Source organism: Cibotium barometz, chromosome 34 (genome assembly GCF_041138505.1).
Source record: "Cibotium barometz isolate CiBa-2024 chromosome 34, ASM4113850v1, whole genome shotgun sequence".
Taxonomy (NCBI): domain Eukaryota; kingdom Viridiplantae; phylum Streptophyta; class Polypodiopsida; order Cyatheales; family Cibotiaceae; genus Cibotium; species Cibotium barometz.
The window spans coordinates 2899930-3044108 of NC_141079.1; the positions used below are offsets into that span (position 1 = coordinate 2899930).

Below are 144179 nucleotides of genomic sequence, written 5' to 3' on the forward strand. Positions count from 1 at the left end.
AAAACAAAGCATGCAAACATGCATGCACGCACGCATGCGTGCATGTGCGTGTGTGTAGAGAGAGAGAGAGAGAGAGAGAGAGAGAGAGAGAGAGAGAGAGAGAGAGAGAGAGAGAGAGAGAGAGAGAGAGATTTTCTCAACAATGCCAAATTTGGGTATAGAGACCATGCAACCATAACTTCTTGCTGGTTTACTGAGGTCAACATCAACCGTCTTTACTAATGCTCGAAGAAAACATATTTTTCAACCAATCAAAATAAGGCCAACCCTTAAATCTATCCGGTTTTTGTTTTCAAAATCTCTACAATATGCCAGTTTTATAATTAAACTATGTAAAAAATTATTCCTTAAAATAAGGGCTACTTAAAACCTAGTTGATTTTTCTTAATGTTGGCCGATACAGATACACTAGAATGTCATTTTTTTCAAGCACTAGGACTCTTTACCCATTGCAATTGGGGGTTCTCCTCGATGCAACCATTGACCTCCGTGCGTTTCACTCAATTTGGTGAAATGGAGAGATGATCGACTAGATAGGTTAAACTGGGCTACTATAGAGAGTGTGTGATCTTCTCTCAACAATGCCAAGTGTCCAACGGAATTTGAGTACAGAAATTGCATAGCCACATCAATCCTAGCTGCTTATGATCAATGCAGGCAACTTTACCCACTCTAACGGTCTCCTCTGTGCAACTACTAACCTATATGTGATTCACTCTATTTGGTGGAATTGTTCGATAGGTCAAACTGGGTCACTACATTTCCCCAAGTGTGCCATTTTTAGCCCAATTGAGAAATGTGAGAAAATTTATCAGTGCAAAGCAGTGGCACACAAATAGAATGGATAGTGGCACACAGATAGAAAGGCCGGTGAAATGGGGAAGCTAACTAGGCCATTGGCTAGAGCCTGGGCCTTTGGCAAAGTAGGCTAGTTGAATGAGTTCTCATGGAAACCATTGGAATGGACAATGGAGAGCTCAATGAATTGTGGACAATGGAGAGCTCATGAATTTAAGGACCCCTTTTGTTTATTTTTGGCTAGTGGCCGTTACCCAAGTGCTTGTGGCCGTCAGATCAAATAATCGACGGCTGAAGTTCATCTTCGTAGAGAAGTCTTGCGTCTGGACGCACGCTTTTATACGGCGTGCGGTACGTTGCCAGACGAATGACCGACTTGACCGGTAACGCGTGATCGGCAAAAAAGGCTTTTGGGAGTTTCACACTTCCAGGAAATCAAAGAAAGGAGGCGAGGGAGACTGGCTTTTGCCGGTTGCAGTCCTCTAGTGAGAGAAACCGAAGCAAGTGTCAGAGATCGAGAGCTCTTCTTTCAAAGCTTTTGCTTCCGCCATAGCCAGCTTTCAAGCCTCGAGGGTATTTCTTTCTCATTTCACGCACTGTTCTTTCTTCTGCCGCCAACCTTTCCCTTGTACTGCATTTCTCTTTCCTCGACCGACCTTCCGCCATCGCCAGGGCCTTTTCGTTCTCCCCGTCAACCAGCTTCATCACCATTCATCGTCTTCTTCTTCTCCTGCTGCTTGCTGAGTCCTGTACTGCAGAGCAGCTTCTGCAACAAGCTTCTTTATCGCTCCATTTCTTGCCAGGTTGAGCAAGAAAGAACTTCTTTTCCCTGTGATTTCTACCGATCAGTGAAACGCTTTAAAATCCGACCTGCTCTTCTTGCTCACTGAGAAAGTTTTCACCACCGAACAGGGGAACAAAAAATGCAGGTATTGTGAGCAGTTCGCAGCAAGACGGCCTGGTTTTTTTAGCGACGTGGAATGATCACAAGCGCTTACTGAAGACATGTTTACGGACGGGCTCGACCCCTCTGCTCTACAATGGGTGCGAGAGGTCGGTTTTTTTCCTTCAAATTTGAGCGAAATTCTGTCAAGCAAACGGCTAATTTTTAAAATATCTTTGAATTTCTCAGTTTTTCCCCTCAATTTTCCCTCTTATTAAAATCCGCGCGCGCGTGTGGGGTGCTTTCTCAAAATCTTTGCAGTTTTCTTCTGTTCTAGAAAATCTTTCCCCATCTCGCATGCTGCTGGAAGCGATTTGCAGTTTGTACGGCAAATCTTGTTTTTGTTGTCTCTCTAACCCTTTACAGGAAATTATGTCAATGCACATTTCTGCTTTCACTGTGGCCTGTCAAATGTGTAGGGTTTGGAGCAGAAAAGGGCGGCTTCTTCGGTTTTTGCAGAAACTCAAAGTGCAAGGCTTGTGACGGAGGATGGCAGAAAAAAAGGCAAGAATGGCTGGCGGGGTCTACCCCCTACACAGCTTCAAAATGCACATTTCCACTCAGGCCTGATTCGGCCACCACAGTTCTCTGCTGCTGCTGTAGATGACTTGAGTGAGAGCACCGGCTCTGTTTCTGCTGCAGAAAACAACGACTATGAGGATACCACAGACTCAGAAGACCATGAGTCAGGCCGCTATTCTTTGGACTCGTCCCCTCAAAACACTTTCCTTAAAGAAGGTCACGGCATTAGCACTAACAAGAACATTAACAATAGTAATGCAACAGCAGCAGCTCGTGGCATGGCTGATGACTACTACTATGAGTACGATAGGCGGCTTCTCAGTTCCAGGTCAAACTCCAAGTCTAACTCGAGATGCAACTCGACGAGGGAGAGCTCTGGGCGCTTGGAAGGCCGTCAGGCTCAGGCATTTCAGAAGAAGAAAGAATCTGCTTACTATGAATGTGGTGATGATCAGGATGACGATGAAGGGGCAAGTGGTGAACCGAAGTTCTCTTCATATGACAGGGGGCATTACTCAGATGGAGAAGAAGAATCATGGGGTGATGTTCGCAGATATGATGGCAAGTCTGGCAAGTTTGCCAGCAATGCCTTCTCGACTGTGCCTGCCCGTGCTTCAACAGCAGCTTACTCAGGATATAGCTTCGGGACTCATTCCCAACACATTGATCAGGTTTACAATCATGACCTTTCCAGATTCTAGAGCTTGTGCATGCCTCTTATTTTAGCCTGTAAGATGGTAAAATGAGCTAGTATTAACGAACATCCTTGAACCTTTTAACCCCTTCGTTTTTCAATATATGTATATACGTGTGAGGAGATCTTCAATCATAAATTAATTGGTAAATGATAATGAGGTTGAATAAACTAGTAGTAATGAAGAAAAGCAATTCTTTGGTTAGTAATTTTGAAAAGTAATAGCTTAGGCCTTAGTCCCATAAGCTATACTAATAGTACTTCAGACGAGTAATAGTATTGCATTCCAATGGCTGTGCTTTTCCTGTCGCTATGTATATTCATAGCTTGGAGCTTTGATTTAAGACCGCCTATGTAAAACTAAGAGGTAAACGATAATTAGAATCGAGATTGACCAAACTAGTAGTAATGAAGAAAAGTAAACACATGTAAAATTAATTGGTAAATGATAATGGATTGACCAAATTAGTAGTAATGTAAATGATAATGATAATGGATTGACCAAATTAGTAGTAATGAAGAAAAGTAATAGTTACGTTAGTGATTTCGAAAAGTTCCCATAAGCTATGGCAAATTAATAGTACTTCAGACAAGTAATAGAATGCATGCTTTTCGTGGTACTATGTATTTACGTAGCTTGGAGCTTATTTCAGAGCTGTATTGATTTCTTCTACAAGCTCTCCAAATTTCTTTGAAACCATTAGCATTTTGTGTCAACCCATTCTAGTCTCAATTAAACTCCTAGTCTCCTGGCAAACAAGATCACTGCTCTGCATGTCAACCCCAGCAGTCGTGTATGTGGCAAGGGTTCGGTGTATTTTGGCATTTGAGGGGAGGCGTGTGTGTCTCCTCCACATTTATATGTGTAAGGATTATTTCTCAATGGTTATTTAAGAGTGGTGAATGTAAAAGGAGATGGGTAGATTCCAGGTGATCCAAGCAACGATGCAAGGTTAGATGGGTAGCACATGGGCTAATTGAGAGAATCAAGGATGTGTTGAGATACTCATGGAGATAATTTAGGGATGTATCTTGCACATTTTGATGTCGCTGGACTGTGTAACTCAACTCAAAGAAGGGGATGTCAAGGGCATCCTGGGGGCGAAGGGATCGTGCCACTGCCACTCACAAGGATCCCACAGTAGACGCATCAGTGGCCGACCCTCCCATAACCATAATCTCCAAGAGCTCTCTCAGGTCACTTCAGCCGGAGGTGGGTCGAAGTGCCATGTGTGGTCATGAAACCCAATCACTCTCATCCTCTGTAAAGTGTAGTTGTTGAGGTCCTTTGTTGAGAGAGAGGGGGGGGGGGGGGGGGCAGCTCAATTTGCCCTGTGGCCTTATAGAGAAAGTCATGAGGGTGTGTCACATGCACAGTAGTGGACATGGCTGACCTTAGCATCTACTCGCTGAATTAGGGAGCATTTAATGCTTATTTAGCTTGTCCTCTATTGGCCGACAACAATCCGCCAGTTTATAGGGATTTTTGGAGATCATCCAACTCTGAATCAAGGAGCACCTCTTGAGATCTATTAAGCCTTGCAGTTCGATCTCTTAGGAAGCTAAAAAAGTGCTCATCATCTCCACCACAAAGAGAAAGAGGAAGGGCGCAAGGGGACATCCTTGGCGTACTGAACAAGAAAGTGCAAACTTGTCACCCTGAGCACCTTGGATAAGGACCTGACTATGAGAGGTTGAGTAGAGGGCGGATACACCTCAGACCCATGTGGCAGGAAACCCATCTTGCACATAGTCCCCTCGAGAAAGCCCCATAGGCTTTCTCGAAATCCAGAAGGAGAACCAGTAAGTCCTGCTGACATGAACGGGACGTGGCAAAGGATGGCCAGTAAAGCCTTTGCATACGTGAGAGCGTGATCTAGGGCCCAGAGATCTGCAGGAGGATTGAGGAGTTATAGGAGAGCTTGGTGTTTCAGGAGTGCACAGCGGACGGTGACTCTGGATTCTTCAAAAGGCAGGTCAGACCAGACTAGCATAGTTTAGAGAGCAAGAGGGCAGTCTCCGCTGGAGCCTAGGCTCCCTTTTCATGTAGCATACGCCGAGCTAGGACCATGTGAAACAACGGGGCCTTCTTTATTCGTGAGTTTAGTGAGTCTTTAGCAATCCTTTAAACAACATACATGAATTGAAAGAGTAGTCGATACGACACCAAATTGGGTCCTAATTACCCATTGAAGCGCCCCCCCCCCCTCCCCTCTCCCTTGGCGCGCAAGCAAGAGTATTTACTTTATTCCTTCTGGAGAACTGAATACAAGCTGAACTACGTCCACAAGATTGAGTGGACAAACTGACTGACTGACTGACTGACTGCCAAACGCAAGGACAAAGTGACCAAACATTGGGTAGAACTGTGCATAAGCTGTAGAGCTGACTGTGAAGCTATCTTCGAAGAGAACACATAACACACCAGCCCGAGACTGAGGGATGGTGCTTTGAGAACTTTGGGAAGAGCCTGAGCTTCGGATGCCTTGGGCTGGAGAGCACAAAGGATGCTGAAGTATGCAAAGGCAGGCTGCCTAAGCACACATGCTTGACTGAAGGTCGAAGACTTGAACTTTTGTTTTATGATTTTAGACCATGGTAGAATCCATCGTTTTATATGTCCAAGGAAGGCTGGTCAGCTTAGATTAATGCTGTTGGCCTATTTTGTCTGTTACGACTGAGATCAAATAAGCATTAAATACAAGATGAACTACGTCCACAAGATTGAGTGGACAAACTGACTGACTGACTGCCAAACACAAGGACAAAGTGACCAAATGGTGGGTAGAACTGTGCATAAGCTGTAGGTGACTGTGAAGCTATCTTCGAAGAGAACACATAACATACCAGCCCGAGACTGAGGGATGGTGCTCTGAGAACTTTGGGAAGAGCCTAAGCTTCGGATGCCTTGGGCTTGAGAGCACAAAGGATGCTGAAGTATGCAAAGGCAGGCTGCCTAAGCACACATGCTTGACTGAAGGTCGAAGACTTGAACTTTTGTTTTATGATTTTAGACCATGGCAAAACCCATCGTTTTATATGTCCAAGGTAGGCTGGTCAGCTGAGATTAATGCTGTTGGCCTATTTTGTCTGCCACCACGATTGAGATCAAATAAGCATTAAATATTTAATGCTGTCTTATGAGTATGCGTGGGGTGTCTAGTTGTTGGCTGACTATCATATGACTTTGTCGACTCCTATAAAGGCTGCTGACTAGGTCTTATGGGTGGTGATGGTGAGATTCACACCATAGCAAGGCTTTCCCACAATGGGTTGCCTTAGGGTTGGCCCCTACTATATGGATGCAAAATAACATGCTTCTAATGCATTCTACACCTAAGGTTGACATCTACATGTACCTACATGAGCACTACTTGCTAAGAGGATTGACCTAACATTGACTTGACAAACCTCTATGGCTGGAAGACTAACCTACGTAGCTTGTGCCTGACATGTCCCGGACTGGGGCTGACAATGGGGTCACAGCATACGATAAAATCTCCTATCAAGGTACTACTTTTGTACATGTTTCTTGCACTGTTGATGAGCCAGTGTCACTGTGTATCACAGTGCATGGGTGCACGTGACATTCCCTCCTGCTTAGCTTGGCCGTAGGTTCATGGCTTTGAGGTAGTCCACCAATAACTGTGGATACTCGAGGAAGAATTCTTCATCTAGCCAAACAGCTTCATGGGTTTCTCAATCTTTGAACTTGGTATAAAATTGGTAGAGTTATTGTTCGGAACCGTGCTTCCAACGATGTGGAAGGATCTACTCGGGCTCTATCACTTTTGCTTCATTAACCATTTCTGGTTGCTGCTCTTTTGGAACATTCTGCAATGAAGATCCAATATAAGGCTTTAACCAAGAGACGTGGAAGATGTTGTGCATCTTCCAAGTGTCTGGCAATCTGAGTTGCATGGAGACATCACGTAACTTCTTGGTGATGGGAAAAGGACCAAAACTTTTGATTGATAACTTTGGACAAGGCTTGCCCACTCGCTTGAGTCTTTGCTTCGTGATTTGAGCTTAAGTATACCCGATCTCCTTTCTTGAAGTGGACATCTCTCCTTGACTTATTTGCCTGCCCACTCGCTTGAGTCTTTGCTTCGTGATTTAAGCTTAAGTATACCCGATCTCCTTTCTTGAAGTGGACATCTCTCCTTGACTTATTTGCCTGTCTGGTATAAGTCTCGTGAGCGTTGCTAAGGTGCTCTTTGACTGACTCAATGATGGTTGAAAATGTTTCTAATGTCTTGTTGGCTTCAAAAGAAGGAGATATCATCCGAGTGAGAAGGAATGAAAATCTTCGACCAAAGGTTGCCTCATAAGGAGTTTTGCCAATACTTGATGAGTGTGTCATTGAGAATTGCCTACACCAACAGGAGATGAAGCTCCCACTTCGACTGTTGATCATGGCAGTATGCTTTAAGCACATTGAAAGCCAATTGGTTGTAAATCTTTGTTTGGCCATCGGTCTGAGGATGGCATGCACTGGAAAATTGCAATTTGGTACCAAAGTTGTCGAACAAAGCTCGCCAAAAGTGAGAGGTAAACTTCGGATCTCGATTTGAAGTAATGGTCCGTGGTAAACCACATACTGGATACCAATGTCAGACAGAGAGCCGGGCTATATCTTCTACTATGGCCGTCTGTTTGCATGGTGTAAGCATACGAAACTTACTAAATCTGTCAACTATCGTCATACATTGAGTATTTCGAGATCCAGTAGATGCGAGGAGTGGTCCAACGAAATTCATCAAAATGTCATGGAAAGGACCCTTAGGAACGGGCAACGGGTGCAGCAACCCTGCTTGTTTGGTGCGAGGTACTTTCACTTTCTGGACATGCGAAAACATAGTTGTATAAATCCCTGCATCTTTGGCTAGTAAAATGATCTTTCTAACTTCTCCAAAGTATTGTTGATCTCGTGATGACTGCCAACGAGTGAATCATGTGCATCATGGAGGAGTGCCGGTCTCTTCTCCCTGAATGGTATAATGACCCAGTTTTGAATAAAGGGCCATACTATAAGGAGTTCCGAATTTTGGGCAATCTGCATACTATGTCTTCATACTATTGAAGTCCTTTCCTTGTATCTCCAACAGAGTGGACTCGTGTGGTGTCTGAATGCTACTCTTCCGACTAAGCATTTTCTACGGGGTGGTTCTTGTTAGCAGTCATTTCCTATCTGTACCGTATTACACGGAAGGGAGTGAGGACGAGTGGTGTGGGTGTGCCCGCCCGTGTGAGGTTTCTCCATTTTTCTCCATTGTCCATTCTCATTTTTTTCCAGTTATGGGGGTGTTGTCTTTCCCTGGTTGACTTGTATGCCAGGAGGGGCCACATTTATTGTTGGCCAACTTGCCATTTGTTGGTTGACTTGTCATTTGCTGGCCGATTGGACTTTTTCCTAGTCGTGGGCCATTTTGGGGCTGTCGGCGTGTTTTGCACCAGCCGAATGGCAACCCTTGGCTATATATGTACCAACTCTTGCTCCCTCCCCACAGTTTTGTACTAGATATACTTGTGTATATAGTAGAGTTCGACATCGTCTCTCCTCTCTTGCTCTGTTGCAGTTTTCCGCTCTTTGATTTCTGTCTCTTTTCCACTGCACATTCCAACATGGTATTAGAGTCCCAGCTGGCTTGAATCTTTGGAGACAGTGAGAGGGCTGTATGGGACGTGGGATAGAAGGTGGGTGTCATTGTTGGACAGCCACCTTGCAAGCAAGTGCAGCTTCTTCAAAATTTTTTCCCACCCACCCTCTCCTCACAAGACCACGTGAACCCCCGAAATGGTAGATTTGCTCGAGATGGCGGAGAAACATGTGAAGATCCCCACCCTCCTGATGTTCTCGGTGGACCGACAATTGGACGGGAACAACTATGGCATCTGGAAGGTAATGATGGAGTGTGTCTTGGAGTCTTATGATTTGGCTGATTTGATCGTGGTTGGAGTTTCAAGGCCAGATTTGGAGGAGGAGGAACTTTCATTGTCAGCTAAGAAAGAGCGGGAGGCCCAGGCACAGTTGTGGGATCGTGTCAATGCCCGCGTGCGTTCTTTCATCTTCCTTAATTGCACACCCCAAGTGATCAATCATATCAAACCCATGATACTGGCTCGAGGGATTTGGTAGCACTTGGCCTCTTTGTACAATCAGGTAACGCCCATGAAGAGAATTTCCTTGGAAGTGCAGATGTGAATGATGAATCTTGCAATCTCTTCAATGATGCGAGAGCACATTAACAAACTCCAGGCTCTTTAGTAGGAGGTTTTCTAGGCTGGGAAGGAGATATCATCGGAGGACATGGCCATCACCTTGCTGTCTCATCTATCCCCTTAGTACTCTGCTTTCTATTCTTCTTTGATCACCAGTGGGAGGCTCAACACCATTACTTGGGAGGAGCTTGTGCCGATGGTTTTTGAACCCTCCACAAGGCGGAGGTTTTGAGGCTTTGACTGGCCAGCGATTGAAAGGCCGCAACAACAACAACAACAACAACAATGGCAAAGGGAAGTTTTCTTAGAAGAAGCCCGACTCAGATCGTGATGCTTTGAAGGCCAAGTGGACGTGTAACCATTGTGGCTAGAAGGGTCATTATTGGAGGAAATGTCCTCAGTGGAGCATTGATAAAGGTATAGATTCCTTAGCTGCTGCAGCCTTGAAGACTCCAACTTTTGTGCACTTGGAGATTATGGACACCGGAGCTTCATCTTCTTCAAGCAGGGAGGCGGTTGGTCTCACCGTTGGGGATACTTGGGAGTGGTGCTTCTAGGCACACGTGTTTCATGCACTGAGCTTGACCGTGATAACACACAACATGGCCTTCTTTATATCTTTATGTGGTGAGAATCTTTAGCATCAAATTTAGAGAGTAGAGAGAGAGAAGAGAATGAGAATGTAGAAGACGACATAGTATTGGGTCCGAATACCCACTGAAGGGCCCCCTCCCCTTGCAAGTAGGAGTATTTACTTATGTTTTTCTTTGGAGAATGCTGTACAATGCTTGAGAAACAAGTGATGTGAATGCCCAATGCAAGGACGAGGAAGACCGTACGTCAGCTGAGTATCCACCTAATCCTGGGCTCTACTGAAGAGTCTTTTGGCCAGTGATGCAAGTCCAGATAGCTATAGGACTGCACATATGCTGGCTGAATGTGAAGGGGAGCTTCCTTGAATAGCATGGAGTCGACCGGATGTTGTAAGCTTCTGCACTTTGCTGAATTACCTAAATGATTGAAGTGGGACTGAGGCCCAAGCATTTATATGGCCTCATGGCTACAATCGGTTGCCTGTAAGAGCTGTCGGCCTGCATAATAATTCCCACGATTGCATTTAATGCCAGTTGGATTTAATTACCCTGTCAGTTGCTGTATTATTCCCATGACTGGTATAATGCCCAGTCGGCTGCTTGTAGGGTTGGTCGGGTGCTGGCCGACTGGTCCCCTAAGCCATAAGGGTTGGCCGACTACATGGCAAGAGCTTGGATGCCCTTTGCAAGGCTAGCCCATGTTGGACTGCCTTGGGGCTGGCCTTAGGGCTGGTCCCTTCTGTGTAATGGTCCTAAACATGCCTACACATGCATCTATGGCTATGGTGGACACCTATATGCTCATGTACGATGATTTCTCCAAGTGCGTTAAGAGGACTGTCAATTGACTAACCTCTAAGGCTCAGAGACTGACCTACGTAGCTCGTGCCTGACTGTCCCTAGACTGAGGGCTCACAATGGGGTCATGGCATATGATATCACGGCATACGACAAATATTCCTAAAAAAGGTGCTACTTCTGTACAAATGCTACAGTGATGATCATGCCAATGTGTACCCCAGTGCAGGGTGCACGTGACAACATGACTCCTTCCCGAGAGTTGTTATATGAATTTCGGAGGCAAACGTGTCACATCTTTATTGGTGACAAGTCCACTCTCCCGATTCACAGTGAAGGCAGGTTAGAGATTGTCCTTGATGGTAGAGAGGAGAAGCATTCCTCCCTAGTTCTTTACGTTCCATCTCTTGGTTTTCATCTTTTGTCAGTGCATGAGGTTTGCAAGACTGACATGTGGGTGGAGTTTGATGAGCATTCCGTTGCTATCCGGGACAAAGTAACAGGCTAGGTTGTTTGGGAAGGCGGAGTGGAGAATGGGATTTACAAACTCTTAGTACTGTCTTCTCTTACATGTACTCAGCTCGGTGATTTGTGGCATTTTTGTTTTGGCCGTTTGAATGTGGATGCATTGTGGCAGGCTTTCCGGGACCAGATAGTGGGTGGCTTGCCAGATGTTGGTAGCAGGCAAGGACATTGTAGTTCTTGCATTCGTGGGAAGTAGCATAGGGAGACTTTTCCGAAGCAGGCTACCAGGCGGGCTTTGAAACCACGAGGGTTGGTTCACACTGACTTGTGTGGCACCATGCAAACCCCATCTTTGGGAGGAGCCTTGTATTTCATGCTGATTGTGGATGATTGTAGCAGGTTCACATGGGTGTATTTTTTGTCACATAAGGACCAAGCCTTTGCTCGGTTCAAGGACTGGTATGCTCTGGTGGAAAAGGAGTTTGGATTGCAAGTGAAGACTGTTCGGGCTGACAAAGGAGGGGAGTTCTCTTCTAATGCTTTTGTGCGGAGCATGGCATCAAGCAGGAGCTGGCCAATACAGGGTCGCCTTTAGAGGATGGAGTGGTTGAGCGAAAGAACCGGATTGTGGTGGAGATGGCGAGCACAATGTTGGAGCATCGAGACCTTCCTCGTCCGCTTTGGGGGGGGGGGACTGTGGCTACGGCTGTCCATATCCTCAACCAATCTCTGACGACTGCAGTGCCTAAGATGACTACGTTTGAGGCTTATTTTGGCAAGAAACCAGATGTCTCCCATTTCCATGTTTTGGGGAGTGATGCCTATGTTCACATTCCAAAGAAGCAGAGGGGGAAGCTTGACACCAAGTCCTAGAAGCTTGTTTTTGTGGGATATAACTCTGTTTCCAAATGCTACAGGTTATATGACTCGAAGTGGAATGAGGTTGTTGTTAGCAGAGATGTTGTCTTTGATGAGCATGTTCCCACTTCCACTGCTGAGGATGAGGATGAGTCCCGGGCTATTGTTCCAGCTAGCCAGCTTGAGTCAGTTGGAGAGGTTGAGCCCGAGGTTGGAGATTTGCCTCAGTAGCAGTAGGAGGCTTTGCGTTCTGTTCGGATACCGAAGTGGTTGTTGGACACCATTTGAGAGTCTGGTATGACAGAGTATCCCTTCGAGTGGACCACGGAGGATGTACCTCGAAGATCGCATAGGGTTCGTGACAAAATGTTAGTCAGAGGAGCATTTATAGGTAAATTATGCCTTGATGTCTCATATCATTGGGGAGTCGGGACAAGGAGCCTACTTCAGGAAAAGAAGCTCTTTTCCAAGAGACTTGGAGGAAAGCCATGCAAGTGGAATTGGAGACCATAGAGAAGAATGGGACTTGGGAGTTGGTTCCGAGGCCGTCGAAACGGTCAGTCATTGGTGTCAAGTGGGTTTACAAAACCAAGTATAAGTCCGATGGGTCTGTGGACAAGTACAAAGCTAGACTTGTGGCTAAGGGCTATGCTCAGCGGCCAGGCATCGACTATAAGGACACTTTTGCACCGACAGCTAGGATGGCCACGATTCGGACAGTTCTTGCCCTTGCCTCTCATCAGCAGTGGCTGGTGTATTAGATGGATGTTAAATCTGCGTTCCTGAATGGTGACTTGCAGGAGGAGGTTTATGTTGAGCAACCTCTTGGGAGTGAGTTTCGGGATCCAAAGGTATGGTTTACAGGTTGCAGAAAGCCTTGTATGGTCTGAAACAAGCTCCTAGGACTTTGAACCAGAAGAATGATACTTTCTTTTAGAAACAGGTTTCCAGAGATCAGTTGCAGATCCAAACTTGTATCGCTTTTGGCAACGTGGTATGGTTACTTTGATTATCCTCTATGTGGATGATCTTGTCCTCATTGGTAGTCATGTGGAGCACATAGGAGTGAGGAAGGCTGCCCTGTCAGAGGAGTTTGAGATGACGGATTTAGGCTTACTCCATTTATTTTTGGGATTGGAGATTTGGCAGACCCATAGAGGGTTCTTTGTTTCTCAGTAGCGGTATGTTCATGAGTTGTTGGAGGCCTTTGGGATGGAGAATTGCAAGCCTATTTCACCTCCAATGGATCCGAATACCAAACGTACTGAACATGATCCTTGTGAGCATGTTGATGCCTCTTTGTATCGGAAACTTGTCGGTTCATTGATTTGGTTGCTGAACACCAGATTGGACTTGAGTTTTCGAGTGGGGTTGTTGAACTCATTTATGTAGACACCTTTGAAGACTCATTGGGACGCAGGTTTGCGGATCTTGCGGTATCTGCAAGGTACTAAGGATCTTGGACTCCTTTATGACACTGGAGGGGGATCAAAGGACCGAGTCAGACTTTAGGGTTGGAGTGACTCTGATTGGGGAGGAGATCCAAACACGAGGATATCTGCTTCAAGATATGGCATTACCCTTGGCTCAGGAGCGATTTCTTGGAGTAGCAAGAAGCAACCAACTGTTGGCTTGTCTTCCACTAAGGCAGAGTATCAGACTACTCGTGTTCTAACAGAGTTGCTATTCCCAGAGATCCTAGGGAACCACAATCTTCTACAAGATCCTCTTTCACCTTTGCACACTTTGCTCTGGACAGACCTAAACCTCCTCAATCGAATCCTATTTTCTCCAACAAAACATAGTACTCACAACAAGCTACCACATATCAGCTACTTCATAAACAAGACCCCTTGGCTCTCTCATATAACTCCTCCACAATGCTCTTCCCCACATTATGCATGCAACTATTGCGCCCCACAACTATTGCACTTCTCTTCTCCTTTTTCCGCCTAGCTCTCATGTATATATTTGCTTGTTCTTGTCAACTACCCCCAACTCCTCTACACATGCAGTAGTTCTCGCTTCACCTAACAGAAGCAGCAAGTGATAACTACAAACTCACTGGTAGCATGTAAGATTCCTCCCCATCCGGTGGTGTGGCTGCGGAGGTTACTTGGCGAGATTGGGTTTCAGCAGAAGGAATCCATGGTCATCCAGTGCGACAACCAGAGCTGTATAGCTATTGCTTGAAACCCGGTCTTCCATATCCGAACCAAGCACATAGAGATACAATATCACTTTTTTCTAGAGAAGATTTTTGATGTTGACATCTTGCTAGTTTTTTGTTCGATGGAGGACAATGTGGCGGATCTCTTCACAAAGCCTCTACCTCAGATGCTCCATCCGCACTCCAGCTCATTGGGGTTGGTTTCACATCCAGGAGTTGAGAGGGGGTGTTAGCAGTCATCTCCTGTCTGTACCATATTACATTGTAGGGAGTGAGGTCCAGTGATGTGGGTGTACCCGCACGTGTGAGGTTTCTCCATTTTTTCTCCATTGTCCATTCTCATTTTTTTCCAGTCATGGGGGTGCTATCTTTTTTCTTGGCCGACTTGTATGCCAGGAGGGGCCACATTTATTGCTGGCCGACTTGTCATCTGCTGGCCGATTGGACTTTTTCCTAGTCGTGGGTCATTTTGGGGCTGTCGGCCTGTTTTGCACTGGCCAACTGGCAGCCCCAAGCCATATATATACCAGCTCTCGTCCCTCCCACAATTTTGTGCTGGATATACTTGTGTATATAGTAGAGTTCGACACCATCTCTCCTCTCTCGCTCTTTTGCAGTTTTTTGCTCTTTGATTTCTGTCTCTTTTTTGCTGCACATTCCAATAGTTCTTACCTGGTACATACTCAATCATTTCGCCAAGCTGTTGGAACAATTGACTCCACCGAGCCTGTCTATTGCTCCACTGGGCACTTGACATAGTTTTTGTAACCACTTGAAGCTTTGCTATCCACTTGAAGGCTTGGTTATCTATCTTCATAGTAAATTCCCTTCCATAAAGAAAAGGCTTCCATTGCTTCAAGGCTATAATAACTCCTAGCAACTCTTTGTCATAGACAAAGTACTTCTTTTCTGTAGCATTCAACTTCCTGCTATAATATGCCATGGGTCTTCCTTCTTGTTGTAATAATGCTCCAATGGCAAGATTACTTGCATTGGTGATCACCTCGAAGGGATCATCCCATGATGTGAGTTTGAGGATTGGTGCTTTGGAAGCTGCCTTTTGCAAAGCAAAGAACACCTCTAAAGCCTTACCTGTGTGACTGAAATCTTCTATCTTCTAGTCGTCACTCCCTTGAGCAAATTTATCAATGGTACTGGCAGGTTAGAAAAGTGATCCATATGCAAGCTATATGCTTGGCAAAGACTCACGAAGTATCGTATCTCTTGGGCGGTCTTCGGAACGTCCCAATCGAGGATTGTCTAAATCTTCTCAGGGTCTAGGTGAATTCCGTCCGGAACCAATCATGTAGGCTAGGTATTGGATTGAACTCCAAATATGCTCTTCTTCACATTGATGCATCTCACAAAATCTGCAAGGCCTTCACACACGTCCTTATTAAGAGACTAAGGTTATGTAAAAGGGGAGGAGAAGGGTGTGTGTGTGAATGGACTTATGGTCCACTAGCTCACCTATTTAAAGGTGGAGCTAGAAGGCATTTCATAGAGCATGAAGCTTAGTTGTATTTTGAGCAACTTAATAAGCAAGATCTTTTCTTGTATTTTGTGAGTCTCCCTCCTCCACATATTTGATCTATTTCATGAGCACCACGAAATTTTAACATGGTATCTAGAGCTTGGCAAGATTAGGTCATTTTTGTGGTGTAGAATAGGTCAATTTTATTCCCTCTTTTTTGTGGAGCTGAACCTCCTGCCAGTGGAGGAGCTCTAGCATCTTGTGGAGGCAAGAACTCGTCGAGTTTCCATCTGGGAAAGTGTAGAGGAGGTCTGGGCGCTCAGGAACGTACAGCAAATTTTTGGGTTTCTCTTCTCCTGGCCGCGGCATTGCATCTGGTTCAAATCGACGCCCGTTTTCTGTAGCGCTGATGTCGTACAGCCCATTCGCCATTTGCAGGCGATTCGGGGCTATTTGGGCTTAGGGCTTTTGAAGCCCATAGTCTCAAGTATCTACAGCTCAGAGATCAGCCCCAATGGCTGCTCCACGCGTGCGCTAGAGTCAAAAAACCAGGCTGCTCACTTGGTAGTCATTGAAGCTTCCATTAAAGCTTCAAAATCAAGTGTCTTTTTTGCACTAATCCTCTCCTCTTAGCTTCAAATCTCTTAAGTGCTTCTTGAAGTGTTTTGTTCCAGATTCTCTGATGTTGTGGGCATACACCATGAGGTGTTCATAAGCCTCATTGTCATCAAGCTTCATCAACATCTTCAAGTGCACAAAGCTTCTCAAAGTGTGCTTATAAGCACTAATAGTATTGATTAACACTAATGAGGCTACTAATCCAGCAAAGGGGAGCCATTCCAAAGTGTTTCTAAACACTAAGAGTGTTCTTAAACACTAATGGTGAATCTAATCACCAATGCAAGTGTCATTAGACGCTAGAAATGTGCTCTTAAGCACTAATAGTGTTGCTAAACACTAATGGTGATCTTAATCACCAAACAAAGTGTTCTTTGATGCTAATGAAGCTAATCTCCATCAGAATTAGTGGTTGGGTACAAATCCTAAGTGCTAAACCATATAAACTTTACTATCTTAATCTCCTTTTTTATGCAACATCCTTAACTTGATTAAGGGTTGTTGCACTCTCATAAGCCTTTCTCTTTCTACTTAAGCCAAAACATCACAAATTTTTGGTTTTTTCTTCTTCATAAATCAGCCCATTACTCTCTAGTAATCTCCTTCAATACCCAATGTCAAAGGACAACACCCAAATTAAGAAGTTCTCAGGAGAGGGCTTCCACACTTGGCAAGTCCTTGTCAAGTACAAGATGATGTCCAAAGGTTTTTGGCCATTCATCTCTGGCACGAAGGTTATTGATCGAACTAAGGCTGAAGATATTGAAGATGATGAGAGGGCACAAGCCATCATCATGCTTCATCTTGATGAGGCTCTCATTCACCATGTGGACCAGCTTTCGACTGCAAAGGAGAAACGGGATGAGCTTGACAAGCTCTATGGAGCTCGTGGTAAGAATTCCAAGATCTCACTTAAAATTGAATTTTTCAGCTTGGAACTCAAAGAGGGAGACGGCATTGGAGCCTTCATCTCTCACTTGAAGGGCCTTATGGCTCAACTTGCATCAATGAATGCGAGAATGGATGAAGATGATGCAGTGGTGGCTGTTTTGCTAAAAGCAGTCAAGAAGGTGTACCCCACCTTAGTCACCACCCTGAAGAACATACCTAATCCCACCCTTGAAGGAGTCATTCAATCTTGTCTTGATGAAGAAACGAGGCCAAAGGGAGGAGCTGAATCTTCAAATGCAACAACTTCATCAAATATCGAACAAGCTTTGTCACATCAAGTGATCAAAGTAAGATGTGTCCATTGCAAAAAGGTGGGTCATTTGGCAAATAATTGTTGGATCAAATATCCCAACAAAATGAAATGTAACAAGTGTAAACAAACGGGACATATCACTTCCAAATGTCCTAACAAAGAGTCAGAAGCTAACTTTGTATCAGCCTCTAACTCCACTGAGAAATTGTTTTAAATCTCAATGTAACCACACCTATATTCCTAACCCTTGTACGCCTAATGTTATAAAGGCATCCTATGTCCAATACCACCTATTCCAATTTTTTCATAGTTGGTATTGAGGGGGGGTATTAAGAGACTAAGGTTATGTAAAAGGGGAGGAGAAGGGTGTGTGTGTGAATGGACTGCAATGTCTCTCCATGAGACAACTCAGTAGGCAAGGCTTTTCGAGTGGCAGACCTGTCACCCCTTCCATGGGATACATGTCTTGAATGCATGTGACTATCATGCCCTCCATGAGCACCAGCATACATATACCTGTTAGCCTTTGTGCCTTGTGGAGAAGATGCATGACGAGAGGTGACTGTCACCTCTTCCCTTTGCATAAATGACCTCAACCTTTGAGATGCGGGATCTCCATGCTTCAAGCGAGGTGGATTTTTGAATTTCAGGTCTCCATCTTCCCCCTCTTTGATGTCACCTTTGCGGAGGAGGTAGGAAAGTGCCAACTCCCTTGGCTTCTTGCCCACTTCCCGTGCCATGGACTCAAAAGTCACGTCTACCATTGCATCGGCTTTCCTTGCTTCAATGGCACTTTGCACATGGGGATCTTCATGCAAAAATTTCAGCTCTTGCTCTTGTGCATGCAAAAGCTTTCTCATATGCTCCAATTCAGCCCTCATTGCATCAGGCTCTTCTTCTTGCATGACTGTCTTTCCTCGAGACAGTTGTCCCCTTGAATCACTATCATTTACCCTCTCAAGGGGTTTGTGCCTTCCCTGTAAAGCATCAGAACCACGCGAGGCACTTGATGGGCCCCTCGAATTAGGCACTTCCAAAGGGTTGCCTTGGCTGTCCATTGTGTTAAGTGTGCTAGAAGCGGGGTGTCCAATACACAGGTTCGTTTCCCCACTAAGAAGAGGGAAATAACCGTGCTCTGATACCAATGAAACCGATCCCGTCAAGTGGGAATAGACTCCGTTGGACACCCACACGCGTAATAGCACAACTTAAATATCACAATTTGAATGGACAACTTAACAACTGAAAATTGAAATGAAATGAAATGTTGATCAATGGACACCAGCACTGGGGCCGGAACGGGCCGACCCCCCCCTCAATATATGATATATTATTGGGAGTATTTAAAAGATACAATGCTCCATGGGTTCAATGAACTAGATGATGTCCATGTACAACTGAGATGAATACAGTTACCAAACAAGAGACTCGAAGTAGACGTTCGAAGGAGAGCAACCCACTTGAGTAGTCTAGTCTCTACGGTCCTGTGCCTTCACTGGAATCCGTGGAGAGCGCCCCACTGGTGTTCCAGGACCACGCACAAACAGGCGCTCTCGTACTAACGCGTGGCTCTCCCGATCTCGGCACCCATGGACTGTGGCTCTCCAGAAGCTTGGACTACCCGGCACCAAACGGGTGTTAGCGGTAGAGAGTATCCCTTATCAGATTTACATCAAAGTCCTTTACTTAAATCTCAATCCACTTACTTGTAGCTCGCTAGTGGAAGACAAATACCCAAGGCATCTAAGTGCAGCCGCTTGGAGATCTGAGTGCAGCCGCCTGCTGAATGGAGAGGAGGCCTGGGCACAGCCACCTGTGGAGGTTTGGGGGCGCAGCCGCTTGTGGAGGAGGGCGCAGCCGCCTGTAGAGGGAAACGTAGCCGTCTGAGGAGGAGGGCGCAGCCGCCTGCAAGGGGAGGAGCGCAGCCACCAGTGGCCGCCTGTGGAAGGGAAACGTAGCCCCACGCAGCCGCCTGTGGAGGGCAGCACAGCCTCCTATGGAGGCGAGGAGCCTGCTGTGGAGAGCACAGCCGCCTATGGAGGGGAGGAGCGCAGCCGCCTGCTGTGGAGAGCACAGCCGCCTATGGAGGGGAGGAGCGCAGCCGCCTGCTGTGGAGAGCACAGCCGCCTATGGAGAGCGCAGCCGCCTGCAGAGTGGAGGGAAGTGCAGCAACCTGAGGGCAAGCGGAGAAGAGATGATCGCCTGCCAGTCCTCCCCAAGCTGGTGAGATGGTCGCTCCTTTGTAGGTGTTGGAGAGAGAGCACACGTCCAACAGCTGGCCGGCCCCCCTAGCTTGCAAAAATGTTCGTCGTGTGACTTAATGTTATAAAAGGCCTAGGTTAACCTTGTTTAAAGCAAGAGGGGATTACTATGTATAAAACTAATATAGGTCATGGACACCTAACTCCCAATGTAGCCTTGGCCTTTGAGTCTTTGTGTTGGGAACAAGCTACATGAACCTCTGAGCCATGCTAGGATAAGCCTTTGAGCCATGCTTCTGTGCGTGTTGAGCCGAGCTCACCGGCCTCTGAGCAGCCACGTTACTTGAACCCTTGAGTCTGCAGCCAGGAACATGCCAAGTTCTTACCAAAGTTGGAGCAATTGTATTCGTGACTATCCTTGTCACACTCCCACCTTCGCTCTGAAGGGGGGTTTGTTGGGTATTTTAGATCTCATGTCTGTGTGTCAATCATGTGTCCCGTCATGTGTGTGTAACCACGGTGATTTGGGATGGAATCTATGGTTTGGTTGTTTGTGTTTAGGGAGATCTTGGTGGATCTCACACTGCTTGACATCATTGCTTATGTCATGCAGAGCCTCTAGTATGCCCTTTTGAGAATGCAACTCCTAGGGTTGCTTTCTTGTGGTTTTGCCCACTGCCGACCAGCCCGAGAGACTTATGCTTAGCTTGGCTGAGCCTGATGTTCTGATACCAATTTGACATGCGGAAGCTTGGAAGCATTGACTGACTTGATCCGCCCCTAAGCTTACTGATTAGGAACACTAATGCACACAATGATTATACGGCAGAGAGATGAACCTTGGTCTGTGGCCTTGGGCCTTCTAAATGGACTGACTTTTCAGTATATTGATATTGTACAAAAAGATGTCTTTTGACTCTGGTCTTGGGCCTTCCAAAATGGACTGTCTTCTGACTAGAAGACTGCCTATTGACCTGCCCCCATCTGGGGATCAGATCATCTACTGACTGACTAGCCTTGCTATTTATAGGCTCATGGGAATATCCCTACAGCAGCCCGTCTGCTGTTGGCCAGCAGAGGACAAGCCATATATTCATTAAATGATGCCGACTTTCCCTTGTATGGTGCTTATGACCTTGCCGACTGGTCCTTTGACCGTGTGGGTTTCTTCTTTGCATTCCAAGCTTGTTAGTCACGCTAAACACTGCCTTTACACTGGCTGCCAAATCAAGGATTAGCCATGAGATTAACCATGTCCACGTGACAGGGAGATCTGAGAGGGAGGTTACGTGGGAATTTGTGAGGAATTGCAAAGCTTAATTCCCTGGTTTCATTGCTGAGGACATCAATGGTCCTTAAGGGGGGAAGTATGTTGCGTCCAGGACAAGTGGAGCTACGTGGTTCCATGTCGGATAGTTCCAAGGCTTGGTCATGGAGGACCTTACCACGGACCCCTCTTATCCTAAATGCCCAGCTCCATTCAAGACAGTGTATCATTGCTTATAGGAGTGCAGAGGAGCACGTAGGATTCTTGGTATCTATAGCCCAGCTCTTGGGCAGATCGAGGAGTGATCCTATCTACATTACTTGGGGTGCTATTGCAAGGTTGACTCAGTCTAGCTCACAACTTCTTTTTGAGGGCAAGGGTGTAGATCCTGTTATACTTGTCTATAGGGGTATAGCTCAGATATGTTTCCTTTAGGATATACCCCAGGTAAGATACACACCACCTTCGTTGAGAATATGAATCCACGTGGGAGATTATTGCTAGTTATCACAGTGTGGCATATCTAGAAGACCAGATGAGGCCTTTGAAGGTATTCAGGTTTATGTTACATGGTGTATTTTTTTCCCGAAGAGACCATCCGTCAGCCGAGAGGCTGCTGCTGAAAACCTGCCAAAAGTACCAAATGAATGGTGGGGGTGCTCCCTGCATGGCGAGACCCAATGTATTTGCAGTATATGGAGTGACATCGTTCACACTCTTTTGGCCACCTGGGCCCACATACAGGGACCTATGAGAGAGTGGAACCATGGTATTTTCTTCTCCTCCACACCTTTGGGGCTTTTATGGCAACATAATGCCCCAGATTTGTTGCGATCTCCCTGTGTATAATTTTATTTTACTTAATAGAAGTCTCTTTTCTGAAAAAAAAGCGACGTAGCTTTGCGAGGAAAGAAAGTTCCATCGTTGTGAAACCTTCTAATTTGGATAGGGGAAAAGTGATGTGTTGTTATGTCTTATTCGACACCCCCCATTTTGAAAACAGTGCCCTCCCTTTTTTAAAGACAACAAAAGCTTTAACTATTTAGATCTCCATCATGGAAAATTGAGCTTTTTATCTGTCAAGTAAGAAGATAAAAGAAGACACAAAAAATATGGGGAAATTAAGCTCTTTAATCTTCATTAAGTTTTGAGCTTTCAATTTAGAAGTAAGTTGGTGTGAGCTTCTTAACAAGCAAAGTAAATTCGTGCTGAAGTTGATTGAAATTATTCAGAATCTAATTTTCTATGTATAACTTGTAGGGTGCTCATGTAGATGGAACCTGTCACTCAGAGAAACTGGCTGCTCCACCAAGTGCACCACCCATGACGCGTCCACCCATGACACGTCCTTCTGTGATCAATGCAGGAAATGTTAAAAATAACCTCTCAGCTTCAGTAGGCTCAGCAAACATATCATTTAGTCACGATTCTGAAGAGAAGAATAATGACCATTTTGAGGCAACAAAACCAAGCACATCTTTCATGCCTGAAAATAAGCAATTGCCACATCTACAAGATCAGCATTTAGAGACACGTCCAAGGTATTTGATCTTTGCCTCTGATTAGTTCTTTCACGTGCTTTTTATTTCCCCATGGAATTGTAAGATTGTGGGTCTATTTGGTGCTTAGAATCCCTCTTTTGTTAATGTCTACTATTGCATGGATGGGCTTGAACAGCTTAGATGTCATGGGGTACAGTGTACTCATGCTATGGATGACCTTCTCTTTCCCCTTCAAAACGTAGATGGTGGGGTCCTATCTTATGGACGCCTTCTTTTTTCGAAGCCGTGCAGTATGATCACTATATGCCGCCTAGTACAGCCTCAACATTTATGAAATAGCTGTACATTTAGCTCAGCTCCCAGAATAGTCTATTCAGCTGCTTTCGAGTTTTATCGCACTTGCTACAGGCTTTTAATGTTTCTTAAGAGAGAACATGTTATATTGTATCTTCTAACATAGTTTCGCTTTAAGAGGGCAAGATGTTGGGTCCTCAGACAAACACACATCGACTTCAGCAGCCCAACAACAGTCTTCTTATTCCAGGTTATTTATTTTTCTCATGCTTTGTGGAAACAAAAGTTTTCGATCCTTCGTGATAATTTAGTCTCATTGTTTGTTTTGTTTGGTTATGAGATAGTTGATTCAAGACAAGAGGGGGGATTTTGTTTCGTATCTATGCAGCTCCCATACATTCTAGACATAACTGAGAGCCGAATGTTTTCTCCCTAATGCAGCTACCATACGTTCTAGTGCTAGTTTGTAACATGTTTGAGAGCCTAATGTATTGTTTGTGTGTGTGTGAGAGAGAGAGAGAGAGAGAGAAAGAAAGATTTTATTAACGTCTTCCAAAAGACCGAACTCGGCCTATGAGACAAATCAGTGTACCTGTGTGGGGTATCCTCTGTCATCCCAACAAAATGAAAAAGTACTGAACTAAAAAGGTGAATCTGGGTGTGCAATAAGTACAATGAGTGGGGGGGAGGAGATGGAGCTCTACTACTAGGAGAATGCAAAGCTATATGCATGGAGTATACAATCATGATATGCAACCTAGCTAGCTCCATCCTGTACCATACTGGGGGTATAAAATGGTATACATCAATGAAGGGGGTGTCCACAGCTCCTTGAAGAACATGCCTGGGTCTGCTCTGAAGCGAGCCAGTCGCTCCGCACCCTCTCTGTGAAACTGAGCTCTGATCTCTGTTATCTCTCTCTGGTATAGGCGTGGTGTCCGAAAGCCAAGTGTCCTCTGTCTCCTGTGGGCTCTGAGTGTCTCTGCTCTCTGGAGAGTAATTCCTTGCTGTGTAGGGGCTGGGAGTGGGATGGATCTCTGAAAAAATGTAGTAATCTGTGTCTGTCGTCCCCTCTCTGGAGCTGTCTGAGCCTGTAATGATGTCTCTCTGTGACGCTGTATGTTTAGAATGAATCTCCCCAGTATGCATTGGTCTACTGCCTCAAAGATCTGGCGTAGGGAATGTGGCTCTTTGAATAAAATGGGATATCTCTCTCTGATGGCTGTATATGCTCTGCATCTGCATACATAATGCTCCTCACTCTCCACCTCCTCTCTGCACAATCTGCATACCCTCTCCTCTCGGGGGATCCGTGCTGCTCTGCCAGTCTCGATCTCCAATCGATGTGATGAAACTCTAAGCTGACCAATAGCCACTCGGGAGCCGTGTGGTAAAAAGCCCTCCATGTATCTAGACCTCTCTGTAAATCCATCATCAGTGATACTCATGAAGTGATCTCTGTGGTATAGCATCTTTGGTGGAAGAGGCTGTGTAGGCGATATCCATGTCTCTCGTGTATAGAGCTGCCATAGGTCCTGTCTCAATACTCTGTTCCTCTCACTATGAGAGAGACGGATATGTGGTGCATCCCTGTCATATTGGAATGGTGGTAGATGATCCATGTCTAGGCCATGCTGTGAGAACCAATGTGTGACCTGTGCATACCATGATCCTCTGTCTCCTGCCTCAGCCAGCTGTCTAGATGCCTCAAAAGCTGTGTATGACAATCTGTCCTGTGGCATCTCTCTGAATCTGTCTAGCAGGCATATAGTCTGGAATATGGCCTCTACCATCATAGGAGGCGCAGCAAACTCTGCTCGGATAATGTCATGAGGTATTGACGGTTTGTTGCGTATCATGCGTGCCATCATGAGGGCATGTGGTCTCTCTATCTGTGTCCACCAATGGGTAGCAAGGTCTAGCGCCCGTACCGCTGCTCCATACATTAGTGCCGGTGTGACTAATGTGTCAAATAGCCACCCCTTTGTCCGGGGCTCCTGAAAATGCACCTAGTGGCATTGTCTCTCTAGCATAGCCAATGCTGCATATCCCCGTGTCAATCTAGCTCTGGCTGCCTGCAGAGAAGGTAACCCCTAGGTACACGTATGATGTCACCACCTCCACCTGGCATCCTGCGAGAGTGAATGTCAGCTGACTCCTGCCTTGTCTTGATGTATGAAAGACCATAACCTTGGTTTTCCCAAGGTTCACAGTAAGACCCCTCTGTGTGCAGAAATCATCGAGTGCATGTAGATGCTGCTGTAGACCTCCTGGAGACTCAGACACTAATACAATATCATGAGAATAAAGCGTAATATGTACTGAGGTACCTGCTAGATCGACTCCATCTCCGCCTCCGCGTGTAATGAAGTCAGCCACCTCATCGATGTATAACCCAAATAGCGTGGGGGAAAGTGGGCATCCTTGCTTCACACCAATGGTGCTAGTAATAGTCTCGGACATGCCTCTTGGGCATCTGACTCGCCCAAAAACCTCTCATATAATGCATAGGTGTCCCATGTCATATCTGCTGGTATGCCAAGAGACTGCAGGCGCTGAAAGAGCCTCTCTCGTGGTACTGTGTCAAATGCCTTGCGGAAATCCACAAAGTAGCAATAGAGCTTTCTCTTCCTCACGCTGGCCTGATCAATCATACATCTCAAAGTGAATACATGGTTAGTGGTAGAGAAAGCTCTCCTGAAGCTTGGTTGCGTTGATGAGCGTAAACCTGCTCGCTCCGCATATAAGCTAAGCTCTTGCTCCAACACTGCACCATAGAGTTTGGCCAACACGTGGCCAACCATAACCGTCCTGTAGTTGCTCGGATCGAGCATATCCCCTGTTTTGTGGATCGGCACAATGGTGTGCATCGTCCACTCCGCAGGCAAACCCTCTGCTAGTGCCTTGTTAAACAGATGTGCAAGAAAAGGAGCCAAAGAATCTACTGCATATATGAGATGCTCACCCTGTAGGCCCATATGGTCGGCGGCCCGTCCATGCTGTAGGAAATCAATGTACGTCTACTAGAGGCCGAACTCGACCTATGAGACAAATCAATGTACAACTGTCAATGTCTTCTGGATGTTCAGGAAAAAAAAAGGACAAAATGAACATGAAATAAACTATGAAAGTACTGAGCTAGTGGGGGGGTGTGATGGATGGAACACTATTGCTAGAGGCTCAGTATGCAACCTATATGCGCAGGGTATACAAGAATGCAATGCAGATCTGTCTAGCTCCAACCAGTACCATAATGGGGGTGTAATATGTGATACATAGGTGATGGCGAGGCAAAAATTCCTCGGAGCATGATCTCCGGGTGTGAGTGTAAGTGAGCTAGCCACTCGTGGATATGGTGCTGATGTCGAGCCCATATCTCTGTGATCTCCCTCTGATGTAGTCTGGGAGTCTGGTAGCTTGGTGCTCTCAGTCTCCGTCTGGCTCGGAGGTCCACAGCGCGCTGAAGTATAACCCCCCTCCTGTGTCAGGATAGGCACTGGGATAGATCTCTGGAAGAAATCAGTGAGCTGGAGCTGTCGCCCACCTCTCCCTGTGGTATGAGTCCGTAGCAGTGTCTCTCTGTGGCGCTGTGTCTCTAGCAAGAATTGGCCAAATTTGCGCTGGTCTGCGGACTCCATGATCTGGCGGAGTGAGAGATGTGCACTGAAGATGGTGGTGTATCTCTCTCTAATGACACTATATGCTCTACATCTGCATATATAATGTTCCTCACTCTCAACCTCCTCCTGGCATAGTCTGCATATCCTCTCTGCTCTGGGGATCTGTGCTGCCCTACCTGCCTCAATCTCAAGCTGGTGTGATGACACTCTAAGCTAGCCAATCACCACTCGGGCACTGTGAGGCATGTACACATCCATGTATCCAGGTCTCTGTATGAATCCATCCGCTGAGATATGCATAAACTGATCTTTGTAGTATAGCATCTTCAGCGGTAGAGACTGACTGGGTGTAATCCAAGTCTCTTGAGTGTATCGCTGCCATAAATCTTGCCGAAGGACTCTGTTCCTCTCACTGTGAGAGAGCTAGATGTGTGGTGCATGTATATCATACTGGAAAGGTGGCAGGTGATCTATGTCAAGACCATGCTGAGTGAGCCACTGTATCATCATTTGTGAATACCATGATCTCCTATCTCCACTCTCTGCGAGCTGCCTGGATGCCTCAAAAGCTCTATGTGAGAGTCGATCTGATGGCATATCTCTGATCCTCTGTATGAAGTAGATCGTATGGAAGAGGGCCTCTACTAGCATAAGAGGTGCAACAAACTCTGTCCGGACAATGTCATGTGGGACGGAGGGTTTACTGCGGATCATCCGTGAGAGCATGAGAATCTGAGGCCTCTCTATCTGAGACCATGTGGAGGTGGCGAGCCCAGGTGCCCATACTGCTGCAACATACATCAAAGCAGGGGTGACTAGTGTAACAAACCACCCCCCCTTCGTGCGGGGTTCTTGGAAGTGTGCCTAGTGACACTGTCTCTCTAGCATGGCCAGAGCTGCATACCCTCGTGTGAGTCTATCCCTGGCTGCCTGTGCCATAGTAAATCTTCCTGGCGGAGTCGTAAATGTAATCCCCAGGTACACATATGAGTCTACCACCTCTACCTGTCCTCCTGCTAGTGTGAAGATGGCCTGTTGTCGAACCGGCCCTGAGGTGTGGAAAATCATGGCCTTGGTTACCCCAAGGTTCACTGTAAGCCCCCTCTGTGTGCAGAAGTCATCGAGTGCATGGAGATGGTGCTGTAGTCCTATCTGCGACTTAGAGACCAGAATAATATCATCTGCATATAGCATAATGTGGACTGTGGTACCTGAGATGTCTACCCCGTCCCCACCACCGTGACCAATGAAGTCAGCCACCTCATCAATGTATAGCCCAAATAGTGTAGGAGAGAGTGGGCATCCTTGCTTCACACCTATGGTGCTAGCAATAACATCAGATAGCCCCCGGGCATCGTATGCGCCCGAAGACCTGCTCATATAAAGTATAGATGCCCCAAACCATCTCTGATGGGATCCCCAATGACTGTAGGCGTTGGAAGAGTCTCTCTCGTGGCACCGTGTCAAATGCTTTGGTGAAATCCACAAAGCAGCGGTATAATCTCTTCTCCCGCGCCCTAGCCTAGTCAATCAGACATCTCAGAGTGAATATATGGTCAATAGTGGAGAAAGCTCGTCGGAATCCAGCGTGCCCTGGTGCTCGCAGTCCCTCCTTCTGTGCATATGAGCTCAACTCTGCCTCGAGCACTGCGCCATAAAGTTTGGCCAATGTATGATCAATCATGATAGTGCCCTATTAAAGAGGTGAGCAACAAAGGGTCCCAGTGTGTCAGCATCATAAATAAGATGCTCACTCTGTATACCTGTGTGGTCAGCCAATCTCCCATGCTGTAACCGGCGGATAGCTCTCTCTACTATCGAGGCGGTAAAGAAAGTAGAGGTGGTAGGGCGGGATTCCTATGGCTGTGGTATGGGCGGCTGCTGAGGGATATGGTAGAGACTCTTTGCGTATGTGTGCCATGTGTGTGGATCCTCAATCGGGGTACGAGAGCGAGGCTCTCTCATCCTGCGCCATGCAATGGTTGCATCTCTGCTCATGAGCAGGTGGTATATATCCCAGTACTATGCCTCCTCATATGCACGCCTCTTACGGCGTGTGAGGATCCTCATCTGTCGGCTCGCCTGTCTCTGTGTAATGGTCCCCAGTGCTCTTTGGGCACGGAGGTGTCTATATAGCTCTCTGCACTCATCATCATACCACCGATTCTGGGGCATGCTCCCAGATCTATCTGTGTGTGCAATGTGTGTATGATGGGGGAAGCTGTGGGTGGCGGCCGTATGTAGTAGAGATGACAGCTAGGTGGTGAGTGTGTCTAGAGGTGACAGGGGATCCATCCGGAATAGCCCGTCATATACATGATGCTCATATATGTCTGCCAAGTCATGGGTGAAGTAGAAAGTTGTATGCGATGCCTGTGTGGGCTGTGTGGGTGCTGGTGTGGAGCTCGCCAGTGACAGTAAGAGGTACGTGTGATCCGCACCATTAGGACAGGGGGGGATGGTGAAAGATGTCACTGCCTGTGTGGTCTCCATGGACCCCATGATGTAGTCCACTGTGCTAACCCCCCCTGATCGTGGAAAGCATGTCAATGCTCCTGAATCCTGCCACTGTCTCATCCCGTTATAAATAACGAGATGGTGTCGCGCTCCCAGCTCAAGTAAGTGATGACCATATCTGGTGTTATCCGGCCCCATGTCCTCTGACACCGTGCAGGCTCCCGTGTCCTCCACCTCTAGTGTGTGCATCACCTCGGGGTGCTCGAAATCATAAATGTCGCACTGTCGGCTCTGTGTCCGTGCATTGAAGTCCCCCATAAGGAGGACTTCCCCCAGGTTGGAGTAGTGTATGATCTCATCTGAAAGGGCTGCATATGGTGACTCTCCCAATGGCCCTGTGTCCTCCTCCTCGCCTCTACTCTCATCCTCTGCTGTCATGGCATATCTCGATCCTCTAGGAGAGAAGTAGCATAGAGCAATGTATAACACCCTGTCTGCTGAGAGCTGCAGTCTAATCCACATGTATCTAGCCTCCTAGTCACGTGCTACCACCTGTAGGCGCTCCTGTAGCTCTCGCTTGAAGAGTACCGCTATACCTCCAGATCCTCTCAATGTGCTCTGCCATGTGGTCCCCCTTATGTAAACTCCCACTGATAGCCCTCTACTTTAGGTAGCCCCCTCTCTGGGCTCTGGTGCGTCTGTGTAAGTAGTACGATGTCCCGTCCCTCCATGACCTCCTCCATCCTCCGAGGATGTGTCCAAAGTGCTCCATTGCAGTTCCAAACTGCTATGTGTATCTGTGAATCTGGATCCTCCATAGCCGATGTCCCATAGGCCGCCTGGCGCTAATCGGTGGCCTTGCCATCGATGATGACACGGCCATCACGATAGAATGCTCTCTTGCCCTCTTTCCGGGCCTGTAGGACTCTCGGCATGCATGTTTTCCTGTGTTCTATCTGCATCCTTGTACGGTTGTCATCCAAATAGATGGGATCTCCCTGTAATCCTCGTAGAATCACCCTCTTTCTCATGAAGGTGACCCTCTCCGTCTCTCCTGCAAACTGTAGGATGAGGGCTCGCTTGCGTGTTGAGTCTTTCCCGGCTCTCCATGCTTTGGTGAAGGGGAGAGGGTCCTCTTCCCTATAGCCGAGCTTCATGTATAGACGCTGTCCATCTTTCTCGGGAGTGGAGTCGGGTGTCTCGGCTATACCTGTGACTCGAATGTTGAAGCGGTGGGCATGCCTCATCTTCTCCTCAATGGTGGTGTGAATGATTTGGTGTTCTTCCCTTTGAGTCTCCTCCCTCACTTCTTTACGGATGTTCTTCTTCACCACCTCAACCCATCCTGACTGCTTGGCTTCGAGTTTTCCCTCCATGTCCTTTGTGATCTCCTTGGAGATCTCTTCTTTGATGGCCGTGAGATTGTTGTCATTGATCTCCCCTTCTTCCTTCTCAGTGTTCTTGACGGCTACCAGTTCCACTCTCAATGCACTCACCTCCTCCTTGAGTGCTGTGTTCTCTTGGTCAAGGTCCGTGACCCGTGCTTCGAGGGCCATGATGTGCCGGTGTAGTTTGTTCTCCACCTCATTGAGGTTGGAATCGGATGTCTTCTTGTTCTCCTTGATTAGTGCCTTCATTGCCGGCTCGAGGGCCTCGAGCTTCTCTTGGAGACTCGGAGCCATTCCTTGAGCTTACTCTGTAGCGCTTCCCACAGGCAGGGAGGAGAGAGAGAGAGAGAGAGTTATGTTGTTGCCTTGGGGGCCTGAGGAAGGGTGGGTGGAAAAAGCGAGGCCGGGGGCCTACCGGAAAGGCAGACGGTCTAGCATAGCGAGCCAGCCTAGGCAGGAGAGAGGGCGGCGAGCAGGGGCGAAGGCGGCGGCTACGCACAGAGGCACGAAGCGAAGGCAGGAGAGTTGCGGGCGGCGAACAGCGAAGCGGAGAGAGAGAGAGAGAGAGAGAGAGAGAGAGAGAGAGAGAGAGAGAGAGAGAGAGAGAGAGAGGGGGGGGGGGGGGGGGGGGCGGCGAGCAGGGGCGAACAGAAGGCGGCGAACAGAAGCGAAGAGAGAGAGAGAGAGAGAGAGAGAGAGAGAGAGAGAGAGAGAGATTGAGAGATTTTCTTAATAAGCTGGGAATCTCTTTGAAAAACTTGGCCTTGGTCTCGACAAATAGCGCTCAGGCAAGTGCATGTGTCTACAATCTCCATGGTCTCTCTACGCATGTAAAATTCTCTCTCTATGTGGTGTCTTGAGAAATGCGGTTCTTATTCTAGTTAAACTCTACACCCCACTGAATCATTTTTAGAGTCTCCAGATTATGAGGTTGTTAATAAGTTTCAACCTAATATCATCCTGATAGAGAAGGATGGGTATTATGGTATATATATCCTAACAATGCACTTCAGACTTTTCAATATTCTCTACCACCTGATCAATGTAGTCGTCAATGTTATTATTTTCTTGCTTGTGAAGGACACCATCATTGGAAAGCTCTGAATTTTGGGCCCAAATATTTGGATCAAAGTCCAATAAAACCCCATTAATTTTACTTATTGCAAGTGCTTATGATTGGTCTACTAATCTGGTTTTCTATACTGATTCACACTGTTTCTCATAAGTTGCTTGAGTTATGTCTGGTGACATTTCTTTGGAAAAGATGGAGCTGTGGTGTTCACATCGTTAAATTGAAGCTATGCATCGAAATATCTATTGATGGGCATGCTTGGGAGCAAAATGCCAAAGCTGAATCCCTGGCAATGTGCAAGGTTCCCTGAGTGATTATAAGAGCATGCAGACTATCTTCTGCCAACCTCCCACTTCTTACAAGTGTTATTTTTCAAATGTCAGTGACAAGCAAAAGATACCATTGAACTATAGAACTCTCCTACATTTACATTTGCGAAAGATGGGAATTGAAACAAGGGACCCTTCCTTTCTAGGAAGGATGGAGGACTTTTCTGGCATTATAGGCCCCAGTGTGGCTTTCCTCCTCTTCCTCTCTGATGTAACCTCCCGCCGAGACAGCCAGCCATGGCGGGCTTTCCCTCTTTCATGTCTTTTGTATATTTTGATTGTATTTTTGCAGTTTTTCTACTCTGCCACGCTGGCAGGCTTTTTCTTTAACTAATGAAAGGATCTTTTCTTTGGGAAAAAAACAAGGGACCCTTAATTAGGAGGTGCTTTTATGCATGCCAACTCTTTATGTTGGTAGTTTTATCTTGTGGTCTTTTTTTTAACACATGCTTATCAGCATAGAGAGAATTACTGTTTTCTTTCTACACTTTTACTACATTCGTTTTGATTGAAACTGTCGTTTTTTTTTTCTTAAAAAAAAAAAGAGACTTCTATTAGTAAGATAGAAGCATACAAAAGGGAGACCTCATACCAAAAAGTAGGGAGATCGCAGCCAATGTCGGGCATTATGCGACCATAAGGGTTCCCTAGAGGTCGTGGAAAAGAATATGCCACGGTCCTATTGTGTCATAAAACAGTTGCGCTTTGATTGCGCAGCTCTAGAAGATCCTTGTATACGGATATCCTTCCCTAGGCATCTCTGTGCTATGTCCACGGACAAGAATAGCTGGGTGCGATCCTCAAAGAGTCCAGGCTGAGTCAACCATGCAATATAACCCCAAGTAACATAGACAGGACTGTCGTTTTGATTCTTGAGGCATTGACATACTGAACGCTTATTTCAACTAATTGTTTGTCTTGGTTTTTAAAGTGCGCTCAAATTGATGGGAAGGCATGCAAGGCTAAGGGTGTTTTTGTCCAAAGTTGCCACCTATGACAAATGGGAGCTGAGCTTTATAGTTTTTATTGTTTGTCATATACAGTGGTCGTGCTGCATGGCCAACAGTCATAGCGTATGATGCTTGTGTACGGCTCTGTCTCCGAGCATGGGCAAGAGGATGCGTGGAGGCACCTGAGTTTTTGATCAATGAATGCTCACTGCTTCGTACTTCTTTTGGGTAAAATGCTTGCCCCAGATTCTTCATCAATATGTATGAACTCCATCCATTATATGATCTATTTGTACTTCCATGCCAACTCATTGGCCCCTTATCTACTTTTTTGGTGTTTTCAGTTTGAAGCATATTCTCTTGCAACCACAGGAGGACCTCGTGCAGAATCCCTCTGTGGAGGATCCAGAAGCCATGGCCAAGCAAAATAAGGATGCAGGAAAACTAAGAGTTCAAGGTGGCTCAAATAGCTGGGTGTTTTTGCTAGCATGTTTTCTGCATTTTGGAATGATGCTTGTCTGCATGCCAGTTTCACAAAGCTCATTGAAGAGGGCTCAAATAAATCTCTTGCAGAAGCTATTACTAATACTGCACATTTGTTGCTGTGAGCTGAGAACAGTGCGAAAGGTGAGGCTGACGATGAAGGTGCCACGCAAATGCAGCTTTCCATCCTTCGATGCCACTTGTGCTGGCCTAGATTTGAAGTCGGATCTTCTGGCAGGATGGGACAGCGTCAAGAAGTTTTGTGTATTCCCTCGTCAGCTCTCACGAAGCTCTTCTGCACGTGGGGCTGGTTACATGAAAGCTGGAGCTCAGTACATGCGTCAGGTCTCAGGACTACTAAAAGCAAGTGTGAACTCTTTGCGGAGTACATCACTGATGGATGCACCCGAAGGTGCAGACTTGTTCACATAATCTCTCTACTTTTGCAATCGTTTAGAGACTCTAGATAATGTAGCCTTTGTGTTACAGAGACATACACTTACCGAAGGTGCAGACTTGTTCACATAATCTCTCTACTTTTGGAATGGTTTAGAGCCTATAAATAATGCAACCTTTGTGTTACAGAGACATACAATTGTCTTTTAAGATTGAAAAGCACGCCAGAGGAAGAGGCTGTGAGAATGCAGCCAGGGTCGGGCGATTCACATATCTTGTAAGCCAGCTTTGTCCTTTAAGAGGTTGAGTTTTTGATCTCCATAAAATGCATTTGCATTCTATTTCTGGCAGCACACTAGAGAATTCTGAGTTGTGTTCCCCTGTACAGCCATCCAGAAAGTTCTGGAGATGATCTTATCCTCGAGGTCCAAGATTCCAAGGGGGATTCTCAGGGGAAAATCCTTGTGCAGCTGGCTTCATTAAGTGATGATCAGGTCCAAGTTTCCATTTCAAATCTCAGTTATTTTTATGCCAATTCAATAGAACATGTGCTCTGAGTCTTTTTTGACTCAATGGTTGGCACCTGTGTCTATGTACAGAATGATCGGTTGCGGTGGTGGTCTGTGTATAATGAGCGTGATCATGAGTGCATTGGAAAGGTCCAATTATTCATCAGTTTTACAGTGGATTCTAGTGTTTCTACTGTCAACAAGGTTGTTTTATCTAACTATGTTTATTTTGTATGAGGTGAAAAGTATGTGTATCGGCTATTGAATCTCTTTTGTTGAGCTTAGGCTGGGATCTCATGTACAAGGTCACTTTGATGCTGGCAGTTGGGTATTGTCAGTGAGACTTTGGCCTACGACGTTGTTCTGGAAACTGCCATGCGAACACAACAATTTCGACAAAGAAATCTGAGACTGCATGGTTCTTGGAAGTGGTTGTTATCGGAGTTTGCGGTTTACTATGGAGTGTCGGATGCCTACACAAACTTGAGGTGAGATCTCAACGCAAGGTACGCGTCTATCCACATAATATTTTACTGGTTGTTATGGTGGATGATTCATGTTGGCCTTGGCTTGTACAGATATCTTTCATATGTGATGGAGATTGCTTCTCCAACAGAAGATTGCCTTCTACTTATCCATGACCTATTGTATCCTATAGTTAGTGCCCAACACCAAACCACACTTAGCCGTCAAGAGGTCTGACATCTGCCCTGCTCTGCTTGGTTTCCCCCAAGGGCCTCTGCACCCTTTCACATTTTTGTTTCACTGGTTTACTGTTCGATGTTGGTGTTTCTTACTTTTAATGCAGAAAAGAATATTGTATGATGTACAAGATCAAGTAGAGCAGTTGCTTGCTTTGGTTTTTGAGAACTACAAGTCTCTGGATGAGTCATCACCGTCTGGAATAGCTCAACTTCTCACACCCACTGTGGGAGAAGCTGCCCCAGCCCTGGCTCCGGCAGTGAAGCTATATACACTGCTACATGATGTACTCTCTTCAGAGGCTCAAACAATGCTGCACAACTACTTCCAGGCAGGTTTTAGTGGGCTATTTCCTGAAAATGTGCAAACAATGCTAGGCACCGTCTTGCTATTTAAGCTAATTTAATGGAGTCTGCTCAAGAGATGGTGAAAATTGCGGGCCTATTTGAAATTTCAAAAGCAATCTTTCACTTAGAGATCAAGTGACTTTGGATTGCTTCTACTTATGGTCTTGCAGACAGCTGCAATGAAGAGGTGCAGGAGGCATATGGCTGAAACTGATGAGTTTGTATCTAGCAACAATGAAGGGTTTGTGATCGATCCATTGACCATATCGGGTGCTTACTTTAAGATGATGAGTTTATGCAACAACTTAAGTAATGAAGTTCAGACTGACATCAAGATACACAACCAGCATATCTTGCCTAGGTACACGAAAATTAAGAAGGTTCGGTTTTGATTTGTTCTACTTTCTCTTGGTAGCTTCGTACTGAAGTACGTTGTCTTTTTGCAGTGCAATAGATTTGCCTAGCATAGTAACTGGTATATACAGTGTAGAGCTTTGCAACAGGATCAGGTCATTCCTGGTCGCTTGCCCTCCTTCCAGCCCCTCTTCACCAGTTATAGAGCTTTTGATTGCAACTGCAGACTTTGAAAGAAATCTGGCCTCTTGGAACATCAGGTTTGCGTTAACACTCCTAAGAAAACACGAACACATCGAAGACTAATGTAAGATGCTGTACTACAAAAATGCTTCCAAAAGCGAGGAGGATTAAGGGGATGATCATAAGAACTGGGCACATCAGGCATCGTAAAATGCCTCACTTGATAACGAGTAATCCTTAACAAGCACATGCAGCATAAAGGTGTTTACTTGGAGACTTTGTTGGGTTGATGTGGTTTTTGTGGCAGGGCAATAAAAGGAGGTGTGGATGCAAAAGACTTATTCCATTTGTACATAGTTCTTTGGGTTCAAGACAAACGTCTGAATCTCTTGGAATTCTGCAAGCTAGACAAGGTGGGGGAAATCAGGCATTAAATGTTCTGCAGTTGTTTAACCTTCTTGTCGAGAAGGCATTTCTGATAGGAATTTCAAATTTTTGTTGTAACATGCTACAATGCTTGTAGAAATAATAATGTGTGCTCTTTAAAGTCCTATTATTACAACAAACACTCTCATTAGGTGTATTTTTAAAAGCTGAAAGGAGATGCCTCAGAACCATGAACCACCAAAAAGACGTGGGCTTGAGGATATGCTTGCAAAATACAAGCGTGACATGTTGGATTTTGCATTTTGCTGCAGTAATATTGGTTTGTGAGGCTCCTTGTAAGCCTCTTTCACCCACTTCTCAATAATGGGGGCTGGCTGTATCCATGGTATGTGTAGGTGCGGTGGACAGGTGTCACCACGCAGCATGGCACATCACCTTTTGTGGAGGAAATGTATGAGCGTATTAGGGAGACTCTTAACGAGTACGACGTTCTCCTAAATCGTTGGCCAGAGTACACATTCGCTTTGGAAAGTGTAAGTAATTATTTAGACTGGAGAAGCATTTTGTTGCTAATTTGTGTGTCTTGGAGTGTTAATTTGTGTGTGTCTTGAAATATGTAGGCCATTGCTGATGTGGAAACAGCCATAGTAGCTGCATTAGCGAAGCAGTTTGCTGATGTCCTTACACCTCTCAAAGATGTAATGGTGCCAAAGAAGTTCAGCCTCCAATATGTGCAAAAGCTCACAAGAAGGCGCACTTTGGCTATCTATAGTGTTCCTAATCAGGTACAGTCTCATCCTTGTACTCTTGGATGGAAGCTTTTTTCATGGAAAGCCTTTCAAGATGCATTCTAATGATGTGTTCTGATGAATGCAACAGCTTGGGATATTTATGAACACCATCAAGAGATTGCTCGATGCTTTGCGGCCAAAGATTGAAAACCAGATGAAAGCCTGGGTGGCATGCTTGCCAACGGAAGGGACGGAGAGAGTCAGTTTCGGAGAGAGACTCAATGAAGTGACAGTACTATTGAGGGCAAAGTATAAGAACTTCTTGCAAGCCATTGTGGAGAAGCTATTTGACAATGTAAGGGGTTAACATACCAGAACAGTTTTTTGAGGTTTCCAACATTTGGAAGGTTCAAAAGCTGGGCAAACTTTATGTTTTCTTTTCTTCTAAATGTTCCTTCTGCAGGCTTGTGTGCAGCGGATGACAAAGCTGAAGAAGATACTTCAGGATACCAGGGAAGCAGGTGGAGAGTCTGAAATCCGTGATCGAATGCAGCTTTTAAGCTCACAGTTGTCTGATACAATAAGCCATCTTCATGATGTTTTCTCCACTCGAGTTTTTGTGGCTATATGCCGCGGTTACTGGGATAGGATGGGCCAGGTGTGGTTCGTGGACTGATCTTTTGATTGGGTTGGGGGGGCTGTGCACGCACTCATCATTACTTCACCTAACATGAAATGTCTCACTACAGGATGTGCTGCACTTCTTGGAGACAAGAAAAGAGAACAGGTCATGGTACAAGGGATCATGGTATGCTTTGACAGTAAGTGGTCTTCTAATCTACTTGGTCTTCCTTCTTCTTCTCCTCAACTTATCATATATTTGAGAGCAAGTGATACACTTGCCAACTTGGTATGCTCTGACTGACTTATCTATGTGTACAGATCCTGGATGACCTGTTTGCATCTCAAATGCAGAAATTACAAGGGCACTCCTTACAAGAGAAAGACTTGGAACCGCCCCGTTCTGTGATGGATGCACGCTCTATGCTTTCTAAGGATGGCCAATTGGATCCGAATCGCTCGACTTATCTATACTTTTGAGGCAGCATACAATATTAATTGTAAAGTTATAAAGTCACAGCATTTATCATTCTTTCCATACAGTAATCAAATAAATATGTACCTGTACATCAGCACAGTGGAAAGTTGGTAGTACATACACAGTAACACAGTAAGGCAGGACAACCCTCTTCATTCACTCGTGGTATAGATGTACATATGAGATAATACTTATATCAAAAATCAACTTAAAAAGATTCCTCTTAAAACAAGATCCAGTCTGGGTTGGTATGACTACCTGGTGACATGATGGCGGCATGTTGTGTATGTTTATCTAACAAATTCATCATTTTGTATTTTTGGCAATGGCTTAACATTGTGGAACCTTTCATAAGTTGAAGGGAAGAATTCATCAAATACATAGGATTAGCCAACCCCATAAAAGCTTAGCACTTGATCTTGTGAAGTGATAATTAGTTAATGTGTTGATTGTTAAAAATTTGATTAAGGGTAATTAACCCAATCATCGTTGTGGGGAAACTTGCTGGGGCTCCCTTTCCTTAATAGAAGTCTCTCTTTTCTGAAAAAATAATTTATGAAACAAGCATCGTCTTTCAATGGATTTCATACAGAAGGCTTAACATTCAGGTAAGGTATGGATGTTGGAAACCTATGATGCATGCTTGTCACAAAAAAAACATTATTAGACAAATGACTCATGACGTATGTAACATTATAAAAGGCATATCACATGATAGCTATAAGAAAAGATTTTGGATTTTATTATTCTTTGAGAAGCGTACAAACATTTATTCCTTTGTGTGGTTCAATTTTCAATTTTGAGTATATAATTGGATCCACACACTTTTTTTTATATATAGTAATGACACAACACACACACACATATATATATATATAGATATATATATATATTTATACATATCTGTATGTATATATATATATTTTAATGGGTTATTTTGTTTATTCTAATATATATTGACCTTGGACTCCAACCATTATCTTATTCCTCTAGTTCTCAAATGGATGAATCTATTGATCGTGAATTGTTTGACATATTACACAAGGAACCCATGGAATTGACAAGCGTACACAAGAAAATGAAGCTGCATCATACTTTGAGACTTCTGAGAAACAGTGCCAAGGATAAGAACACGATGAGATTAATTCTTCCATCCTTTGGTTATACGGAATATAGTTTAGAGATTAATTTAGGCTCTTTTACCATATAAATGCATCTGTGAAGGTTGACGACTATGGTTTCCGAGTTGGTGGTAATTGGAGACTTCTTGCGAAGTTTCTTGCATGTGCTTGGCATTTGAAGAACTAGTGGGAAAATGGGTTCTAGAAGGAAGGCACTAAAGGACACGAGGAAAAAATTGCAATTCCTCTGTTTTGGTCCTGTGAATTACGTGAACTGTTATGTTTTGCCTATACCTTCATAAAGTGGACATTGATGCTTGTTACAAGTAGGTGAAAGTTCAGCTAGGAGAGATGCACTAAATTGCACTTCAGTACAATCTAATTTCTCTTTATTACAAGTTGAATGTGTATAATAATTCTTGCAGTCATCTCATGTTGATGATCACTGGCCTTCCAAGGTAACCTGAAGGAAGGCACCCGCTCCAGTAAATAAATCCACAACCAAATTATCTGCTGACATTGTGTACAATTGCAGTATGCACTCATAAATATGTCAGGATTGTTGTGTCCCTCTTGAAACACACCAATATCTCAGGTTAAGTTATATGCACCTTATTAAAGTATGCTTATGTATTGTATGTGTATTCATGTTGACCTTCACTCCTGGCAAATGTGCTCAAATGAATATTGTGAACCTAACAAAGACAGAAGACAATAGGAGGGTTTAGACTATATTGGGTTGAATAATTGTAGACAAAATATATCAATATTATTTGCAAAGGTTTACTTACATGAGAATATCCTCAAAAGCAGGCTTTATGCATGTGTGGGACTATTATTTGCAAAGGTTTACTTACATGAGAATATCCTCAAAGGGTTTAGACTATATTGGGTTGAATAATTGTAGACACATAAAATATATCAATATTATTTGCAAAGGTTTACTTACATGAGAATATCAAGCAAGCTTTATGCATGTGGGACTCTACATCCGAAGGTACTCCATTTAAACATTATGTGATGCATATCTCTCACAAGTACCATGAAAGCCTTTTGATCTTTTGATGTATTGTCATTGTGTCGTTGTCGTACACATAGAGCATGGTGCAAGATTAGAAAGTTCCTAATGCATAAGAATACATTAGAGTATGAGTCATTTAAAGTCACTTGTACAACATTGAAGTTTTTTTAAATACTTAGAACCTCTCTTGATTTCAGCAATCTCATTGCCTCATTGTATTCTTGTTGATATTCACCCACAACAAACCCCAAGAACTAAAGACATGCCTCCAATATCCATGGTCCATCTCTCTCTAACACCCAATCTTGGGGTTTGTACATACACATTTGTACATACACATGTATCCACCTATGTTTCTCTTTGTTTTTGTTTTTCGAGAGCCGCAGTCGATCCACTTATGTATGTCCATTCAGATGTTGTTGGCGGCATGCAAGTGGCATGGTTTAAGTGAATACTAATTTGCAAAGATAAAATTCCAACATTTTAAAGATGTTTGAGCCTATCTATGAGCAACTCACCTTCCCATTTCTTCAAGACAGGATTATGAGACTCTTTTGTATAAGGTGCATTCACAATGTTCCAAACCTCATCTTCACAAAACAAAGAGTAAGGATATTATTCTTTGTATTCTTCAAAGTAGTCGCTAAGTCCAATTTTCAAATTGATGGATGGATACATGGTAGCCAAAGAAGAAAGAGACTCTGAAGCATGGGTCTCAACATGCTCACACATTTTAATACACTTGATGTACTTACACAAACACAATGCAATATACATAGGAAAAAGGAAATAGATATTATTATAATGAATATGCAAAGACATACAAAACAACAATACTTTGATGTTGACCAAATTATAGAGAGACCAATAAATGATCGATGTACCACTTCACTATACTAATTGAACAATGAACTATTAATACTACATTAGAACAATACTACATTATAGAGAGACCAATAAATGATCTATGTAGCACTTCACTATACTTTTTGGAATGAAAAATACTAATGTAAGAATATATGATCGATATCGCTTCACGACATTAATTGAAATAAATAAACTCACTTAAAACAATTTTAGGGTTTGGAATCCATGAATAATAGTAAGTCATGCATACGTTTGTCTTCATGTCGCTTCTAGCATCCTCCTACAACTCACGGTGTGTGTTCCCCATTACTATATAAAATATGTAAAATGATAATATCAACATTTTCACAAAATATAAGAAAAGCTTTAAACTTGAAGAGCATGCAGATAAAATGGAAGATTAATGTCTCATTGAAGCTATGGCGAAGATAAATATAGGTGGAAAGTCTACAAGTAGCAATGATGTCTGATTTTTTGAGTCAGTCAAATGTATATATTAACTATCCTAGAACTTCCCCATCACTGAGGTCTATAAAGAGTTGGTTAGGAGTTCACTCTACATGGATATTGCGAAATGAAAGGGGAATCTTAGAGACTCCAAGTGACCCATCGATATTTGTGACATTGAAGAGGAATCTTGTACTACATTTCTCCATGATGTATATTGAACTTGTATTTCATTAGTCTTGATGAAACAAAAAGCCATTATATGTCTTACCATCAAAAAAATATTTTTACTTAGTTTATTTACCACATAGTCTTGCAACCAAATAATGCAAGCAGTTTAAGGTCTAACTAGCTTAGCACATAGTCTCATGGCTAAATAATGCAATTGCTATCGGGTCTAAGTGTCTACCTACCTCTAGAATGGAAAAGGAAATACAACCTCATTGCTAATGCATATTATAACCATCATAGCAACATGTCTACTTGGCAATGGTCTTGTGAACGACAATGCTATGTCCTTGAGTTAAAACAAAATTGCTTTATGCATGTGAGACTCTACATCGGAAAGGTACTCCATTTAAGCATTATGTGATGCGTATATCACATGTACCATGAAAGCCGTTTGATCTTTTGATGTATTGTCGTGCTCTAAGCATACATTATAATGAGTCATGTAAAGTCACTTATACAACATTGAAGTTTTTTAAATACTCATAAGATATAGATATACATACAATCTCTCTTGATTTCAGCAATCTCATTGCCTCATTGTATTCTTGTTGATATTCACCCACAACAAACCCCAAGAACTAAAGACATGCCTCCAATGTCCATGGTCTTTATCTCTCTAACACCCAATCTTGTGGTTTGAACATGCCTCCAATGTCCATGGTCCATCTCTCTAACACCCAATCTTGTGGTTTGTACATACACAGGTATCCACCTATGTATCTCTTTGTTTTTGTTTTTCGAGAGCCGCGGTCGATCCACGTATGTATGTCCATTTAGATGTTCTTGGCGGCATGCAAGTAATAATGTTCTTCTTCACATAGTTCCATAGCCACCTATACAAAATCAATGGCATGGTTTAAGTGAATACTAATTTGCAAAGATAAAATTCCAACATTTTAAAGATGTTTGAGCCTACCTATAAGCAACCTGCCTTCCCATTTCTTCAAGAGAGGATTTCGAGACTCTTTTGTATAAGGTGCCTTCACAATGTCCCAAACCTCATCTTCACAAAACGAAGAGTGAAGATATTATTCTTTGTATTATTTAAAGTAGGTGCTAAGTCCAATTTTCAAATTGATGGTGGATGGATACATGGTAGCCAAAGAAGAAAGAGACTCCAAAGCATGGGTCTCAACATGCTCACACATTTTAACACTCTTGATGTACTTATGCAAACACAATGCAATATATACATAGGAAAAAGGAAATAGATATTATTATAATGAATATACAAAGACATACAAAACAACAGTACTTTGATGTTGACCAAATTATAGAGAGAAGCAATAAATGATCGATGTATCACTTCACTATACTAATTGAAAAATGAACAATACTACATTAGAACAATCTTTACGCAATATATGATCGATATCACTTCACTCCATTAATTGAAATAAATAAACTCAATAAAAATAGTTTTAGGGTTTGCAATCCATGAATAATAGTAAGTCATGCATAAACTTGTCTTCATGTCCGCTTCTCCTACAACTCATGGTGTGTGTTTCCCATTACTATATAAAATATGTAAAATGATAATATCAACATTTTCACAAAATTAAGGAAAACTTTAAACTTGAAGAGCATGTAGATAAAATTAATTTCTCATTGAAGCTATGGCGAAGATAAATACACATGGAAAGTCTTTACTAGTTGATCTTTTGAATCAATCAAACATATATATTAACTATCCTAGAACTTCCCCATCATTGAGCCCTATAAAGAGTTGGTTAGAAGTTCACTCTACATGGATAATACAAAACGAAAGGGGATTCTGCGGACTCCAAGTGACCCATCGATACTTGTGACATTGAAGAGGAATCTTATACTACATTTCTCCATGATATATATTAAACTTGTATTTCATTAGTCTTGATGAAAAAAAAAGCCATTTTATTTCTTACCATCAAAAAATTATTTATACTTAGTTTATTCACCACATAGTCTCGCAACCAAATAAGGCAAGTGCTCATGGCTTGGTTTAAGGTCTAAATAGCTTAGCACATAGTCTCATGGCCAAAAAATATAACCGCTATATATGGTTTAAGTGTCTACATACCTCTAGAATGGAGTAGGGAAAGGCCGTTGGGAGGCCTTTCTCGGGAGGAAGGCAAGCGACCGACGGAGGCCGGGAGCCCCCTTTTGACCGGAAAGGCCTCCCGACGGCCTTTCCCAGCCATCAAGGATGGGGTGGAATTAATCAGTATGTGCCATGTCAGCCTTTGCATAGTGTATTCTCGATGAGATGAAGACAAGTAGATAGACGAGATTTGAACATCTCAGTTTCTGCCTCTGATAATGACAAGCGACTGCAGTAGATTCTGACCACTCTGCACTCCAGAATTTAATGAGATTGATGATGGCGACGGGGCTCACATTTTGATGCACCCACATCAGCTCGAGTGGAAATTCTAAAAAATAAGGCCCCTTGATTGGATGGCCTTAATCCCCCCCTCTGACGACCCCCATCCTTGATGGAAAAGGAAATACAGCCCCATTGCTAATGCATACTATACAACATGTCTGATTGGCAATGGTCTTGTGAACAACAATGCTATGTTCTTGAATTAAAACAACAATGCTTTATGCATGTGAGATTCTACATCGGAAGGTACTCCATTTAAGCATTATGTGATGCATCTATCATATGTACCATCAAAGCCGTTTGATCGTTTGATGTACTATTGTGCATAGAGCCTTGGGACTATTTGACACCCCTTTTTTCAAAGGGGATCAATGGCGGACATTGTCGCTCAAAAATCGAGGATCGGGTGGGCCATCGGATTTTTTGTGATCCATGTGTAATCCCTGTGAAATCCAAGTGTGAACCCTGTGTGATCCCATCTTGGCATTTGGCTCCCTTTACACAGGGATCACAAGATGGGAAAGTTCCTAAAGAATAAGCATGCATTAGAATAAGTCATTTAAAGTCACTTGTACATGGTCCGCCGTCTCTCTAACAACCAATCTTGTGGTTTGTACATGCCTCCAATGTCCATGGTCCATCTCTCTAACACCCAGTCTTGTGGTTTGTACATACACATGTATCCACCTATGTACCTCTTTTTGCAGTTAATCCACCTATGTATGTCCATTCAGATGTTGTTGGAGGCATGTAAGTAATAATGTTCTTCTTCACACATTGTCATAGCCACCTATACAAAATCAATGGCATGGTTTAAGTGAATACTAACTTGCAAAGAAAAAATTCCAAGATTTTAAAGATGTTTGAGCCTACCTATAAGCAACATGTCTTCCCATTTCTTTAAGAGAAGATTACATGACTCTTTTGTAAGGTGCCTTTCACAATGCTCCAAACCTCAGTGACATTGAAGAGGAATCTCTTACTACATTTCTCCTTGATATATAATAAATTTGTATTTCATTAGTCTTGATGAAACAAAAACCCATTTATTTCTTAGCCACAAAAAATTATTTATACTTAGTTTATTTACCACATAGTCTTGCAACCAAATAATGCAAGTGCTAGTGGCTTGGTTTGAGTTCTGAATAGCTTACCACATAGTCTTATGGCCAAATAATACAAGTGCTATAGGGTCTAAGTGTCTACCTCTAGAATGGGAAAGGAAATACAACCCCATTGCTAATGCATAATTATAACCATCATAGCAACATGTCTAGTTGGCCATGGTCTTGTGAACAACAATGCTATGTCCACAAGACACACTTCTCCAATTGTCTTCATTGAGACTAACAAACAAGTAGCAAACACAATAGACCAGAATGCACTTATTGTTGCCCTTGTTTATTTTAACGCTATAAACCATTGATTAATAAACAAGTAGAAATATAAATAGCAAACACAACAAACCATAATGTGCCCTTGTTTATTTTAACAACATACACCATTGCATTGGTAGGTGCATGAAATCCCTTATCATTAGCATAAAAGTCACATGCTTTCATTGAGTTCAAAATTGGTAGAAAAGAAAAAATTATAGATAATAACAAAAATATTAGACTTTTGCTTGAAAATGATTTTGTGGTGTAAAAAGAATGTCATTGCAGACATACTAGTGTGGCATGAATATGTTGAAGTTTTCCATTCATTGCAAACATACTAACTAGTGTGGCACAAATATGTTGAGCTTTTACATTAATTATAAAGCAATTTAACTTATATAAACTTAAGTAGTACATATGATAAACATTGTATGAATTTGAAAAACAAAGACAAAATAGACGAATGATCTTACTTGGTGATTAATAATTTGCATTGAAAATGATCCTTTGTTCACTGTATCTTTAAATAATTTTGTCCACTCTTATCTTAAGCTTAAAAAAACAAAAAACAATGTGATAATTTGAAGCTAAAAACATAAAATTCAATGCAACAATTTTGTTAGTCGCCAATAATAAATTAGAATTAAAAAATAAATTTATCTCATACATATCTAAAATACAAATTTCATATCAAGCATGGTCTCAAAGCATGGATCCTATATATAAGCATGCTCCAACAACCACTCCATAAAATCCTACAAGTGCAATCAAAATGGCTAAGATCCATGTGAAAGCACTAGTAGGTGTTACCAAGTGTATCATTAAGGCACTAAGAAGTTTCACCAATTATCTCCATTTTGTGTCAAAAGATATACTTCATTATAAAGATAAACATTATAAAGATATACTTCATTATAAAGATAAACATGAACATAATCCTCTAAACTTGAAGGATTTGATACAAAGCCCTATCTTCATGCACAACATTCTAAAAGGATTGTCGCTCGGGACCTTTATAACACTTGGAGAAGAAACTCCAACTCTCAATAATCACGAAAATTAGAGCATAACATATACTTGCACAAAGCATAAACCTTAATAAACAAAATTAAAATAAACAAAGTGAGATGGAGAATAGAATAGAGGTCACTGTCGACACAAGGTTGGGTTGAATCTCCCCTGGGATGAGTGTGGCCCTTGTACCACTCGCCCATATTTATATGTATTAGAATAAGCTTGCTTTTCAAAAAGATAACTTCCAAAAACAAAGCACAACTGCTTTTGAGTTTATGAGCTTAAAAGGTTTACAAAAATATAGCAAGCAATAATAAAAGTCTTGGGCCTACCAAAAGCATTTAGTATGTACAAAGGTATGAGGCCTTAGTCTTATAAAAATATTGATGTTTAAATATGAAACCATAAAAGGTGTTCACACTACTTCCAGAATATCTCATAGTGATCAAATACATATTTAATCTACAGTCAACACATAATCTGCCACTCAATCATCGCCTGCATCCAAAATAATATTAGTCCATGCGCACACACCTGATTAAACAAATTAATCCTGACTATATTATACCAATGCCGCACACAGTCGATTAAACACATTAATCTTGGTAAATGATATAAATAAAAGGTAAATCTATATAAAATATCCCGAAATAAAATAATGGGTATCTCCATAGAGGTTATGACTAACATTCTCTTTTGCTTGGGTCGCAATTGACCTCAATTTCATGGATAGTAAGAGCGAATGAGGTTTTGGTAAGAATGGAAAAAAATTTATGGCATCCATTTGGCATCTTCAATAGAATGGTTCTTAAAAGTCACAAGATACTTAACATAAGTGTTTCATGTACGTGTAGTGGTGGTCTCATGGGTAATAGACTCAAACACAAGAAGTTCTTCATCTACCAATCCAGGAGGTTGTTCTAATGTAAGATAAGAAGGTAGAGGTTCTTTAAAAGGTCTTAAAAGACTAATATTAAAAAAATTATGAATATGCCAATTAGAAGGTATCTCTAACTTATATGCAACTCTCTTGAAAGGTCTATAAAATCTAGGAACTAACTTAACTACAAGATTGGCCTCTATAGATTTAAGTCTCCTTTTCTCAATACTAAGAAGCGCATAATCACCTTCATTAAAGATGATATGTTTGCGCTTATGATTTGTGTACATCATGTATTTCTCTTGAGCATTTTGAATATTCAATTTTACTAGCTCATGGATTTGGTCAAAGTCTAACAAAAGTCTATAGAATGTGAAAGTCTAGTTGTAGGAGTGGACAAAGTCTTACCATAGACTATCTCAAATGGTACTTTCTTAGTAGTAGTGTGAGAACAAGTATTATATGCAAATTGCAAAACATCCAAATACTTATCCCATTGCTGCTTAGGCTAGGATGAGACATGATCTAAGCAAATCAAGTATTGTACTATTTGTCACCTTAGTTTGTCTATTAGATTCAGGATGAAAAGCAATAGAGAGATCAAGTTTTATTTCAAGATTATCAAACAAAAGTAGTCTAGAAATCACTATAAAACTTCTATCTCTATTAGAAATAATAATCTTTGGTAAACCATGATGTACAAACACTTATTTAATGAACATATGTGCAGCTTAATAAGTAGTCAATATCTTTTTTGCAAACAATAAAGTAAGTCCGTTTGTTAAATCTATTTACTATAGTCCAAATCATATCATTCTTGTTAGAAGTCAAAGGAAAACTAGTGATAAAATCCATACTTATTTATTCTCGCGGTTCATTAAGAATAGGCAAAGGCATACATAAACCAAAATTTCTTTCCTTTATTACTCAATCTTTTGACAAACAAAATATTCAAAAACAAACTTAGTAACATCTTTACGCATAGTAGGCTAAAAGAAATCTCTAGCAACAACTATTTGCAAAGCAAATAATGCCCCTCTATGACAAATGAAAGGTGGTTGATGAGATTCTTCAATAATAGCTTGTCTAAATGATTTAGTAATGCACAATCTCTTTTAGAAGAAAAGAAAACCAGCAGTCATTTTGACATGTGAGGTATTGACTTCTTTTTCTTTTTTGAGTAATTGGGTGCAATGTATCCTTCGACAATTATAACATGTCACAACTCGAGGTATAAAATCTTGTTTCTTCTTTGCATCATCGTTCTTCTTCTTGTTGTTATTGTTAGCACCACGATTGTTATTGTTGTTTAAAGCAACACCTTGGTATCATGAGTGTACCTGTCAAACTTACGAAAAGGAACAAACTTTCTAAATTTGTTAGCATGAGAATCTTGAGGTGATTTATTGTCCCTTGGTACACCATTCTTTTGCTCACAATTGTAAGCCAAACAGATTGCCAAGGAGAGAGAATGAGATTGCTGCTCACAATTGATCTGCACTCAAAGAGTAAGCTTTAATCTAGCAATGAATTTACGTTTTTGATCATTTGTTCTCACTCATATGAGTAGTAGTTGTCCCAACTTGGGACGGCTATGAATGTACCATACTCTCCTTGACGAAGCAATGGTTTCACAAAAAAAAGTGTGTGTGTGTGTGTGTGTGTGTGTGTGAGAGAGAGAGAGAGAGAGAGAGAGAGAGAGAGAGAGATGCAAAACTTGAGTTTCCCAACTTTTTTTCTCTTCAAAATAGAGACCTCCTTCCTTCTATATTAAAGAGAGTAACTGTGCTCGTAGCATGTCACTAGTAGCAAGATCACAATGTCAACTTCATACAAGTTTTTTGCAGATTTTTCACCCACTACTGCAAGTTGTTTTATTGCATTCACATGATGCCATGCAAGAGTTATGATTTTTGTTTCATTGAGAAGATAAATAGCTTTGCAAGTACACCTTCAAATAAGATCTCAACCCACATGGAATAACCCACATGTGCTTTCCCATGTGACTCATATATGACTCATCCCCCCTTGTGTCTTACATATGGCTTGCCCAAGTTTTCATCTTTGGCTCTTGAACCTTAGAACACATACATAACAGCTTAACTCCTAAATATCCAACACCATGATATGGTCTGGATTGTAAACATGGCTCCATATATACTGGGTCTTGGGTCTGTGAAAAACTATATGCCTTCACCATGTCTCGAGCGAAGTCCTTTGAGCGTGGGCCTCATTCCAATCTACAAGTGGATTCTCTTGAAGGTTGCTGTCATCTGGTACCCACAATCTTCATTAACCAATCCTTTGACAGTAAGAACTAAAGAGTCTTTAGTTCTTACCTTCCCATGTTCAAAAGCCACTCCCCATGCCTACAAATCTGATGCCCTAGTACACGTACTCGATGGCTCTTCATTAACTGAACCCCTCTCTAGATAAACAATAATAGCGTCCTCAATGAAACCCCACAACTTCTCATACATATTATGGCATGAGTACATTTAACTAAGCTGATCTTCAAGACTTTTATTCATCTTGGATAATTCAAGAAATACAGGATAAAGCACATTCCTTTCATCCCAAACCCAATCAACACATTTTGTTTACATGGTTTACTCATGGAACAGAACCCCTCCCTCTAGAAGAAAACATTCCCCAGGAAGAGACTGCCAGCAAATAACTCCTCAATGCCCACAATGTTCCATGTGATGGACTCTACATTTGAAAGAGAAAATCACTTGCACTACCAAGCGTTTCTGGAGAAGTCCTTAAAAGTAGTACAATTGAGCATGCCCATGCAGGAATATCATGTGTCTTGAAATACAGTTTGAACATGTTTTTGATACACTGCTCCTATTTGAAAGTCTTAGCTAAAGCGTCCATTAAAAGAACAGCCATGATTGTAGAAAGATTTACAGCTTCCCAAGCAACATCTGTAAAAAGTGGAAAGGCTTCTCAAGTAAGTAGCCTCAATGGAAAGAGAACCCAAGCTAGCCCAGCATTTGGTGCAGTAAGACCAGTAACCTTCAACATCGCCTTCAAAAAGAGCACCAGCACCTTTGACTAAAAAACATTCTTCACTCTTCTGTCCATTATAAGGTAGAACACCCTCATGTCCTCATACTTGTCAATGCTGAATTCCCATAGCTCTAGAAACCTTTTCTCAAAGTAATGCTTCATAAGATCATTAAATTGACCATTCTGAACACGAGATACAACATCTAACTTCTCCTCTGTGAGCCTCTTGAGTTTCTTTGAATTTGAGCTGGCAGATTCCAGCACACGTCGAGCCAAACCACTCACCTTGGCTTCCCTGTATATTGCCAACACACGAGCCCCAAGTTCAGGGTTTGCCATCAGTTGCTTCCACATGAGAAGTGGCTGAGTGCTGGCTTTGACAACACAGCTGGCTGCCACAGGACCAAGGACCCACAACGGTACCAAGTCCATTGAAACCCGCAATCCATAAACAATACTGACAGAGAAAAACCAAGGAATACTGCAAGCCACAACCATACTTCAGACATGATTGACAAGAGCCAATTTGAAAAGGTTTTAAGAGCCAATGTGACATTCCTCCTCCAAGCATAACCATGCACATGCAGACGCCATTTTGAGACATATTCTACACTCGAACCAAGGCACGCAAGCATCTTGCATATGAAGGCAGACATAGCCTCAAAAAGGCTTTGATGTAATTTCTGAGATGCAATTAGGACGGAAATGGAACAGGCCCCATCAAGACCGCCCATGAACAGTGCCTGACTGTGAGCCAGGCCCCATCAAGACTGCCTGTCAAGGATGGAAGGGCAAGCTTGCCCATTTAACTCCGATAGACACGGAATGTTCTGTATCCAACCTCAGAGGTTCCCTGCCTAACTAGCGATAAATGAGAAAGGGCACAGAGAATCATACAAGATTGTGCAGGGCCATTTGATCCATGGCTGTGTATGCTCCCACCAGCGTATTACATCTGAGCACAATTTGCGGCTGTTTACATGTTTGACAGCTTGCCGTGTATCGAATTTAAAACACTCCATTTTTGCTTCATTGAATGCCTCCTCATTGATCAATAAAAGGCTCTTTCTCTTTGCAATACTGTAGCAACCTTGCAAGTGACGGAGCAAACAGCTCCTGGTGCTCTCGTCATCCTTGGTAAGGCATGCCCAATCTACTGAAGGAAGAGGTCCCTGGGATTTTTTCCCTTCAGAACCACCATCTGTTGTAAAAGCTCGGACTGCAAAAGCATGGGAGGCTATATTTACATTCCTCGACAAGCCAACAACCTCCCTTTTTGGGTATTCTTGACAGCTGCAACCAAAAGTTTAAACTGAACACAGGTTAGACAGCATGGTAAAAATTCAGAAAACATGAGGCCTCACCAGATTGTGTTTCCTTCAGTTACACAATTTTGTCAAATGAAAACATTTCACATTTCCTCAAAGCAATTGATTCTACATTCCACTCTTCTTATACTGCTAGATCTTGCCTCTAGCACCATACTGAGTTCCCCTTATGCCTGGGCGACACGCGTGCTACAATGTTTCTTTAGGCAGATGGATGAATATCTTTATTTCACTCAAATTCAAAGCTTGTAACTTTCATTTAAGCATTTACTTTTGCATTCAACCAATTGTTAAAGGCACGATTTGCAAGTGGAGGATTGCCCTAAACTAATGTTCGGATTGGAGTAGCTGGTGATATTGAGGACTCCAGTTACTTCCTCTACTCCAAATAATAACCAGTCCACTAAGAGCAAAGTCTTTTTCTGCAATTGGACCACAGGATGTCACGTGTCAATGCATGGGGGTGTGAATTATCCCACATACCATGCAAAGGAGTTGGGGTCCCTTCTATAAAGGCAAGAGAGGGAGCTTCTTTCTCCTAGAGCATGAGAGAGAGAGAGAGAGAGAGAGAGAGAGAGAATTCGGAGGAAGCTCCTTTATTACAGCTCAGCGAGGTTATCCTTGGTCGGCAAGGTGGTTGTGGCTAACCACATGCTCCTTGCCACCATGTGGTACATCACTTCATGCAAAGCCTTCTCGACATTGTGCATTGGACAGGTTCAGCATTTCATCCATAACTTCTTGGGCTAAAGGTGACAGTAGAGCAGCACAAGCCAAGGTGGGCTGGAGAGTCATTGTCCAACCCCTCCACAAAGGGGGATTGGACATCATCCATCCCATGATTCAGAGTGGAGCTTTGTTGGACAAGCTCATCGTTTCGCCTCCAGCTAGGCAAAAAGCCGTGGAAGGTTGTCCACATCTTTGACCCGCACTTCCTCCATGCAAATCCTTGGCCCACCGGCACCCATTGGGCCTTCACTGCTGCCCCAAACTGCAAACTTAGTACCTCCTTTAAGGACGAGTCTGCGGCCAGCCTACTTCAAGCTTAAGATTCTCTTTGCCTTGCCCTTTTCCACTATGTGACAAGGAGCGCCTTCGCCAGCCCCCAATGAGGAAAAAGCTTACCCAACTTCCTTCACGAACAACTTTTTCTTTTCCCCAGAAAAAAGATCCTTCTATTAGTTACAAGAAAAACAGCCATGCAAGCTAAGTACAAACTCAGCTCCGTAGAGGGAGCGATGAGAAAAACAAAGGTGGGGGGGGGGGGGGGGGGGGGGTAGGGGGGGGGGGGGGGTAACAACCCTATAATGCCAAGTGGGCTCACCACCACTGTCAATGAGAAAAGGGCCGTGACAGCAAAATCCACAAGAAGGCCTTGTGGCGCTTCTACATGCAATCAGAGCCACCCTGAAGCTTCCCCCACTGCCCATGGAGGATGTGAATGATATCAAGCCATATGCTCCGGATGGACTCTGCTAGTGGGGTGGGGGTGCCCTCGATGGCCTCGCTACAGCGAGCTTGCCAAATGTGCCACGCGGCAATACTAATGTAAATCTCCCATCTTGACAAGAGCCACGAGTCCATTGATCAAAAGAGGGAACCGGAACTGAATTGTTGAGATCCGATGATGAGCAACCTGCAGTGCCAGTCCCCCACATCATCCTCGTCGTATGCCATGGCTGCCTCAGCCTCAGTAACCCAAGCAACTATGCCCAGGTAATTGTGCACGAGGGAGCCCGATCCATCGTGAAGATGTGGAGAAACCTCAAAAAAACTTGCTGGGCCTTCGGACAATCCCAAAGGCAATGACATTGGGACTCCTGTAGATGGCTACACCTTGAACAAGCTACTGATCTACATCCAATGGCCAAGCAAGTGCCAACCGCAAGGCTCCGGTGGGTTAACTAGTCCGGTCCATAGCGATACCTCAACCAAACCTGCTGAGCCTTCCGGCAATCCCAGAGGCAATGACGCTGGGACTTTTGTAGATATATATACCTAGATGAATCCAGAACATGCCCAAATTCACCTTTTAGGAACGTGCATGTTATATACTCATGGTAGTCAACCCTCAAGACTATATAACTATCAACTATGTTATGCATAGTATGGACTAGATACTATGACATCCCCACTAATGTCATCAGTGCCCAATAGTGGGTGTAGAACTCTGTATCAAGATATGCTCTCACACCCGCACTCCACACACACACACACATAAGAGCATATATTCACACAAAGGCCTTCGTACTGAGTTTTTGTCAAACCTCCGGAGATGCAGGGCAGACTCAGCCATAAAGAAGCCTAGCACTAAGGGCAGTAGCAAATAGAAAGAATTAGATGGCTACACCTCAAACAAGCTACTGATCTATCTCCTATGACCACAACTAAGTGCCAACCACAAGGCTTCCATGGGCTAACTGCTACCGAAAGAGTGTAATCTTCCCCAGCCGAAAACTATGGAGGGAGGCCCATGCTTTATTGCTGTTGGAGTGCCCTCAATCTCAAGCATCTGAATCCTGCTGCCCAATTGTGCTGTGTACTCAAAGAAGGGGGTGTCGGGAGCCTCCTCTCCAGCAAAGGGATCGCGTCGTGTCCACTCTCTTCATGACACTTCCTTAAAGCCCACTTTCACAAATCTTAGGGTGTCTTAGCTCAGGACCTGCTCAAACAATCGGCTACAAGCTACGTTCCCCTTAGTTGTCTTCTTCTACCAATTGCCACATGTGCCGCCGACCACCTCTTCAGGTCTTGCTTCAGCCTGTTGCCACGTCTGCAAGCCAAAGGCCATGGCCAGAGTCTACCGTCTGTGCACAACTTCTTCAACAGGCATCTCTGCAAAATCAGGGTTTCAGCAAAGTACCTGATTTTTTGGTTCAGTACAAGGGGCTTTTGTACATTTCTTACTTCATTGCAAAAATCAGGTGCAGGTAGCAGTGCATGGCAACATCTCGGTGCAGGATTCAAGGAAAATTTGGGGATTTTTCAGATTTTGGGGATTTTTCAGAATTTGCACAATTGCAATTACAGGGGACAGGAAAAATTTGGGGCTTTCTTAAATACAGTGCTTAATTGCACAATTAAAGCTCATTGGTACACATATTTTTGGGGATTTGTGAATTATGTGCAATTGACACATAAATCAGCCCATTGATGCTCAAGAATTTGGGGATTTTCAGCATTGCTTATTGACAGCCTTGTAATCGGGGCAAAACATTTGTACAAGACCTTGTGGTTGCTTGGCATTGCACTCCGATACGTTTGGGATTTAAAATTTTGCCTGTGCAAGTGCTTTTTACAACATATTTGGTTGCACGTGTTTGCATCTCTCTTGCAAGAGATTTCAGCACATGGTTGGAAATACGACCGATATGTTCAGGGTTTTGTCCCAAGAGGATAAATTGGATGGCAGTAATTACTCTCTATGGAGTTTCATGGTACGAAATCTACTTGTGGCCAAAGGATTACGGGGTTATGTCTCAAGTGAAGATGTACGTCCTGTTGACATAGCACCTAACACGCCTGGTCATGGTGCTCAACAAGCTGCAGTACCCACTCCTCCCTCACAGGAGCAGAAGAGATGGGATACTCACGATGCCCAAGCGATGGCTTTGATTGCTTTGTCAGTAAAGCGATCAATTATACTGCATATTCGGTCTTGAAGGACCTCACAGAGAGCTTGGGATGTACTTGAAACCATGTATCAAGCAAAGAATGAGGCCAGGGTTGTATTTCTTAAGAAAGAGCTTGAGAACTTGGACATGAATAAAGGTGATAGTATGGCTGATCATCTTACGAAGATCCAGGATCTTCGAGAGCAACTGCTCAATACTGTTGAGGTCATTTCCGAAAAGGAGTTGGTTTCCAGGAAAGGCTTGTAAAGGAGAAGAAAAAGGAGAGCCGCATGGCTGTAGATTCTTCTTCATCGCCTGCAGGGAAAGATGATGCATCAGTAAATCTTGTGCAGGATGAGTGGACTTTTCTTACTTATAGTTATGATGCATCATTGGAGCATATGTCTCTCAGTGTCAATGAAAGACACGACACATGGTACTTTGACAGTGGTGCTTCTAAACACATTACCTCATGGAGGGATTTGTTTAAGAAGCTTATGGCTGCCCGTGAAGGCAAGTGGGTAACATCTGCAAACAATTCTTCTTATCCAGTTTTCAGGGTGTTGGTGAGGTGATCCTCACAATAGTAGATGGTTCAGAATTATGTCTTCTAGATGTATTGTATGTGCCAGGGATTAAGAAGAACTTGTTGTCCGTCTCCTCTTTTGCTAAAAGAGGATATGCAGTGAACTTTGAGAACGGCAGATGCACAATGAAAGACCGTGAAGGTCGCTATGCATTGGTCACTTCCGGCACATTGTACCATGGGTTATATCAGCTTGACAAGAGAGAGCATGATGCTCATGTGGTTACCACTCTTACACCTGCCATGCATGAGGCAGAATTGTGGCATGCCAGGTTTGGGCATGTGAAATATGGCAATTTGATGCTATTGCAAAGACATAAAATGGTACAGGATATGCCTCATGTAGAACTCTGCCACCAAAACATGTATGTGAGGGGTGCATATTGGGTAAGATGCACAGAAATGCATTCCCAAAAGATGGATCAACAATGGTTGTCCGAAAATTACAGCTTGTTCACAGTGATGTGTGTGGTCCTATGCGGGCACCATCTTTTGGAAAGAATGTATACTTTGTAACCTTTATCGATGACTACTCTAGATTTGCTTGGGTGTATCCCTTGAAGGTAAAATCTGATGTATTTGCATGTTTTCAGTATTTTGTGGCACAAGCTGAAAATCAAACAGGTTGCAAAGTGCAGACCCTCCATACAGATCAAGGGGGGGGATACATGTCCATTGCTTTCAAAGCATTTATGGCAGAAAAAGGCATAAAGCATCAATGCACGATGCCATATTCTCCTTAGCAAAATGGTGTTGCTGAGAGAAAGAACAAGTCTTTGATGGAAATGGCTAGATGCATGGTTAAAGGCCTCACATATTCTGGATGGAGGCAATAATGTGTGCTACACATGTGTTGAATAGATGCCCTACCAAAGCATTGAAAACCATAACGCCATATGAGGCCTGGCACAAAAGGAAACCTAAAGTTGATCACTTTAGAGTTTTTGGATGTATAGCATATGCACATGTACCTCAGCAATTGAGAGGTAAGCTTGATGACAAAGCAGCTAAGTGCATATTTGTGGGTTATAGCAGTGGTAGTAAAGGCTACCGTCTCTTTAATCCTTCTACACAAAGGATTTTGGATAGCAGAGATGTTGTATTTGCTGAAAATTCAGACCAGCCATTGGTTGAATTTTTTGGACAACCACTTTTGGGCCCACTTAACATGTTTGAAGGACTTCTCCTGTTGGGAATTGATGGCTCAACAAATCAGCCATCAACTTTGCCTAATGGACAGCATTTGGGTACTCAAAATCAGCCTATGAATGAGCTCATTACACCTCAAAATGTGGAGGAAGTAGTAGGGCAAGAACGGACACCAACGGAAGAGGCTAGAGTTGTGCCTCATTGGCTGCACCGTACTTTACAGGAGAGTAAACTTTCGGCTCCACTTGGTAGCAGGACTAGGACTAGTTCACGTAATGCAAGTGAACACACAGATGTTGCTTGCATGAGTACACTTTGTGATGCAGATGAGCCAAATTCATTTGAAGAGGCTCATGAGGATGAGCATTGCATGCAAGCCATGCAAAATGAGATGGATTCTATCCATAAAAACAGCACTTGGGATTTGGTAGACTTGCCTTCTAGCAAGAAGCCCATTAGCACAAAGTGGGTTTACAAGTTAAAAAGAAGGTGTGATGGTACCATTGATAGGTACAAGGCCAGGCTAGTGGCCAAAGGATATGCCTAGCAAAAAGGCATTGATTATTATGAGACTTTCGCACCTACTTCTTGCTTGTATGGTCACAGTTAGATGTGTTGTTGCATTGGCTGCCCATCATGGATGGAAGTGCATCAGTTGGACAGAAAATCAGCTTTTCTCAATGGGGATTTGCAGGAAGAAGTGTATGTAAATCAGCCCATTGCTTTTGTGATGCATGGTCATGAAAATAAAGTATGCAAGCTTCGCAAAGCACTTTATGGTCTCAAACAAGCTCCTCAAGCTTGGTATGAGAAGACACATACTTATTTGACCACGCAAGGATTTCGCAATAGTCTGACAGAGAGCACCCTCTACGTGAAAGAGGATCATGGCACTTTGACTATGCTCATTCTTTATGTGGATGATATGTTGCTAACTGAGAACGACATGGATAAAATTTCAGCATTCAAAGCTGAATTGCAAATGTCATTTGAGATGACAGATTTGGCATTGTTGTGTTATTATTTGGGCATACAATTTGTGCAGACAAGTGTGGGGATTTATGTACACCAATCAAAGTACATTCAAAAGCTATTGCTCAAATTTGGTTTCCAAGATTGTAAGCCCATCTCTCCTCCGATGTAGCCAGGGGTGAAATTGAGCATGTATGATGTTGGAGAGCCTTTTGATACGAGTGTTTACAGCCAAGCAGTGGGCTGCCTCATATACTTATGCAACACATGCTCGGATATCCAGTTTGGCGTTTTCCAGTGTAGCAAATTTATGCATAGCCCAGGTACAAAGCATTGGCAAGCAGTGAAGTGGATCTTCTGCTATCTTCAGGGCTCCCTGGATCTTGCATTGGTATATCCCAAGGGGGGCAGCTTGCAGTTATATGCTTACAGTGATTTCAACTGGACTGGTGACTATGATACATGGCAATCCACCAATGGGAATTGTTTCTTTTTGGGGCATTCACGCATATCATGGCTGAGCAAAAAGCAACCCACTGTTGCCACATCTACTTGTGAGGCTGAGTACAGGGCAGCCTTTACAGCCATAGTAGATTGTGTATGGCTGAGGAGATTGATGATTGATCTTCGTGAGTGTCAGCAGACACCCACCACCATACTCACTGATAGTCAGAGTGCTATAGCCATGGCACGAAACCCAGTGTTTCATGCACGTAGTAAGCACATAGAGATTCATTATCACTATGTCAAGGAGAGGATTCATGCAGGGGAGAACTCATTATCTTACTTCTCTACACAGGACAATGTTGCAGATCTATTCACGAAGGCATTGCCTTGAGAGAAATTTAATGCTTTCCGCAAAGCTTTAGGCTTACTCTCCTACAGAGAGTGATCTGCTCAGACCTTGTAAAGGTTCACATTGCCACTAAGGGGGGATTTATTGGCATATATGCTATGAGTTATGCCACATATGATATGAGTAGTGTGGAGTCAACTCTCTTACTCCACACATTGTATCCCTTCTTCTTTGGGTGAGCATCAATCACCATCACTCACTCTTGAGTGTGCTTGCTGCTCTGTTTCTCTCTGTGTCTCTATTTCTGTGCAACCCTGACCTAACATATATGCTGTCCATGTGCTATGCCGACACGACGTTTGAAGGGCTGATGGTGTTTTAGAGACCAAACCCAAGGCATAGCCCATGGTGGGCTGCCTTATGGGCTGGCCCATGCTACGTGCTTCTTCAGCAATTCGTGGGCAAACGTCAAAACTGTTGAACAATTACAGGAGAAGACTCACCTTGCTCTCAATTAGAGAAGCCCCAAATCAATTTTTTGATTTGGGCAACTCCGCCTCCTCTGCCCTAGCAATGCCCATTAGCCCACTTGACCTTACAAGTTTCAAGGAAACTAATCTGATCTTTACATTCCCCAATGGCCTTTGATATGGTGATCAATCCTATTGACAAAATTCGACTTTGGGTCTATGGGGCAATCCCAATTGGGTCAATGGACTCACTTTTTTGGAGAAAAGAGAAAGATCGATGTGCCTTTGAGCATTTGTATGTGTGCATACACAGTAAACATGGGGGAGTAAGATATTCCTTAATGTGTCATGACAACCCATGAGCTTGATGACTAGGAGTGCAAGATAGTTTGGACCTACTAGAGTTTGTTGTGGGAGAAAATCTCTATGGTACAAATACATGTCTCGATCATCTCAGTATTGCGTTCCCATACCACTGATACACACCCTCTTTGTGTCAAGCTGGTGATTGGCGTGATGAATAGATAGGTCGGATGACCATGGTGTGACGATACCTCTGGTCAAATGACTAATCCTTCAAATTGCCTCTTGTTAAGGTATGTTCCCACGACGAACACGGAAGCTAATTACATCTTACTCAGTTGATGTAGCTAGTAAGTTTGTTCAGTGTGTCAAGGCATAACTTAGAAATACACTAAAGCTTACATCCAAAGTTATTCGGTTGGTTTATCTCTAACTAACTAAGGATTTGAAGGTGAAGGAATATGCAAATTTTCTCCTTGGTAAAGTGAACATTAAGAGAAATTTTGGTTTGAGTTGTTGAACTCTTAGTAGGTTCCACAAAAAACCATAATGGATTGTGAATTCACACTCAGAAACAAGATTATTCTAGAAATGTCAAAACAAGTTGACAAATCACACTGAAGTTGAAATCTATTACGAGATTGTAAAGATCTCTAAGAAGTTGCTCCCTATCTTTTTTGCTAGTTCTCACTCCTATGGATGAATGGGGGGTCTAGTTTAAAGGGAGCAATAAGGTTACGAGCAAAACTAGCCAGAACGGCTAGCATGTAATTAGAGGCTAGGCTTATATCTAGGACGGCCCAAGAAGGGATGGACAACGAATAAGTGATTTATGGATGATTTTTGGCATGGGTTGATGTGAAAGCCTATAATTAGCTATAGCTGTTTAATAAGTGTGCTTTCCTACTTCATTATTAGTCCCAAGCCTATATAAGTGAGTTATTGGCTCATAAGTACACATCCCTCGTAAGGGTATCGTGACCCAGGCAAGGCCCTCTTTTTGCGTGAACATTGAACATACCTTTTCTAACTAAGATAAGCGCCAAATGATGGTTAAATATCAACAAAACACTAAGTGAACCCTCAGTCCAGCAAAAGTCAAAATCTTGTCCACCTGATCAAAATTGCAGAAAATTGGTTAAAACTAGCCCAAATCTGTCAAAGACAACCAAATCTAGTCAAACATTCAAAACTCGTGCTCACTCTTGTAGATTTCCTATGGTCCCACTTTGTATCATATGGCTCAGATTTGACATTCCACTCATAGCTCTAGTCTTTGTTTTCTTTTGTACCATGATGAGATTACATGGACACTATTGTATCAATTTTGGTCTCATAGACCCACTGTGTCTTTTGAAGATGTTTAATATAACACATGTAGCAAAGGAGATCCAAACATGGGCGGCGGTGGCCAAGAAGACCCAAGAGGAGGTGCAAGCCACATCCGAGTGGATTGAGGTAGAGAAGAAGCGTAAGCCACAGACGAACAAGGAGCGGTTCGTCAATGTGGCCATGGAGGAGGAGGAAGAGGAAGATCCGCACACTTCACGTGTGGGTGGTGGGATGGAAGGAGAAGGATAGCCTGTTGGAGGATGCCAAGGGCATTTGCGGGCGTATGGGAGTGGCAGACACCTCTATTATTGTCGGTGCATGGAGAGTAGGGAAAGACATTGCCAAGGAGTGGCCACTTATCCTCAAGTTCGCGGACCTAGAGACATGGTGAGGGTTTCTCTCCAAGAGGAGAGCCCTCAAAGGAGACAAAATCTACCTTGAGGACGATCTCACACCAGCCAAGGTAGCACATCGGAGGGAATGTATGCCGCGGATTCTAGAGGCCCACAAGGCGGGCAAGTGGGCGGTTTACCGGGATGGTCGTGTGATCATCATAGAGAGGCGCCCATGACGGGGCGCGGCCTATGAGAGACACCTGAGATTTGCAGTGTGGAACTGCAATGGGGCGATGAGGACAGATGTGGGGATGTTTGAGGAGACTTTCAGAGGCAGAGACATTGTACTTTATATGGAGACACACCAGGCCCCGGGCACCCGCTTACTAGAGGTCAAAGGCTACAGATGGGAGTCCACTTGCCGCCCTCAGGCAAGGTCACGTGGAGGTACTAGAGGATTTGGAGGGGTAGCTGTCCTTTACAGGGAGGAGCTACAGCATGTCGTGCAGGTCATGAGGAGAGATGAGGAGACCCGTTTCATGTGGATCCGCATACATACTGATCGGCCACGTGATATTTATGTTGCCATATGCTACTTCGCGCCCAAAGGCTCCACCTACGCCACCCATGCAGAGGGCGAATCACCATACCTCCCACTTTATGAGGATGTCATACACTATTCTAGCATTGGAGATGTACTGTTGGCAGGTGACTTCAACGTGCGTACAAAACAGCATCAGGTGCCCTTTTTTGAGAGTGATGAGCCCACGTACAAAGATCTAGCACCCGAGGAGTCGGGACTTGACAGGACTTCTCAGGAAATGGAGGATTCAGATTATGGAGATCATCTGCTGGAGCTAGGAGGAGCACACGGATTGGCCATACTCAATGGCCTCGCTCGATGGCCAGGTTCAGAAGCCTTCACATGCTTTTCGCATAAGCATGCACACAGCAGGCGGCCAAGAGGACGCTCCACGACAGATAGACCCGGTGCTTATCTGTCGGTGCGAGTACAGTGGACTACTTGCTGGGACCATTATCTCTCATACCGGACATACAGTCTTATACAGTCTCACATCGCCCCATCATTGTAGCTGTCGATCATGCATACCTTTCCTTCAGCATTGCATGCCACTTTGATCCGATGCCACCACCGAGCAGCCCCCAGAGACACCCCCGATACCACTTCACCAGACAGACGGCATCCGGCTACACCAACCACTTGTACAGTGCTCTGCACAGGACATGGACCCACATGTACCGCTAGAGGACTTCACAACACAGTTCGCCTCGACACTCCACACGTCAGCTGCCATGTACTTCCCTCAAACTCAGCCATTCATCACACCTCTGAGCAAGAATGTCCCACAGAAAGGCTGATATGATGATGAATGCCGGGAAACCCTTGCCTGCCTCATCCGAGAGGAAGCACAGGGGATCTGTACACATCGCCAGGCGCGCGTGATCTTTCGCTGCCTCATGCGGAGGAAGAAGTGAGCCTACTTGGCGTAGTTGGAGCATGAGTTGTACCATCTTTTCTTGGGACAGGACAGCAAGAAGGTGAGGCGAGTTTTCCAGACACCCAGAGCCCAAACACCTATTACATCACCAGAGACATGGCATGCTTATGCTACCTCGCTCTACCAGATACCTGGACAGCCACCTCTCCCCCGACCACCAGAGAGCCGACTCACCTCCTCCACCTTCTCCGTCGGCATGATCTGCGACACCATTGACAGTTTGCAGAATGGCCGAGCCCAGGATCATGATGAATTAGTGGCAGAGCACCTTTCGCATGCGAGAGATGTGCTTGCGCCACTCTTAGCCCACCTGTTCAATCGGACCCTTTGCAAAGGTTTCCTTGCCAGTTGGTCAGCGAATACTATAGTACTGATCCTGAAAGCGGGTGATCCTACGGGTTCTGAGTAACTATAGGACCATCATGGTTGGCCACGTGCTAGCCAAGCTCTATGGATCGGTACTAGAGCATGAGTTGAGCAAATGGGCAGAGACACATCAACATCAGACACATGGACAAGCGGGGTTCCGGAGGGGATACTCTACCCTACATCACATCTTCACGCTTCGGGCCATCATCGAGGAGGGCAAAGCTCATGGGAGGAGAGTATATTGTTGTTTTGTGGATTTCCGCAAGGCCTTTGAGGGAGGCTGATGCACAGGCTATAGGACATGGGGGTGCCCGCTGAGATGACATGGGGAGTCTTAGCATTGTATGAGAGGCCGGCTCCGGGCTCCGGGCTCCGGGCTCCGGGCTCCGGGCTCCGGGAGGGATGTCAGAGGAGATCACCAGCACTATTGGGGTGAAGCAGGGTTGCCCGCTATCACCCACACTCTTCAGGCTATACATTGATGAGATCTCCGACTACATTGACAAACTAGGAGGACCTAGAGCTGGCTTAGGAGGAGTGTTGATCCCTCTGTTTCTCTATGCCAATGACCTTATCTCAGATACACTAGAGGGGCTACAGAGACACTTGGATGCATTATGGACCTTCTGCTAGGATAGGGACCTTACAGTGACATTGTGAACCTTGGGAAGACCAAGGTAATGGTGTTTAACACCTCTGAACACTGGGCCAACCGGTTGCCCGAGTTCACCTATGGTGGGGAGACAGTACAGAGAGTCAGGAGATGTCTACTGTTGGGGTAAAGGCATTATGCCCACCCTTGTAGTGTGTACAAGCCCATAAGTTTTATAGTACATAGTACACTTAGTACTTTTAATGTACTAAGTGCACTATGTGTACTAGAGCAAATATACATGTGTGATAGGGGAGTCACACACTCATACTATGAGTTGACTTATCCCCACATGTCTCTCTCTCTCTCTCTCTCTTCCTTCTTCTCTGTGTATGTGTCTCCCACATGAAACCCTAATTCTCTCCCTTCAACTGGTATCAGAGCCACGGTTGTGTCCGTGTGTGTGCGGGTGTGCGGAGTCGTCTTCATCGCGAAGAAGAAGCTCGGCTATGGAGCCTTGAGCTTGGCACGAGCAGAGGAGAGCTTGCTGTCGTGTTGGGCGCTGCAAGACAGTGAGAGGGAGTGGCAGCAGTGCGTTGCAGCAAGGCGTTGGGCGTCAAACGCCTGGCCACAAGAGGGTGTAGCGCTAGACACTAGGCGGAGACAACGGCAACAAACAAGTCCCCGTCGCGTGTAGCGCTAGACACTAGGCGGAGGCAACGGCAACAAACAAGGCCCCGTCGCGTGTAGCGCTGGCCACTAGGCGGAGGCGGCGTCAACAAACAAAGTCCACACTCGCGAAGCGATTGCGCCCCAGCAGCAGCACCGGCTCAAACGCCTTGTAACGTGTGCAGAATTGGTCGCTGGTCGCCTACATGTGCTGCGTGTGCAGAACTGGTGCACCTCGTCTACAGCAGCTAGTAGAAGCCTGACCAGCAAGCAGCACGAATACAGCATCAGCACGAGTCAGCACAGCAGCAGCAGCAGCATCAGCACGAGTCCACAGCAGCAGCAGCATCCCTTCACGAGTCAGCAAATACGACGCAACACCCCCTTTCTGCAACATAAATCAGAAATTGTCTGAGGTATTTGCTTCAATTTTGGAATTTGCATGTCCAATCATCAATTGAGCAGGTACAGGTCCAAATTGCTCAGATTTTGAGCAAAATTGGCAACAATTAGGTGACATTGGTCACATTCCGCGTCAATTTGCAGGAAATTGGATGTCAATATTTGGGGCTTTTGATGTAATTGTGCCATTGGGCATTCATACATGCTGTATGATGTGAGCAATCTCACATTCGAGCCAAAATTGCAAGAAATTGCAGTGCAAATCAAAGGGCTTTTGTGTCAATTAGATTGATTTGCATGCAGGCACTGGCATTTGATGCTTTGGGCAATGTGTTGATGCCTGTCAAGCACTCAATGTGTCAGTAAATCAAGGGGCTTTTATGTATTGGATGTATATGTGGCCAGGGGGAAGCATTGTGAAGACTCTGGATGCCTTCATGTGCATTAATGTACCATTCATGATCAGAAATTGATCTTGAATCAAGGGGCTTTTCAAGATTCTGTGCTTGTTGAGCTTGGCAAAGCAGCAGGGAAGACTTTTATGCCTTGAACCCTCATAAATCCACTTACAGTCAAGGGGCTTTTGCTCAATTTCTGTCCGGGACTGTTGTATGCAGTGGTAGGGACTGTCAAGGTCTGATTTTCACTCATTCGGACAGCCAGGAGAGCATTTATTGCTACTGTACTTGCTGGTACAAATTTGGTACAACTTTGTACAAGTTTTGGCATGGCTGTACATTGATTTGAGTGAGGAAAAGGCTCATTTTCAGCTGCTGTACTTGCCGGTACAGATTTGGTACATCATTGGTGAGCACTTAGTACTGTTGTACAGTACTTTGGAAGGGGAACAGAGCACATTTAAGGTGCTGTCATAAATCTGCAGCAACCAGATTTTGGTGATTTTATCACATTCAGTGGGAGGAAAGTTGCATTCGTGCTTCCGCAGTGGGAGATAAACTTTGGGAGAACAACTGTGAGCACTTTGTGTGCTTTGGTGCAGTGTTTGCACATCTTGCAGGGAGTCAGGCATTGACAAAGGTTGCATATTGCTATGGCAACCATAGGTGAGAGCTCTTCATTGCTTCACATCAAGAAGCTTGAAGGCTCACATAATTATGACATTTGGCAAACCCAGTGCTATAATGTGTTGCTCCAGAAGAGGCAGCACAAGCCCATCAAAGAAAGGGGTGTAATGCCCGCTTCTCTTACTGCTGAAGAATGGGAAGATATGGATGATCTGGCAAGATCCACCATCATGTTGTCTGTGTCAGACTCTTTACTTTTCAGCATACGTGAAGAGAAGACAGCTTGGGGAATGTGGCAAAGATTGCAGGACTTGTATGCCCAGCAAAGTGCCTCAAGCAAAGTGTATTGGTTGAAGAAACTCATAGGTCTTCAAATGAAGGAAGGGGCGTCTATGACAGCCCATCTAAATAAGTTTAATGGTGTTGTCAGCCAGGTCATCAATCAAAAGTTGGCAATGGACGATGAGTTCAAAGCCACCTTTCTCTTATGCACTTTGCCAGAGAGTTGAGACACATTCAGGACAGCCACTAGCAATTCAAATGCTATGCTGTCATATGCAGATGTGGAGGGTGCTCTCCTTCGAGAGGAGATGAACAGGAAGAACAACTCTGTTGGAAAGTCCAATGCAATGAATGCACGTGGGAGATCCCAGCAAAAGGGTAAAAGCCAAGAACGGGGAAGGAGCAAGTCCCGCTCGAAAAAGGACTTGGAATGCCATTATTGTGGCAAGAAGGGACATTTCAAAAAGCAATGCTACAAATGGAAGAATGATCAAAAGGAAAAGGGCAAAGGCAAAGACAAAGACAAAGATGAAGCCAAAGATGCAAAGCCAAAGGGCAAAAGTGGAGTCAAGATTGAAGAAGTCAATGTGTCACATGCAGGTGACAGTGAGGATGAAGTCCTATTCATGTCTTCACTTGATGCCCATTCACTCCATGCAGGAGATGGTCATGGTATGCACTCATGGATCAGTGATTCAGGTGCCTCCTTTCATGTCACAGGTTGCATAGACTTGTTTGTCAGGTATACTGCTGGCAATGAAGGAGTAGTTTATTTGGGTGACAACCATGCATGCAAGATTCTTGGCAGAGGTTATGTGAGGCTTGTGTTTTCAGATGGCTCACAGCTTATGCTCCATGATGTCAGGCATGTGCCTGAGATCAAGAAGAATCTGCTTTCTACTGGACAGCTTGATGATGCTGATTATGTTACCACATTTGGTCGTGGAAAGTGGAAGATTAGTAAGGGCTCATTGGTTGTTGCCAGAGGCTCTAAGGTGGACACTCTTTACTTCATGCATGCTGGTGTTTGTCACCATGTTAATGTAAATGCAACCGAGCTGCCGGAAATCTCTATGTGGCATAGCCGGTTGGGACACATGAGTGTCAAAGAAATGGAGCAATTGTCTCGTTTTGGTTACTTGCCTTCTCTAAAGTTCTCAAGTTTTCAGTTTTGTGAGCATTGTATATATGGCAGGCAACTCCAGTGCCCCCACAAGAAAGCTCTTGGACAGAAAGATGCTCAGTTAGAGCTTGTGCATACAGATGTATGTGAGATGCCTCAGCTTTCTTTGGGAGGGGCAAAATATTGTGTGTCTTTTATTGATGATGCCACACGCAAGGTGTGGGTTTATCCTCTTCGTTTGAAGAGTGATACATTCTCAGTGTTTGAGAAGTTTGTTGCTCATGTTGAGAATCAAACTGGCAAAACACTGAAGGCTTTGCGTTCCGACAATGGTGGAGAGTATGTCCAAACAGTTTCAGGACTTTTGTGATGCTAAAGGCATCAAGAGAGAGCTCTCTACTCCTTATGATCCTCCACAAAACGGGACAGCAGAGAGGATGAACAGGACCATTCAGGAGAAGGTCCGTTCTATGTTGTCACATGCTGCGTTACCTCATGGTTTTTGGGCTGAAGCTGTTATGACAGCCGTTCATCTTATAAACAAGTCACCTAACACGAGGCTTGGTGGGAAAGTGTCAGAGGAAGTATGGACAGGGAAGCCTCCGTCCTACAAGCACTTGAGAGTGTTTGGTTGCGTTGCGTACGTGCACATACGCAGGGAAATGCGCACCAAACTTGATCCTAAGTCTCACAAATGCATATTCCTAGGATATGGTGACAGAGGTGAAATGGGGTATAGACTTTGGGATCCAGTGAATAGAAAGATTATACGCAGCAATGATGTCATTTTTGATGAAACATGTATGTATAAGGAGCCTGCAAGGCAACAGGAACCTGGCAGAGTCATCTTTGATGATGATGGACATCATGGACAACAACCAAGGGCTGTAAATCAGCCATTACAGCAGCAAAACCAGCCCTTAAATGGTGCTGAAAATGGTCCAAATGAACAGCCAGAGATGACAGAAGATATCCCTATGGGTATCCCACAGTTAGAGGAGATACCGGGCATGATATTTCAGCCTTATGGCATGGAACAGGAGCCACCAATAGGTGATATGCAGGCTGGACAGCAACCTGCAAATGATGGTCATTGGGTGTACGGAGGTCTACAAGACCCTCCAGAGCCCCTGACAAGTTTGTTCCAGGGGTTGACTACTTGATGCTCACTGACTGTGGGGAGCCCTCATGTTATAAGGAGGCTTTACAGAGGGCAGACAAGGCTCTTTGGGAGCGTGCCATGAAGTCAGAGATGGATTCTCTGCACAAAAATGGAACATGGAAGTTGGTGCATTTGCCTGCAGGCAAGAAGGTTTTGCCATGCAAGTGGGTTTACAGGCTCAAAGTTGCACCTGATGCACCAAGATACAAAGCCAGGTTAGTGGCTAAGGGCTTCAAGCAGGAATATGGTGTGGACTTTGATGAGATCTTCTCTCCAGTGGTCAAAATGACCACACTTAGAGCTGTGTCAGCTTTGGTTGCACATGATGATCTGGACTTGATTCAGATGGATGTGAAGACTGCTTTTCTTCACGGTGATCTCCATGAGGAGATATATATGCAATAGCCAGAGGGTTATGCAGTAAGTGGAAAGGAGAAGCTTGTATGCAAGCTGAAAAAGAGTCTTTATGGGCTCAAACAGGCACCAAGGGAATGGTATCATAAATTTGATACATTCATGAAATCCCAGAAATTCAGGAGAAGTGACATAGATCACTGCTTATACACCAAGAAAGCTTTGGATGGCAGTCTATTGATCCTCATCTTGTATGTTGATGATATGTTGATTGCCGGGAAATCTCGTAAAGAGATGGATGCCTTGAAGAAGAGGCTGCATCAAACCTTTGATATGAAGGATTTAGGTGATGCAAATCACATTTTGGGTATGCGGATACTTCGGGACAGAAATCAGCATGTGTTGTATTTGTCTCAGAAGGAATACATTGGCAAAGTTTTGCAGAGGTTCAATATGGACGGGGGGAAGAAGACTAGTACTCCTTTGCCTCCATATGTGAAACTCAGTGCTATGGACAGCCCACAGTCAGATAGTGGCAGGGCTGATATGGCCAAGATTCCGTATGCTTCAGCTTGTGCAGTCTCATGTATGCCATGGTTGCTACTAGGCCGGACATTGCATTTGCAGTGGGAGTGGTTTCTAGATACATGGCCAACCCTGGCAAGAAGCATTGGGAAGCAGTGAAAGGTGTCATGAGATACCTGAAGGGCACACAGGATATGTGCATATGCTTTGGCAAACAGGATGCATTAGTGCATGGTTACACGGATTCGAATTATGCCGGTCATCCAGATAACCGGAAGTCTACTACCGGTTATGTGTTTACATTCACAGGAGGTGCTGTGTCATGGATATCCAGGATGCAGAAGTGCACAGCCTTATCTACTACAGAGGCCGAGTATATTGCAGCCACAGAGGCTTGCAAGGATGATAAGGTTGCAACAACCAGCTGACGGAGAGTCAATGAAGGACGTCTTGCATGGCAAGGTCGGCCGAGGTCTTGACCAGCCTCGGTTCGATTAAAGAAGAGAGGGGAATGCCTTTTTTCAATGAGGCATAACATCATACATTTTGCCTTTAAGTGGGAGGTTGTTGGGGTAAAGACATTATGCCCACCCTTATAGTGTGTACTAGCCCATAAGTTATAGTACATAGTACACTTAGTACATTTAATGTACTAAGTGCACTATGTGTACTACTATGCAATATACGTGTGATAGGGGAGTCACACACTCACACTTGGTGAGTTGACTTATCCCCACAGCTCTCTCTCTCTCTCCCTTCTTCTCTCTGTGTGTATGTCTCCCACATGAAACACATGAAAACCAACTGGAAAGAGAGCCCACGTGGCCTCTAGATCCTAGAGCGAAGATAGAGCAAAGTGTTTGAGAAGTTTGTTGCTCATGTTGAGAATCAAACTGGCAAAACACTGAAGGCTTTGCGTTCCGACAATGGTGGAGAGTATGTCCAAACAGTTTCAGGACTTTTGTGATGCTAAAGGCATCAAGAGAGAGCTCTCTACTCCTTATGATCCTCCACAAAACGGGACAGCAGAGAGGATGAACAGGACCATTCAGGAGAAGGTCCGTTCTATGTTGTCACATGCTGCGTTACCTCATGGTTTTTGGGCTGAAGCTGTTATGACAGCCGTTCATCTTATAAACAAGTCACCTAACACGAGGCTTGGTGGGAAAGTGTCAGAGGAAGTATGGACAGGGAAGCCTCCGTCCTACAAGCACTTGAGAGTGTTTGGTTGCGTTGCGTACGTGCACATACGCAGGGAAATGCGCACCAAACTTGATCCTAAGTCTCACAAATGCATATTCCTAGGATATGGTGACAGAGGTGAAATGGGGTATAGACTTTGGGATCCAGTGAATAGAAAGATTATACGCAGCAATGATGTCATTTTTGATGAAACATGTATGTATAAGGAGCCTGCAAGGCAACAGGAACCTGGCAGAGTCATCTTTGATGATGATGGACATCATGGACAACAACCAAGGGCTGTAAATCAGCCATTACAGCAACAAAACCAGCCCTTAAATGGTGCTGGAAATGGTCCAAATGGACAGCCAGAGATGGCAAAAGATATCCCTATGGATATCCCACAGTTAGAGGAGATACCGGGCATGATCTTTCAACCTTATGGCATGGAACAGGAGCCACCAATATTTGATGGTCATTGGGTACGGAGGTCCACAAGACCCTCTAGACCCCCTGACAGGTTTGTTCCAGGGGTTGACTACTTGATGCTCACTGACTGTGGGGAGCCCTCATGTTATAACGAGGCTTTACAAAGGGCAGACAAGGCTCTTTGGGAGCGTGCTATGAAGTCAGAGATGGATTCTCTGCACAAAAATGGAACATGGAAGTTGGTGCATTTGCCTACAGGCAAGAAGGTTTTGCCATGCAAGTGGGTTTACAGGCTCAAAGTTGCACCTGATGCAAAGCCAAGATACAAAGCCAGGTTAGTGGCTAAGGGCTTCAAGTAGGAATATGGTGTGGACTTTGATGAGATCTTCTCTCCAGTGGTCAAAATGACCACACAGCTGTATTAACTTTGGTTGCTCATGATGATCTGGATTTGATTCAGATGGATGTGAAGACTGCTTTTCTTCACGGTGATCTCCATGAGGAGATATATATGCAACAGCCAGAGGGTTATGCAGTGAATGGAAAGGAGAAGCTTGTATGCAAGCTGAAAAAGAGTCTTTATGGGCTCAAACAGGCACCAAGGGAATGGTATCATAAATTTGATACATTCATGAAATCCCAGGATTTCAGGAGGAGTGACATAGATCACTGCTTATACACCAAGAAAAGCTTTGGATGGCAGTCTATTGATACTTATCTTGTATGTTGATGATATGTTGATTGCCGGGAAATCTCGTAAAGAGATGGATGCCTTGAAGAAGAGGCTGCATCAGACCTTTGATATGAAGGATTTGGGTGATGCAAATCACATTTTGGGTATGCAGATACTTCGGGACAGAAATCAGCATGTGTTGTATTTGTCTCAGAAGGAATACATTGGCAAAGTTTTGTAGAGGTTCAATATGGACGGGGGGAAGAACACTAGTACTCCTTTGCCTCCATATGTGAAACTCAGTGCTATGGACAGCCCACAGTCGGATAGTGACAAGGCTGATATGGCCAAGATTCCGTATGCTTCAGCTTGTGGCAGTCTCATGTATGCCATGGTTGCTACTAGGCCGGACATTGCATTTGCAGTGGGAGTGGTTTCTAGATACATGGCCAAACCTGGCAAGAAGCATTGGGAAGCAGTGAAAGGTGTCATGAGATACCTGAAGGGCGCACAGGATATGTGCATTTGTTTTGGCAAACAGGATGCATTAGTGCATGGTTACACGGATTCGGATTATGCCGGTCATCTAGATAACCGGAAGTCTACTACCAGTTATGTGTTTACATTCACAGGAGGTGCTGTGTCATGGATATCCAGGATGCAGAAGTGCACTGCCTTATCTACTACAGAGGCCGAGTATATTGCAGCCACAGAGGCTTGCAAGGAGGCATTATGGCTATCTCGGTTAGTGGTTGATTTGGGTTATACAGGGGATATTCCATTGTTGCATTGTGACAGTCAGAGTGCCATCCAGTTGGCAAAGAACCCTGTCTTTCATGCAAAGACGAAGCATGTGGATGTGAAGTATCACTTCATCAGAGAGGTGATAGAGAACAAGCAAATTCAGCTTGTCAAGATTCATACGGATGACAACCCGGCTGATCTGTTGACAAAGAGTTTGCCTCCAGAGCGATTTGCTCATTGCAGACACTTGATGGGCATTGGATGAGGCCAGTTTCAGCCTTGATATGGCCTTGTATATTATCATGTACATGCTGATTTTTCTTTTCCTTCATTTAAGGGCACTTTGCCTTTAAGTGGGAGGTTGTTGGGGTAAAGGCATTATGCCCACCCTTGTAGTGTGTACAAGCCCATAAGTTTTATAGTACATAGTACACTTAGTACTTTTAATGTACTAAGTGCACTATGTGTACTAGAGCAAATATACATGTGTGATAGGGGAGTCGCACACTCATACTATGAGTTGACTTATCCCCACATGTCTCTCTCTCTCTCTCTCTTCCTTCTTCTCTGTGTATATGTCTCCCACATGAAACCCTAATTCTCTCCCTTCATCTACCTTGTTGGACCGCGCTTTACCACAAGGACGGCAGCGAAGGACAGATTGACTAGAGGATATGGTGCACTCGGAGCCCTGGAGAGCCAGTGTGCACACATCCAGTTTCATGAGCCTCGGACGAAGCTCTGGTTATTTGACACGTTTGTTACACCAGTGCTTTTGTACGGCGCTCCCATCTGGGGGCCAAGTCTCTATCACAGGCGCAGGAGTGGATCTACAGCACAGTAGCCAACCTCGAGTGGAGGGGAGTTTTATGATGGGTGGGAGCAGGTGGAGAGACCACTAGTGATGATGATCTCCCGCATGATCAGGAGTAAATCATCAATACCACATGAGATAGTCCAAGCAGAGATGGGAGCCCCACCAATCGTAGCCAAGGCCCTCTTCCAGACGGTCACTTCCATACATAGGCTATGGAGCCTCTCCAGGCACAGATACTCTAGACTCGCACTAGAGTTGTCCAGACAGCTCGCATCACAAGGCGACACGGAGTGTTGGTATGCCCAGACTAGCACATGATTATAGCTACATGGTATGCATATGGACCACCTTCCACCTTTACAGTAAAGCCTGGACTCCCCCTTCCTGGAGTCGAGCCGGAGTGAGCTCAACAAGATCATTAGGATGGATATCATTCAGCTACACATAGCACGCACATGGATCACACCGGCCGAGCCACTAGGGACGAAGATGGCTTTCTACCGAGAGCATCTTCTCCACTTATCCCCTGATGGTTTTGTTGTCTGCCCAAGGTACATGGACATTCACCTCTCCTGGAGTCAGATGTGCTATTGGCCAAATCCGCATGTCATCACATCAGCTGAGGATAGAGACCAGTCGATACGGAGCCGTCTCCCTTGCCCCTGAGGATCGGATTTGCCAGCTTTGTTAGCTGCAGCCAGCCAGAGACTGAGGAGCACTACATATGTTGGTGCCCAGTGTACTACGAGATACGGGGGTGCTTTCATTGCCTCTTCCGAGATGGATTTGGGCCATTGTCCAGAGTGATGGACTACTGAGACCAGTGTTGCCTTGGCCTTTTTCTCCTAGAGCTGCGAAGACACCGAGACCACATCCTACGCTCCAGACACGGGGACATGTCCAAGACACAGGCCAATGCACCCTTATCGACTTCTTCAGAGTAGCACCGACCCCGCGCACCGTTGACCATGAGTCGATTGGGCCCCCACGGCCACCTCGAGGAGTCACCCTGGACAGAGCTGGAGAGCTATGTAGAGCACGGTGTCCATGACCCGCTCGGTCGCGGCCCTAGCCGAGACATTATCAGAGGATACAGGCGATATTGGCAAAGCGTTGTGCGGCACGACCTCAGCGCTTCAGTGTCATGTGCAAAGGTTTTGCCCATGGACATGTCCTGAAGGGGCAGCTAGAAAAAGAGACTAGAACCAGGGATTTTGGAGCATGAAGTGCAGATTTGGCAAGGGTTGGACTAGGAGAAGGACAAGGATGAGCTGTCGGCTGCAAGAAGGGTAGGTCGTGAAGTGATTTTGCAATAAATGTTCAGTCGGCTGGCCGACCAGCAATCGGCCAGCTCTCTAGTCACTTCAAGGGCCTATATTCTCTGAATTTAAATTTGCAAATTTCAGATTTATACAAATGAGAAAAATATGAGAGCAACTGGTACGGTGAGTACAATCCAGATAAAACCGGTACAATTTGTAGCAAGTACAATCCAACACATCAAGAACTTCACATGTGTGCAGGTACAACAGGTACTGTTTGTACAGCTGGTACAATGAATTCAGCAGGCAGGTACAGTCAGGAACAACGGGTACATATGGGCAGCCAGCAGGTACAGTAGGTACTGGTCAGGTATACGTGGGCAGTCAGCAGGTAAACATGGGCAGCCAGCAAGTACAGCACGTCCAGGCATGGGCAACAAGCACATCAAGTACTACAGGCGGGTACAGTAGGGGCAGCAAGTACATCAAGTACTACAAGCAGGTACAACAGGCGTGGGCAGCAATCGGGTACAGCACAACCAGATACAAGCGTGGGCAGCACTCGGGTACAGCAGCCAGGTACAAGCCTGGACAGCAGTCGGGTACAGCAGCCGTAAGGAGGCGATGGAGAAAGAGGCGATGCAGAGAGAGCAAATCCACCAACCCACCACATGTGGGAGATTTTCCAATAATGTTCCATGCAAAAGCCTTTATCAAAGGTTATAAAACCTTAATACATAATTAACACTTATGGGCACCCACACTAGAAAAATGTCTAGCCCTTCTTTTAAATGTGTGTGAACACATTGCCTTATAAAAATTAAGGTTTACTCTAGTTTATCGATTTTACCTTTTAAAAAGGGTAAAATGAAAATACTTACCACCTGTTCACACGCCACACCACCAAGTCAGCAAACAGCATTCCACGATACACTGGGGGCGTTCCCATCTAGTGTACTGGCACGACATAACAGGCAGACACGCAAACAAGTCATGCAAAAACAAATTTATGCATGCAGGCATAAATGCATGTGCACAAATAATGGACGAAATCTCTCTTTCATGAAACTTGTACAAGAGATTCCTGTCGGGCACAAAACTGGCGCGACAAATATAAATAAATATGTCCTGGTTTTTCTATGGAGTGACAGTTCCATAGGTATGACACCATCTTGGCCATACACGGGTGGCACCAACAGGCTCCCGTCCATACAGCACGAAGCAAATCACACACGGGTGACACGAAACTCGTTCCCGTCCATGTGATGCAGCATTGGTCGCACACGGGTGGCACTGACTCCCATCCATGTGACACCATAAAACTGGCCCTTTCACATGGGACACTGGCCTGGCCCCATGTGAACATGGCACAAATCTGGCCGCTCTATGGCGTGACAGTCCCATAGAAGTGGCTCCAGAAATGGAGATAGACCAAATGGTGACAAAAGGTTTTCGGGCAACGGTTCCAAGGAAGGATGATCCTCCAAGGGGTGGAGTGAGAGTGCCAGACTCATTTCTCAGGAATGAAGACCAAGACAGTGTTCAGAGAAAGGGCAGGAATGGATTGGGGACTGGATGGAATAAATGCATAGATCTTATTCAGAGTTTGGGTGGTTTTGGAGACCGGGCCGGGTTTTCAGGGAAAAGGGTTGCCAGAGATGGATGGGATGACAGAGGGACTCCGGGAACAGAATGGGATAATGACAGTCATCCAAGAACAGGTTGGAATCCCGTCATCAAGTTTCGCAAAGGGGGATGTCATGTGCAAAGGTTTTGCCCATGGACATGTCCTGAAGCTAGTTCTGAAGGGGCAGCCAGAAAAAGAGACTAGAACCACGGATTTTGGAGCATGAAGTGCAGATTTGGCAAGGGTTGGACTAGGAGAAAGACAAGGATGACCTGTCGGCTGCAAGATGAGCTGTCAGCTGCAAGAAGGGCAGGTCGTGAAGTGATTTTGCAATAAATGTCCTGTCGGCTGGCTGACCAGCAGTCGGCCAGCTCTCTAGTCACTTCAAGGGCCTATATAAGGGCACTAAAGCTTGTAGTTAGAGTCATTCACTCCCCCTTTGGCTGTGGGTCTAGATTAGGACTGTTTTGGGTGTTACTACCTTTTCATGGAAGGTAGCCCATGGCTGCAAGAATGTATGTACCTTTGGCTGTGGGTCTAGATTAGGACTGTTTTGGGTGTTACTACCTTTTCATGGAAGGCAGCCCATGGCTGCAAGAATGTATGTACCTTTTTGTACCATATGAAGATACTGAATTTCCAGACATCTCTCTCTCTCTCTTCTCTCTCTTCTGTCTGCGTTTTTGCATCAGCATGTTCTAAGATGGTGTTTAGGGCTGAAAGAAGCACCTCAGAGCTTCCGCATGTAACATTCAGCCTGTCTATGCTGGATTGACCTATGCGAGACATTATGGGATGAGTCTATCTCAGCTGCTTCCCATAGCCTACCATTTTTCCAGTTCCACACTTTTATCAGATATGCATTTTTATGGCAGTTGTATCAGGCCACTAGTTCCTCTTTGGCCACATGTTATAGCTAGTTGTTTTTCAGTTTATGACTTTCATTTTCTACTCGGGACATTAAGTTTCCTTGAGTTTTGGATGTATTGGTACTTTTGTCTCATAGGCCACTTTGGCCTCTTGTAGACGTTAATATCTCTCTCTCTCTCTCTCTCTCTCTCATGTTATCTAGGATTCTCCTACGGTCATGTAGGGAATTTGAACTATTTTTAGTTTTATCTCTATTTTCATTTTGTTGCCCCCGAAGTGGAATGTAATCACATGGATGTATCTGATTAGTCCTATAGGTCAGATGTGGCCTCTAAAGGACGTTAATATAGTTTTCTTTCTTCTTTCTTTCTTTCTCTCTCTCCCTCTCTCTCTCTCTCTCTCTCTCTCTCTCTCTCTCTCTCTCTTCGCCCCCCTTCCTGCAGTCGTTCTCTCTACCCGCCCTTGCTCAGGCCCCCAAGGCAGCAACATAATCCTATTTGCTGCTACTTGCCTCCCCACTTGCAGCTGGCCATCTATGGGGGCCACCAGCTGAGGACCAAAATTAATACTAGAAGGGGGACCCCTTCAGTCCAACATGGACAGCTCGCCGGCAACAAGGACTAGAGGTGAGAAGGAGAGGAAATACAGCTTGATTTGGGCGAGCACACAGAAGATCAACGACCCCCATATGAAAACATGCCTGACCACCATGAGAGAAGTATGCAAAATGCAGGATACAGACATTGAGCACCTAAAAAAGAAGCTCAGGGAGAACAAGGATAGTAATGACCTTAGGCGTGAGTTGCGTGCCTCCATGCAAGAGGAGATTGATAGGTGGAAGGCAGACATGCAGGCATACATGGCAACTCAGCTAAGCAAGATGCAGGAGGAAATGGTCCAAATGTTGGACGCAAAAACCAGCCACCACACCTCACTAATCACGGAGCTGGAGGCCCAAGTCGCAAGCCTTAAAGTGGAAAACGAGACCTTGAGGGCATGTACTCAATTCGAAGAAGGAGAAATTCAACTATCCCTCAATGATGAGCTGAATACACTTAGAGAGCAAATGAAGACCCTCCAGGAACAAGAGGAGAAGAAGGCAAACAAGGCAACCACATGGGCCGAGGTGATTAAGAAGACACTGAAACAAGTGGAAGAAGCGGACAGCTGGATTGAGGTTGCCAAGAAGCAACGGAACCCACCATCCTCCCCAAACATCATCAATGACACACTTGAAGAGGAGAAAAGAAGGAAGATTAGGGCATTGAATGTGAGAGTGGTGGGATGGAAGGAAGGAGCCTCGCCGAAAGAGGACGCCATAGCACTATGCAGAAAGCTGAAAATCACTGATACCCCCTTCGTCGAGGCATGGAGGGTGGGCAAAGACACCACCAAGGAACACGCACTCATCCTCAAGTTGGCACTCCCCCCATTCCAGTACAGCATAGAGGCCCCGCCATTTGCTCCCAGCCGCATAGAGCGGAACAGGGTTATCAGGAAGGACATTGTTAGATTGGATACTCAGAGGACATGGAGTTCACCTAGTCGTCCACTGGGGAGACGAAGATGGCCTTCTACAGAGATCACCTCCTATGCCTGACGGAGGATGGGTTCATCATCCGCCCACGCTACATGGACACACACCTATCCTTTGGGGTGAGATGTGCGATCGGCCAGATCCGCACCTCGTCTCACCAGCTAAGAGTGGAGACTGCCAGATATGGGCCTAGGGCGGCCGCACCAGAGACAGGATATGCCAGCTCTGTCACACAGAGCCCCAGACAAAGGATCATTACATATGCCGATGCCCTGTATACTATGAGATTCTGGGGAGGATCAATTGCCTCTTCCGAGTTGGGTTTGCACCACTTTCTAGGATCATGGACTTCCCGGATCAGAGATGCCTGGGACTTTTTCTTCTAGAGCTCCGTAGACACAGCGAGTCCTTAGTGAGATCCAGACCAGTTGTACTTGCTCGAGGACCAGCACGGAGAGCTCTCACCATAGTCACATGGGAACGCCGTTCCACTGGTGTGGAACGGGGGAACGTGGAGGAAGCCACCTTGGGAACGGTGGAACGTGGAGCAACGTTTTTTTTATTTTTTTTCCCTGATTCGCAAAACGGCAACGTTAACGTTTTTTTTTTTCCACGTTTTGGCAGCCGGCAGCCTATCCTTTTTTTTTTTGAATAAAACGGGTTACGGGTGCCCATCGTTTTGGGCACCCTTTAAAAAAGGCCCAAAATTTGGGCCTTTTTTAAAGGGTGCCCAAAACGATGGGCACCGGTTGTATTTAAAAAAAAAACGGATACCTGCGTTGAGTGCCGCCGCCGACCCCTAAAAAAAAAACAAAACAAAAAACGAATAGATTATGCAACGTTTAAAAAAAAGGTTGAAAGACGACCTGCAGGCTGCCCTGCAACGTTCAAAAAAAAAACCGTCAATATCAACGTTAAAAAAAAAACGTACCTCTCTGAGAACTTATAAAATCCTGCAGAGTGCAGCTGCAAGTACAGTGTGCATAGCCGAGTACAATCTCTCTCTCTCATAGCCAAGTACAATCTCTCTCTCTCTCTCTCTCATAAGGGAACCAAGACAGCTTTCTCTCTCTCATAGCCAAGTACAATCTCTCTCTCAAAGCCAAGTACAATCTCTCCCTCTCTCTCTCTCTCTCTCTCTCTCTCTCTCTCTCTCTCTTTTTGCCTGCTTTTAATTGTATATTTGTCTACTCATGTGTATTGAAATATGATAACGTGTCGTTCCGGATCCCGTTCCGGATTGCAAGGGGTCCCGTTCCCGTTCCGGATTGGCCCCTTGTTCCCATATCCGTTCCCGTTCCCTGGTGACTATGGCTCTCACCGACTTCTTCAATACCAGCACTCCGAGGGCCAATCCACCCATCATACCCAGACCACACACCAGTGCAGGAGCTCGGTTGAGAGGTGTGACACTTGACAGAGCCACTGAGTTATGCAAAGCTCGACGCCCCAGACCCCATGGCCCTCACCCACGGCCACGCCACCACAAGAGGATCCAGGCCATCATCTCCCATTATCGCAGGACCTTCTCGCGCTAGCTCAGTTTTACCACCTTGAGCACCATGTCACAGCGGCCCACGAGGGATGTATTAGGGTGATATGAGAGCTCTTTGCTCATGTACCTAGATCAGATTTTATAGTTCTAGATTTTTGTTATCTTTCTTTATTACTATTTTGTACCCATGATGATGTACCTCATGGATATGATGTAACCTTTTGGTCTCATAGGTCATTTTGGGCCTTTTGAAGACGTTAATACAACTTTCTTTCTTTCTTTCTTTCTCTCTCTTGTATCACTTCGTTCTCATAGGCCCATCGGGTCTTTAGTAGACGCTTAATCCCTCGTACCCCGATTGAGGATCCACACACATGGCACACATACGCAAAGAGCCTCTACCATATCCCTCAGCAGCCGCCCATACCACAGCCACAGGAATCCAGCCCTACCACCTCTACTTTCTTTACCGCCTCGATGGTAGAGAGAGCTATCCGCCGGTTACGGCATGGGAGATCGGCTGACCACACAGGTATACAGAGTGAGCATCTTATTTATGCAGTTGACACACTGGGACCCTTTGTTGCTCACCTCTTTAATAGGGCACTAGTAGAGGGCCTACCACCTGAGTGGACTATGCACACCATCGTGCCTCTCCACAAAGCGGGAGACATGCTAGACCCCAGCAACTACAACTACAGGACTATCATGATTGGTCATACATTGGGCCAAACTTTATGGCGAAGTGCTCGAGGCAGAGTTGAGCTCATATGCAGAGAAGGAGGGACTGCGAGCACTAGGGCAGGCTGGATTCCGACGAGCTTTCTCCACTATTGACATGTCTGATTGACCAGGCTAGGGCGCGGGAGAAGAGATTATATTGCTGCTTTGTGCATTTCCGCAAAGCATTTGACACGGTGCCACGAGAGAGACTCTTCCACCGCCTAAAGTCATTGGGGATCCCATCAAAGATGGTTTGGGGCATCTATGCTTTATATGAGCAGGTCTTCGGGCGCATACGATGCCCCAGGGGGCTATCTGATGTTATTACTAGCTCCATAGGTGTGAAGCAAGGATGCCCACTCTCTCCTACACTATTTGGGCTATACATCGATGAGGTGGCTAACTTCATTGGTCACAGTGGTGGGGACGCGGTAGACATCTCAGGTACCACAATCCACATTATGCTATAGCAGATGATATTATTCTGGTCTTTGAGTCGCGGATGGGACTACAGCACCATCTCCATGCACTCGATGACTTCTGCACACAGAGGGGGCTTACAATGAACCTTGGGAAAACCAAGGCCATGATTTTCCACACCTCAAGGCCGGTTCGACGACAGGCAATCTTCACACTAGCAGGAGGACAAGTAGAGGTGGTAGACTCATATGTGTACCTGGGGATTACATTTACGACTCCGCCAGGAAGATTTACTATGGCACAGGCAGCCAGGGATAGACTCACACGAGGGTATGCAGCTCTGGCCATGCTAGAGAGAGTGTCACCGGGCACACTTCCAAGAGCCCTGCACGAAGGGGTGGTTATTTGACACACTAGTCACCCTTGCTTTAATGTATGCTGTAGCAGTATGGGCACATGGGCTCGCCACCTCCACATGGTCTCAGATAGAGAGGCCTCTGATTCTCATGCTCTCACGGATGATCCGCAGCAAACCCTCCGTCCCACATGACATTGTCCGGACGGAGTTTGCTGCACCTCCTATGCTAGTAGAGGCCCTCTTCCAGACGATCTGCTCCATACAAAGGATCAGAGATATGCCATCAGATCGACTCTCACATAGAGCTTTTGAGGCGTCCAGGCAGCTCGCAGAGAGTGGAGATAGGAGATCATGGTATTCACAGATGATACAGTGGCTCACTCAGCATGGTCTTGACATAGATCACCTACCACCTTTCCAGTATGATATACATGCACCACACATCCAGCTCTCTCACAATGAGAGGAACAGAGTCCTTCAGCAGGTTTTATGGCAGCGATACACTCAAGAGACTTGGATTACACCCAATCAGCCTCTACCGCCGAAGATGCTATACTACAGAGATCAGTTTATGCGTATCTCAGCGGATGGATTCATACAGAGACCTGGATACTTGGATGTGTACATGCCTCACAGTGCCCGAGTGGTGATTGGCCAGCTCAGAGTGTCATCACACTAGCTTGAGATTGAGGCAGGTAGGGCAGCACGGATCCCCAGAGCAGAGAGCATATGCAGACTATGCCAGGAGGAGGTTGAGAGTGAGGAACATTATGTATGCAGATGCAGAGCATATAGTGTCATTAGAGAGAGATACACCACCATCTTCAGTGGACATCCCTCACTCCGCCAGATCATGGAGTCCGTAGACCAGCGTAGATTTGGCCAGCTCTTGCTACAGACACGGCGCCACAGAGAGACACTGCTACGGACTCATACCACAGGGAGAGGTGGGCGACAGCTCCAGCTCACTGATTTCTTCCAGAGATCTATCCCAGTGCCTACCCTGACACAGGAGGGGGTTATACTTCAGCGCGCTGCGGACCTCCGAGCCAGACAGAGACCGAGAGCACCAGGCTACCAGACTCCCAGACTACATCAGAGGGATATCACAGAGATATGGGCTCAACATCAGCACCATATCCAAGAGCGGCTAGCTCACTTACACTCACACCCGGAGATCATGCTCCGAGGTATTTTTGCCTCACCATCGCCTATGTATCACATATTACACCCCCATTATGGTACTGGCTGGAGCTAGACAGATCTGCATTGCATTCTTGTATACCTTGCGCATATAGGTTGCATACTGAGCCTCTAGCAGTAGTGCTCCATCCATCACACCCCCCACTAGCTCAATACTTTCATAGTTTATTTCATGTTCATTTTGTCCTTTTTTTTTCTGGACATCCAGAAGTCATTGACAGTGTGTCTCATAGGTCGAGTTCGGCCTCTAGTAGACATTAATACAGCTTTCTTTCTCTCTCTCTCTCTCTCTCTCTCTCTCTCTCTCTCTCTCTCTCTCTCTCTCTCTCTCGCCATAGATAGCAGAAACAGTACCCTTACAAGTAGGAAACATCGTTTCCCCTTTGCTTGCAGGCGTTTACATGAAGGAAACGCTTCCCAAATGGGAAACTGCAGGAAAAGGCATGGAAAAATGTTTCCCTTTGTTTCCCCCACCTAGTGTTTCCCCTCATTTCTATTTCCCCATTCCCCACAACTATGTTTTGAAGTTCAAAATGTGTATCTTAGCTTTGAAGCTAAAAATCCTGGCATGCTTTGTCGCTTTCTTGCTTTTTCCATGCTTTTACTTTCATTGCGTTTTTTGGACTTCTATGTGCTTCTTAGGTCTACACAGAGTGCATCATCCAGGTTACTATGACTATGGATTCATCCTTTCAACGCTTATTACAACAAAACATTCAGTTGCAATGCCATGTTTAACTCACTAGGTATGTTTTTGCATACTCTCTCCAGCGTGCAAAAAGGTTACATGCATACAGCAAATGAAAGTATAAATGACATGTCTTGTCACCAACCTTCCTGTCTCGAATCTTCTGAAAATCAACTGCTTCCTTAGCCTTGCATGCATAAGCCTATTGTTTATAGAAAGAAAAGTCTTCTCCGCATCAGAAAACGGTGTCGCATATCGAGCATTGATGACCTGTACCATGGTCCATGACATATTACTTGGTGTTTTCTTCAATCATTAGACACCATCTACAGGCAGCAGCAATAGGTAGTTAAGCACAAGATTTGTGAATATCAAAAAAACAATCGATGCAAATAAACTGGACACATGGTGTGAAGGACAAATTAAATGGACATACCTGCTGAAGGACTGTTTCTCTCAGAAACTATATCTGTGCAAAGCCTAATTTGCCAGCCCTGTGCCTCCACTGACTCCAATGTTTATGTGGTATCTACTTCAGGGTGGTATATTCTCTTCCATGACAGTATATCCTAGTAACTCCCCTATACCTGATTGATTCTCCAGCTTCTTTTCTCTGTGGAAAAGGATTCTACCAGTGCTTCCCCTAAACCTGGTTGATGGTGTCGTGTGCACACACATGGACATGGCTGATCCAAAGCTAATCCCTGATTTGCAACAGATAAACATTAGGTTTAGGGCACTAGCAAGGCTCAGACAGGCTCAGATTGGATACAGATGAAGTCGGCCAGCATTTATTGCATATATGTGTCCTCTTTTCTGGCAGACAGCAGGTTGGACAGTTTGTGGGCAGTTTATGGGGCCTATATAAAGGCTAAGCCAAGGGTCATTGCAGTATCTGAACCCCAATATGGGGCAGGTCAAGAGTCAGTCTTAGAAGATAGTCACCCTTTTGGGCAGGCCAAAGGCCATGGAATTTTTACAAACATATACACCTTTTTGTACCATATGAATATACTGAATACACAGCCATCTTTCCCTCTTCTCTCTCTATCTATTTGCGTTTGCATCAGGATGTTCCTATGAAAGGTGCTTAGGGCTGAAAGAAGCCACAGAGCTTCCGCAGATGTAGCAGATGGTCTAGCCTATTTCCTCCCTTTAACATGGCACACATGTTGAGTCTTACTTTCTGAACCCTGTACAAGGTTGTTTCAAAATGCATTGCCTGGCAGTTGTGTTTCCCTCCGTCTTGGGCACAACTAACTCTTTTCCCCCAAAAAAAAGAACATTCTATTAGAAGACTAAAAATCCAGCTGCCTTAGAACCTCTCTGTGATGAGAGCAAGGGACTTGCAAACATGACTATTAATGTAATTAATCCAGCCGCCTTAGAACCTCTCTGTGATGAGAGCAAGGGACTTGCAAACATGACTATTAACGTAATTAAACACTCAATGATAGGGCCACAGCCAAAAACCCACACAAAACTTGAAACGGAGACACCACATTGAGGCCAGAATGGGCCGAAACCACCCCCCCCCCCCTTCCCCTTCTTCCCCTCTTGAAATTTATATACTAACAATGAGATTTTAGAGTGTACAAACTTTGCAGGCCTCTCTTTTCCCTGACTGAAGATGGCCAAACTTATCTAGATACAATTCTTGACTCACAAGGGAAAACACAGCATCTAACACTTGCCCAAGGCTCTCTTTTTTTTTTCTGGGAAAAGATCCTTCTATTAGTTACTGAAAAACACCCTAGAAACCGCCACGAAGGGCTAGATACAAACTTGGGCGGGAAGCAATGTTGAGAAAACGTGGTGCTCATGCTAGATCAAGTGTGTGGAGGAAAAGAACTCACAAAATACAAGAACAATATCTTGCTTATTAAGTTGTTTATGAATACAACTAGGCCTTGCTCAATACAAAATGCCTCCTAGCTCCACCTTTAAATAGGTGAGCTCGTGGACCTTAAGTCCATTCACACTCACACCCTTCTCTTCCCCTTCTACATAACCTTAGTCTCTTAATACCCCCCCTCAATACTAACTATGAAAGAATGGAATAGGTGGTATTGGACATAGGATGCCTTTATAACATTAGGCGTACAAGGTTTGGAATATAGGTGTGATTACATTGAGAATTAAAACAGTTTCTCAGCGGAGTTAGAGGCTGAAACAAAGTTAGCCTCTGACTCTTTGTTAGGACATTTAGAGGTGATATGTCCCGTTTGTTTACATTTGTTACATTTCATTTTGTTGGGATATTTAATCCAACAATTATTTGCCAAGTGACCCACCTTTTTGCAATGGGCACATCTTACTTTGACCACTTGATGTGACAAAGCTTGTTTGATAGTCGATGAAGTGGTTGCATTTGAAGATTCAGCTCCTCTCTTTGGCCTCTTTTCTTCATCAAGACAAGATTGAATGACTTCTCCGAGGGTGGGATTAGGTATGTTCTTCAGGGTGGTGACTAAGGTGGGGTACACCTTCTTGACTGCTTTTAGCAAAACAGCCACTGCATCATCTTCATCCATTCTTGCATTCACTGATGCAAGTTGAGCCATAAGGCCCTTCAAGTGAGAGATGAAGGCTCCAATGCCTTCTCTCTCTTTGAGTTCCAAGCTGAAAAATTCAATTTTGAGTGAGATCTTGGAATTCTTACCACGAGCTCCATAGAGCTTATCAAGCTCATCCCATTTCTCCTTTGCAGTCGGAAGCTGGTCCACATGGTGAATGAGAGCCTCATCAAGATGAAGCATGATGATGGCTTATGCCCTCTCATCATCTTCAATATCTTCAGCCTTTGTTCGATCAATAACCTTAGTGCCGGAGATGAATGGCCAAAAACCTTTGGACATCATCTTGTACTTGACAAGGACTTGCCAAGTGTGAAAGTCCTCTCCCGAGAACTTCTTGATTTGAGTGTTGTCCTTTGACATTGGGTATTGAAAGAGGTTATGAGAGAGTAATGGGCTGATTTATGAAGAAGAAAAAAACAGAAATTTATGATATTTAGACTTAATTAGAAAGAGAGAGGCTTATGAGAGTGCAACAATCCTAATCAAGTCAAGAATGTTGCATAAATAGGAGATTAAGATGGTAAATATATGGTTTAGCATTTAGGGTTTGTGCCCGATCATTAATACTGATTTAGAGAGCTTAATTAGTGTTAAGGAACACTTTCTTTGGTGATTAAAATCACCATTAGTGTTAAAAAATACAATTAGTGCTTAAAAGCACATTTTTAGCGTCTAATGATACTTATTTTGGTGATTAGATTCATCATTAGTGTTTAATAACACTCTTAGTGTTTAAAAACACTTTATAATAACTTCCCTTTGCTGGATTTGAAGCTTCATTAGTGTTTAATCAACACTATTAGTGCTCATAAGCACACTTTGAAAAGCTTTGAAACCTTGAAGGTGATGTTGATGATGGAGCTTGATGAGAATGAGGCTTATGGATACCTCATGTGGTTGGCCACTGCTTCAAAATCAAGAGAAGGATCAGCAACAATCATTCACAACATCACTTGGGTGATTAGAGCAAGGAAGGAGGAGATTAGTGAAAGAGAATCACTATTAACAAGCTTGAGCAAGCTTTCATGGAGGAGAGAACCAGTAGGCGCCTGGTTTTTTGCTTGTAGCCGGCGCGTAAGACCACCATTTGAGCTCAAACTTGAGCTGTGGATAGGGGATAGAGTGGGCTTCAAAAGCCCTCAACTCCCATAGGCTAGCATGGCTCACAGTCGGCGTATAGCTGTACGGCCAGCTGCGCTGCAGAAACCTGCGCCGACCTGCAAGTAGCACAATGTCGCGATGGATAACGCACGATTCAGCTGACGAGCAGTACGACCACATGCGCCCGGATGTCCTCCACACTTCCCTTGAAGAAAGCTCAGCGAGTTGTTGCCTCCACGAGCAGCTAGAGAGCCTCCACTGCCAGGGGGTTGAGCTCCACACATGAAAGGATAAGAAAAAGTGAAGAAAAATGACCTAATCTACACCACAAGGGCCCTAATCAACCAAGGCTCTAGATACCATGTTGAGAAAACGTGGTGCTCATGCTAGATCAAGTGTGTGGAGGAAAAGAACTCACAAAATACAAGAACAATATCTTGCTTATTAAGTTGTTTATGAATACAACTAGGCCTTGCTCAATACAAAATGCCTCCTAGCTCCACCTTTAAATAGGTGAGCTAGTGGACCTTAAGTCCATTCACACTCACACCCTTCTCTTCCCCTTCTACATAACCTTAGTCTCTTAATAAGCAAGTAATCAAGAGAGGGGAAAGGGACGCTTCTCCTCCGGCTGGCTGCTCTTTGAGAAGAAAGCTATCTCATATAGGGGGAGGGGAGGGGAACAACCACATAGGTGGTATGTAATGCCAAGTGGGGTCACCACCTCTATTAGTGAGAAAAGGGCTTGGCTGCCAGAGCCTCAAGAAAGCTTCCCCGACGCTTCCGTATGCGATCAGATCCACACTGTAACTTCCCCCACTGGCCGCAGAGAGTGTCACGACCCTGTGTTTTTCTCTGGACAGTATATGCAGGTGTGCACGGGGACATGGTGGACAGCGTGAATGGCATCAGATTGGAGTCAAAAAGTAAACCCATGTGTGGACAGCCCCAAGTGTGAAGGGGATAGAGATTTAAAATTTAAAAAGGTTTTATAACCTTTGGTGGCCAAAAATTAAAGTTATAACGGTTTTAAAACCTTGGGAGGCCCCTAGGTAATTTTTAGAGGCTACTCTATTATTGGAGGGAGGCTTTTTCATGTGAGAAGGCAGTCGGGCAGGCGCTGAACAACACGTGGGGATTTTTCTCTTGTGATGGTGGCTGCAGCTACACGTAGAGGAGCTTTCACCCATGAGAAGGCTGGTGCGCAGGGGCTGAACAGTGCGTGGGTCTCTCCCTCTCTTTGGTGAAAAGTTGTGCAGGTCTGCAGGAGGACAGGAGGTGGGCTGGATTGGTAGCAACATGTGCTCTCTCTCTGTCTGGCGACTGTTGGGCTGCAGGACAGGAGGTGGGCTGGACTCTGCAGGTGTGCTTCAGGGCTGCAGCAGAGGAGGGTGTGCGCTTTCTCTCTTTGGAAAGAGGCAGCGCTGCAGTACATACAGGGCCGACTGAGTCTCTCTCTCACTCTCTGTGGCGACTGTCAGCTTGGATTGCACGTGGCTGGACTGCACGTGGACTGAACAGAGGGTCGAACATCAGGTTGTCTGGCTGTTTGCATGCGGCGCACAGAAGCTGAACTACACGTGGGGGCTCTCCCTTGCTAAAAGTTGGGCTGCGTGCTGGAGGGGCACACATGCTTATGGAGGGGCTGGCGGCTGAAAAAAACAGGCCACCTTCTGAACAGTACATGGGGCTTTCTTCGCTTGCCAAAGTCAGCTGTACGCTGGGGGCCTCCACACACCTTTGGAAGACTGGTCGGGGAGTTTATTGGCGGCTAGGACTACTGAGGTACACGCAGCAAGGATTGCTTGCGCAGATGGTCATAGGGCTAGTCCGCAGGAGGATAACACTGCAGAAGACCATGCAGGCCTTTGGCAACGCATAGGAGACTCCAGTTGGACTGTAGTGTACAGGTCCTTTCATCCGTAGGTGGCTGTTGGACAGAGGTGCACAAGTGTGCTGATCCTCCTTGCAACAAGATTGTTTTGAGACCCGTTGAGGACTGTTTTGAGACTGTTTATGGGCTGTTTTTGTTTGGCTGCAAATTCAGCTATGTACTTGGGTTATTGGCTGCAAGTACAGGTCACTTGAATGTGTTTCTTGGCATGGGAGTGAAGCAAGCTCGCATGGCTACATGCTCATGGAGCAGATTGTTTTCTTCCTGCTAGAAAGGAACAGAGGGACCTACAGTTATGGGCATCTCTATGTTTCCAGATGTTTCATGAGGAAACAGGTAACTAGATGTATGCCGTTGTTGGCACTGTTGTTGAATGGTGCCATGAATGGTTCTGTATGGAAACAGGACATAAGTTTCAAAAGGAAACAGGCCTAAGGGTTTTATGTGGAAACAGGTCGTAGGTTTCTCGAAGAAACATGTTTTTGGGTTTCTCCAGGAGATAGGTCACATGCAGGCAGAATGTACAGGAATGGATACATGTTTGGTACAGCCTTGCTACTGATTGGGCGGGGGACAGGGAATCCATGACAGAGATGGATAGTACCCTTGGAAGGTAGAGAGGGTTGGTACAGGTGTGTCAACTGTATGGTATGCTGTGCTGTGATACGAGTTCTCTTTTGAGAGACAGTTTGGGAGTCTGTGTTGTGATGCAGAAGCACTGGATGTGTCAGGGTGGTGTGATGTTGTTCATAGGGTGAGAGGCTATGGATGGTTGTGGCAGTCCTGATCATGGGAGAAGACTTCTGTATGCAGGACTCAATGTGTGAGAGTCTTTTGATGTGAACACTGGCTGGACTTATTTGTGGATGTCGAGTGGATATGAAGCCATGATGCAAGGTCCATAGTTGTTTCTCATACGCGTACGAACCTATTCGTACGCACGAGTCGTACGGTACGATACCGTACGAATTCGTACGATATCGTACGGTACGAGTTAGTTCCCCCCCCCCCCCCCCCAAATTTTTTTTCCCTTGAAAAAAAATTTCCAATTGCTTAAAAAAAATAGAAACCCTGCTTTACGAAGATCCCAAATGCTCGCAATACTTCGCAACTTTCGTGTCCACTCAGTATTCCATATGGGGTTGTGGAGAGACCTAAAAAATCTGGCGAGGTAGACTGGTAGTGTACACTTGATTGGTAGGATGAGAGAATCTTGCTACATCACTTGGGGATCCCTGGTATAGGTAGGCTAGACAATTAGATTCTCAAGTTATGCACAAGGGAGAACATTTGGACATGGCCATTTTGATCTAGAGAGGAGTCCCTAAACTTATCACCCTAGATGCACTCCTCGTATTTGTGCAAGGACGGTCCCTTAGTCATAAACGCTACACTGGGAGATCTTTGGTATTGCATTACCCATCCAGGTTCTTTTTTGGAGACAATCGGGAGATCCAACCGGGAGAGACACATATCCATGTACTGGTTTCTCAAGCACTGTAGACTCCTCCCCTCCCAACCTTCCCTCACATTCAAGCTTGAAGCTCCATAGCTTGTAAGTGTAAAAAATAAAAACCGTATTTTATCGTACCGTATCCCAAAATTTCATATCGTACCGAATATTCCCGTACGGTATCGTACCGTACCGTATCGTATTTTCGTACCGTGACAACTATGGCAAGGTCTTTGCTGGCTTCAGGAGTTCTACTGTGACGGCTGAGTTCCCAGCCTTATTGTAATCAAAGCTCTTATAATCAATTAAAGAAATACCGCAAGGGGCGCCACTGCGTTTTGGGGCCAATCGGTGTCTGTGTACTGTTTGCAGGAGCACTCTAGCTCCCCCTGTTTGTTTTCCTTTTCTAGGTCCTCAGTGGCGTTGAAGTGTTTTATGTGCGAGTGTTTGTTTCACCACCCATCAGATTTCTGAAGGCCGGTTTCAAGGTTCCGTTTGCCGGGACATCGTCGACTTTCTCAAGGAGGCGAGCCCGTGGTTGTCACATCAAAAGCTTCAACATGAGGAAAGTGAAAAGGAAGTGCAGGAGACAGTGCAGGGTTGTGTGTCTTTGCCTATATGAGGTGAAGAGCAAGAGCTGAAGATGAAGCTAAGGAGAAAAGACACCAAGGACAAGAAGTAGTCAGCCAGGAGAACAAGAAGCAGTTGAAGTGTTATGGTGCAAAACATTCGACAGTTTGTCGCCGGTCGTATCTTCATAGAGGCTTCATGGGTTCGGAAGACAGGTTCTTTCTATGTTTAGCAGTGGTGATCTACTATGCTTCATCGAGGACTTGTGCTTACCACTTGGGTGGAGTGCAAGCGGTGCCTGAGGATGTATTAGATGAGGCTCAGACGGAAGCGGAGGAACTTGACGAGGTTCTTATTCCCGAGTAGATACTGGCACATAAGGAAAGAAAGGTACAGGGTAAAGTTTCCCGTCGCTATCCTGTGAAGTTCAAGAGCTGTTCACTGATGGATGCGAAGTGGATCGAGGAGGGTGACTTAGCAGATTCACCTCAGGATTTGCAGCTTTATCTTGATGCCTTTCAGGCTCAGTTGTCATCTAGGAGTCGCTTGGTGACATCTTTGTATTCACCCGAAGGTACTGAGGCTGGCAGTACATCTGCTTATGGGACTTCTATGATATTGTGTGCTAGTCACATGAGATGGTACAGTTGGGTATGGTTCACAGTCGGCCGCCCCTTGAACTATAACTGCAACTATGGATAACTCTATGGAGGGCATAAGTCTTGCGAGTAGTCCTAGAGTTGGTTTGGTTCATATATGGATTCAACTCTATTTGTGCATGTATGCATACACTTTTTGTGGTATTATTGTATTCTGGTGCCATTGGATCTTGGTACCATTGAGAATACATTGGGTAATACTCTGGATTGTGTCGTGTGCTGCATGTATATTGGTATGATACATCAAGTGCTTTATTATGTTCATGGATGCACCACTGGGTGTGACTCCCGCGGGATGGCCATGAGACATATGTGGGAAGTACTTAGTGGATGTAGTGTTTGGATGCATTGAGTGCTTTCATATGCTCATGTTGTACCATCAGTCGTGGGTCCTGCGGGATGTCCATGGGCGAAAGGCTTGCGAGCAGCCCTTAGACTGTTACTTTAGAGTAGGTAGAGCAACTTGAGGAGCATATTGTTTGCGAATGCATATGTGTGCCATATGTAGAATGATGCATGGTTTTGTTTTTGGCTAACACAGTTAACGTGTTTCCATTTGGTTTTAGACTTTTGCTGCAGGTTCTGAAGAAACAAGCAAGAGTGGTTTCTTGAGCAAGAGTTGTTTGTCACTTTGATGTGACAATGTGGCCTATTGTGCAGGATGATTGTCTTATTACCTAGATGCATTGGAGGGCCATTGCTTTTGTCATATGGGGAGTCTTTGCTCATAAGATGCCTTACTGTGCCATTGAGTGCAATCGAGGACGCTTGCTATTTTTCAAGAGGGGGTTATGTCACGACCCTGTGTTTTTCTCTGGACAGTATGCAGGTGTGCACGGGGACATGGTGAACAGTGTGAATGGCATCAGATTGGAGTCAAAAAGTAAACCCATGTGTGGACAACCCCAAGTGTGAAGGGGACAGAGATTTAAAATTTAAAAAGGTTTCATAACCTTTGGTGGCCAAAAATTAAAGTTATAAAGGTTTTAAAACCTTGGGAGGCCCCTAGGTAAGTTTTAGAGGCTACTCTATTATTGGAGGGAGGCTTTTTCGTGTGAGAAGGTAGTCGGGCAGGGGCTGAACAACACGTGGGGATTTTTCTCTTGTGATGGTTGGCTGCAGCTACACGTAGAGGAGCTTTCACCCATGAGAAGGCTGGTGCGCAGGGGCTGAACAGTGCGTGGGTCTCTCCCTCTCTTTGGTGAAAAGCTGTGCAGGTCTGTAGGAGGACAGGAGGTGGGCTGGATTGGCAGCAACATGTGCTCCTGCCCATTTCGCCTCTCCGTTCGCCTCTCCCACTGTTTCGCCTTTCCCGCCTCCTGCCCAGAATGGGTTGAGGTGGTGGTGAAGAACATCCGTAAAGAAGTCAGGGAGGAGACTCAAAGGGAAGAACACCAAATCATCCACACCACCATTGAGGAGGAGAAGATGAGGCATGCCTGCCGCCTCAACATTTGAGTCACAGGTATAGCCGAGACACCCGACTCCACTCCCGAGAAAGATGGACAGCTTCTATGCATGAAGCTCGGCTACAAGGAAGAGCACCCTCTCCCCTTCACCAAAGCATGGAGAGCCGGGAAAGACTCAACACGCAAGTGAGCCCTCATCTTACAGTTTGCAGGAGAGACGGAGAGGGTCACCTTCATGAGGAAGAGGGTCATACTACGGGGTTTAGAGGGAGCTCCTATTTTCTTGGATGATGATCTCACGAGGATGCAGCTTGAGCATAGGAGAACTTGCATGCCACGAGTCTTACACGCGAGGAGAGAAGGCAAGAATGCCTTCTATCGAGATGGTCGGGTCATCATTGATGGCCGGCCCATGGATTAGCGGTTTGGGGCCTATGGGACACAGACCAGGCCACTGACAGAGATACACATGGCAGTATGGAACTGTAATGGTTCACTATGGGTGCAGCCTGGACGACTGGAGCATGTTATGGTGGGGAGAGACATCATACTTCTGACAGAGACACATCAGAGCCCAGAGAGAGGGCTACCTCGAGTAGAGGGATTCCAGTGGGAGTCAGCATACAGGAGGACCACACGCCAGGGTACCTCGAGAGGGTCGGGGGGGGGGGGGGGGGGGGGGGGTGTAGCTATTCAGACGGGAGCTACAGGGGAGACTGAGAGTGGTAGCACAGGATTTTGAGGCCAGATACATGTGGATCAGCTTACATCTCTCAAAGGACAGGGTTATATACATAGCTCTATGTTACTTTTCTCCATCAGGATCCTCCTATGTCATTACAGAGGACATGCCACAGGAGGAGGAGACAGGAGCCTCGCCATACACTTGTCTGTCAGAGGAGATTATGCATTATTCTACACTAGGGGAAGTATTTCTTACGGGCGACTTCAATGCCCACACACAGAGCAGACAGTGTGAGGTGTATGACTATGATGACATGGAGATCCTCCACCCTGTGGATCCAGACGAGATAGGGGCTAGTCGGGCATCAAAGGACACTGGACTAGATAGAGGACATTATGGGGACCACTTACTAGAGTTGGGAGCCAGGCATCGTCTCGTTATTTATAACGGGATGCTACAGTGGCCGGGATCAGGAGGGCTGACATGCTTCCCACATGGGGGTCATACACGGACCGGAGGCATGGTGGTAGACTACATTATGGGGTCTTTGGAGGTATCACAGCTTGTCACCTCATTCTCCATTCCACCTCGTCCTATTGGGGCAGATCATACATACTTGGCATTTTCACTAGCCGGATCACCAATATCACCATCCCCCCACATACCGACGCCACACACTACCATCTACTTCACACATGACATGTCAGACATATACACTGGCAGAGTAGAGGATGGGCTCCTACTCATGGATCCCCTGGCACCTATGGATACCATTACGGCCCAGCTGGCATCACTCCTACACACGGCTGCATTACAGAGCTTCCCACATCGTGTACACTCAGGAGAGCTTGCGAGACCTGGGACTATGCCCCAGAACAGATGGTATGATGACGAGTGCAGAGCCCTATACTCACGGCTCCGCATACAGAGAGCCTTGGGAGCCATCACAGAGCATGAGTCGAGGAGAGAGATCGGGAGACTTACTCGCCGCAAAAGGCGGGCCTTCGCAGAGATACAGGAGCTAGAGATCTTTCATTTCTTCATGAGTAGAGATAGCCCTGTCTCATGGCGGCACTTCAGAGAGCCCCGGACACCGACACCTATTGCAGACCCACAGACATGGCACACATATGCGGAGGGCCTATACCACGCCCCACAGCAGCCACCTATACCTCAGCCACAAGAGCCTCGACCTACCACAGCTAGCTTCTTTACCCACTCGATGGTACAGGAAGCTATCCGCCGCCTACAGCATGGACGGGCCGCCGACCATATGGGCCTGCAGGGTGAGCATCTCATATATGCAGTAGATTTTTTGGCTCCTTTTCTTGCACAACTGTTTAACAGGGCACTAGCAGAGGGTTTGCCTGCGGAGTGGACGATGCACACCATTGTGCCGATTCACAAAACAGGGGATATGCTCGATCCGAGCAACTAAAGGACGGTTATGGTTGGCCACATGCTGACCAAACTCTTTAGTGCAGTGCTGGAGCAAGAGCTTAGCTTATATGCTGAGCGAGCAGGTTTACGCTCATCAGGACAGGCAGGCTTCAGGAGAGCTTTCTCTACCACTGACCATGTATTCACTTTGAGATGTATGATTGATCAGGCCAGAGTCAGGAAGAGAAAGCTCTATTGCTGCTTTGTGGATTTCCGCAAGGCATTTGACACAGTACCACGAGAGAGGCTCTTTCAGCGCCTGCAGTCTCTTGGCATACCAGCAAATATGACATGGGGCATCTATGCATTATATGAGCAGGTTTTTGGGCGAGTCAGATGTCCAAGAGGTATGTCCGAGACTATTGCTAGCACCATTGGTGTGAAGCAAGGATGCCCACTTTCCCCCACTCTATTTGGGTTATACATTGATGAGGTGGCTGACTTCATTACACGGGGAGGCGGAGATGGAGTTGATTTAGCAGGTACCTCAGTACATATTATGCTCTATGCTGATGATATTGTATTAGTGTCATGAGTCTCCAGGTGGTCTACAGCAGCATCTACATGCACTCGATGATTTCTGCACACAGAGGGTTCTTACTGTGAACCTTGGGAAAACCAAGGTTATGGTCTTTCATACATCGAGAGTCGAGACAGGGCAAGAGTCAGCTAACATTCACTCTCGCAGGACGCCAGGTGGAGGTGGTGACATCATACGTGTACCTAGGGGTTACCTTCTCTACAGAGCAGCCACACGCTTCACCATGGGTTCAACAGCCAGAGCTAGATTGACACGGGAATATGCAGCATTGGCTATGCTAGAGAGACAGTGCCACCAGGCGCATTTTCAAGAGCCCCAGACAAAGGGGTGGCTATTTGACACATTAGTCACACCGGCATTGATGTATGGAGCAGCGGTATGGGCGCCAGGCCTTGCTACCCATTGGTGGACATAGATAGAGAGACCACATGCCCTCATGATGGCACGCATGATACGCAGCAAACCGTCAGTACCTCATGACATTATCCGAGCAGAGTTTGCTGCGCCTCCTATGATGGTAGAGGCCATATTTCAGACTATATGCCTGCTAGATTGATTCAGAGAGATGCCACAGGACAGATTGTCATACAGAGCTTTTGAGGCATCTAGATAGCTGGCTGAGGCAGGAGACAGAGGATCATGGTATGCACAGGTCACACATTGGTTCTCACAGCATGGCCTAGACATGGATCATCTACCACCATTCCAGTATGACAGGGATGCACCACATATCCGTCTCTCTCATAGTGAGAGGAACAGAGTATTGAGACAGGATCTATGGCAGCTCTATACACGAGAGACATCGATATCGCCTACACAGCCTCTTCCACCGAAAGATGCTATACTACAGAGATCACTTCATGAGTATCACTGATGATGGATTTATAGAGAGGCCTAGATACATGGAGGGCTTTTTACCACACGGCTCCCGAGTGGCTATTGGTCAGCTTAGAGTTTCATCACACCGATTGGAGATTGAGACTGGCAGAGCAGCACGGATCCCCCGAGAGGAGAGGGTATGCAGATTGTGCAGAGAGGAGGTGGAGAGTGAGGAGCATTATGTATGCAGATGCAGAGCATATACAGCCATCAGAGAGAGATATCCCATTTTATTCAGAGAGCCACATTCCCTACGCCAGATCTTTGAGGCAACAGACCAGCGCATACTGGGGAGATTCATTCTAGACATACAGCGCCACAGAGAGACATTATTATAGGCTCAGATAGCTCCAGAGGGGGGGCGACAGACAGATTACTACATTTTTTCAGAGATCCATCCCCCTCCCAGCCCCTACACGGCAGGGAATTACTCTCCAGAGAGCAGAGACACTTAGAGCCCGTAGGAGACAGAAGACACCTGGCTTTCGGACACCACGCCTATACCAAAGAGAGATGACAGAGATCAGAGCTCAGTTTCACAGAGAGGGTGCGGAGCGACTGGCTCGCTTCAGAGCACACCCAGGCATGTTCTTCAGGGAGCTGTGGACAACCCCTTCACTGATGTATACCATTTTATACCCCCAGTATGGTACAGGATGGAGCTAGCTAGGTTGCATATCATGATTGTATACTCCATGCATATAGCTAGGGGCCTCCACACACCTTTGGAAGACTGGTCGGGGAGTTTATTGGCGGCTAGGACTGCTGAGATACACGCAGCAGGGATTGCTTGCGCAGATGGTCATAGGGCTGGTCCGCAGGAGGATAACACTGCAGAAGACCATGCAGGCCTTTGGCAGCGCATAGGAGACTCCAGTTGGACTGTAGTGTACAGGTCCTTTCATCCGTAGGTGGCTGTTGGACAAAGGTGCACAAGTGTGCTAGTCCTCCTTGCAACAGGGTTGTTTTGAGACCCGTTGAGGACTGTTTTGAGACTGTTTATGGGCTGTTTTTGTTTGGCTGCAAATTCAGCTATGTACTTGGGTTATTGGCTGCAAGTACAGGTCACTTGAATGTGTTTCTTGGCATGGGAGTGAAGCAAGCTCGCATGGCTGCATGCTCATGGAGCAGATTGTTTTCTTCCTGCTAGAAAGGAACAGAGGGACCTACAGTTATGGGCATCTCTATGTTTCCAGATGTTTCATGAGGGAACAGGTAACTAGATGTATGCCGTTGTTGGCACTGTTGTTGAATGGTGCCATGAATGGTTCTGTATGGAAACAGGACATAAGTTTCAAAAGGAAACAGGCCTAAGGGTTTCATGTGGAAACAGGTCGTAGGTTTCTCGAGGAAACATGTTTTTGGGTTTCTCCAGGAGATAGGTCACATGCAGGCAGAATGTACAGGAATGGACACATGTTTGGTACAGCCTTGCTACTGATTGGGCAGGGGACAGGGAATCCATGACAGAGATGGATAGTACCCTTGGAAGGTAGAGAGGGTTGGTACAGGTGTGTCGACTGTATGGTATGCTGTGCTGTGATACGAGTTCTCTTTTGAGAGACAGTTTGGGAGTCTGTGTTGTGATGTAGAAGCACTGGATGTGTCAGGGTGTGATGCTGTTCATAGGGTGAGAGGCTATGGATGGTTGTGGTAGTCCTGATCATGGGAGAAGACTTCTGTATGCAGGACTCAATGTGTGAGAGTCTTTTGATGTGAACAATGGCTGGACTTATTTGTGGATGCCGAGTGGATATATGAAGCCATGATGCAAGGTCTTTGCAGGCTTCAGGAGTTCTACTGTGACGGCTGAGTTCCCAGCCTTATTGTCATCAAAGCTCTTATAATCAATTAAAGAAATACCGCAATGGGCGCCACTGCGTTTTGGGGCCAATCGGTGTCTGTAAACTGTTTGCACGAGCACTCTAGCTCCCCCTGTTTGTTTTCCTTTTCTAGGTCCTCAATGGCGTTGAAGTGTTTTATGTGCGAGTGTTTGTTTCACCGCCCGTCAGATTTCTGAAGGCCGGTTTTAGAGAGTATGTATGATATCGAGCCAAATGCTACTGATAGATGCCCATGACTGGGAAAATCCAGTCGGCCAGTATAACACCTGGTTGGCCAGCACTCAGTGGACATCTCCTGATGAACTAGCACTACTACAGCCGACAGCAGAAAAGAACACCCCCCCACGGATCCTAAAAATAGGGAAAATGGACAATGAGGAAAAAATAGAGAGACTCACTCCGGATGGGCACACCCACAACAAAGGCCCTCACTCTCTACTACTGAGTAATATGGTACACATAGGAGATGACTGCTAGCACCCCCGGATGTGGAATCAACCCCAGTGAGCTGGAGTGCTGACGGAGCATCGCCTTAGGTAGACACTTCGTGAAGAGGTCCGCTGCATTGTCCTCCGTCCAACAAAACTCTAGCAAGATGTCACCAGTCAAAATCTTCTCACGAACAAAGTGATATTGGATGACCGTGGGCTCCTTCTATGGAAACCCGATCTTGCCAAGTAATCTCCGCAACCACACCACCTCGCAAGCAACACCACAAGCAGCCCGGTACTCTGCCTCAGTAGAAAACAAGGCAATAGTTGGCTGCCTCTTGCTGCTCCAAGAAATAGCTCTTGAGCCAAGGGTAAATCCATAGCCTGATGTAGATCTCCTCGTGTCTGGATCTCCTCCCCAATCCGAGTCACTTCAACCTCCGAGACTGACTCGGTCCTTCGTTCCCCCTCCAGTGTCATAGAAGAGTCCAAGATCCTTCGTACCCTACAGTCTACCGGTGATTGGTGGTGCCATCGGGAGAGTGATGGAATCCCCCCCCCAACTGATGCCTCGGCCTTCGCATGAGCAGCCGGGATTCCATCTCTCCGCATTTGTGTTGCCTCGCTGGATTCTGTGCCTCACATGATATCTATTCCCAACCTTCCGGGCAACCCCATTATGCAGCGAGTGGATTATTCCGGCCTTCCAGGCCAATGCTTCATTTGCAGATAGATGGGTCATCTGGCCAGAGCTTTCCCTCAGCGTCAGTCTAGGAGATCGCCCCTGATGATCCCCCCCCCTCCCCCCCCCCACGCTTCTCGCTCAGATCCGCACCAGGGGGCTAAGGGAGGAGCAGGTTCCCAGGCAGCGGAGCACCAAGTAGCGACCATGGATGACCCACCAGCCAAAGAGTGGTGGATAGTTGGCCCCCGTCCGGGTCGCCAGTCGAGGACTAGCGCTGAGCGTCGCCGCCGTGCAACCAGGTTGGCAGCATGCAAGAGGGTTCGGTTCTGTCATAGAACCGTTATGAGCACTTATCTCAGCACCCGGCCCGTAGACGGGAGGCCCCCTCCAGTCACGGAGAGGGCCCCCCCACCCCCCCCCCCAAAACCCGATTTTTGGCAACCGATTCATCGTCGTGACTCCTCTTCCGGCCCTCAGTGCCCAGTGGGGCCGCTTGACCCCACCCTCTCTCAGCTGAGCCTTCCCCAGCAACCTTCCTCTCCGATGGATGCCTCTGAGCAACGTCCCTCTCCAACCTCTCCACCTCCCCGCTCTCCCTCGCCACTGACTCTACCCGCGCAGCCGCTCCATCTTCCCCTTCCTCTTCTTCCGAGCCCACCTCCCCCCCCCCCTCTCCCGGGGCTCCGCCTCTTCAGAGCACTCCCGTCGGCCCCCTACAACCCCCGATCCGGAAAGGAGGCAACCAGCGAGTTCCATTCGTCGCTTGATTCATCATTTCTCAAAGCCGGTTGAGATGACCATTGCGGCCTCCCCAATAAGGGCTCTCCCACCCAAGTCTCCAGGCGGGCCCCCAGCATTTTGGGGCAGCCTGTGGATTATAGTTTCTTCCGGTGTCTTCCAACGGAAGGGACATATATTTGAGGAGAATGTAGCCCCTATTCGGATCTGTGGGGTCTTCCACCACTCTAGACCCTCTACGCCAGAGAATGGCGTGATGGTCTCCTCTTTCCCCTTGAGCGCAGCCTCGGGGATAGAGTGGGACCCAGAGTCGGTGGCCGCTGCCATTCAGGGCCGAGCAGTTGAGCTATCGTAGCATCTTAATGATCTCCGCATCACCGATGTACTTACTCATCTATGGCCTCTCGCCAGGATGGAGCTTGGTGGATCAGCCCACAGAGACCAGGAAGGGAAGATGGTGACCTCCAACCTGGAGGTGCTGCTTTTTGTGTTCATGCATACCTCTATCACAGTACCTCTACCCCCTTCTTACAGGTATCTTCATTGTGATCGATGGAGCACGGAGTATGCATACTCTTGCGCTTGGACAGAGTGGCAGCACATGGAGGGCAGGATCCACGCCCACTTGGCACGACTTCACACCATGACGGATTGTGACTATTCCCCGTCTAAACCCACACCCAAGACTCTTCAAGTGGAGGGCAATTCCGATAGTTTTGCCTCACACAGAGATTGATATGAGGATTGTCTCATGGAACATTCAGGGTTTAGGGGGGCCTCAATGCTTTCAGAGACGAGGCGTCCTTAGAGGAGAGCTTCAACAAGCTATGGTGGGGGGACCTATTGACATTCTTTTCCTCCAGGAGCATCACCTTACTGAGGGCGCACCTGCCGCTGCGGGAAGTTGTGGTGGATTATCCCATATGCAAGAGCATGGGAATTCGAAGAGCCATATATAGGGTGTGGTGGCACCTTGCCATAGATATCTCCTCTGACCAGGTTTTTTTGGGGGGGAGCAACGGCTAGGAGATGGGAGCCCAGCCACTGACGTTGCTCAGTGCCCTAGGGTAGTGTGTGTGTGTTGCTGCTGTGTGACTTTGACATGGTATCAGAGCTTGGCCTATGACTTCTTCCGATCTCTTCTCACTGGTGCCCCATTATCCCCCCAAGTGATGGACGCACACGGGAGAGTCACGAGAGAGGTGGTTCCCCCCTCCCATTCGATCTTTCTTATTGACCCCTTTCACTTCAGAGGAGCCGACAGAGGCGGTGACAGCACTACCCCGGGGCAAATGCCCGAGGGCTAGCGGGCTTCCTGTCTCTTTCTCTCTTCGCCATTGGGACCTCATGGAAGGTGGCCTTCGCGCTGCCTTCAGTGAGATTATGCTCACAAGTGCCATGCCAAAGAGGCTCTCAGAGGGCTTGATACATTTGATTCCCAAGGAGGGTGGTGATAGATTGGAGATCCAGCAGTGGAGACCCATCACCCTCCTAGGGACAGCTTATAAGATCTTGGCCAAGGCCATCAATAGGCGACTTCAGCCTTCTCTTCCAGACTTGATCCACGACACCAAGACTGGTTTTTGTTCAAGATCGGAGCATTTTGGACAACTTCTTTACCTTTTGGGAGGCGACAGCTTCGGCCAAGATGCGGTAGCAGGACCTCATGGTGCTACTCCTAGACTTTGAGAAAGCTTATGACAGGGTGGATTGGAGCTTTCTAGAGGCACAATGAGCCGGACAAGATTCCCCATGGAGTGGATTCGTGGAGTCTCAGGACTTTACTCTCAGCATCACAGTCAGGTTCTCATTTAGGGAGCCCGAGGCGACAGATTCCCCCTTTCCTGCTCGGTTTGATAGGGCTGTCCTTTGGCATTGTACCTCTTCCTATTTGTCGCCGAGGCTTCTCTCCGCCCAGAAGACCGGACTTCAAGGATTGCACCTTCCCTCCGCACGCAGGAGGAGCTACTGGACTCAGAGTTTGCAAACGACACAGCAGCTTACCTTGCAGGAGATGTTGGGAATCTTTAGAGATTCGCGGAGGCGATTTGAGATTTTTTGCCGCGCATTAGGAGCACAAATCAACTAGCACAAGTCGTATGGTTTTTGGGTAGGGTCAGCAGCCGCCCCAACTTGGCGCCCAGTTGAAACTTTCCAGTGGATCCCGAGGGGCACTCCAATCCACTACCTCGGTTGCCAGTTTGGCATTGATCTCTCTCCCGAGTAGCAAATCGCTCCCCTTCTTCTGAGTATTCAGAAGAAGCTTTTATATTGGAGCTCAGCGAGGCTATCCCTAGCAGGCAGAGTGGTGGTGGCGAACCAGGTACTGCTTACCACCATGGTCCGTTTACCCAGTGGCCACATGCTAGGGGCCCAACTGCATGTATCTTGGGGCACCCCAAGCATGGGACCAGCCAGGTCTCTCAGAGATTGGATTGTACATAGGCAGTTACCTCAGGAGGAGCAGGAGAGATGCCTAACAGGGATCCGGCATAGAGACAGGCTCAGCATCGACATTGACTAAGCTATTCCTCAAGAGTGGCCGACTCCTATTCCATACCCGACCCCCCAATGTGGCTAGGTGTGTTTAACAGACACGATATCCTCGTGGTGGTCCATGGAGCAGATAAGGACAGTGGTCTGCTCACTTTTTCTATTGGATCCCATGGCAGACTAGAGAGATCAGAGCTCCCCCTTGGCGGATTTCAGAGGCTGCACCTTGCAGAGGATAAGGGTGATTGGTTTTCGGGCACGGAAATGGCACATAGATCTAGCACCGGCCAAGGTGGCCAGGGAGAGACTATGGCGGCTATGGATTTGGGAGTGCCGACCTCTCACGGGGCTGCAGTGAGACCCAGGAGAGTGGACTTGGCATGATCCCGCAGATTGGGAGGAGACTCTGGATGCCCCCTTCTTTGCATATACAACGCGGCTTGGCCGCAGGATCCAAATGCCTCAGATAGATGGCACATCGACAGCAGTAGCACACTAGCAATCTCAGGGCCTATCACAGCACTTCCTTTCAGATTTCTAGAAGAGGCTGTGGGACAGCTTTCGGCCTAGGAAGATCACTCTCTTTCTTTGGCTGATGGCACATAGGAGTTTGGCGGTCGGTACTTAGCTGGCAGTTGGAGGTCGATCAGCAGCTTGCCCGCAGTGCGAGCGGCCACCCCAGGAGTCCCAGTGACATTGCCTTTGGGATTGCCTGAAGGCTCAGCAGATTTGGTAGCAGATTCTCCGCATCTTCGCTATGGACAAGGCATCGACCCGGATCATCACTTGGAGCACTGCCGCTTGGGCCACCGAGGTTGGAGTGGTCAAGACTTAGGAGTAGGACGGGGGGGGACTAGCCCTTCAGGTCTCCCACCATCGTATTGCAGCAGTACCAATCACAGCCCCACCTACAGGTGACTGGCAGCCAGGCTCATGCCAGAGATGGGAGATTTGCAGTAGCATAGTAGCTTGGCACATTTGGTGTGCTAGATGCAGCGAGACCATCGAGGGTACTTCAACCAGAACAGATTGTGTTCCATAAGGAACGGAGAGCTCTTGTTGGTGTGGCAGGCTTATCTACAGGTTTCTTCTAAAGTTTAAGAACTACCCTACTTTGGATGCGAAGTGGGTAGAGGAAGACTACTTCAAGGATTATCCAGATCGTGCTCCAACAAGTTCAGCTGTGGATTCCGGAGTACTACCTGTTACTCAAGAGGGGGGTGACTCCGCTCCCTTGTCACAGAGTTCACTTGGATGAGATCTGGAAGTCGCTTGGTGTTCTTATCAACACACCCGAGATACTGAACTGACAGTATATCTGCCTATGGGATTTCTATGATATGTGTACTAGTCACATGGTTTGATTCATGGATATATGGATCTTTTGAGAGAATGGGGACGCCTATTCTAGACTTTCATTTGATATGCATCAATGTTTACTCATGTTCATGATGTACTGCTCATCGTGGGTCCTGTGGGATGGCCATGAGCGGAGTTCTTATCAACACACCCGAGATACTGAACTGACAGTGTATCTGCCTATGGGATTTCTATGATATGTGTACTAGTCACATGGTTTGATTCATGTATATCTGGAAGTCGCTTGGTGTTCTTATCAACACACCCGAGATACTGAACTGACAGTATATCTGCCTATGGGATTTCTATGATATGTGTACTAGTCACATGGTTTGATTCATGGATATATGGATCTTTTGAGAGAATGGGGACGCCTATTCTAGACTTTCATTTGATATGCATCAATGTTTACTCATGTTCATGATGTACTGCTGATCGTGGGTCCTATGGGATGGCCATGAGCGGAGAAGGTAAAGCATCCAGGGGGACATGACTATTCACGAGGTGGATACTCTTGATTTATGTATTCAGATGTTCTGTTTCAGTTGGCAGGACATAGCTTTCTCGTTGCTCTCTTAGGTTCTGTTTCAATTGGCAGATCCTTTGAATGAACAATCGAGGACGATTGCTTTGTTTTAAGAGGGGGGTATGTTACAGGACTGAGTATTTTACCTCTTTTTCTTAAGCATTGTGATTATGTTTAATCCTGATTAGCATTCATTGATCATGTTTAATCTTGTATATGCATGTGTAAGTTGGTACACGTGTGTGGATGCAAATACATGTTTGGTGTGTGTGTTCATGTGTGTGCATGATCATATGTTTGTTCATGTGCATGTTTTTGGTCTTTCTCTTACCTTGTTGCAAGAGCAGCAGCTGAGACATCCTGTGGGTCAGCCCTGCAAGCACAGCCAGTCAACAGCCAACAGGTGACATGGCATTGCCATAAGGCATAGGCAGGTGACGTGACACAAGTGGCTGCTGGTGCTGACACGTGGCGGCTGGCTGCTGCTCAGGAGCTGAGGTGGCTGACTGCATAGGTAGGCTGTAGGCGCTGCCACGTAGGCAGCTGACGTGGCAGGCGTTGCAGTCATGCAGGCGCACAAGCAGGAGAGAGAGAGAGAGAGAGAGAGAGAGAAGCGAAACACAAGGCAGCAGCGAAGCGTGGGCGCCGGGCAGCAAAACGCACCAGCTCAAGGAAAAAAAAGCGCCAAAGAGAAAAAGCCGGGCAGCCAAAAAAAACGCGCAAGAAATAAAAAGAAAAGCAGCATGGGTTTTCGAAAACGCTAGCGCCACATGTGTATTTTTTTAAATTTAAAAAAAAAAGAGAGAAAAAGCTATTCGAAATAGTTCTTTCTTTTTGGGAAAAGCACTTGCAATAGATTTTTCTCTAAGGGTGACATAGCTTTTCACCCCTAAACTTGTATAAAAAGGGGGCCAAGGCTCTTGTTTCACCACAACACAAACTGGGTGAAAGTTTGAGAAGATCTCATCTACGTGGAGCAAGAGGATTTCTTATCGGGAATTGTACAAGGGCTACGCCAACTGTAACACGCGGAAGCTCTGAGAGTCTTCTTTCAGCCCTAAACACTCCTGGCAACATGCTGATGCAAAACGCAGATATAGAGAGAGAGTAGAGAGAGAGAGAGAGAGAGATGTGCTGGAAAATTCAGTATATTCATATAGTACAAAAAGGTACTTGTCTACAGCCATACGTTGCCTTGAAGAAAAGGTGATAACACCCAAAATTCTGTCTCCCTATGGGACTCCTAATGACCCAATCCCTAGAGGATTGAATGAATCTTTCAAGGAGCCTCTTGTGCTATTTATAGTTCTTTTGACTTTATGGAGAACTGGCCGACTGCTAGTCGGCCAGTTGATTGGACAAATAAATCATGTTTTGATGCGCTTGTAGTCCCTTTGCCATATCCTGATGCGTTTCAGCCGCCATGCTCTCTGGTACAACCAACAGAGCCTGTGTCCAACCAACAGTACCCCCTTTCCAGGCACCCAACAGCATCCTCTTCTTGTTTCCCCAAGCCTTGCTCCACACTGCCCAAAGCACTTGTGCTCCAATCTCTGATCCTATCTAGTTCATAGTCTTTATCTGGCTGCCTCTTCTGGATCAGCGTCTGAAGATTGTCCATGGCATTGATCATGCACATGACATCCCCCTCTGCTGAACTTGATGACGGGCTTCCAACCTGTTCTTGGGTGACTGTCATCATCCCATGCTTTTTCCCGAAGTCCCTTTGTCATCCATCCATCCATGGAAACCCTTTTCTCTGAAAGCCCGGCCCGGTCTCCAAACTACTCTGTCATAGACTAAGATCTATGCATCTGGTTCCATCAAGACCACAATCCATTCCTGCCCTGACTCTGAACACCGTCTTGGTCTTCATTCCTGAGAAATGAGTCTGGCACTCTCACATCACCCTTGGAGGATAAACCTCCCTTGGGACCGTTGCCCAAGAACCTATCTGGCACTCTCACATCACCCTTGGAGGATAAACCTCCCTTGGGACCGTTGCCCAAGAACCTATCTGGCTCACAGGACTGTCATCCCCTTTGGCTATGTGGAACACCACCAACAAACCTCCTGGGAGCTCTTCCCGATTCTGTGTTCCTTGCCTTGGGCTTCGTATCCGTGTACTTTCCTGTACCTTGGACCTGTACACCATCATATGGGACTGAATCAATGTTTAGCTTTGCTGAGCCTGAAGCTCTGATACCAATGTAACACGCGAAAGCTCTGAGAGTCTTCTTTCAGCCCTAAACACTCCTGGCAACATGCTGATGCAAAACGCAGATATAGAGAGAGAGTAGAGAGAGAGAGATGTGCTGGAAAATTCAGTATATTCATATAGTACAAAAAGGTACTTGTCTACAGCCATAGGTTGCCTTGAAGAAAAGGTGATAACACCCAAAATTCTGTCCCCCTATGGGACTCCTAATGACCCAATCCCTAGAGGATTGAATGAATCTTTCAAGGAGCCTCTTGTGCTATTTATAGTTCTTTTGACTTTATGGAGAACTGGCCGACTGCTGGTCGGCCAGTTGATTGGACAAATAAATCATGTTTTGATGCGCTTGTAGTCCCTTTGCCATATCTTGATGCGTTTCAGCCGCCATGCTCTCTGGTACAGCCAACAGAGCCTGTGTCCAGCCACCAACAATACCCCCTAACGCATCTACTAGTCTCTAGCCATTGGTCCCTTGAGTAACCAAGGGAATATATGCATTTCAGTGCACAGCCAGCTCCTGCTGCACCATTGAGGATAGATAGAGAGGCCGTACAGATTCTGTAATCTCGGGTCAGCCTGGAAGGAGTTGATCTTCACCATCAGGGGATAGGCCACACCCCTCATGGCCTCGTCTCCTCCTCAAATCCCAATGCGTGCGCAAGATATGCCAGGCTGCAATGATGCCGATGAACTCCCATCTCTGGTCCATAGGAGTAAGAGGGATCCAAGGAGCTATTAGATTTTCTGTAGTAGGGATGGCAGTGTGGCCTACGCCGTCCTCCCAGTGAATTGCTGACCTCACCTCCATTCCCTAGGCTATGGTAGTCCTGTCAACCTTGGAATTGGTTGAGCCAGGGGGGAAGGAGAAATCTACCAGATCTCCTTGACGCTGCTCTCCGAAGGTCAGCACCTTCCTCTATCAGCTGTTGATTCAAAGAGCAAGAGTGCAACCTATGTTTGCAGCCACCTCCAGGGGTAGACCCCAGCTAGCCCTCAGATTGGCGCACAAACAGAGTCAATGCTGCCAGTGCTACGCCCCATGTTCACGTCGGGATTTTGAATGAGGTTGTTTGGGAGTGTGGCCTTGCCACATGTCTTTGAGGTTGAGCCAGGGGGGAAGGACAAGTCTACCAGATCTCCTCGACGCTCCAGCACAAGTCGGGATTTTGAATGAGGTGGTTTGGGAGTGTGGCCGACTGCTGTTTATCCTGTTGCTACCAGTCTTTGAGCTGGAGACAAAAAGCCTACTTGGTGACAGCTGATTTTTTTAAAGAGCATAATTAAAAGAAAATTGTGGCATATTCATGTCAGCCAATGTAATAAAGAGCCTCACAAAGATTTGATTTGAAGATACATCATCCAAAATTGAGCAAATACAGGTATAACAATCATATGTCCACCATGCCGGTCCCCCAAGCACCGCCACATCGCAGGCATCTAGGTACCCTGATCATTTGAGCAAGTACCCACCAACATGAAGGCCACCAATGTTTTAAGTTGAACGCATATGAAAAAATGTGATTCAACAAAAAGTGCAGGCTTTCACTTCTATCCATAATGCCGGCTCCATACTCCCGGTTCTTTGCCCAAATCATTTGGGCAAGTGCCCACTAATATTTGGGGTAAAACAGCACACACAGTGATGTGAAATTGCTCCATCTTTGGCAGCTGCTGCCCTGGTCATGGCGCTTTTGATCTCAATGCTGAGTTCACTTCTAGTATGAGTCTCTTTTTTGGGGGGGGGAATTACATCACAATATGTGAATATCGGTGCGATTTATGTTGGTGGTCACTTGCTGATATGAAAAAGTTAGCATTAATGCAGGCAAATATACCCAGCACCAGAATATGAAGCATGGAGGATTTCACGGTAGAATCTCCAGCGCCCACTTTGACAATTCAAAGAATTCCCTTCTTTCTGCGTTTACTAATTTCCATTTTTGAAAAGCGAGGGCGAAAGAATAGGCAATTTACCTGTGCTTTGTAGTCCATGAGCACTGTTTAGGCTGCAATGTATAGGTGGGTAGGTGGCTGGGTGAGAGAGCGAGAGAGAGAGAACAGGCCCAAACAGAGATTTTATCACACTTGAGTGGATAAAACCCCCGAGTATTGAGCCCGGGCGCTCTTCACGTTCCATCGTGTATCACACTTGAGTGGATAAAACCCCCGAGTATTGAGCCCGGGCGCTCTTAACGTTCCATCGTGTGTGCGCATAATTTTTTGTTTTTCGAGCAAGCTCGTACGAGACTTGAACATAGAAACGCTTTTGCTTGATGTGGAATATTTTTGACAAGGTATACAAGTTTGGTTGACCTTTAAGAAAACAGATTGTGTGGTGTAGAATTGGTATTATTTGAGCCTCATTGATGCGAAAGGTCTTTGTGTGAAAACATTCTGTATGAACCACCTCTATCTAAGGGTCAAAGATAAGGCCTAGGTGCCTATAAAAGTATATACTTGGGTGGTTCTTCTCATAACATGAACATATCATTTGACTGGTGCAATCTCTTACTCTCTTGAGTTCCACTACATCTCTCTCTCTCTCTCTCCTTGACTCTTTCATGTCTATGCACTCACCCACCATGCTTTCCATCATGGTATCAAAGCTAGGCTGAATCTGTCGCCATGTTCATCTTCATAACCATGTTTTTTCCTCTATCTTGATGCGTTTCTTTTTAAATCTAGTGTGTTTTCCAGATTCGAGGAGCAGCACTCCAAATGCTTGGTTTCTAGATGCATTTATTAGTACACACAGCAGTGGCTTGCCGCCGCTGTGCTAGCACCCACCATGCACTATTATGGGCCAGCTCACAACGATGTGCAGCCACGTGCAGCACTTATAAACCCCCCAAAAAAAAAAAAGCATCGTGTGCCACCACATCATCAACTGTGCAGTTAACCTGAAGGTGGATCTGCGTTTTTTGCACTGCACGGAGAGCAGTTCAAGATGGTGACGGAGCTGTGGTTTGCTGTTGGTGGAAGTGCTACTCCAACTGATGGTGGAGGCATTGCAGCACCCCCTCCTGTTGCAAAGCTCCTAGAGAAGCGTAGCGTGGAGGATCTCATATCAAGCATGGAGGAGGATCTGATAACAAATGTTGGTTCTAGTTGTGGCATTTTCTAAGGAGCATAGCGTGTAGGCTAGCGATGCATGGAGGCAACAGTGCTTTCAAAGCCTCCACTCGGCCACCATCGCTGCTACAACTCAAGTTTTCGAAAGGATGGCGAGATGAATTCTACGCGTTTTTTTTTTCATCCTGAAGGACATTAACGCAACACATGAAATCAGCATATTTTTTTGGCCTCTCCTCCTGCAATAATCAGTGTCAACAACAAAGGATCTTCTACATCATGAAGACATACAAAAGCAACATCATGTGTGTTTCTAGAGGTTAAGGTGATGTTCATACTCTAAAGGTTGCTTTCTCATTTTCTTCATCCTATGCATCATGATGCTAGCACCCTCCATCGAAAAATTCTCCATAATCGATTTTCCAACATGGCAAACCAAGGCTCAATTTCTTCTCATATGAGGAGTAAAGGGCACAGTGTCCAGTAATGATATAGATCCAGGCTCCAAAGATCCAACTCAAGCAAAGCTATGGCAACAATGAAACAAAAAAGTGATCGCTCTTATTGGACTTAGCCTTGCAGATTGACTTATACACCACATCAACTTCCAATCAACATCTAAGAAAATATGGGACAAGCTAGATGCTATATTCAATACTTGTATCACTAACTCAAGAGTCTTTCTCAAGCTCAAATTCTATTATCTAAAGATGCATGGAAGAGCTAAGTGAACAGCTAGCTTGAAATGTGAGCCCGACAAATGAGGATAAAATGGTCGTGCTTTTTAAAAGCATGTAGGGAATCACTCAATTCCAACAAACTTTAGAGGTTTTACGTCTTGCAGCGCAACATATGATGATCTAGTATCTCTTTTGATTGAGAAAGACAGGAGGAATAAAGATGAGCCAACAAGCATCGGTCATGATCAAGCCTTTATCAGCACAGGGAATAAATGGAAGTCTAGCAAGAAGATTGTATGAAGATTCTGTAAGTGGCTAGGACACAAAGAAGCAGACTGCTTCAAAAATAAAGAGCAAGAACAATTAATATATCATGCCAATCTTATTGAAGATGGTGTTCCAGACTCTTTTGAAGTAAAATATGTTGATGAAGAATAACTTTATGCTGCAACAGTTTAGGTCAATGGCCTCACTCTTCAAGAGAGGAGGTTGATGACAGTTGGACTTTCTAAGCCCTTCTTTTTCTAGTTAATTTTTTTAAGTCAAGGTTTCTCTACCGGGGTTATCCCCCAAAATCAGAATATTTTGGATGTATATTTGGAGTTGTTGTAAAAGCCTTGATGCTATAAAAGGCAAAGATGTATTCTTATCCTAGTTAGGAGTCAGGGGGTGAATTCTCAGCTTCGGTCATAAGTTGATTGAGGGAATAGTTATGGCACGGGATGTGCGCATGGCTAGGTTACCTCTATGTAGTGATGTGTTGGTGTTAGAGGTTGGTTGCTTCTTTTGCATTTGGGTCTCACCACCTTCGCTCTATAGGGGGGTGTTGGAATTATCTGAGCCTTAGTGGTGTGAAAGGTATTTGGTGTGAACACATTAGGTGTGAACCACCTCTATCTAAGGGTCAAAGATAAGGCATAGGTGCCTATAAAAGCACGTACTTGGGTGGTTCTTCTTGTAACATGAAAGTATCATTTGAGTGGTGCAATCTCTTGCTCTCTTGAGTTCCACTACATCTCTCTGACTCTCTCCTTCACTCTTTTATGTCTATGAACTCATCCACCACCATGCTTTCCATCTCAGTAACACAATTCACACTCATAATATGAGTATTGAATTCAAATGGCTAAGCTAATGGCTCTATTGTCTCTAGAAAATCACAGCTTCTACTAGACTACAATGTTTAGAGAATATATCTCCATAGGTATTTTTTTAAAAGTATAAAGAAAATTCCTACGATTATTATTTTTTGTTTTCCCTTTTGATTTTCTCGAAAGACTCTTCACCATCCCTAAGGAAGTGGCTGGAGGAGGCAATGAGCTAGCCATCAAACTCATCCTCTCCCAAGTAGACTACATCTAATTTGAGAGAATCACTTTTTGCGATCAAGGGAAGAGAGGGAGAGACAAATTGCTTTTAAGGTACTATGATTATCTCCTCCTCCATATTGAAAATTGAAACATCTAGCATCATCTTTAACATCAAAGGTTACAAATTGTAGTATCTCCACCTGCACACAAATCACAAACTGTAAAGAGGAAATTTCCCACAAACAACAATGAGGATGAATAAATTCAATGAGAAGAAACATAGATGAATAGATTCGACCTTGTAACCTAAGACGTTGTAACCTACTATACACTCGCATTTGTGTTGAAGCCTAGACGTTTCTAACACATGGAAAATAAGAAGAGAGAAAAGGTATTGAAAACTCACCACAAAAGAGAAAGAGAAACAAGAGGACCTGGCAACGTTTCTATAGACCGAGAGGAACTAAGAAACGAGAGGACTTGGCAATGTTTATGTGGCATTTATTTTTTTGTTAAAAGTTGATGTAATGTAAGTAAAGCGACACTTTAGTAATCCTTAACAAAACTCTTGATAGGATTTCATGCTAATTAATGATAATTATTCTTCACTCATTGTTCTCCCCTATTTACACAATACAACACAAGAATAAAACTTTGTTTGCCATTAAGTAATGCACTCTAATAATGTGTTCTTAAGACAAGAACTTAAATTGCGTATAGAAGGACATGATAGGAATTTGATATTGTTTTATGATAATGAAATGACTTTTTGGATGCATAAGAAAATTTATGGCTTTATATAGAGCACCTTGCTCAGATTGTCGCTTTTTATCAAACTCCCTTGTACAAAATGATAGCCCATTGGGTGGTTCTTTCAAATTTTTAAACCTTGGATATTGTATAATAAATTGTAAAACAAAATAACTTTACTTGTGGCGGCATTGGGGGGTGGGGTAATTGAACTCAAGTACCCAACTTCCAAAGTTGAAGCTTTACCATTGGGCTATTTCCCCGCCCATGACCTCTTCTCATGGCAATGGCCGGGGAAAGTTGTGTTTGTGTGCTTGCATGTGCGCGCACACACACACACACGCACGCACGTGCACGCGCACACACACACACACACGCGCACGCGCACGCATGCACATACATGTGCATAATGTGCACACATGTCTATTAGACAAACTTGCCAATGTGACATGTTTTGTGACAAGGTATACACGTTTGGCTAACTTGTATGAAAACATGTCGTGTGGTGTAATGCAATTCACACTTAAACTAATGGAGGTCCTATTTACACAATAGAAGAGAAGAATAGAACTTTGTTTGCATCCGAGTTTCTTGATTACAAAAAAGATAGTACCCTCCTTTAATAATGTGGTTCTAAGATAACTTAAATTACGTACATAAGAACATGATAGGTGATAGGGAAATTGATTTAATGACTCATGGGACGCATGAGAGAATTTACAGCTTTAGAGAGCACCTTTCGTGTATTGTTTCTCCCCCCCCCTCCCCCCTCCCCCCTCCACACACACACACAATTCCCCTTATACAAAATGATAGCCTTGGAGAGAGACGAATAATCATGAATACTGGCTTGCATCAAATTTATCTCTCTCTCTCGTATTCATGCATGCATGTGTGTGTGTGTGTGTGCGCGCGCGCGTGCATGCATGCATGTGTGTGTGTGTGTGTGTGAGAGAGAGAGAGAGAGAGAGAGAGAGAGAGGGGGGGGGGGGAGAGGGAGAGGGAGAGGGAGAGGGAGAGGGAGAGGGAGAGGGATCTGAGGGAGACATTTCTTCTAATTTCTCATTTGACATAGATGGAACCACCTGTCTTTCCTAGACCTCCACAGGTATCCGAACATCATCTGAGGTTTTCTGGACCATATTGGTGACTTGCTAGTTTTGCTCCTCCCATCCAACTAGCTTTTCCTTTATGTTGGTGAACTCCCCCAAGGTAGGTGGTGTTTGGTTGTCCCTTTGATCTTATGATTGCGAGAACCTAAAGATGCTCATCCTTACTTACGGGGTAATCAACTCAAATGACCACCATATTAACAGCAGGAATTTGTCTTGTTCTGAATCCCTCAACAGTCTGTGGAGTTGCATTATGTAATCCGTATTGGTGCCACTACTATAGCCCACACTCCAACTTCTGGTGATGACAAGTTCCTTTAACAAAAGCACTGAAACCCACCATGTCTCCCTTTTCCTTGTGGATGATGAGATTGGTTGCCTTGGTTGCTAGCTCCCACTTGATTCATTGGGATGGCCACCACTAGTTTAGGGTTATTGTTGCCGGACCTTGGGACCTTGGGACCTTGGAATTATAATGGCATGCATTAATAAAATGAGTAGTCATGCACAATACTTGTCAAGGTTGACCTTTATTCCTGCCCGTCTTCTTCTAGGAATTTTCTTTAGAGTCAAAATCCAAGTCGGATCCAAAATCACTATCTTTATGAGAATCAGATAACCTATTCCAAACGGATTAGAGTTGCCATAACCTGCTCAAAAGTTTTCCCTATAAAGAGGTGACAATAGCTTTCAAATTAAAGCAAAGTTCTTGATAGATAAACCATTTCACCAAAGAGGTATTCCCCATGCCTAGAATTTAGATCCAATTGATTATTGATAGTCCGGAGCTTTGCTGCATATTCCTTAATGTTTCAATACCTTTTTTGAGGATTGGTTTGCTTTTTTTATATAATTACACTTGCACCAAAGTTTTATCTATTGTGAACCAAGAACCTATCCAAAAATTCCACCGTGAGAGCAACATCAAAAAGTGGTGAAATTCACGCGTCCAAATTGAGCATACCACTCCATTGTTGCATTTGTAAGTGTGGGAGGGAGCTATTCCAACTTCACCTGATTTGTAACCATGTGATTGGCTTGGCAATGTGAGTATCATGATCCTCCTTGCACTTTCCACTGAATTTGGAGAAGTATGGGAGGCAATTGTTCCAACTTCATCCCATCTTCCACCATCTTTGGAGAGTATCATGGCAATTTTATTAAAATGATTCAATGTGAGTATTATGATCCTTCTTGCACTTTCCCTTGAATTTGGAGAAGTGTGGGGGAGGCAATTGTTCCAACTTCATCCGACATCTAATTGGCTCAGCAATTTCTTTGAAATGATGTAATGTGAGTATTAGGATCCTCTTTGTAATTTGGAGAAGTTAAGCTTGAAGGAAGGTTGAGCAAGAGCCAGATTCACCATGCCTAGATTCAATGAACAGAGGAACACTGGTGAAAGTCGGTGCTGGTTTAAAAGGAGTATCCCTTCTACCTCTAGAGATCAATAGTGTAGATATAGCTAGGGCTATCCATAGCCACATTCTGCACACGAGACTCTGCTCAGATGTAGTGCTCATATCTGTTTGCTCAAGCAATTATCTCATGACATTGAATATGCCAAGCCATCCAAACAAGTAGCCCATTCTGCATCTTTAGCATTTGGTATCTAGGCATCTTGATATGCCATGAGAAGGAGTGAGCCATACTACCCCACTCACATAAATTCAAGAACTTTATTGGTCATATCCACGCTCATCCCAGAGGGTTTCAAGATCTTCTACTACATGCATCATCAAGGAAAAGAACGAACAAAAATTATCAAACCACATGGGATAGGGGGGGTCTCTCCCAAATATGACTTGGACCCATTAGAGAAACGAATAATTTTAAACTCAATGATGCGATTCACAATACCCCAATAACTTGTTAATTTAATGAATGGGTAGGACAATTAGAAATGCAAGATAGAGTATAGGAATCAATAAACAAAACCCATATATATATATATATATATATATATATATATATATATATATATATATATATATATATATATATATAGGAGAAGCTTGTGCAGGAGCCACAATACGTTGATATAACTTACATTGATATAATGTAACATTAAGGGCCTGAGATGTCCTATCATAGAGAAAGGGCCTACCCGGCCGCATCATATATCAGTCTGGAGCACCAATGTACCAACAATACCCACCTCAAGGAGCATATCATCCAGTGTACCATATGAGGCACATTCCAATCCTCCCATGAGACAAGGACCCCTGATGGTCTACTATCCCATCTAGCCAAAATCCTCCACCTATTGTTCCCCAACCAACACCCGCTCTAGCCATGGTAGGAGGGATAACCCCTGAAATGTTAAGGATAGCCATGGAAATAGGGAGGGGATATCTGTCGGCATCACACCCCCATAACCAGCTCAACCTATACAAGGGCCCAGATAAGAGCGAAACAAACCCACTAACATCTCTAAACTATGTGCCTTAGAAGTATGTCCAAGGTAGCAAGGATATGCATCCAATTCCTAGAGTTTTCTGGCTCTAGAAGAGGTGCACATTTCTCGCTATCCTTTTCCTCATCTATTGTTTTATGGCACGTTTGACACAAGTGGACTGCAGTGGATCGGGTAATTGTTACTGAGTCCTCCTGGCGAAGGGTCGGCCGCTCATGGGATAAACCTTCCATATGCGAAGGTTGATCTTGAATGTTTGATCTTTCCTCCGAACGTAGATGTGGTCGGTACCTAGTCATGGATCATTTTTATTTCGCTCATGAAGGGTCGTCCAAGGATGCAGTCGTACGAAACTGGCTATCGGCCGAAGTTTATCACCACGAAGGTGTGGCAGAAGGTGGTTCCAAAGATCTTTCTTTTTAATCCTTCAAAGACCAATGGGTCTAACGGTGGCTCCATCAGCGAGTTTTACCAATAAGGTTGTGTCATCCATTGTTGGTGCCCCCCATTTCTCCCAGCATTGTTTGGTGACAATGCTCACTCCCGCCCCCCCATCCAGGATTGCAGTGACCTAGAGCCTGTCAAAGGTTATTGGCAATGTAGCATGGAGTTCATCGCTTTTGAAATATTTTTCGAGTTTATTGACTTGAACCGTGGGAGTGCTAATGATCTCGTGGGGTTGAATGAGTTCATCTTCCTTGATCTCATTAGAGCTATCTAGCTTCATCAATGAATTCATTCATGCCTACCTTGAGGTGTCACTCCATCCAATCTTTTATTTCCTTCCATAAGCTTGGGCTACCTTGAAGCAAGGGGCCAATGGGGATCTGGATCTAAGAAGAGAGGAAGAAAGAGAGATGTCTCTGGGAGCAGATGTTGTTCCTTGAGGAAGGTCACCTTGGCTTTTCCTCAAGCTCTTATATGTATAGGGTATTTGGAATTGGTCCTCTGTGTCTGTTCTTTTGAGATGGTCATCCCCCCAAGTTTTTGATATATTTAGCTACCCGGTTTCCCTGGTGGAGGAGGGTAGCTGTCACAGTGGGTGTTGCTTGTGTTTGCCTATTAGGGGGTGGTTGTTCTGGGAGCTCTCTATTGTATACCTGAGCCTCCTTGGTAGGTCGCATGTTGGAGACCGAGGGGCATGGCTCTAGGTAAGATGTTGGAGTCTCATCTTCTATCTGATCTTGGCAGTCCCTGACCAATTCTTGGGCTGCCAAGAGCCTTTCCTTTTCCTCGATGGGATTAGGGTATTCGGCTAGATTTTTAGGTAGATGGTTAGGGTCAATTGGCTCCGTGGCATGAATGGCTAAAGGTAGTAGATGTTCCTCTTCTAATAATGAAGAGGTTGATGCATGGGTGGTTGTTCCATCTTCTGAACCACTTTTTTGATAACTACCCAACTATCCCCTTTGTTGATTTTCTCTTTCACGAAGCCTCTAGATTCGTGCGCTTGTTTCGGGACATTCTTTGAAGATAAAACCTTTCCATGTCCCTGGTTTTACAAGGTCGATGCCTCTGCTTCTACAGCGTGAGCTGCGGCCCTCTATCTGTTCTGCAATATGGATGAAGCCATCTCTTACACTCAGCAAGTTAATGCTAGTGCTGGGATTATCTTCACGAGCTTTTCTTGTTGTCCCTACTCTTGGCGGACAATCCTTATACACGTGGTCTATCCCACACTCAACACACAAAGGGGTTAATGTTGAAGCGCCTCTACGGAGGTACTTGCCATTCCTATTTTGATTTGACACCCAGCTGCTCGGTGAGGTCCTACACAATGGTAACATTGCATGGGTGGTCATTTAGCCATAGTATTCATGTTCTGTCCCCGTGGAATTGGGGCAACTAAGTATACAGGGAACATTTGGTCGCCCTCCATCACATAGTGGCTTAAAATCTGGGAGGGTGGATTGTTTGGCTCCAGAGGCTCGTAAGTGGGTCCTTTCGCAACTTCCCCCTCATCCCCTTGTTTGAAAATTTCCATCAAGGTTAGCTAAGGAACATATGTGACTCGTGGTAATGGGGGTTGAGGTGGGAGTACTGGGGGTGGTAAGGGCATCTCTAGTACCCTAAGGATTCCTCTTTGGACCACTTCTTGGCTTGGTTGAGGTGCGTTGTGAAGCATCGGTGCTGGCAAGGCTAGCAGTTACTTAGGGTTTGCTGGCAGGGCTCAGGCTTGAGCAGCCCTTTGCTTCTGATAGCAGTTTGTGATCTCATGATTGCCCCATCTTTGGGCAGTATGTGCAGTAGAGGGTAGGACGGGGTCGGAGATATGGACACTCTGTGTTAGTATGGTTAGCTCAACAAATCGGGCACCACACTAGCTCCCTCTTAGGTAGAGATGGGGTTGACCAACTTGATCCCAGTTCTCTAGTGTTGGGTCATTTACTACATTGATTGGTTACTCTCACTTTGCTCTATCTTCGCTCTAGGATCTAGAGGCCACGTGGGCTCTCTTTCCAGTTGGTTTTCATGTGTTTCATGTGGGAGACATACACACAGAGAGAAGAAGGGAGAGAGAGAGAGAGTTGTGGGGATAAGTCAACTCACCAAGTGTGAGTGTGTGACTCCCCTATCACATGTATATTGCACTAGTACATTAAATGTACTAAGTGTACTATGTACTATAACTTATGGGCTAGTACACACTATAAGGGTGGGCATAATGCCTTTACCCCAACAACCTCCCACTTAAAGGCAAAATGTATGATGTTATGCCTCATTGAAAAAAGGCATTCCCCTCTCTTCTTTAATCGAGGCTGGTCAAGACCTCGGCCGACCTTGCCATGCAAGACGTCCTTCATTGACTCTCCGTCAGCTGGTTGTTGCAACCTTATCATCCTTGCAAGCCTCTGTGGCTGCAATATACTCGGCCTCTGTAGTAGATAAGGCTGTGCACTTCTGCATCCTGGATATCCATGACACAGCACCTCCTGTGAATGTAAACACATAATCGGTAGTAGACTTCCGGTTATCTGGATGACCGGCATAATCCGAATCCGTGTAACCATGCACTAATTCATCCTGTTTGCCAAAGCATATGCACATATCCTGTGTGCCCTTCAGGTATCTCATGACACCTTTCACTGCTTCCCAATGCTTCTTGCCAGGGTTGGCCATGTATCTAGAAACCACTCCCACTACAAATGCAATGTCCGGCCTAGTAGCAACCATGCCAATATCTGACTGTGGGCTGTCCATAGCACTGAGTTTCACATATGGAGGCAAAGGAGTACTAGTCTTCTTCCCCCCGTCCATATTGAACCTCTGCAAAACTTTGCCAATGTATTCCTTCTGAGACAAATACAACACATGCTGATTTCTGTCCCGAAGTATCCGCATACCCAAAATGTGATTTGCATCACCTAAATCCTTCATATCAAAGGTTTGATGCAGCCTCTTCTTCAAGGCATCCATCTCTTTACGAGATTTCCCGGCAATCAACATATCATCAACATACAAGATGAGGATCAATAGACTGCCATCCAAAGCTTTCTTGGTGTATAAGCAGTGATCTATGTCACTTCTCCTGAATTTCTGGGATTTCATGAATGTATCAAATTTATGATACCATTCCCTTGGTGCCTGTTTGAGCCCATAAAGACTCTTTTTCAGCTTGCATACAAGCTTCTCCTTTCCACTTACTGCATAACCCTCTGGCTATTGCATATATATCTCCTCATGGAGATCACCGTGAAGAAAAGCAGTCTTCACATCCATCTGAATCAAGTCCAGATCGTCATGTGCAACCAAAGCTAACATAGCTCTAAGTGTGGTCATTTTGACCACTGGAGAGAAGATCTCATCAAAGTCCACACCATATTCCTGCTTGAAGCCCTTAGCCACTAACCTGGCTTTGTATCTTGGCAACTTTGAGCCTGTAAACCCACTTGCATGGCAAAACCTTCTTGCCTGCAGGCAAATGCACCAACTTCCATGTTCCATTTTTGTGCAGAGAATCCATCTCTGACTTCATGGCACGCTCCCAAAGAGCCTGCCCTCTGTAAAGCCTCCTTATAACATGAGGGCTCCCCACAGTAAGTGAGCATCAAGTAGTCAACCCCTGGAACAAACCTGTCAGGGGCTCTGGAGGGTCTTGTAGACCTCCGTACCCAATGACCATCATTTGCAGGTTGCTGTCCAGCCTGCATATCACCTATTGGTGGCTCCTGTTCCATGCCATAAGGCTGAAATATCATGCCCGGTATCTCCTCTAACTGTGGGATACCCATAGGGATATCTTCTGTCATCTCTGGCTGTTCATTTGGACCATTTTCAGCACCATTTAAGGGCTGGTTTTGCTGCTGTAATGGCTGATTTACAGCCCTTGGTTGTTGTCCATGATGTCCATCATCATCAAAGATGACTCTACTAGGCTCCTGTTGCCTTGCAGGCTCCTTATACATGCATGTTTCATCAAAAATGACATCATTGCTGCGTATAATCTTTCTATTCACGGGATCCCAAAGTCTATACCCCATTTCACCTCTGTCACCATATCCTAGGAATATGCATTTGTGAGACTTAGGATCAAGTTTGGTGCGCATTTCCCTGCGTATGTGCACGTACACAACGCAACCAAACACTCTCAAGTGCTTGTATGATGGAGGCTTCCCTGTCCATACTTCTTCTGGCACTTTCCCACCAAGCCTCGTGTAGGTGACCTGTTTATAAGTTGAACGGCTGTCATAACAGCTTCAGCCCAAAAACCATGAGGTAATGCAGCATGTGACAACATAGAACGGACCTTCTCCTGAATGGTCCTGTTCATCCTCTCTGCTGTCCCGTTTTGTGGAGGATCATAAGGAGTAGAGAGCTCCCTCTTGATGCCTTTAGCATCACAAAAGTCCTGAAACTGTTTGGACATATACTCCACCATTGTCGGAACGCAAAGCCTTCAGTGTTTTGCCAGTTTGATTCTCAACAAGAGCAACAAACTTCTCAAACACTGAGAATGTATCACTCTTCAAACGAAGAGGATAAACCCACACCTTGCGTGTGGCATCATCTATAAAAGACACAAAATATTTTGCCCCTCCCAAAGAAAGCTGAGGCATCTCACATACATCTGTATGCACAAGCTCTAACTGAGCATCTTTCTGTCCAAGAGCTTTCTTGTGGGGGCACTGGAGTTGCCTGCCATATATACAATGCTCACAAAACTGAAAACTTGAGAGCTTTAGAGAAGGCAAGTAACCAAAACGAGACAATTGCTCCATTCCTTTGACACTCATGTGTCCCAACCGGCTATGCCACATAGAGATTTCCGACAGCTCGGTTGTATTTACATTAGCATGGTGACAAACACCTGCATGCATGAAGTAAAGAGTGTCCACCTTAGAGCCTCTGGCAACAACCAGTGAGCCCTTACTAATCTTCCACTTTCCACGACCAAATGTGGTAACATAATCAGCATCATCAAGCTGTCCAGTAGAAAGCAGGTTCTTCTTGATCTCAGGCACATGCCTGACATCATGGAGCATAAGCTGTGAGCCATCTGAAAACACAAGCCTCACATCACCTCTGCCAAGAATCTTGCATGCATGGTTATCACCCAAATAAACTACTCCTTCATTGCCTGCACAGTATACCTGACAAACAAGTCTCTGCAACTTGTGACATGAAAGGAGGCACCTGAATCAATGATCCATGAGTGCATACCATGACCATCTCCTGTAAGAAGTGAATGGGCATCAAGTGAAGACGTGAATAGGACCTCATCCTCACTGTCACCTGCATGTGACACATTGATTTCTTCAATCTTGACTCCACTTTTGCCCTTTGGCTTTACATCTTTGGCTTCATCTTTGTCTTTTCCTTTGCCCTTTTCCTTTTGATCGTTCTTCCATTTGTAGCATTGCTTTTTGATATGTCCTTTCTTGCCACAATAATGGCATTCCAAGTCCTTTTTGGAGCGGGACTTGCTCCTTCCCCGTTCTTGGCTTTTACCCCTTTGCTGGGATCTCCCACGTGCATTCATTGCATTGGACTTTCCAACAGAGTTGTTTTTCCTATTCATCTCCTCTTAAAGGAGCGCACCCTCAACATCTGCATATGACAGCATAGCATTTGAATTGCTGGCTGTCCTGAATGTGTCCCAACTCTCTGGCAAAGTGCATAAGAGAAAGGTGGCTTTGAACTCATCGTCCATTGCCAACTTTTGATTAATGACCTGGCTGACAATACCATTAAACTCATTTAGATGGGCTGCCATAGACGCCCCTTCCTTCATCTGAAGACCTATGAGTTTCTTCAACCAATACACTTTGCTTGAGGCACTTTGATGGGCATACAAGTCCTGCAATCTTTGCCACATTCCCCAAACTGTCTTCTCTTCACGAATGCTGAAAAGTAAAGAGTCTAACACAGACAACATGATAGTAGATCTTGCCAGCTCATCCATATCTTCCCACTCTTCAGCAGTAAGAGAAGCGGGCATTACACCCCTTTCTTTGATAGGCTTGTGCTGCTTCTTCTGGAGCAACACATTATAGCACTGGGTTTGCCAAATATCATAGTTATGTGAGCCTTCAAGCTTCTTGATGTGAAGCAATGAAGAGCTCTCACCTGTGGTTGCCATAGCAATATGCAACCTGTCAATGCGTGACTCCCTGCAAAATGTGCAAACACTGCACCAAAAGCACACAAAGTGCTCACAGTTGTTCTCCTAAAGTTTATCTCCCACTGTGGAAGCACAAATGCAACTCTACTCCCACTGTATGTGATGAAATCACCAAAATCTGGTTGCTGTAGATTTAGGACAGCACCTTAAATGTGCTCTGTTGCCCTTCCAAAGTACTGTACAACAGTACCAAGTGCTTACCAATGATGTACCAAACCTGTACCAGCAAGTACAGCAGCTGAAATTGAGATTTTTGCTCACTCAAATCAATGTGCAGCCATGCCAAAACTTGTACAAAGCTGTACCAAATTTGTACCAGCAGGTACAGTAGCAATAAATGCTCTCCTGGCTGTCAAAATGAGTGAAAATCAGACTTTTACAGTCCCGATCACTGCATACAACAGTCCCGAATAGAAATTGGGCAAAAGCCCCTTGACTGCAAGCTGATTTCTGAGGATTCAAGGCATAAAAGTATTGCCTGCTGTTTTGCCAAGCTCAACAAGCATAAAATCTTGAAAAGCCCCTTGATTTAAGATCAATTTCTGATCATACATGGTACATTGACGCACATGAAGGCATCCAAAGTCTTCACGATGCTTCTCCCTGGCCACATATACATCCAATACATAAAAGCCCCTTGATTTATAGGCACATTGAGTGCTTGACAGGCATCAACACATTGCCCAAAGCATCAAATGTGATTGCCTGCATGCAAATCAACCCAATCGGCACAAAAGTCCCTTGATTTGCACTGCAATTTGCTGCAATTTTGCCCGAATGTGCGATTTCTCACATCATACAGCATGTATGAATGCTTAATTACACAATTACATCAAAAGCCCCAAATATTGACATCCAATTTCCTGCAAATTGATCCTGATTGTGACCAATGTCACCCAATTTTGCCAATTTTGCTTAAAAATTGAGCAATTCGGCACCTGTACTACCTTCTTAATTGATTGAATTGATAAGAAATTCCCAAAGAATTGAAGCAAATACCTCTTAATTTTTGAATTTTCTACAATTTGCAGGCTGAATTTCTTTGTGTTGATGCTGTTTGCAGAAAGGGGGGGGACGCTTCTTGCTGATGTTGCTGAATCGGATGCTGCTCTGTTGATGCTGATGCTGATGCAGTTGCTGCTGCAGTTGTATGGATAGCTGGGTAGCCCTCTGCGCTGCCTGGTTGGGCAGCGTGGCTCCTGCGGGGCAGCAGGTGAGCAGCCCACGCTGCTGGGCAGCAAAGTACAATGCGAATGGGATTACACGGGACAGGCCGTCGAGAAGAGATCCCCGATGCCCCAACTGTGGGAGCTGTGTCGCCCTCGATTGCTTGCAACAGTGGCCAAAAGGGCAAAGCGAACGCCGACTTAATGGCTGCACGGCACGCTGGTACACGCACCACAACGCTGTTGATGCTGCGGCTACTCCTCGCTCGCCTGCCTCCCCTTCACGCTACGGGTACTTGCTCGTAGGCGTGTTCCATGGACGCCCGCCTGCCTTCGCCTAGTAGCCAGCCGACTAGCGACCAAACGCCTCAACGCCACCCAGTCGCTCGAGATCGCCTTCAACGCCTCCGCCTAGTAGCGCTACACGCTTCATGGCCAGGCGTCTACACGCTTTCCCATGTTCACACAGCCTTACGCCTTGTGGACCAACGCCTGCTGGCAAGCTGCTCACGTTGCCTATGACTTGGCTGAAGAAGTGTGGCGACCAGGGTTACCAGGTCTGCACAGCAGCACACAGGAGTCCGTACAGCACATGAGGTCGTTTTGCAGCTCTTCTATGCCGATTTCCAGCTCTGCACCCTTGAGAACAAAACTCTAAAACCAGGGCTCTTGCTGTTGGCTCTGATACTAGTTGAATAGGAGAATTAGGGTTAGAGTTTCATGTGGGAGACATACACACATAGAGAAGAAGGGAGAGAGAGAGAGAGTTGTGGGATAAGTCAACTCACCAAGTGTGAGTGTGTGACTCCCCTATCACACATGTATATTGCACTAGTACACATAGTGCACTTAGTACATTAAATGTACTAAGTGTACTATGTACTATAACTTATGGGCTAGTACACACTATAAGGGTGGGCATAATGCCTTTACCCCAACATGATAGGACATCTCAGGCCCTTAAAGAGTTGGTTCTTGTCCTCAGGTTAGCATTGATCCTTGGGCTTAGTATGAATCGACCACCCCTAAGGTGGGCATGGCCCTCCAGACTAGCGGATTGGTTACTCTCACTTTGCTCTATCTTCGCTCTAGGATCTAGAGGCCACGTGGGCTCTCTTTCCAGTTGGTTTTCCATACCTCTCTCCCTGGGATGTGGCTCGTCTGACTCTACGTTTCACATGATAAAATTCCGGAGCCTCAAAGCAATGCTTCTTTGTGAACGAGTAAGGGAGTTAGGGTCTTGCACCAAGATAGGTGGTCTGTCCATACACTGGGCCTCTAGTCCTCCTGTCTCTAGGTTAGGAATAACTTATCTTGTGCTGGGATGATCTTCACTCTCACTGGTGCTGTCAAAGACTAACACCATTTGGCTCCAAGTTGTGTTGTTGACCGGTGGGTATGACCTTATAAGTGAGGGAGTGTCAAGAGAGTTTATATCATCGAATAGAGGGTTGTTTTGTACAAATTTTCCCGAGTGTAGGTGCATGAATGTGTGGAATAGCATTGCTCCTCCTTGTGGATAGTCTATTTTACAATGTTTTTTTTAATGGTATAGTCATACGCTTTCAAGATGGTATGGGCATACATTTTGTTGAGGACACGGGCATATGCTTCAGAAGGAACACAAAGTTACCCCACGGGTGTGGCTAAGTTGACATGGACGTACGCTTCCTGAAAGTCAAGGACGTGGCTACAAGAAGGAATAGATTTGCACTTGTGAAAGATGAAGGAATGGGCGTACGCTCCAGAAGGTACGGGTGTGGAAAAGTTGCCAAAAGATACGAGCATGGTAGAGATGATAGTATATGCATGGTTAAGTAGATGGTACGAGCGTGGCAAAGTTGACACAGCATATGCTTGTTGTGGGGCAGGGAAGAAGGAATGGGCATGGCAAAACGGAAGGTATGGGCATGGTAGAGCATGGCTTTAGGGAAGGAGCGACTGTATGCTCCAGATGGTACGGGCATATGATTTAAACAGTACGGTTGTATGCTTCCAGTTCACATAGATTTATAATGGTGCAGGTGCTAACAGCCACCTACTGAGATTCCCTGACAATGTAGCTATACCCCTTGTTTAATGCTCTTTATGCTCAATTAATGAAGATTATTCCCTTTTAAATGCCCTCTGCCAAATTTAATGATGGAGATATCAAAAGATTTGCTCTGGAGAAAGGTATGAGCGTGGCAAAGTTGCCATGGCTATGGCATTGAGAAGGGTATGGCCATACGCGCTTCTCAGAAACCCTTCCAAAGTGAAAATTCCACCTACTCTCCTCGTCATATTTCTAATGATTTAAGTGTTTCCCAAATGTTTTTTTAAGTTTTTATTTTTGTAGGAGGCTAGAGCTAGAGTCCCTAGCTACCTAATAATGCCTAGAATGCCTAAGAAAACCTAATTAGTTGGGATTAATTAGATGATTACGATATTTGTGCAAACTTAACAAATGTTGAACAAAAATAAAAAATTGCATGAATCTCAAGAATAAAATCAAGCACCTACTTGTGTCTCCCACATCCGATGAAGACTTCGACGCTCCAATGCTCCGTAAACAAAATCAACAAACAAGCAACAAGCACATCAACATGCAACAATTGGTGGATTTGCACTCCAATCGGGAAATGTAAAGGCTCTAGCAAGTGAAATGTATGGAGGACCCTAAGCTAAATGCTTATCCCCCCGACAACGGCACCAAAGATGTTAACCTAAACATACTACCTTGCACAAGAGAGAGAGAGAGAAGAAGAGAATGAAACCATGCAAGAGCATTTAGCCAACCCTAATGAGGGTTAACTCCCCTATGTGAGGCCGCTAGGGGCTCACTCCACCACCACTTGTGTCACCCAAGTGGAGATTCACAAGCTAGAACTAATGAGCAAGGAATAAGGGAGCTATGGAAAGCTCTACCTCCACTCAATGCCAATGTGCATGCAAGAGGGATCTTGAGATAAAGACAAGAGGAGGGAGAGGATAAGAGAAGCTAGATTAACACCATCCCCTCCATGCATACACAACAATCAAGCAAGCAAGTATTCACAACACAAGCATGCAACCATAAGAGAGAGAGAGAGAGAGAGAGAGAGAGAGAGAGAGAGAGAGAGAGAGAGAGAGAGAGAGAGAGAGAGAGTCAATTGAGACAAATGGGATTGTCCCTTTTCATATTCCATAAAATGACTTATATACATGAGCTCACTTTTTACAATGGTCGGCTGCCCATTTATAATTGGGGGGCCAAAATTGACTTTCTAGGTCTATATACCTCTAGCTCATTCCTACGACCGGCATTACACAAGCCGTAAGCTCGGTCATCCCATATATCTTTTTATCAATAAGCGCTTTGCGCAAAATGATAGGTTACAAGAAGCGTGACCATGCTTGAAAAATGATGTTAACCGGAGTGGTTAACAAATGTGTGGAGGCCACTATGCATAATATTGCAATATGTTATCAAATATATAATGAGAAGCTTCTAATATAGAAAGCTAATATCCTTTACATGTGGAATCCTTATTCACTTAGTTGGCACCTTCCCAAGACAGCACCTACCCATGTTCTTATCCTTCCAACATTACAGAACTTGACATTAACCAAATCATACTTCTGACACTCCCCCTCATTTACATAAATATATGACACTATACTTTCCAACACTCCCCATTGGTGTCACATTTTATAAATCTAGGAGCACCTTATTGCTCTCACCAATTCTTCAACACCCCTCCTTGGTGTTTATATTTGCACACACATACCCCCTCCCCCTCCATGCTCACAAGAACTGTATCACAATATACCAAATCAGAATATGCTACACATGATTTGTGACATCCACTCTAGATACCACTAGACTTTCCAAAATGAAAAATACACTTGTATAGTCACTGTTCAAACTCTTCCTCTCCCATATAGGTGGGATATGGAGGGAACACTAAGGTTACAAGTGCAATTACATTACCTTTTGGCCATAGCCAAGGAGAGGATCCGTGTGAATTACATGTGAAAACATAAAAGCATTCAAACTTGCAACATTTGATACATGTGAAACTGCACTAAGGGTTAATTTTGAAATGAGTAGAAAAAATGGACTTTGCGTGTGGATGGCATTTTTGTAACCTTTAGGTTTCTACCCTAAACTTATCTTTTAAAAAAAGGTCTTCTTCCTTGCTGGTGACCTCACTATTTTGATTGCAAAAAATTCCACCACCTTATTCTTAAAAAAAGATTTTGGTGTCATATTGGTTTAGTTCATTCCATTCAAGAAGTGAAAAGAGCAAATGTATCTTGGAGGGTTACCTTAGAGTTCTACTATCTATTTAGCAAAGGTTGGGGTGTGGCGCCTTGATGGGCGACACGAGTGGAGACGGCCTTTGCATTCGTGTCAAAAGGAGGGCATGTTAGCATATAGAATCAGTGTTCCCATGCAAAGGTGTGGGAGTGTTAAGTTTAGAAACCCCGTCCACGTGAAGGCCCATGCGCTGGTTTGGTAGGTGGACTATTAACGTGAGAAATACGGCGGTTTGAGCCTCGTCGTCGTGTTCGTTCGCCTCCTGCGCGCAGCCCCAGTGCAATCGTTCTGTGATAATAATAATATAAACACTGCTTGCTTAGGTTAGCTTAGCCTAACTAAGGCTTTGCTGCTGTCATCCTCAACCTGCAAGCAGTAGCTATGGCGCAGTACCACCAAGCTCGCGACCAGGCCCGCGAGGTTCGTGAGCAGGCCCGAGAACAAGCCCAAGGGCTCTTTCAGAAGATCAGAAAGCACAGCCCTGGACCCGTTGGGTGGATCGCTCTCCTCGCACTCGGCGGCGTCCTGACTGCCGGCACTGTCATCACCCTCATCCTTCTCACCCCCGTTTTCATCTTCTTCAGCCCCATCCTTGTGCCTGCCGGCTTTGTGCTCTTCCTGTGCACTGCCGGCTTGCTCACCGCAGGCACCGCAGCCCTCGCCACGATCACGGCAATCTCTTGGATCTACCGGTACTTCAAGGGCCGGCATCCGCCCGGCGCCGAGCAGGTCGAGTACGCCATGACGCGGCTCCATGACACGGCCGAGCAGGTGAAGCACAAGGCTAGAGATTTGGGTGGGCAAACCCAGAGCAAGGCTCAGGAGGCAGCCCCCGGGGCTTAACCTGCATGTTTTCTGGTTTAATCTGTAGAGTTAGTTATTTTGGTCTCGCTACATAAAATGTATGAAGGTGTAGCTTAATGCATGTAGGTGAAGGTTAATGCCCTAGTCTCTCTATGGCGTGACCCCCCCCCCCTAAAGGTGATTATGGATGGTACATGCTCAAGTTAGGTGACCATGTTCTTTCAAGGTTTAATTGTTGGCCATGTTCTTTCAAGGTGAATTATACATCATGTTATTTCAAGGTGATTATTGTTAATGGTTTGATCATGTTCTTTCAAGGTGAATTATCCATGTTATTTCATGTGATGTGATCTTGTTCTTTCAAGGTGATCATGTTCTGTCAAGGTGAATATTATTGATAATGTTGCATGATGCTCTTAATTGTGAAGTCCTATATATTATATATAAAGGTTAGATCGAGTGTTAATTCTGATTATGGTTCTTCATTCGATGTGAGACTCCACTTTCTTCATGATTCCACACTACTTTCAATGTGGAAGGCTAGTGGTTCTCCGTTAATGATGCTTTTTAATGTGGAACTCTCTTTGTCGTTTCACTCACTCACTTCGTTGTTTGATGGTGTGTTTCAATGTGGAAGGCTAAACACTTTCCCCTTAATAATTTTGGTTTTCTCCGTTAATGATGCTTTTTAATGTGGAACTCTCTCTCAGTCGTCTCACTCTCACTCACTTCGTTGTTTGATGGTGTGTTTCAATGTGGAAGGCTAAACACTTCCCCCTTAATAATTTTGGTTTTCACAAGTTTTTGTAAGGCCATCTATGGAAAGCTAAACTACCTTAAAAATTTTGGTTGAGTTTTTGTAAGGCCATCACCTAAGGCCTTCTCCAGCTCTCTTCTCCATAAGCTTGACCACCAACATCAAGGATGTGTTTCAATGTGGAAGACTAGACCTCTTTTTTTTTTTTTTGAAAATCTCTTTCATATGTCAAAACCATGTTTCAATCCAAAAGAGGTTGTTTAAGAGTTTGTTATATAAGGTGTTTTTGAGTGTTAAAAGAGTTTGTCATATAAGGTGTTTTGAGTGTTTGGAAGATTTCAAGGTTGAGTAGTTTGTTATGATTTGTTTGAGGTAGTTTTATTGTATGTTGATATGACGATGTGTGTTTTGAGTGGGGGGGTGTTGAGTGTTGAAAATGTGTGTTTTGACCAAGTTTTATTATGATTAGTTTTATTATGATGGGGGGTTGTATAGGGTGAGCCTCCCTTTTTATTATGATGAGGGGTTGTATAGGGTGTCTCTCCCTTGGGGTTTAAGTGTGACCCCCTCCCCCTCCCCCTCCCCCTCCCCCTCCCTTACAAAGTAAAATATATAAAATGTAAATCTAATGTCCATCCATTTGTCCTTTGATCAATTAGGAGCTAAGTAGTGATTAAATTGCAAAAACGTGCAATGTAGTCCAATGCATCAATTTGTCCTTTGATCAATTAGGAGTTAAGTAGTGATTATAATCAATTGCAAAAATGTGGATGTATCGTGTGTTGCCATGTGGAAATTACTAGTTGGAAGAAGTATATCATAAAGAGTGGAATTTGCAAAGAACACCTAACGAGTGTTAAGGTGCAAGTGGTAAAAAAATGTCATTCCTAGTGGGAAGTATGTCATAAAGAGTAGAAGTTGCAAAAAAAAATCTGACAAGTGTTATGAAGATGTTATTAATTGAATTTCCAATGTAACAAATTTACCAATAGAGGCATTAGTGACAATGATATCATTGTCACTAAAGGTATATATCCTAGAACTATAGCATATGTGGATATGACATGAACTATAGCATACATGGATATGATGTTGGATATGAACTATATAATACATGAATATGATGCCTTTGATACTAGCGCATATGTGGATATGATGCCCTTGATATTGGGGGTTTTTGCTAGACGGGGATCGGTACTATGGCTTGTCTTGATGGTTAGAGCAATTGAAACATTGTAGGTCTTAATGGTTAGGGCAATTAAAATATTGTAATAGGAAGAGATTGATGAATAAACATAGTCTCATGTTTGTTTAAAACATACGAATGAAAGTGTAGTATGTTACTTACATGCCAAGTCTTCTTTTCCCAACAACCTCCTCTCTTTACTATATGCACATCATATACGACCTAGCCTTCTTGGACCTCTCTTTTCCCACATGAAAATTAATGTGATGTAAAAGCTCCAACTTTGTGTACACTTGTCTCCCAAGCCTTCTTAGATTCTTCACTCTTTATTCTTTTCACACTCTTGGGATATCCCGGTCCCGTGCCTCCAACTTCGTGGTGGTGCATAGACTGAGGTTTATGAATGGTGTTGATGCACATAAATGGTGTTGATGGAGCTCCTCCTATAAATTTTGTCCATCACCACCTTCCATGTAGATGGAAGTTTACAAATGTGTGATATTACGATCTAGGTGCCAAAATTTTGTCCATCTCCACCTTCCATGTAGATGGAAGTTTACAAATCTGTGATATTACAATCTAGGTGCCATGTATAAGTGGAATCGTTTCATTAAAAAACCTTATTATCTTTGCTTTTGCACCTCTTGGTGTCCTAGGTGGTGCCACCTCTCAAAGTTAAAAAAAAGGAGCTACCCTTGAGCTACCACAGCTTAAACAATGAATGTAACCTGAACAATGAATGTATCCATTGCACTTAACCTTCACATCTATCTAGCCAAATCACTTAAGAGTTTTAACTCGACTAGAGGCTTTTTAATTTCCCAAAAAAGAATTGGTAGCACTTTACCTTCCCATCTATTATAGCCAAATCACTTTACTTTTAAGTTGCTAGAGTCCTAATTTTCCAAAAAAGTACGGTGGATGCCTCTTCGAACTAGAGGGATTATCTTGAGGCTCAAATCTCATTTGTGGAAGCCATGCCTTGAGGCTCAAATCTCATTTTTCTTGGTCACCTAGTTTGCTTACGTTCTCTGTCTCACTATGTTCTCCCATCACATATCCTAGCCTCTCCCTAGCCTATACAAGCTATTATCCATATCAGTCCATGTCGACTTGCATCTTTTTCTTTATATTTTTTCCCTATCCCCATGTAGCAGTGTTCCTTTTACATTGGAATCCCCACCACTACTTTGTGTACCATACGTACAACTTTTGGTTGTGTAAGTGTGCTCTATGAGGCTGATTTTTGAATCAAATCCTCCAACGTAGGGCCTTCTCAAACATGCTTGCTTAACGCTCTTCTCATTGCATATATTTGCCAATGATGAGAGAATGATCCACAAAAGAATAATATGCATTATGAGTACTTGCACATGCCTTGCTAGGTAAAGGAGTAGATAATTTGTTGTCTCACAATGTTTGCATCAGCCATTTTGGCATACTCTTAGATGCTTGTATGGCTTCCCTTTCCTCATCCATTGCATCATCCACAATTTCCTCATCAATAGGTTGATTTGTGAGTTGAATTTGAGCTGATTTTTAGCTAGTATGAGCTAATTTGTAGCACTTTGAGCATTCATTTACTCCACGTATGGCTGCTTGACATTGTACAAAGGTTCGTATCAAAGACGTCTTGTGAGCATACATTTTTTTTTTGCATAAAATCATGGATTGAAGTGGGTTCTCAATAAAGACATCATCTCTACTCACCAAAATATGCTATACCCTTTGCTTTTTTTGAGGTGTATATCCACTAAAATACATTTTATTGTCTTATCATCCAGCTTATTGCATTGTTGCTCAGACAGAAGAGGATAATCAGGACAACTAAAAACACATAAATGAGTCACAGAGGGCTTCCTATCATTCCTTGATAAGAGGTAATTATATGCAAGGCCTTATATAGGACAATTGTTTAGCACATAAGTGGCACACATAATTGCCTCTAACCAAAAAACATGAGGCAAATCCTGGCCTTTAACCATACAACGTGCCAATCTCCATGAGAGATCTATTCTTCCAATGTAACAACATCATTTTCCTAAGGTGTATATAAGGTATTGTGCATTGATATTTTATGCCTCTTTCAGCTATATATACATGAAGCTCCTTTGATATATACTCCCCCCTTTAATTTGTATGAAGGGTGTCATCTTTACATGCAGACACAGAGCATGTAAAAATCTCTAACTTTTCCTTCAACAAGAGATACACCCAGGTGTGCTTGGAGTAGTCATAAATAAAAGTCACAAAATAGAGATATCACCCAATCAATGGTGTCCTCATGGGACCACATACATCACTATGTATAAGCTATAATTTTTGGACAACCCTAACTAATCCATCTTTTGAGAATGATGCCCTTTGCATCTTGCCCAGCATCTTGCCCAAAATGCACCCCTTACATGTTTGATAGGGGCCTCGACCTTTGGAAACACTCTAACACTATCTCTTGCCTTTTGCGCTAAAATTCAAGTGACCAAAGTGGGCATTGCATAGCTCTGCATCACTCATAGCACTCCTATGGATAGCCACTAACTCACGGTCTATCTCTACGATGAGGTACATAATAGAAGAGTGACCCTCCTCGCGTGACCCCATGCTAGACCCTCAACTTAACACACAGATGGGTGGGCTAATGTGAAAGGCTAATGTAAAAGGTCTAATGACTAGTGCTAAGAAAATATTAATCTAGCACTAATGAAGCTCTAAAACACCACTAATGTTGGATTCAAAGCCCACTAATTGTGCTTCAATCCAAGAGAGAACACAAAGGAAGAGAGAGTAAAACAGTGAAAACGACGTAAGAGAATGAGGGAAAAAAAACTTAGGGCTTTTATAATCTTGTTTTCGAGGTCACGAGGCATATATTTTAGGATTTGCAAATGAATAGTCCCAATGTATGCATGGTTTCAGGGTTTGTAAAATGAACGGATCCAATGTATGTATGGTTTTAGGGTTAGTAAAATGAACGGCTTAGATTTGTTGAGGGTATCTCAATCGAGATACATGGAGGGCTCCGATTTTAACCATGTATCTCGATCGAGATGCATATACGATTGGAATTGCATTTCAGTATATCGAGATACATGGACGGCTCTAATTATAACTACATATCTTGATCGAGATACATTTAGGGCTAAGATCGCATCTTAGTATCTCGATCGAGATATATGAATGGGTGAAATCGTACTATCTAGATTAAGATATGTCAACAATCAAGATCACATTTCCATATCACGTTCAAGATATGTGGACAATCGAGATGGCATCACTGTGCATACTGAATGTACGTTCGAGTGGGCATGTCGACCAAGATCCCTTGTGGCATTGACATGGATCCTAATGGCCTTGGTATCTTGATCAATATATCGAGGTGGCGGGGGTGACGTGTTTTAGTGACATGGACCATGACAGCCCTTCCATGGCTGCTGGTGTGGTGGTTGTTGGTATCTCGATCGAGATGTTGGGCTTTTGGCTTGGGGGGCAGGTGTCAAGTTGTTATTGATGTTGATATCTCGATTGAGATATCATGCCCATGAGTTTTCCTTCTTGCATTGATGTCCTATTTTCCTTGAGAGTGAATGAAAGGCGTGCATGAGTATCTTCTTGCATCGATGTCCTATTTTCCTTGCATCCACCCCTTTATATACATTGAGGATTGGTTTGGAGTTCTTGGAAGGCGTGCATGAGTATCTTTCGATGGGTTTTATACCACTAAACACCACATTATGTGAGAAGAAGAAGCTTCTCAAGAAGTCTTCATGGTTTACTATTCATGATGATGTGCTTTACTATGTGGGTCTTAATCAAGTTTTGAGATGATTTCTAAATGCTCAAGAAGCTCATCAAGATTTGGAAGCATGTCATGGAGATGTATGTGGAGGAAACTTTTCCCATGATGCAATGGTCATAAATATTCTTCCTTCGGGGAGCTATTTCCCTACTATGCATAAGGATGTTTATCAAAGGTGTCATACTTGTAAGAAGTGGGGGGTTTGATCTTCTATCAGTGAGGTTCTATCAGTGAGGTGTACATACTTGGTGGCTATGGATTACATGACACAAGGCTAAGGCTGCCTATGATGTTACTACCAAGATGGTAGTAAAGTTTCTTATGGAGCATGTATGATCGCATTTTGGTACAACCTTGGAAATTCTCACTTACAATGGGCTAGGTTTTTGAGGTGAGATTTTGGGAGAGTTGATGATGAAACTTTACAGCAAACATTGACACTCGTCTCCTTACGCCTCCTTACTATCCAAATGTAATGGGTTAGTTGAGAGAAGACCAATGGGATCTCGTGTATAATTATTTCCAAGATTGTCAAGGACATGACTCATCATTGGAACAAAGCTCTTCTTCATACTTTGTGGGGTTATAGCACAATGCATAAGATGGCTTTGGGTTTTACTCCTTTTTGCCTTATATATGGTATGGACACTGTTCTTCTTGTTGAGCTCGCAAAGAGGCATTGACACAATGACTATTAACTACATGTGTTCAGAGGATTATTGACATCATGCTTTACAATGGTTTGAGAAGTGAGCCGCACATTCAAAGATCTTGTTTGATGACAAATCCAAGAAGGAGGAGGCTATCGAGCAAGGTGACATAGTTTGAAGTATAACAACCGTTTGGATAACTGCAAGGGTAAGAAGTTTCTTATTTGATGGGAAGGACCATTTATGGTATACACATGAAGTTTTTGAATGGTTCTTATCTTTTCGAAGAATTGGACGGCAAATTGCAGTAATGCATATTGATTTTGAAGATCTATTGTCAGCCTTCATTGACATGAAGGCATGTGAATGACACTCGATTTTGGGGTAAAATGTGATGGGAATTTTTTTTCTTGGGGTTTTGATGCACGCTCGGCCAAAAACATGTGTGCACACCCATATTCATCTACATCATCTTTGCTCTTCTTTTTGGAATCATCATGTTGGCATTGGGTTGGGTATCAAGTTTTTTTGGGGATCTCGATCGGGCAATCTTTTGTCTTGGTTTCACATTGGATGTCATCATGGTTCTTTATAAATAATATGTGAAGTAGTTTTTTTTCAAAAGAACTTTTCAAGGAGCTTTGAAAGCTTTAGTTATTTTTAACTAAAGTCTTTTTAAAGCTGTGTGCTTTTTTGGAAGCTTAAGGCTATTTAAGCCTTGTGGTTTTATTTGTAAAAGAGATGTGATTGAAGGAAGGGTGGGATAAGTTTTTGAATAAAAAAGCTTTTGTTGTCTTTAGAGAACACACGTGATCATGAGAGAAAGAGAGAACCTCACAGTGGTATTATATATAGTCAAGAGGCATAGAAGGAAAGCATTGTCAACATCATCAAGATAGCACCATCATCATTAAAAGATAACAAATGGGAGTAGCAAATAGCAGGAAGTGGAGGAGTCACCATATCGTTGCATACAGTTGGCTTCACTTGTGGTGCCTTGGCTTTGTGAAATCTTAGAGCTCTTGTGTGGGCCTCCTCCCAGATTCGATCTGCATTAGCACATTCTTTTTGGGTGTGGTGTTCACACTGTGGTGGTCGTTTTAGTAGATTCCATTGGTGTGGCTTAGTGTGGCTTAAGTGGTTGGCCATAGCTGTGTATTGGCCGGGTCTTATGGTTGCTTTTTGGTGGCTTCTTATGGTCTTTCTCTGGTGGCTATCTAGTGGTGGTTCTTGTGTGGTGAAACCATGAGGACTCATGGGCTTAGCTAGGGCCTATGACATCCACATGGCCATTTTGCTTTAAAAATCCATATTATAAAAAACATCATTTTTTCCCAAAAAAGTTAAAAAAAAAGCCAAAAGCTTCACCTATTTTTAAGAATCCAAGAAATCCTCCCATGAGGGGGTTGCTTTTTCTGCGAAGTAAGAGAGCTTTTAAGTCTAACGAGATGAGTTTTTCCTTGAAGAGTGTTCACACACACTTGGTACTTGTGTGTGTGTGGGTTTCTCGACATCGCCTTCCTGGGATTATTGAAGGATGGAACATTATCAGTGGTGATGGTGTGCACATAGACTAGTTACGAGCAATATCCTCCTGATGCTTCCAAACACAAATTGACCCATTTACATACATCCTTAGATGTGTCACAATATGTATGTATGTGTGTATGTGTATACACACATACACATACATACATACATATATACATATACATATACATATGCATACACATACATACATACATACATACATACATATATATATATATACACACATACATATACATATGCATACACATACATACATACATACATACATACATACATACATATATATATACATACATACATACATATATATACATATATACATACATATATATATATACACATACATACATACATACATACATTTATATACATATATATACATATATATATATATACACATACATACACACACACATACATACATACATATATATATACATATATACATACATACATACATACATACATACATATATACATATACATACATATATATATATATAGATGAGGTTGATGCATATGCGGGAGAGAATCTATACGAGTAGTGAGCATCTTGACCTTCTTCATAGCTACAATGTTGACTATTTATTTCATTTCTTTTTGTGGTTGCATGTCAGTTTTGTTATTTTGGTCTATGATGGATTTGGCGATGTTTTGCATTAGGGATATTGCCATTTTTAATGTTGTGAATTTGGATATGGATTCCTATGATTTTGATACGCCCTTTGTGGGACGTCATGGTTGTGTTGTTTTAGCCTTCTTCAAGATGACAATATGCATTTCATTGGTGCTTATGTGGTGATAGTGAAAAGATTTAGCGTGGTTGTTTGAGATAGGGAGTGAAGTATGCACACTTATTTGCCTAGGGGGGTCACGGTATAAAAACCTATATAATCATGTTCGAGGGCATATATTTAAAATACCTCTATTTTCAAATTTGTACATTTTTAAAGATAAGTGTTTATACCCCTCTTGCATGTATACATGTTGTGATATTTTATTTTTAGCCCCCCTATGTAAATGTACATGTATGTTTTACATTAAACCACTTTTTTTAAAAGTCCCCTCCTACATGTATACACCATGTAAGTCCACCTAATAAAAAATACCCCCCCTTGCCCCTAACATGCTATGTTACATGTACTTTGTCTGACCCCTCGGGCTTTTTTGCCACACCTAAAAAGCTAATCTTTTTTCTCTTCGATGCAAAGTTGATTGTCGTGTTGTGTATGTCAAAGCAATGGCAAGAACCATGACTGAAGACACATGATTTGAGATGGAACATAAGGAGAGGCACCGCATTCAACACTTGACAAGTGTGACTCTAGATAACATAATGATTTTTTTCCACCACTATCGAGTTTTCATGTGTGTTGTGAGGACATTTTTGGTGGCTATGTATTCTTGAGAATCTCTTTTGGGTAGCACTCTAATGCTCAGTTACTTGTGGTAACTTAATGATCATAATGTTTAGATATTTTTGTTGATACAGTCTTAAAATATTATGTGCCCATGAAAGGGTGAGATTTTCTTTGAATTGTGTTCTTCATACAAACGAGACTGCCAAAATTGTTTCTAATGGGAATTAACTATGTGTCAGCTTTTCTTGCGGGCACTCAATCACAAAGATTTCCTTGCTCTCTTTTATTGTATAATTTCATCATGCAATTTCAAATTTATAAATGGCCTTCTTTTTGAAGATGCGGTTTACCACACGCTGCTCGCTTTTTCGATTCGCTTGGAAATACTCGCTCGTGTATGGTAGGACTCAATAATTGCCAACGTAAATATGTTAATTCTCATGGGTAGGGTTGCTCACCAAAAAGCAACCATGCTTCCATGCATTATTAAAATGTTCACATATAACACAATGACTTTGAGGTACATCAAAGTGGAGGTAGTGGTGGGTTTGAATCTACCAAAGTGGCATGTAATTTTAGTAACAATTCTCACAATACAAAAAAAGGGTGGTACCTTAGAAAAAACCCCTATGATCGGGGGGGGGGGGGAGGAAAAAGAAAAGCAGCGAATGGAAGAAGCAATGCACTGACAACATCGGCAGAGGGTAGAAGAAGCCAACCCTTGAAAAGGTGTGAAGGGGAGGGGCCTGATAGAAGATGATGTGGATGGCTAGGGAATGGAAGATGATGTGAACAAGGTTGATAAAGGGATTGATGAGTTCACAAGAAGTAACTGGTGGGCGGCAAGTTCTCATGGAAAGAGGGGACTAAGAGATGGGTTAGAGTTCATCCACCATCACACAAGATTATCATAGTTGCTCGTGTCCATGACAAAGTGGAGGAGCAAAGGACATTTGTGTCGCACCGAGAGGAGTTGCATCAATAAGGGCAACATAGATAGGTTTTCAAGGGTTGGGGGTTGGGGGTTGGTGGGATGCAGCAAGAGATGTTGTAGTAGAAAGTGTGAAGAAAAATGTGGATCTAGTAGTAGTTTTCTATTTTATGGGTAGTAGACCAATGAGGGAGACCACACTGAGATCTTGGGTAGCAGGTGGTTTGGGCTTTGGCACATTGGTGCATAGGTTTCTTTCCTTGAAGAAGGGTTTCTATTTGGCCATGTGTTCTTCAAAGGAGGTTGTGTATGAGCCAGTGTGCAAGGGGGGCTACTGGGGGCGATGGAATGCCATGGTCACCTCATTTTAACCCAAGAGAAGAGCTTTTGTCTGATTGTCTAATTTGGGTTACGTTTAAGTGTAGTACCTTAGGGAGCATGTACCCAGTAGTGCAGCAGTGCTGAGGATCCTGTTTGTCCCCAAACCATAATTCTTGAGCATGGGGGTGGATGTGAAAATTTGTGTGTTATGGCAGATGAAGTGACCGATACCAAATTTTATGGATATAGATATGGGGTTTGACAGTAGTTTTTAGTAGCTTGTAGCATTCTCATCGTTTCCTAATGCATGATGTAGAAAAGTGGGACACCACACAAGGGAATGCATGGTTAGAGAGGAGGAGTTGAAAGGAGTCTTGAAGGCAGGACAAATGGAGGGTGGTACAAGCACAGGTAAGGCTAATGAGGTTAAAGAGGATGAGTGGAGTCAAGTAAAAAAGAAGTCATTTGGAGAAGAGTCCGTAACATAGCTTCTCAAGGCAACACCGCATTCACCTCAATCAGCAAAGGGGTTATTCATCAAATAAAAGAGGATGAGATTACACTCATCAATACATGCAGGCTATAGATAAAAGAAGTTTATCTAGAGAATGCCCACACTATAACTTCTAGTGAATTTAGAAAATGAGATTGTCTTTGAATGTTGAGGTCAACATGCCTAGTGATGTAAGCAAAGCAACAATCTTGAGCCGAAATTATCCCATAAGATAATATGTGTGAGCGATCACTAGCGTCCCATACCACCATGATACCACCCATACATACCTTATTAATTTGAAACTCCCTAGTATGCCGTCTAGGAAAAATGAATAAAATCATGTAGAAAAGGAATAAGATGGCCTTATCCCAGACTTTCACATACTAAAACTTGTCTCTATATACTTGAGACTACATTAAGGAATAACTCTTTCCGAGTACATCATTAGAAAAGAATTTGAATTATTGGCGCCTTTCTAATGATAACTACCCAATAAACACACTAAAGCTAGGGTAAAAAAATAACTCACCTAGATACATAAGCAACTAGGTATCCAAGTCGGAATATGTACAAAAGTACAAGCAATATACTCCAAAATTAAGTGCAAAAAACGAAGGCAAATGCTACTCTCAAAGCACATGATATTATCCAAAAGATCAAAAGATCCTTATAAAACCATGGATAAAAGCATAAAAGCTCCTCGAATCCATGAAAACCATAGTTCATCATAAAAATTAATGCATGCCATCTAATGGTCATTAATCATGCCAAAAGAAGCATATAAAATTGGTGGCCAACTCATCAATCCGGAGTATATGAACGTGGTGTCGTTCAAGCAAAACTCCAAAGTAAGCAAGTGAAAACACGTGTGTAGCACTCATTAAAAAACCCCTAGATACAAGTGATCTAGGCAAAACTTGATGAGTCCATATAAAACTTGGAAAACATCCAATAAAATCCACCAAAACAAACCGATCAACTAACCCATGATAGAATTTGTCTTAGGCTTAAGAAATTAAGCATAAACCACACTTAAACAAGTGCAAACTAAATTATCATGGAAAAGTGTCAAAGGTGAAACACACTTTGAACGCAAATCCTAGCCATCATTGAAGAAAGTAAGGAACATGTCCAAAAAGAATGGCTAAACAATGGTAAAAAATCATGAAAACATTGTTTAGAATAAATACAAACAGAAATATCTACTAATACGAGGTATAATCGTATTAATAATATACGAATAACCCGTATCTATCTAATGTCAGCAGCATGAGAAAACGTACTTCAACGTTAAATAACTCTTAAAAATATTAAATTCTCGAGAAAAAGAATTATCATGATTTTTTCCAAATTTTCCCTAATTTTATAGGGCCTCAAAATACGATAATTTTGAATTCCACCAAACCTATCTTATGGCATTCCAAACCTATATTTTTCCAAAAAAAAATTAGCAATTAATTTTGCCAAAATACCATTGATATTTTAAAAATATCAATTTTTTAGGATTTTTAAAAATAATTTCTAGAATATTCCTAATTTTTCCTGAGAATCCCATCGTTCACGAAATTTCCAATTCCATCCAACAATTCTCAAATCCAATGAAAATTTATAATTTTAATGGATTATCTAATTTTTTGGATCAAGAAATATATTTTTAAAGGAATTTGAATGGTCACGGGCGCTTGAATGGACACACCACATGCCAAACACCAACCCCACATTTTCCAACAATTTAAAATAACCTTTGTCTAATTTTTTACTAATTTTTAGGATTTTTTTAAAAAAATTTAATTTTTTTTAAAAAAATTATTTTTTTAAAAAAAATATTTTTTTTAAAAAAATATTTTTTTAAAAAATTATTTTTAAAAAAAAATTAAATTACCCGAAACGCATTTAGAATACGAACGGTCAAAAAATCTCGGAATTCCAATGGTTTTCCCAGAATACGGAAAGCCAAAAGTTTCGGGAAAATGTAAAGACAAAAAAAAAATCGAAATGTGAAAGGTCAAAAGTTTCCAGAATATGGAAGGTCAAAAGTTTTTCCGGAATTCGGAAAGCCAAAAGGTTTCGGGAAAGCAGAAAGCCAAAAGGATTCCCGGAAGATGAAAAGCCAAAAGGCACTAAGAAAAAATTTCCAAAAAAATCAGAGAATTTTTTTCCCTCTAATTTCAAATTTTCTCTAATTTTTAGGCTTTATCCAAGCTTTTTTTGAAACAATTTCAAAAGCTTTTTTTTTGTAAATAACAAACTTATTTTAAAAAAAACCAATTTTAATAAGCTTTATTCAAAGCTTATGGAAAAATTTTGGGGGGGGAGCAATTTTCGCCCGGCGCAGCGCAGCCCCCCCTGCGTGCACCAAAAACCAAGAGAGGGAGAGGAGGTCTCCCTCTCCACTCTCCTCTCTCCTTCTTCTCCACCAATTTAACTCCTCTCTCACCACCCCAACTCTTCTCTCTCTGTGTTAATCATTAAACAGAGAGTTTAATTTTTAATTAATCTCCTCAATCATAATTAATCTTAATTATGATTAATATTAATAAAATGTAAATTTTTTAAGAGGTGGTTTATACACGCGAGAGGAAAATAGAAGAAAATTCAAAATTGGGAGACGAAGAGGGTCCCACGCACACGGGAGAGCATTCAATGCATCAACATGCTGCCCCTATTGTAATTCAGCAGAAAATCGACAGAAATTTGATGGCATACCCGTAAAAAGACCCGCAAAAATGTATAAAAATATATTTTTAACCATAAAAATGCCTAAAAATTCTAGAAATTTAGGAAATCCATTCTACCAAAAATATCCACAATTAAATATGTGGTATTTTTATAAAAAATTTCATTAATGCTTATTTTAAACCAATGTTGCATAGATAAGGTATCATGCACCTTATCATCTGAAATGAATAAATGCATGGTCTTCTTGATCTCACCTCATGACAAAATGGTTACATGACTTGTGAACCAATGTATTGAGTGCAATTTATTTTCTTCTTAGAAGGAGTAGTTTTTGAAAAGATGCAGGGAAGAAGAGAGGTGGAGCTCTTGCAAGCACACACACGCTTTAATTATTAATACGATTATACCTCGTATTAATAGTTATATCTGTTTGGATTAATTCTAAACGATGTTTGCATGAACTTTTACCATTTTTTAGCCATTCTTTTTGGACATGTTCCTTAATTTCTTTTGATGGCTATAATTTGCGTTCAAAGTGTGTTTCACCTTTGATACTTTTTCATGATAATTTATTTTGCACTTATTTAAGTGTGGTCTATGCTTAATTTCCTAAGCCGAAGATAAATTCTATCATGGGTTAGTTGATCGATTTGTTTTGGTGGATTTTTTTAGATTTTTTCCAAGTTTTATTTGGACTCATCAGGTTTTGCCTAGATCACTTGTGTCTAGGGGTTTTTAAATGAGTGCTATACACATATGTTTCACTTGCTTACTTTGGAGATTTGCTTGAACAAACACCATGTTCATATACTCTGAATTGATGAGTTGGCCACCAATTTTAATGCTTCTTTTGGCATGATTAATGTTCATTAGATGGTATGCATTGATTTTTATGATCAACTATGGTTTTCATGGATTTAAGGAGCTTCTATGCTTTTATCCATGGTTTTATATGGATCTTTTGATCTTTTGGATAATATCATGTGCTTTGAAGGTAGCATTTGCCTTCATTTTTTGCACTTAATTTTAGAGTATATTGCTTGTACTTTTGTATATATTCCAACTTAGATACCTAGTTGCTTATGTATCTAGGTGAGTTATTTTTCTACCCTAGCTTTAGTGTGTTTATTGGGTAGTTATCATTAGAAAGGCGCCAATAATTCAAATTCTTTTCTAATGATGTACTCGAAAAGAGTTATTCCTTGATGTAGTCTCAAGTATATAGAGACAGGTTAAATTTAGTATGTGAAAGTCTGGGATAAGGCCATCTTATTCCTTTTCTACATGATTTTATTCATTTTTCCTAGACGGCATACTAGGGAGTTGTTGAAATATACAAGTGAATAGGGTGTGTGCAGGAACAAGCCCTTGGTTAAAGGTTGTAAAAGAGGATGTGTAAATGTGAAAGAACCTGTGAAAAGGTGAGAAGAATCTACTGGGAGAGAATAAAGGGTAGCATGAGAAGATTTAGGAAGTGTGGAGATATTCTGGGAGATATTCTGGAAAAAGTGAAGAGGTGGAGAGAATCAAGCAAAAGAGGTGGAGATATTCTGGGAGAGGTGGAGTGAATTAAGGAGAAATCAGTGGGATTTGATGCTTTGATGTAAACTCTATAAATTGAGGCATTGGCCTAATGAGAATTTGTTAGTTTTTGATTATCCATGCCTACATTAAGCTATATGCTAATTACTCAAGATCACTAATTACATCTTAATTATTTACTAATCACTTATTAATTACGTCTTAATTATTTGCTAATTACGTCTTCATTAATCACTTAGTTAATTACTCACTAATTATGTCTTAATTATTTACTAATTATGTCTT

At 44.3% G+C, this 144179-nt stretch overlaps 2 protein-coding genes and 1 pseudogene across 7 annotated transcripts; 2 read left to right on the forward strand and 1 right to left on the reverse strand.

Annotated features, from left to right (window-relative positions):
• Window positions 1-1229: 1229 nt before the first annotated feature.
• LOC147618609 (uncharacterized) lies at window positions 1230-37895 on the forward strand. 2 transcript variants are annotated; one of them, XM_086773628.1, is made up of 23 exons: window positions 1230-1601; window positions 1711-1851; window positions 2161-2934; window positions 22088-22368; window positions 22802-22873; window positions 32533-32667; window positions 32784-32896; window positions 33059-33334; window positions 33508-33595; window positions 33707-33812; window positions 33918-34031; window positions 34152-34315; window positions 34406-34523; window positions 34636-34864; window positions 35051-35237; window positions 35323-35490; window positions 35721-35826; window positions 36196-36333; window positions 36421-36585; window positions 36680-36886; window positions 36995-37189; window positions 37281-37352; window positions 37474-37895. In XM_086773628.1, the coding sequence occupies exons 2-23, from the start codon at window positions 1804-1806 to the stop codon at window positions 37630-37632; spliced, it is 3915 nt and encodes a 1304-aa protein (XP_086629754.1). In that variant the 5' UTR covers window positions 1230-1601; window positions 1711-1803; the 3' UTR covers window positions 37633-37895. The 2 variants fall into 2 exon arrangements, with proteins under 2 accessions (XP_086629754.1, XP_086629753.1); XM_086773627.1 differs by having other exon boundaries at window positions 1353-1851.
• An 11563-nt stretch (window positions 37896-49458) lies between these two features.
• LOC147618610 (uncharacterized) lies at window positions 49459-108541 on the reverse strand. 5 transcript variants are annotated; one of them, XM_086773631.1, is made up of 5 exons: window positions 108385-108519; window positions 83343-83610; window positions 83052-83232; window positions 50868-51263; window positions 49459-50451 (listed from the first exon to the last, which is right to left on the reverse strand). In XM_086773631.1, the coding sequence occupies exons 3-5, from the start codon at window positions 83195-83197 to the stop codon at window positions 50016-50018; spliced, it is 978 nt and encodes a 325-aa protein (XP_086629757.1). In that variant the 5' UTR covers window positions 83198-83232; window positions 83343-83610; window positions 108385-108519; the 3' UTR covers window positions 49459-50015. The 5 variants fall into 5 exon arrangements, with proteins under 5 accessions (XP_086629757.1, XP_086629759.1, XP_086629758.1 ...); XM_086773633.1 differs by having other exon boundaries at window positions 83052-83176; window positions 108385-108518; XM_086773632.1 differs by lacking the exon at window positions 83343-83610 and having other exon boundaries at window positions 83052-83176; window positions 108385-108541.
• A 19555-nt stretch (window positions 108542-128096) lies between these two features.
• LOC147618611 (oleosin G pseudogene) lies at window positions 128097-128920 on the forward strand (annotated as a pseudogene).
• The last annotated feature ends 15259 nt before the right edge of the window (window positions 128921-144179 follow it).

Bases quoted from the DNA above. Each gene is read 5' to 3' on its own strand.
- LOC147618610 (XM_086773629.1), bottom strand. From the start codon at position 83,197: ATGTCATGGACCATGGTACAGGTCATCAATGCTCGATATGCGACACCG. The intron at 51,264-83,051 runs GTTGGTGACAAG...TTTTGGTTGCAG, and splicing joins AGAAGATTCGAGACAGGAAG to CTGTCAAGAATACCCAAAAA. The intron at 50,452-50,867 runs GTATGATTCTCT...TGTGGCTTGCAG, and splicing joins AAATGGCCCTGCACAATCTT to TATTCCTTGGTTTTTCTCTG.
- LOC147618609 (XM_086773628.1), top strand. From the start codon at position 1,804: ATGTTTACGGACGGGCTCGACCCCTCTGCTCTACAATGGGTGCGAGAG. The intron at 32,668-32,783 runs GTAAAATGCTTG...TGGTGTTTTCAG, and splicing joins CTGCTTCGTACTTCTTTTGG to TTTGAAGCATATTCTCTTGC. The intron at 34,865-35,050 runs GTTTTAGTGGGC...TCTTGCAGACAG, and splicing joins GCACAACTACTTCCAGGCAG to CTGCAATGAAGAGGTGCAGG.